This window comes from Rattus norvegicus, chromosome 7 (assembly GCF_036323735.1).
Source record: "Rattus norvegicus strain BN/NHsdMcwi chromosome 7, GRCr8, whole genome shotgun sequence".
NCBI classification, from domain to species: Eukaryota; Metazoa; Chordata; class Mammalia; order Rodentia; family Muridae; genus Rattus; species Rattus norvegicus.
The window spans coordinates 42922750-43066928 of NC_086025.1; the positions used below are offsets into that span (position 1 = coordinate 42922750).

General features: G+C 39.4%; 2 protein-coding genes across 8 annotated transcripts; one reads left to right on the forward strand and one right to left on the reverse strand.

Moving 5' to 3' along the window:
* Positions 1-26184: 26184 nt before the first annotated feature.
* On the reverse strand, positions 26185-106861 carry Mettl25 (methyltransferase like 25). Of its 7 annotated transcripts, XM_039079105.2 has the most exons (14): positions 106510-106565; positions 102691-102783; positions 99353-99517; positions 96585-96691; positions 95758-95826; positions 92524-93111; positions 89320-89467; positions 67322-67416; positions 64478-64507; positions 63417-63490; positions 43904-43997; positions 28623-28697; positions 27906-27977; positions 26242-26469 (listed from the first exon to the last, which is right to left on the reverse strand). In XM_039079105.2, exons 4-14 carry the CDS (start codon positions 96663-96665, stop codon positions 26368-26370), a joined length of 1428 nt encoding a protein of 475 aa, XP_038935033.1. In that variant the 5' UTR covers positions 96666-96691; positions 99353-99517; positions 102691-102783; positions 106510-106565; the 3' UTR covers positions 26242-26367. The 7 variants fall into 7 exon arrangements, 6 of the variants coding, with proteins under 6 accessions (NP_001101559.1, XP_038935033.1, XP_038935029.2 ...); XM_039079101.2 differs by lacking the exon at positions 102691-102783 and having other exon boundaries at positions 106510-106861; NM_001108089.1 differs by lacking the exons at positions 95758-95826; positions 102691-102783 and having other exon boundaries at positions 26185-26469; positions 106510-106819.
* Positions 106523-112906, forward strand: Ccdc59 (coiled-coil domain containing 59). The gene is given in 4 exon segments (NM_001108090.1): positions 106523-107100; positions 108024-108330; positions 110783-110882; positions 112353-112906. Coding segments are annotated over 4 exon segments (723 nt in total). The 5' UTR covers positions 106523-106946; the 3' UTR covers positions 112515-112906.
* Positions 112907-144179: the final 31273 nt, after the last annotated feature.

Below are 144179 nucleotides of genomic sequence, written 5' to 3' on the forward strand. Positions count from 1 at the left end.
CCACCTCTTTAACATTAAAGATCGTTGTTCTCTAGAACTCATTAACATCTCTGGTTTTATTTCTACACTAAATGTTTGGACTAGTAAGTTCTCAAACCCATGTCGCTGCCATGTGGTTTCACGTTTATACAATGGTTGTTTAAAGTATTTACTTATTTAATATTTAGAGATTTCTTTTTTTTTTCTTTTTTTCGGAGCTGGGAACCGAACCCAGGGCCTTGTGCTTGCTAGGCAAGCGCTCTACCACTGAGCTAAATCCCCAACCCCTATTTAGAGATTTCTATATGCAAGAATTGTAAATTATCTCTCCCTTTCATAGACCTACATTTCCCCTAGGTAGACGGGAAAAATTGATACAAACAAGTTAAGAAGTTAGTGTCATACATCTAATAAAAGACAAAGTTGGAATTCAAGCTACATAATTTCATTCTTGAAACTGACACTTTTAATCATTTGTGGAACCTTCATAAGGGTCCCTTCTGGAAGATTCCATCCTTTTTTTTTTTATTTCATATGTAACTGGGCATCTACTTAATCTGGCTTCTTCGGCATCTAAAAATGTGAGGAAATGTATCAGTGATGAGCTGCAAAGGGACTGTTTCGGTTGCTTTTGCTCTCAGATAGTTCGGACAGCTGGTCAGTCCCCAGGTCTTGGAGCAGTGTCTCTGTGGTTGATGTGATGACGTGCCACTGCTCTTTGTGCTTCCCTTCTGTGTGTGCTTTCTTGGCTTTCTTTGTTGTTTGGCTTTTTCCACCACTTCTTCTGTTGGAGTTCTTCAGCAGTCAGGACTGATTTCCCATTCTCCTGACTCATCCTTTCTATGGCGAGTGAATGTCATAGATCAATTCCTATCTCCATGTGAATAATTTTTTTTAAATTTGTAAACAATGATCATCTGTGTGCTGTAATCCTTGCCGAGTAGTATGTTTGAATACCTAAACAGTTTGCTAAATTCAGCATCTCCAAAGTACCATCTGGAGGTACCGTCCCCCTGCAAATTCTGGGTTTCAGTGAGCCTTAGTTCTATTTTACATCAAATAAAACACGGACACACACATAACTCATCAAACAAATCACACTAGAAGCACAGCAGTGGTTTATATTGGACTTGTTTATCTTCTGAAGGATGGGAAAAAATACTCCAGAGAAACTAGAAGCTGATCCTATAAAGGAAAATTCAAGGGAACTTCTCACAGGATTTGGGCATGTGCATGGTGGCCAGAAGAGTCAAAGTAATTGAGTCCTCTTTTGGAGAGGACGTATCAAGAAGCTGGGAGGACCCAAAGCCTAATCCTAATCTATAAATCTGATCACCAAGAAGGTTGACCGTCATGTGAAGGTACTTACAGATTAGCAGTAGCAGTCACTCCTCCTAAGAAAAGGAGGGAAAGAGAATGGGATTTCCAATTTGTCAGTCAGCTCGCTAAGTGGCCTTTCTGAACGTAGCATTAACTAGTTAAGAGTTTTAAACTCTTCAAGTTTTATCTAAGTGATGTTTGGAGAAATGATTTTTAACTCTCAATTTTCTAATGCAAAAATTCAAGCAAATGTCTACCGTATCAGAAATTCAAAATGTATTTACATTTGTGTTTCATTTGGGGTCCATTTTGCTTCAGTGAAACTCCATGGCCAAAAAAAGCACATTGGGGAGGAGAAGATTTATTCAGCTTATACTTCCATATTGCTGCTTATAATTGAAGAAGCCAGGACGGGCTCACCCAGGGCAGGATCCTGGAGGCGGAAGCTATGGACGGTGCTGCTCATTGGCTTGCTAAGCCTGCTTTCTTATGGAACCCAGGACACAAGCCCAGGGATGGCTCCTCCCACAATGAGCCCTCCCACCCTTGATCACTAATTGAGAAAATGGCTCACAGCAGAATCTCACGGAAGCATTCCTCTCTGATGACTGTAGCCTGTGCTACAAAACCAGCCAGTACAATGTGATTTTAGCTGTACGTATCTTTTCCTTTATTTTACTTCCTGATTTACTTCAAAAATAAAGTCAAATAATCTACTCACCCACAAAAACAGTTCTATTGGGCAATCCTAAGTTGTATTTATTTAGAGGTAGGACCCAAGAGCATCATTAATGTTTATGCTCTCAAGGGTTATGTGTTGAGTGAAACCTTGCATTTTCACTCGAAGGGTTATTGCAAAGGTCGGAAGAACTGCACAGAGACAGTGTGGAGAAGAGACTGAGGGAAAGGCCATCCAGAGATGGCCCCACCTGGGGATCCATCCCATATGCTGTCACCAAACCTAGACAATGTTGTAGATGCCAAGAAGGGCATGCTGACAGGAGCCTCATAGAGCTGTCTCCTAAGAGCCTCTGCCACAGCCTGAGAAATACAGAGTAAGATGTTCTCAACCAATCGCTGGAGTGAAAAACGGGCCCCCCCAATGGAGGAGTTAGAAAAAGGACTGAGGTAGCTGAGGGGTTTACGACCCCATAGGAAGAACAACAATATCAATAACCAGACCGTGCCAGAGCTCCCAGGGACTAAACCACCAACTAAAGAGTACACATGGAGGGACCCATGGCTCCAGCCACATATGTAACAGAGGATGGCCTTATTGAGTATCAATGAAAGGAGAGGTCTTTGGCCCTGTGAAGGCTCAATGCCCCAGTGTACAGTGTAGGGGAATGCCAGGGCGGGGAGATGGGAGGGAGTGGGTGGGTGGATGGGGGAACACTCTCATAGAGGCAGGGGGAGAGGGGAAGGGATAGGAGGATTCCAGAGGGGAAATTGGGAAAGGGAATAACATTTGAAATGTAAGTAAAGAAAATATCCAATTAAAAAAAAAAGAACAGCACAGAAAGCAGTCAAGTAACTAAGGAGTAAGACAGCATTTTAAATAGAATAAATGGTTAGATTTTTCAGGTTAGAAGGCTTGACATTTCATTATTGTTATTATTATTATTATTATTATTATTATTATTATTATTATTTAATTTTATTGCTTTCTTTACCTTTATTAATTTGGAGCAAGTTGCTGTCCTCTTCATAACTCAACTCCCTTTTCAGTAAAGCAATAGAAATAATACAGCCTTTTTCTTTTAGGGTTATTTGGAATGCTTAAAGTGGTACCTATCCCAGAGGAGGCACCCAGTCAATATCTGCTTGGCACTGTTCTTATACTTCACCATGTCACTTTAAACATTCAAAAGCTTTTAAATATTGAGTTGTTGCCAAGGAGACTGCGCACGAATGGTCTGCATGTATGTAACAAAGATCTACAATTCCAATCACCTCTAATTCTTTTTTTTCAAATAGCTTGGGTCATTGGAGAAAATTGCTTTGGAGAGAGTTGCTTGTGGAATTATGTTAATGTATAATATACTTTATTTTAACCTCAGTTAGAATAAGAGACTTTGAAAACTGACAAGAAACGACATGCTCCAGCTTGCCAGGAAGGGTTTCTAGAACACCTTAGGGCTGTGTATGAGGACAATAAAATGGAAATTCTGAGGGACTCTGTGAAATCCATAACTAAGGTGGACACATTTTTTTCTACTGCTGTCACAATGGCCATTTTGACACCTATTAGTTTATACAAATGAGTAAGGTAATTCTTTAGTATGTCATCCAATTCCATTAGGCTTCAGAATTTCAGTTGAACAGTATACCTTTTGCATATTCTAGCTTAGAGGTCACTTCTGGGGGATGGGAAGGCAGTTTATGATAATTAAGCAACGGACTTTCTTTTAGTTATATGGAGCACATAGAAAGCAGCCTAGACATACCTGGTGAGTGATCATTTGTGAAGGAAGGTATTTGAAATAACTTTCCTGGCACATTTATGTATATGCAATATATATATATATATATATATATATATATATATATATATATACAACATATATACATACACATATATACATATATACATATATACATATATACGTATGTATATATATATGGTAGAAGTGTAAATTAATGAATTATTTCCAACCCTGTGTAGCTTCCAAATGTATGAGACTCAGACTATGATTTATTAATTTTAGCTTAGCACAATTACTGGGGAATTACCCCTAATCTACATTTCTATTTGCTAGACTGTTACTTCCCCTGTGCTTCACAAATACTTACTGTTTGAGTCTTCCCAGTCTTCTCCTCCAGTAGTCTGTCCTGGTGGGTGTGGGGGGACATCCAATGAAGACCTCCTGGTTTCTCTGTTTCTTCCTCCTTCTCTCTCCCCTTCTTTTCCTCTCTCCTCTCCTCATACTCCCTACCTGCAACACTCCTAGCTGGTCACTGAGACTCTGCCTCCACCATTCTCCCCAGTAATTGGCTGCCACAATTTTAAATTAACCAATCGTTTCAATGTTTACATAACAAAGGCTAATATACCTGGAATTTGCTTGTCTTGGGAAAACCAGATCTTAAGGTATAGAGTTGAGCATTTGAATACGAAGCAGTACTACACCAATCCCCAACATGGAAGACTTTAGTTGTCTAAATTTGTTTCTCAAACCATTAAGAGATTGGATCTTTACATTTCCTGAGAGTTTATGCACAAATCACCAGTCAGGAGACTATTAAGAGTTTGCATCCTAAGAGGCTTTTGGGTCTTGTTTTCAACTTCCAATGTCTTCCCAAAGTAAGCAGAGTCAATAAATAAGTTTCAACTTCAAAACTGAATAAAAAAAAAAAGAAACAAACAAACAAACAAAAAAAGAGGTCCTAATTAATAATACAGAAAATGCAGCTGATGGGAATGTATCTGGTGGAAGCCCAAAAGGGCAGAAGAACAATAATGCTTTAGGCTAAAAGGTACTCAAAGCAGTCTTAGGTATTGACAGCAAGAAGTTGGAAGCAACCGAAAATGCTGAAACTAAAATACTGCAACCCCACTGGAAGAACAACAACATCAACCAGCCACACAACCCCAGAGCTCCCAGGGACAAAACTACCAACCAAAGAGTACACGTAGAGGGACCCATGGCTCCTGCTGAATATGTAGCAGAGGATGGCATTGTCTGGCATCAATGGGAGGGGAGGCCCTTGGCACTGTCGAGGCTTGGTGCCCCAGTGTAGGGTGATGAGCAGTGATGTAGGAGTGGGTGGGTGGGTGGGGAAGCACCCTCATAAATGCAGGGGGGATGGGAAATGGGGTGGGGGTTTGCGGAGGGGAACCTGGGAAGGGGGATAATATTTGAAATGTAAGTAAATAAAATAACCAATAAAAATATTCATTAGGATCGATGGACCTCAGGAAAGCATTGAAACTTTAATCATAGCAGCAGTACAAGGTTACATAAAATGGGCTGTTACATTGAGTGAAAGACTCAGAAGGTGGGGTAGTGGCATGGCTCAGTGGGTAAAGGTACTTGTTACCCAGCCAGAAGATGCCAGTCTGACAACTTGAATTTGATTCCTAGAACACACAATAAGGTGAAAGAGAACCACTTAAAAAAACGTTGTTTTCTTATCGAGAACATACACTTCATGTGATCAGTGGTACACTATCCCTCCAGATAATGACAAATAGAAAAATGTTAAAAACTAAAAATATAAATAAAATGACATGTTGAGTGCTAAGGCAAACAAACAATGTATGCCCAAGAAACAAAGTATTTGCTCCACAGTAAGAATAGTAAGTAATCTAATTTTTTTTTTTTGCGTTTTTAAAAGAAAGCAGCAGTTTTCAATACGTGGGTTGTGACTCCCTTGTGGGTTGACCAACCCTTTCACAGGGGTTGCGTATCAGATATCCTGCATATCAGATATTTACATTATGATTCATAGCAACATGAAAATGATAGGTATGACGTATCAATGAAAATAATTTTATGGTTAGGGTCACCGCAACATGAGGAGCCGTATTAAAGGGTGGCAGCATTAGACAAGTATGCAGTTTAAAGTGTCAGGATTATTTTATTCAAGAGCTAATTTCCTTGCTCATTTTTCAAAGACTCGTAAAAGTGACACCGCGTATGTTAAGGTAATTTGAGTTTTATCTCTCAATCTTCTTAAAAAATTCTGGGCAAGTTTCAGTGCCAACTGATTTGATACTATTATGACTATGAGAAAATAAACAGGAAGATCCCGGCATGATATGTAGAGTTCCCCAAAAGATATGGCTATCTACTAATAAACTATGTTTCCCAACCTGCACTGCTTACTTTTCTAGAAGATAGATAGCAACTACAGGCCGCTATGAAGTTCTATTTCTAAATTAGTTCTCTTACAGTCAAAAGATGTAGCCATGGTCAATTAGGAGCAATGGTTATAGTTCTGAATCCAAAATGCATTAACAAACTGTCTTGAACAATGCTTGCTAAGTGGATCAGCTGAAGGTAGATCTTGTCTAGTTAATTCTGGCATTGTTTTGTATCTGTTCTTTGGTAGTGCCTAACAAGAGGAAAGCCATGTCTTTTTAGACACAAATTTCTGGATCATGAGCCTAGATGTTTGCCCATTTAGGACAGTGTTGGGTGGAGTAGGTTTGCAAGGTCTCTAGATTTAGGACATATAGACTACAGATCCAGATAGGACCCTTTATGTTGAGCATACAGCATTCTCCAAGAGCTACTTTAAGTCTGTGCTTCTCAAATACTGAACACATGGGGATCTCCTTGAAACGATGATTCTGATTGAGTAGCTACTGAAGTAAGGCCTCTAGAGATACTGACATAGTTTGTCTATGAAATACAGATTAGTGCTGATAACCAAGTAATATAGCATGTAATGGTGAACTTGAGGTTGTAGCATGTAACCATGAACTTGAGGTTGTAACATGTAACCATGAACTTGAGGTTGTAACATGTAACCATGAACTTGAGGTTGTAGCAGGTAACAACTAAAGCTGAGGTTACTATGGCTGCTGTTTTGAAAAAAAAATGCCTTAGACTTTTCAAACTTCCTTTACAAATAGACATTTTCACAAAATCTTTCACATCTTCTTGATGCCTATATGAGTGTACATGTAAAGCATCAAAACATTTAGTGTTTAGTCATTATCATACTGTTACGTTTATTTTTAGTAATCCTTTTAAGAGTTCTTTTTAAATGAAGGTTATTATTTTGGGCAGAAAATTTCTTGGTTTCCATAATCTTCCAAAGTAAGTTATAATTAACACTGCTGTTAGTATTCAACTCCTTCAAAAGTAGCCTCAGGCTAAAACTTTTATCCTAGAACTGAAGAGTTCTAATAATAACTTACATACTTTTGAGAGATTAAAAGCTAAACATGTTACTGTAGTAAAATAAAAATTCCCATACTTGGAATCAATGAAAATTCATATCCCTGAATTATATTTTTAAGTCCATGAACACTAGACTGAAAGATTTTTGAAGTGTTATACTAACAAATTTCTATGCAAAACACACTCCTATGATTTTTGTCTCTCTGTTTTGGAAATACTACTAGTGTTTAGTTACTTGGCTTGGTGAGGCTCAGACATCAGGGGAATTAAAAAAAAACTGAAAGAACAAGAGAGAAATTTGCATGCACACAGATATTGCATTCAATCACTTTCAAGATAATGAAATCCTTTGAGTGAATGGGGATCGATGAAACATTCTAAAATATTATTGCATCCTTCCTGAATTGAAGCTACTGCTTTGGTGTAAAGAATCCACATACTGAGTACACATTAGAAAATCAATTGTTCTGGGGGGTTGAGAGACTAGAGAAGTATGAAAACACCACCTCAGTGCCCAGCTGACAGGTGTGAAAGCTCTGCTCCTTCTCGGTATTTTGTCACAGCCTGTTGTTGGGAAGGTTGTAGAGACATGACTTCCTGTCCCCTGTCTTCCCACGATGGCTATTCTGGTTTGGCTCCAACAGTCTTTTTTATTTTTCTTCCACAATAACATCTTGCAGGGAAGTTAGTGTATAAAAATTAGGGCACAAGCTAAACACGCACTTTGTAATTCCATGAGGTTTCCATGACTCCTGAACTTTGTGTCACTACTTTGCTTACTGAAGTGAGCAAAGCTTCATAAGAATGAGCTTTAATTTTGTAATAAAAGAAAGCTGAGGAGATTCTATCGATTTACCCTTCTTTTGTTTTCTTTAAAGTCCAAGCTAATCTAGTAATGTTGTGCCAGCAAGTGTTTGTGAACCCCAAAAGACCACCAAGGAGCTGATTCCCATGTTCCCATGTAATTCCATTAGGGTGTCTTTATTACAAACTCGATTTTGGGTTTACTTAAGCTAACCCACAGGATGGTTTGGTGAAGCAGCCTTGAACTCTCATCAGAACAATGTTTTCTAGAAAATGGAACCAACTAGGGTCAGGGGTCAGGGTTTCAGACTGGCAAGCATTTAACTGAATGACTATTGTAAGCTGACAGGTGGATGGATATTCTGAAGCAAGACTGTATACAACTGCAAGACGTCAAAAGTACATCTGAAGCAGTCAGGCTAATCTTTAACTGTTCTTCGAGAGTAGCTAGGGAGTGACTCTGGCCAAGGACAAGCCGTGGGGTCCTTCCTAGTACTTGAGTGTATCTTGGGTTCAGCTGCAGGCCAAGGGTTTTGGCCTCCCCTCGCCCCCTTTACTATAGAGGCCAATTCCAAGATGGAGTAGTTTGGCCTCTCAGTAAGGAGATCAAATTTTTTGCTGAACACTTACAACTAACATATTACAACCAAAACATGAGGCAAGTAATCTTGGTAATAAAGGTAGATTATGCTACACATCTAAATGAAGGGTTAAAAAATTTTCAGATCTGTTTATCTGCAAGATATACAGCATTTGCTATTTGTAAGAGAACAACATTATCTAATACTTTCTTATAGAAGTTTAGTTTCCTTAAAAATTCTGGCCCTGAAGAAAATTGAACTTTTTGATAGTTTGCATATGCTTGGCCCAGGGAGTGTCACTATTAAAAGGTGTGGCCTTGTTGGAGGAAGTGTGTCACTGTGGGAGTGGGCTTGGTGGAGACCCTCCTTCTAGCTGTCTGAGGATGCTCAGTCTGTTCCTGGCTTCCTTCAGATGAAGATGTAGAACTCTCAGCTCCTCCTATACCGTGCCTGCCTGGATGCAGCCATGCTCCCACCTTGATGATAATGGATTGAACCTCTGAACCTATAAACCAGCCCCAATTAAATGTTGTCCTTTATAAAATTTGCATTGGTCTTAGTGTCTGTTCACAGCAATAAACCTTAACTAAGACAGAAAGTGGGACCAGGAGTGAGATATTGCTGTGATAGATCTAACCATGCTTTTGTTTAGAAGAATGTATATTTTTGGGACTTTGTGTTGCACTAAAACTATAAATGATTTCTTTTATCCTGCACTAGATCCAGCACTGTGGTGTCCCATAACATTTGTTAGATATTTTTATCTCAGGCAGCAAAGCATTTCACCCACTTTGCTCCATCCATATCACACTGCCGATGGCTACTCTCTGAGCCTGGCAACAATCTGTTTACCCATCTAGTTCCCAAGGCAGGTTGCCACCATGCCAGACATACACATCCCAATTTTGTGACAGCCCAGTGAGTCCAGCCATCACACACTCTCTTGAACTCAATTAAATCATCACTTGAAAGAATACTCAACACAATAACCCCTGTTCCAATTGATAAGATATCATTGCCCACCTAGACATACAAAGGCCTGTACATATCCGTCCCTTAAGAATATTCATAACAACCTTCCTTCCTTATTTGATGACAGACCTTGTTCTATCTTGTACCTGCCTTCACCTGCATAATGGTATCATTCTACAACTTTGGATTTGGAAAGTAATAGGATGCTTTAAATGGGGCTTAATGGGCTATCTTAGTAGGAATGTGGAAGTCTTTGTTACTGAGAGTAATTTGAACTGTTTGGACCCGGTCCAAGATGGTTCAGTAAGAAGAATTTCAGTAAGTGGCCTAGAGACTGTTTTTGTGGTATTTTGGAGAAAAATGTGGCTGCTTTTTGCCATTGTCCAAAGAGTGTGCCTGAGGTTAAGGTGAAGAGATTTAGATTAATTGCTTTGAAAAAGGAAGTCTCAAAAGAGCCTGGTGTAAATTCTGTTGTGTGGTTACTAAAGTTCACTCTTATGAAGAGCATTTTAACAAAAAAAGGAAGTTGAGAAAGAAAAAATACAAAATATATGGTTCAAGTATTAAAGGGACACCAGGAAGTGAAATGAAGCTGAATCCTGTGTTTAAGAATATTAAATTGAGGGCTGGAGAGATGGCTCAGCGGTTAAGAACACTGTTTGCTCTTTCAGAGGTCATGAGTTCAATTCCCAGCAACCACATGGTGGCTCACAACCATCTGTAATGAGATCTGGTGCCCTCTTCTGGCCTGCAGTCACATATGCAGGCAGAATGCTGTACATAAAATAAATAAATAAATCTTAAAAAAAAAAAAAGAATATTAAATTGAATTAAGGGAGTAATGACCTTGGGGCAAGATCCCACCCAGCTAAGTTAGCTCCAGGCAACTTAGTATAAACCTTTAATCCCAGGAGGCAGTGGCAAGCAGATCTAAGTTCAAGGCCAGCCTAGAACAGAGCAAGTTCTAGGTGAAGAAAAGCTTATATCCAGGTATGGTGGTACACTCCTTTAATCCTAGGAGACAGACAAACAGATCTCTAAATTCAAGGTCAATCTACAGAGCAAGATCTAGGACAGCCAAGCTTAAGCAGTGAAGAGTTAGAAAAGAGGAAGCAAGTGATAATGTAATAGAACAAGGGGGCCATGTTCCAGCTCCTGCAAGCAGCAGCAGAACTCAGCAGATTCAGCCATGAGTCTCTGGCTTTATTTATTTTCAAGAGGATAAGGAGTCAACTGATGCTGGTTAGCTGGAGCTAAGAAATTAGTGGTGATTAAGAAAGAGACCAGCAGCACTGAGGTGAAATCTTCTGGGAAATGTTTTCTGAGAGCACAAAGAAGCTGTGTTCCAGAGATAGCCAACGTTGTACCTCATGCTGCAGCTGTAGTTGGTAATGTGTAAGAGTCACTTAGGTGGTACTGGTTTTGAAGGCATGAAATTGTCATGAAGAACAGCTGAGGCTTGGGACTGTGGGAGGCCATGGAAGGCCATTGGTGACAGTACAACCTCAGTTGTAGTTGACAATCCAGGACTGAAGGGGTCATGCAAAGGATTTGAGGCTTGGCACCATGAAGAGAGCCGAAAGATCCCCCAAAGAGAGACCCTTACTCAAGTCTCGGGAAATCGGGGACCCCAGACTCAGAGAGACCATTTTGGATGTAATACGCAAAGGCAAGGTTTATTACAGAGATCTATTACGGAGATCTCTGGGCCGACACGTATTCCACGCAGGAGACAGAGGTGTCGACCCTGAGTGGCTGGGAGAAGGGCTTTTTAAAGGAAGAAGTCACAAGCTCCAGGAGATGAGGGGATGTCAAAAGGAAATACCAAAAACGTCACAAGGGGAAACTCTCAAAGTCACAGGATTTTCCTCATGATAGTGTTTTATGGTCAGCTAGTTCCTGGAGCAGGGCTATTGAGGCCGGAGGAAGGTCAGGTCATCCTCATTGTTCCCAAATCAGGCCTCTTCTTTGTCCTTTTGGGGTAAATGTTTGTTAGAGTTGATGAAGCTCCTGCACCTGATAAACATCTGGATAGGCTTGGCTCCGGCTCCCTGGAACTCTATCTCCAGGATACAATGACTAGAGCAGTATACAATAAGGACTTGGACAAACATCACAGGGGTAGGGCTCGCGTTACTCGTTTACTCACATCCAGTGTCATTCGGAGGGCTGGTGAATGAGTAGGTAACAGATGCTCTGGAATTTTTAATTTTCTTATCTGTCTTAAGACGCCATCTCTCAGAGCCTATGAGAGGCTACTGGTGATGCCTAGTTGCAATGGAAGACCCCAGTGTATTGTAGATGCCAGTACCATGGGATGATCCCCAAGAACAGCAGTGGCAGTGCAGTGTGGATCAACCTGAAGTTAAACTGCTACAGAGGGCAGAGCTGGCCAGAGCTGGCTATCTGCTGAGGAGAGCTAACGGAGTGGAACCAGCCCAGGAGAAGGTAGTTTGTTGCAGTCAACAAAGATGAAAAAGGAGGTGGAGCTCTGAAGACCACTTTGCCATCAGACATGGAGATGCAGAGTTTGGAGCTTGCCCAGCTGGTAGCTTGTCTTAATTTGAGGATTACAGTTAAGTGATTGGATGGCTCTCAAAAGAGATTTTGAACTTTGGACTTTTAACGTTGTTGATACTGTTATGGACTATGGGAATTTTGGAAGTTGGACTAAATATGCTTTTTTATTATGCTATGTTTAGGTATGGCCCCCATAGACTCATGTGTTTGAACAAGCCTGTGGAGGCCGGGGAGTGGAATGTGATGGTTTGCATATGCTTAGTCCAGGGAGAGGCACTATTAGAATATGTGACTATGTTGGAGGAAGTGTGTCACTATGGGGGTGGGTTTGGAGATCCTCCTCCTAGCTGCCCAAGGAGCTGTCTAGCTGAGTCTGTCCCTGGCTTCCTTCAGATGAAGATATAAATCTCTGAGCTCCTTCTGTGCCATGCCTGCCTAGATGCAGCCATGCTGCCACCTGGATGATAATGGACTGAACCTCTGAACCCGTAAATCAGTCCCAATTAAATGTTGTCCTGTATAAAACTTGCATTGATCGTGGTGTCTGTTCACAGCAATAAAACCCTAACAAGACAAACTCCAAAACATTAAAATTTGTTCTTCAGGCCAGTTGTGGATGTGACCCTGTCATCCCAGCACTTGGGAGCTGAGGGAAGAGCACCAGGGGATCAAGGTCATCCTCAATAACACAGCAACTTTGAGGGTCTCAGAAATAAATGAATAAAATAAAACCCTCCAGTGTAGTATAATCTGCTTTCAGCAAATCACATCTTGGGCTTTCTAACAGGCGCAGCAGTTGGTCAGGTAAATGCAGGCCTGAATTCTCTAGAGGTCTGCTTTTGTTTAACAGAAAACACTCAACACTATTCTATGTAGTAAAAGAGGTCCTATGTTGCCTCTAACTTTGTGCTTTGTCTTCCTGAGGTAAAGGACACATCTATGATTCAAATCTCTTCTCCTGACTCATGCCAGGGAACCAGAAAGGCTGACTATAGACCACCTCTCCCTCTGTTTCCAGAATCCAATACCCCAGTGTCACCCCCTAGCTATGCAGCAGAACACCTGTGCAGCCTCCTGTACTTTATCTCTAGTAGGTCCCACAGATCTTTCACTCCTAACTACCCCTCCCCCAGCTCAGGGTTTTATCCCAGTCCCCAAGCCCAGCAGGCACCCCTGCTAACCCAAAGGCCACTCCTGCAAGGGCATCAGGTAAACTGATAGTCAGCTTCCCCTCAGCCTCTGTCCCTTCAGGGAATAGAAAATTGAGTCAAAAAAGGACAACAACGACAACAACAAACAACAACAAAAACAAAGAAAAGAGAAAAGATTCTAAGATTTCTGGCCATGCAGAGGCCAGCTGGCTGACAGGCAACAGTAAGATAACAAGGGGAGTCCCAGTGAGGATTCCGTATAGATGGGGTAACAAAAGCCTACATCGTTTGTTTTCTTTTGTTGGGGAGGCTGCCTGGGTGGAGGGTGGATATGGTGAAAGAACAACACAAACCTCATTTGTCTCCATTTAAGGACTAGGCCTGATGATGAAAAAATAAGACCGAAAGGCACCCGCTCCAGGGACAGAAACTAGGCCATAAGACATCAGCTCCAGGGACAGACCATAAAATCCAGAACAAGATCATAAAACTCACTCCCAAAAAACAGCCCGGGGATAACCACAAACATGGGGAAATATCTTATCTCAGAACGAGCAATCTGCGGTCAGTCCTATCTCATCCTGTGATTAAATGTTCATGGCATAGGAATGTAGACCACTGACCACCTGTGACCCCCTAGCACCCACCAGTGAAATTTTAGATTACCTAATCCCTCCAGAGAGTTTCCCCACTTCCCTATAGGAAGGCCTGAGCCCCTTTGTCTGGGGTTGCAATTTGAAAGAATGGTTGTCACCCGCCCCCCATGCTGATTGTTTCTTCAGAATAGACACTGTTTTTGCATACTGAGTCTGGGGTCTTCTTTCATGGATTTTTGGACCCTTACAATGGGAAGATGAGTGGGATTGGGGTACATAATGTGAAATTCACACTCACACAAAATCAATAAAAAGTTTAAAAAAATTATTAACAAGAAACTACATGGTAATAATTCCCCACCCTGAGGGTGGTTACAGTTTGGAAGACAACACTGGGAACAATGATGAGACAACTAGACAAGCAAAAAGATTTCAAGATCGCTAGCCTGAGCAATGAAAGAGTGTAACTGCATCTGAGGAGAGGCAGGCACAGAAGTTATTTAAAGCAAGTTGAGATGTGGGAAAAGGATCCGTGCAGCCAAGTCAAATGTCACATCTGCATATTTGACCTACTGTAGATTAAGCACATTTTGGAAGCAGGAAGAACGGGTCTGCAATGAACTTGTGCACACTTTGTGTTGTTCTATAAAACACAGTATGACAGCTATTTGCATAGCATTTGGGTATTATATATGGTCTAGAAGTGATTCAAACTGCATGGAAGACTGGACATGCGGTACATTGAGATACTTTCTAGATGCTGAGGTATTTCTAGATGAGGTAAACTGCAACAGAGCATGGACACTTCTATGACTCAAATCTCTTTTCCTGACTCATACCAGGGAACCAAGCAGGCTGACTGTAGACCATGTCTTCCTCTGTTCCTGGGATCCAATCCCCTAGTCTCACCTGGTTATGACATTGTTTTGGAGGGAGGAGTCCTAAAACAAACGCCTTATAAAATAGAAGACTGGCTCCTAGAGGAAGTGGGGACAAGAACAAGTTTGGTTTTAGAGGATGAAATCTTAACACATCTGGAAAAAATAGCCTTGCCTTGGGTAGGCACAAAGTTGGTTTTACAAGTTGTAACCGATTTAAAAGTCTTTGCTTTGGGCTTTTCAAAACATGGCAACGTGGATCTGAAACGTAAGTTGATATAAAGAGGAACCGTGATGCCAGAGAGCAGTGGGCAACGGTGCTTGCTGCCAGATATGGTGACCTAGTTTCAATGCCACATGGTGAAAGGAAAGAACCAACTGTTGTGAATTTGTCCTCTCCTACATATGCTCTTCAGTGTGAGTGTACACACACACACACACACACACACACACACACACACACACACACACAATGTAATACAAATTATTGTATTTTTAAAATGTCTTCTCGTGGAATTTTAAACGATTTTTAGGAGTTTTTATATTAAATAAAAATATGTGTACATTAAAAATACTAAACCTATCCTAAACATGAAAAGCTCTCAGGGAGAACTTTCCCTCGGGATGGAGACCCTCCAACTCTAAAGACCAGACCGAGACACCACAGGATGCAATCAGCAAGAGGATTTGGTTTATTGTCGGGATACACAGGCACAGGCACCTGCGGGCGCTTCAGTCACTCGGGGGACTGGCGCGCCCCACGGAACCAAGGATGGGCTTTTTATAGGATTTTGGGGAGCAGAAGCAAGCATACAGAAGCAGATGCATGGTTACAGGGATATAATTGGTGGATTCTAATATGGCAAGGGTTCAGCCCGGGGGCAAGTTTCCTAGCTACCTTCTTGGAACATAACGACTGACTCGGCCCCCCACCAGGGTGTGGGACCTCTCCCGGGGCTTTTTTTTCATTGTCAGGTGCTCAACCGAAGTTGTCCTGTTGCCAGGCCTTCAACCAAACACATCCTGCTTGGCAGCCGCTTTGTACTCAGTGTTTTAACCTTTCTCTGAACCAGTCATCTTAAGTACAGCCTTGTAAAATGGCATTACTGCTGCTAAGCTGGGGTCTTTCAAACACAATCTGTATGGATCCCTTATTAAGTCACCAGCAGCAATGGGAACAATTACAGAGATCAGGCGTTATGTGGAAAGACCTTGGAACATTCAGTTCTAAATGGGGTGTCTCCATCAAATCCCTCCCCTCAGAGCTTAAAGAACACCACACCATGGGAGATGAGGGGAAAGCTTGTAAGAGCCAGAGGGGATGGAGGACACCGGAGAACAGGCTCTCTGGACCAACCGAGCAAAGCTACGTGAGCTCAGAGACTGCCTGAGGCAGCCAGGGCAGGGCCCGCACAGGTCTGCACCAGGCCCTCTGCATTCATATCAGAGCTTTCAGTGGAGTATTTTGTGGTACTCTGAGTGTATGAAAGAGAGGGTCTGAGTCTTGGGCTTGCTCTTGGGACTCTCTTCTTTCTGTTGCTTGCCTGGCCAACTTTGAAGTGATGGTTTTTGTTTTGTCTTATTACATTTTATTTTGTTATGTTCAGTTGTTATCTCTTAGAAGCCTCTTCTTTTATAATCAGGGACAGGAAGGGAGTAGATCTGGATGGGAGAGGGTGTGGAAGAAGAGGGAGTAGAGGGAGAAAAAAGGGTAATTAGGATATATTGCATGAGAGGACAGTCTATTTTCAATAAATGGGGTAGGGGTGGAATGGAAATATATAATATACAATATATATATATATATTCTCCTATCTATCTATCTATCTATCTATCTATCTATCTATCTATCTATTTACCTATTTGTCGGCGCCAGCACCGACACGGTACCGAGAATTGGGCGAAAGCCTACAGGATGAAAGAAACACACATACACACAGGTTATTCGTGTCAAGCCAGGAGAGGAAGAGAGAGAGAGAGAGAGAGAGAGAGAGAGAGAGAGAGAGAGAGAGAGAGAGAGAGTGGAAGAGCGGAAGGAAGAGTGAGAGTGAGGAAAAAGAGTGAGAGTGAGAGGAATAGTGAGAGTGAGGAAGAAGAGTGAGAGTCTCCTGTAGCTTTATTCACCACTTATATACCCAAGTCTCCAGGTAGAAAATAACTGGGAAGCACAGTGGGAAACCCTGGCTCGTGACTACCTGGCTCGTAACAAAAGACCAACTAAGAGACCTGAATTAGTTAGGGAGAAATCCCAGAAGACCAGCCAAAATCTCATGGATAAAGGCTGAGGAAGCAAAAGGCAGAAGTAAATTGACCACCACCCAGGTGTGGTCCAGGTGTGTCAGTTCCACATGCATCAGCCTGGCTCAGCAGAGGTCATGCAGTGGAGATATCGGGTGTTTACTACTTGGTCTTTTCTTCCTGTGCCGTAAATACATGGGAGAGGCCTCTGTCCAACAATCCCATGACTTCTTAACTGTGGCCATGCAGTTACAAAGCAGCCAGGCCCAAATCCAATATGCACTACATCTATCTATCTATATCTCTATATCTCTATATCTCTATATCTCTATATCTACTTCTACTTTATCCCAGGTGGTTCCGCTAATATGAACTTACGTCACCGACCAAAATTTAAAATATGCTGAAGCCACCAGAGTACCAGACATACCTTATGATCAAATGATACCATAAACTGTTATATCTTTCCTTGAAATACATGACTTCGGTATACTTTGCTTGATTGCATACTAGCTTTCAACTGAATTCTTACTCAGTGTAACAGCAATATTAGAAGTCTAAAGTTTTCTGTGGAGGGTAGCAAACTCTGCATCCAGGGGCCCTTATAGTTCAGTAACATGAACTGGGGTACGCGGAATCCCATGCCAGTCAAATGGAAAGCAATGTAGTAAAATTTAGCCTGGAATGCATGTCTCTTTCTCCGCTCTTCTAAAATTCACCATGTTCAATCCCAACCGGCTCTGTACGTGTTAAAGGCCTTTGTTCCCATGAGATTTAATTGCTGTCAGTGCCAGCACCGACAAGGTACCGAGAATCAGGCGAAAGCCTGCGGGATGAAAGAAACACACACACACACACACACACACACACACACACACACACACAGGTTATCGTGTCAAGCCAGGAGAGGAAGAGAGAGAGAGAGAGAGAGAGAGAGAGAGAGAGAGAGCGGAAGAGTGGAAGAAGAGGAGAAGAGAGAGAGTCTCCTGTAGCTTTATTCACCACTTATATACCCAAGTCTCCAGGTAGAAAATATCTGGGAAGCACAGTGGGAAACCCTGGCTCCTGACTTCGGTAACAAAAGACCAACTAAGAGACCTGAATTAATTAGGGAGAAATCCCAGAAGACCAGCCTAAATCTCACAGATAAAGGCTGAGGAAGCAAAAGGCAGAAGTAAAATGACCACCACCCAGGTGTGGTCCAGGTGTGTGGGTTCCACATGCATCAGCCGGGCTCAGCAGGGGTCATGCATTGGAGACACTGGGTGTTTACTACTTGGTCTTTTCTTCCTGTGCCGTAAATACATGGGAGAGGCCTCTGTCCAACAATCCCATGACTTCTTAACTGTGGCCATGACTTCTTAACTGTGGCCATACAGTTACAAAGCGGCCAGACCCAAATCCAATATGGCTCACTACAAATTGCATGCTTGTTTGCTCTCTTGCTGCAATCTGCTAATACTCTTAGGCTGAATTGTAGATTGGAAACTTCTAGTAAAAACACTAAATGTTTGAAAAAGTGTTTTCATTGATAGAACATCTGCAAATTTAATGAGGGAACCCATCGACATAAATGCATTAATGAACAAATTCCTGGACAGTAGCTACACTGGCCAAGTGCAAACCATCTGTGGAGGCCTGAGGATTTAGCCATGGGCTAACAAAGAGTAGTATTTCACACAGTAGACTAGTGTGTTGTTTGTGACAAACTCTTGCGAGCTTATTAACGCACGTTCCCTATTTGACTCTCCAAGTTCATTAAGTAATGACTGGACCATTATCTTAACTCTCCTGTGTATTTATTATATGTGTTCCAATAATTAGATTACTACCTCTTGAAGATTAGGAAATTTCCCAGATTTTACATCTTTTTTTTTCTTTTTAAACAACAATTAATGTTAAGCATAGTCTTTTTTATTTAATCAATTTGGTTTTTAGATGATTTCATACATGTTTACGATGAAGTCTGGTCCTTCACAACCTCTTATTTCTTCTCACTCCTGACAGCCCCCTTTCTCTCTTTTTTTCTTTTCCTAATTTCTTTCATATACTCGTCACTTTTAATTTTGTTTCGTCTCCTGTAAAGGTTAGTCATCTGTGTCATCCTGGGCTTAGAACTAACCATCAGAGCTTAGAGAACTCACCACTGTAGCTACAAAACTGAATGCTATTTTTCTGCCTTTCACTGAGAAACTTCTACATGACAAGAGTTCAGCAGTTAGAGGCAGGACCTTCTCATCTACAGCTAAGTTTACGAGGGGCCAGCCTTCACGGTCCAGCATTAGTAGGAAAAGCTGGGATGACTTTGAGATTGCCATGAACACGTAGCACTTTTCAACTCTTTTCCCTAACTTCTGGCTCTTAAATTCTTTCCTCTCCTGATCCATCAGGAGTGATGGAAATGTCTTGTTTGGGACTGGGCACTTAATCATCTTTTATTCCTAGCATCTTGTGTGGGTATGAGTCCCTACCTTCACCTCCGTTTTCTGCAGGAAGCACTTCTGACTAAGACTGAGAGTAGGGTTTGTGTGGCTCAACATGGGACTTTAGAAGGTCATTGGATGCTAAGCAGTAGTATTAGATTCCTCCCTAGCCAGTAAAAAAAAAAAAAAACAAAAAAAACCAGTGGTTAAATTATGCACCATTTACATAGTACTTTTATTGATGGGTTGGAGATTCAACAAGGGATTGCAGCTTCAATTATATAGCTATATGCTAATTAATGTTTTTTTTCTTGAAGAAGTTTGTTCTTAAATTTTTTCCCCAAAACACGCCATTCTTGACTTTTATTATTGCCACAGTTTTGCCAAGAATTGCCCACTTGCAAAAGTAAAAGTCTACAGACAAAGTAAAACAACTATTGTGAAGAACAGACCCATATTGCTTCTATGTATTTCAATTCTGAAGCAGAGTCAAGTGCATGTTTGGTAAGAAATTGACTTCTACCAGTTCCTATCCATACACAGGGATAATGACAGAGCTACTTTATAAATGTTACAGAGGATCAGATCAGTGTGTGTGTGTGTGTGTGTGTGTGTGTGTGTGTGTGTGTATGGTCGTGCCTTAACAAAGCTCATGGCATTGTGACACCATCAACCACTATGTCCTATAACACATTTCGCACGAGACTGAAGCAGATGATATGTTCATTTCCCAGGCTCATTGTGAGCAGGTTGTGCTTGTTTCAGAGTAATGAGTTTTCCAAGTAACTTTTGGGTAACATAACCCAGTGTGACAGCATGGCCCACTGGTGGCAGAGTTTACTTTTAGATGTTATACATGGACATGTTCTAGGCATCTCACTGTGTTCATATCTATTTTAATCCTCTGTCATACTAAAGGCAGGATCAGCCGTAGTGAACTTACACTACACACTGTCCTGTGTAATAGCACATCTCTTGGCTATATACATTTGTGCAATGATTTATGGAGACAATATCCCTGTACAATTTTATAGCAATGAGCTAAGGTTGAGGAGAATTAAATTAAAAATGTTTCCTTATATTCAGAAAATTAACTCAAAAGAACAGAAAATAGCAAAAAATTGAGGGAAAAAAAACAAGAATAGTCAACTTAAACTCACAGCCACTTAAGGAAAATATGAAACTTCATGCTTCATGAAAGATGCTGGCTTAAGTACTCAAGCTTAAAAGGGGTATTATTACTCATGATCATTGTCACCACCACCATCACCATCATCATCTGTGCTAGAACTAGAACTACGAATCAAAGAACAATCTATTGGGGCATATAATATGGAATAATCTTTTTGTGGTAAGTCTCTGTTTATGCCTACAGAGAAATAACTAAGGCAGGAAAAACAGAGCATAAATGATAGAAATTAACATAAAATAAATATTAACCTTGGGATATAGCTCAGTGGTACAGCACCTATAAAATACACTTGAGGCCCCTAGTTTAACTCCCTAGCCCACCCAAATGATTATTAATTATAATGAAATATCTCAGCAAGAAAAATGCTTAAAACCTTGCATTTCATCTGATAATATTTCACCTCCAAATGTAGGTAAGCTCATTTGCGAGTTGTTTGACTAGAATTTAGAGCACACTTTTTCCTACTAATTCAATGCTATAAACGTGAGCAAGTTCCCGTATCTGTCCCTCTAGGATACTTAACTAATACCAGTATTAAATAGCATGCAGTCAGGGCCAGGAAGTGAATGTTTCACACTTCGAAATTCACCACCTGCATCAGTGTGACGGAGCTCTTGGGTCTAAGAACTGAAACCACCTGCATACCCGGATTTATTTGTTTGTTATAAGAAAACTTTGCCTCGGAAAGATAATGCTGTAAAACAATAAATAACCTCATTGTTTGTTTCAAGAAATTCTAACACATTAGCTTATCTCAGAAAAGTAATCGTACCTTGGTAAGGAGCTCACTTATCAAGCAAGTTTACTTATCAAGATGCTGGTACTGCCATATATATGTGTGTATACACACACACACAGACACACACACACACACACACACACACACACACATATATATATACATACACACACATACATATATATATATACATACATACACACACACACAGACACACACACACACACACACACACACACACACACACACACACACACGGACAGTGGCGTCCAGACATTTACAAAGCCCAGTCTTTTACACAATGGAGCCCAGATACTTACATACCACAAACATCTCCCTTCAACAATACTAACCAGACTGTCAAGCTGGCCAGCTCTGCTCCTGCAGTGAGCTCTAATAAACTTAATGTCACTTTTGATGGCTGCCCCAGAGTTCAGCAGCACTCATTACTACAATCCTCCTAACAGTTGCCTCACTCTATGTTGTTATGAACGTATCTGAGACTGAGGTATTATATACCATATAGTCCTGGAAGCTAGACAGTCCACCACGGTGTTGGATGCTGATGTGGGTTTTCTATTTGTCTTCCTTGGTGAAAACCAGAAGGACAAAGTTTGAACTTACCCTGTAAGCTCATTTACAACAGAGGGGCTTTCAGGACCTAAATACTTTCCAAAGGCTTCCTTTCCCTTTCCAAAGGCTTCCTTTCCCTTCGTTGGGGCTGAAGTTCTTATCATGTGGTTCTGAGGAAATGGATCACATAAAACATACCAACATTATGGGGGAAAAAATTAAAAGATGAGAAAACTGATGTACACTGAAGAATTGAGCTTTGTATCCAATTGCCATCACTTAAATGATTTAAATCACGGGATTCTAAACTATGGCGCTTCCAGTGAGGGCTCTTAATCCAAAAAGCCTAAAACTGAAATGATCTAAAATTCGAAGTATTTTCTGTCATACATAGAAAAGACTTGTCACACCTAGAAAATTCTGTGCCATGGAAGTGTTTTATGTACAAAATATGCATGTATCATAAATGAACTGTAGGTTCATATTAATCGTGAGCTATTGCATATGTATATGTAAATATTCCAAAGTCTAAGAAAACAGAATATGGAAGGTGTTGGGTCTCAATACAGGGCACTGGTAATATTATTGACTTCCTTTTCACAGTCTTGTTTATTCGCTGAAAAATAGCCCAGAGTCTATCAGAGACATATGGTAAGCATTCACCAAATGTCTGCAAAGTGTTTATTAATGAGGCTCCTCCATCTTGCAAATGAGCCTGGAGATGGAGGCTCTTGTTTTAGGTCTTCTGGAAAGTGACTGTCAGACTGGTGCTGTTATCAACACACGATGCTCCTCAGTGAACTGTAATCTGACTTTGAAAGCACAGCTTTTATGAGGCGCATGCCTGCAATTACTGTAATGTGGATTTATGTATGTAAAGCTATGATCTCACGAATGTTATCTCAATATGATCACATATCTTGTCTCACGGTACTGGACGTCTAACTGATAGAAACAATTTCTGCTAATATATTAAAACACGATGAGCTACTGTAAATCTGGTTAATAGTTGTAGTTCATGTTCTTGTGCAAATCTTGTTCTCACATATGAGGTCTTTGTATCTTTATGAGAAATGAATGTTAAGTGCATAGGTGGTTGCAAAAGAAGGATGTTAAATTTTTATAGAAGTAAAATTACAAAAGGAAAGAAGGCTAGCTAGACTTTCTGTTCTAAGATAGCTGTGTATTGCAAACAATATGAGGAAATAAAAGGACTGTATGTTGAAACAAAAGCCACTTTAGCATACCTAATGAAATAAGCTGTTAAAATGAAGCATTCTCAGCCAACCAGTGGGAATATGGCAGTTAAGTTCATTATATGCATATATACATTTTTGTTGGTTATTTTATCTTTGATGTTATAATTAAAGCATTTTTCTTTTCCCTTTCTTCTCTCCAAACCTTCTCACATACCCTCTCCATTCTTCAAATTCATGGTCTCCTTTTTTGTTATTGCATATATGCGTGCGCGCGCGTGCACACACACACACACACACACACACACACACACACACACACACAAAATTTAGTATGTTTTTAGGGATAACCGTATGGCACAACTACTCCACAAAGAGGAAGGACAAAGAAGTAAGTTTGTACTAGTTCATTAGGCTTACAACTTCGAGGAGCTGATCCATCCTATTAGTACCAAACATGGGACAGCCAGGGAAGGCATGAAGGTATGACGCACTAGAAACCACGTCACTTCCAATGATTAGCCATTCAGAGCCTGCCTCATATGGGTATACAGTATGTATATATATATCACACACACACACACACACACACACACACACACACACACACACACACACACACCAAAACTAGGTAAGATTGAAGAAGCTAAGAAGTGCATGCTGACAGGAGCCTGATATAGCTGTCTCCTGAGAGGCACAGCCAGAGCATGACAAATACAGAGGCGAATGCTAACAGCAAACCACTGAACTGAGAATGGGGTCCACATTGGAGGAAGTAGAGAAAGGACTGAAAGAGCTGAAGGGGCTTGCAACCCCATAAGAACAAGAATAACAACTAACCAGAGCTTCCAGGGACTAAACCACTACCCAAAGACTATACATGGACAGACCCATGGCTCCAACTGCATATGTGGCAGAGGATGGCCTTGTTGGGCACCAATGGGAGGAAAAGCCCTTGGTCCTGCCAAGGTTGGACCTCCAGTGCAGGGGAATGTTGGGGGGGGGCAGGAAGGGAGGGTGGTTGGGGAAGAGAACACTTTTATAGAAGAAGGGAAGGGGGATGGGATAGGGGGATTATGTCTGGTAAACTGGGAAAGGGAATAGCATTTGAAATGTGAATAAAAAATATCCAATAAAAAAGAAAAGAAAAGAAGGTACTATCCAGCAGCCATGCACACTGTAATCTCAGTAGTGATGGAGAATGTCGACATACTTTGACAGCCTTTCTTTCTCTTGGTGTTTGTATCAACTTTGTGGAACTTACAGTCAAGACATTTATATTTCCTGATGATACTAAAGGAAGTGACACATGGCTTCTGAAAAACAGCCACACCAAGGCTGGAGTGATGATGGTTCAGTGGCAGTTAAAAACACTTGCTGTTCTTGCAGAGGGCATGGGTTCAGTTCCCGGGGCTTACACCGTGACTCACAACCTTTTTAACTCCTATTCCAGGGGATCAGGTGCCTTCTTCTAGCTTTCTCAGGCATAAGACATGCACAGCCCATGGTGTACATATGCATATGCAAGTCAAATACCAACACATTAAAAAAGAACACACACACAAACACACACACACACATGCACGCATGTATGTTTTCTTGCCTGCGTGTGTGTGTGTGTGTGTGTGTGTGTGTGTGTGTGTGTATGTGTGTACAAGAAGAGGTGGGGATAAATGTATCTTATGGTTCAGTTCTCCATATAAGGAATGCACAAATAAACTGTGCAGAACCACAAAAAAAAAAGAAAAAAAAAAGAAAAAAAAAAGAAAGAAAGAAAACAAACAAAGGCCATCGGAATGATTCAAGGGTAAAGGCACTCACTTGGCTGAGTTTGACTTTTGGAATCCACATGGTGGATGGACAGAACTGACTCCTCCAAGTTGTCCTCTGACCTCCACACACTGCTACGCCCCCATCCCCTGCACAAACTAACTCCCATCCCTCGAAAACAAGTAAATAAAACAGATGTAATAAAAACAAAGATCTTGAAACCCTAAACAACAACCTCAATTTAATCAAATTTAAAGTGAACTGATATAAAGATATCGAAGACGTATAAATGAGAACACCTACAACGTTAGTATAGAAAAAGATTCCTAAGTTTTAGAAATAATAAACTGATCATGAAAAACTCTAAGCTGTCTGGGATTTCCTTACAATTCTTCAGCAGGGGAAGTTTTGCTAGAGGTGTGAGTATGTGTAAATTCATAAAGGTGAAGTAAGATTGATAAAATACTGATAATCACTGAAGTATGTGACAGAGGAACTCCTCACAGTAGGAGGCCTGCCTCTTCCACACAGTAGAATCTTGTCAGATAAAGTCGTTTGAAATAGAGAGGACTAGGGAAGTACTAGCTGTGAACAGTTCCTGGTCTCGTGTGTGTGTGTGTGTGTGTGTGTGTGTGTGTGTGCGCGCGCATGTGTGCGTATATATGCTTACATAACAGGAGATATACATACATACATACATACATACATACATACATACATACATATATATATATATCATACAGAGTAATCTGTATGTAATCCCAAAGTAGTAAAATCCTTCTCATCCTAGGGAGAAGCTCAAGCATTTACAAAAGCCATTCCTTTCTCTTCTCTAGGGACTCTAGAGGCTCTCCAGCGGAGCTCGAGGAAGCCTTATCCAGCTGCCCAGCTCCTGAGTGTACACCAGGAACTGTGTGTGCTGCTAAAGAAAGACCCTAACCCTGTTCTACACGGGGCAGAGGGGTTTCCCATTCAGTCTGGCTTCACTCGGTTCCCCTAAGCACCACCCCATCACTTCGTCCTAGTAGGATAAACAGCCCCAGGAGTCCTTGAGTATTTATTCCTCATTTCCTTAAGGAGAGAGAACACCACTGCATGCACCTTACCTGGAAACAGTCTAAAACATGCTCTACATTAGTCCTACTTCATAACTGGCCTGCTCATGAGTCTTTTCATGTGTCTATCCCCCTATAGCAATATGGAAGCTATTCCAAAATGTTCTGGAAAATGCACATAATAGTCAGCATTTGATAGCAATTACATTTGGGACTATCATTTCCTTTATTAAGTAAGTAAAGCTCAAAATGTCATGTGTGGTAAATGCTAAGGCTTCCAAATATTGAACAAAAATAAAAATCAGATTGCAACCTACTACTGACACACTCAGGAATGGTGATCATAATATTTACATAAATTCTTATGAACGTACGCTTTGAGAATGAAAAAACTGACTATGATTTTATGTTGTTAGTCATTATTTTATTATATAAAATATAGATTTAAAATGCTTACATAACAGGATATAAATGTTTAGAAAAGTGATCTTTGAGTAGGTCCCCAGCCAGGCTATCTAACAAGCTGCTTCAGCTGCGATCACACTGCTTCTTCAGAGCAATGACAGCGTAGCATCTGGGGGACTGCACAGGGTCAAACAGCTTCACGAGGGCAGACCATGCTATGTCTTCCTGAAAGTTGATAAAGAGTTTACATATACAATCATTTTTGAGTAAATAAAGTGATAAATCAGAATACATAGACGCATCAGACTATAAATTATAATAGAAAATAAGTAGAAACCAAAGGTTGCAATTTTTATGCTGAATAAAAATTAACACCTACAATCTTATTTTCAAGAGGTTATGTGGATAACATATATAGCTATAGAGACTGACTGCCACAGTCTTCTTTGTTTCAATATAGAAAAGCTGGAGAAGGCCAATAACAACTACTGTATTGTAAGGAAACATTTTTTTATGACAAAACATTATTCACCTTGTATAGAGAGGGGGGAAATGCTATATAAATTAGAAATGATACACTGAACTATTATAGTTGTAAAGTGTAAGTAATGGACACACACCTACATGCACAATCTGCACGTCTGACATCATTATAAAATGAGCCTAAAATTTAATAACTAAGTCTGAAAGGCAGGACAATTATCTCTCCTTTTACTTCTCTTTTTTATATTACATAGCTTAGATTTCTAAAACTAATATGAGAACTTTCATAAGACATTTAAATATTCAAGACAAATGATCATATGGTTGTATCATTTGATTTGGGCTGATTAATTTTGTTGTAAACTAGTTTGATTAACTGTTACCTAAGTCAATGGGAATTTTTTGAGAAGGAAGATGAGTTTATTCAAATAGGTACTGAATGTCTCACCCCTCGACTAGAGGATGAAGGCTTTGTAGTGATTTGGAAGTAATGGGAGGCTAAGGAAAGTATATTATTTAAATACTTAGAAACTGCCTTAGTTTGTAAAACCACCAATTAAAATGAAGACACTTATTTAAATCCATTTGTCTCAAGAAGCCCTTTGAAAAGAAAAATCACTAAATGACAAATTAAGGTTGTTAAAATTAGGGATTTATAGCGGGCAGTAAGCTGATTCTATGAAGGAGATCAAACAGTTCAAAGTAATTGACTGACCTCAGCTTGGCAGACCACATGACACAGATCAGACAATCTGGTCATGGGGGAGAAACACTCCTCCCTGATTACAAAGACATTTGTACATTATAGGACACGTATGTCCACAGCACACTAAAAGAGCGAATCTTACAGAGTGAAATGTGCACACAGGATCCTCAATATCTGGTCAGAATTAATTTTGGCTCTAAAACATATATGGTTTCTTGTATTCATTGCGTATGAATATTAACTATAGTACAATTAAAAGAACATCAAGTTTATTACAACAATTTTTTGAAAACATCTGCTGTACATATGTGTATCTATAAAGCAGGAAACAGAATGTATATTAAAAGGATTGCGGCAGGAGAGACATCATCTTACTAATTTGTGTAAAATAACTTTATCCCAGCTACATGATTTTACCTATTTCATTCCACATATTGAAATCTATGTTGCATATTAAAAAATAACAGTCTACCTGTTCCTTCAGGTAACAAAGTCGATCAAGAAGAATCAGTGTTTCTATGCAAGGAGCCAGGACAACTTTCAACTGCAAGAAAACAGAAAAGACCGTGGTGCTTTAAAAGTTTATTTTTTAATGTTTATGTTTGATAAAATGTATCTAAAAACTTTATGCTTTACGTATATCAGGTATCGGATACCCACTGTACATCTTCAGAAAAGGAATACTACAGATCAAAAGTGCTTCTTTACTAATCACATCAAAAGAATGTCCTCTAAGGGACATGAGGTGGAATCCAGGAAGCAATCATGCGATGGAAACCTTTTAAAGGACTCCTAAGAATGCAATTCATTAAAAGGAAAGCTTGTGAAATAATGACTCTGGAGATCAACATGTGTTCAAAGGACACTGAAGCATCGCTCTGTGCATTTATGATGCACTTTAAAAGAAATCTCCCATGTGCTTCTTTTATGACATTACCAACATCTAATATAGTTAGTTCTAAAATAGCAAATGATCCCAAACAGTTTTCTTACAGAAAGAAAACTAACTACCCCTTTCTCTTTCATACACACACACACACACACACACACACACACACACACACACACACACCAATAGTAACACAGGCCCATAATAAAATTTGATGAGCTATTATTAAATTTAGCAACATATTCAATATCATTTATATATATGTATGTGTATATATATGTATATGTGTGTGTGACTTACCATATTAAATGCCTCTAGCTCATTCATTCTAGGCTTATATTTCTCATAGTAGTCCATTATAATTTCTGCAGAGATCTTTGAAATAAAAACAGAAGCAGTACATTTTTCGATGGTTAAAGTTAAATAATTAAAAAATTCCTATAACAAAATCTGAAGTAAAATAAGTATAATATCAATTTAAGATAACTGTACTATCAGAAAAACTGTTTTTAGGCAAGCGAATATAACAAAATTCTTTCATTTAAATTTTCTGAACTGATGTTATTCACCATTTTATAAATAACACTGTCTTAACTGTTTAGAAATTCAGTACAAAGTGGAAAAATATTTCATTTATTGCTGTTTACAAAACAATAATTTCACCATTTGAAGCTACTTACAGAACATAGTTCTCTAACATTATGTCTTCCGAGCAGCAAAATCAACTAGTACTAGCTAAACAGCAACCACAACCACAAAAACAACAACAACAACAACAAGAGAACCCCACCCCCTACGGCGACTGGTTCTTCTCAACTGTCATCAAGAGAAAGCAACATGGAGAATCCTGAGTCACACAGGCAACGCATTCTTGTAGAAATCAACACGACAGAGACTAAAGATTCAAACCGTCCTTCTGCTGATTGCAGGACCCGGAGAAGAAACAGTCCACGGCTGTGACTCTGACAAACCAGATTGCGAGCTAAGGTCTTCTGCTGCCTCTGATGGCCACTATACACTTTTGTACTTTTAAGGTTTAGAAATTCAGAGCACTAGAAGAATTTGAAACAATACATTTAGACCCATATGAGGAAAATCTAATGTCCTTTCGAGTTTTTTCTCTTTGACTCATTATCCTTTTATTTGTCTTAACATGCTGTCCTAGTGACTTTTCTACTGTTTGATGAGATACCATAACCAAGGCAACTTAGAGAAGTAATACTTTATTGGAGGATTAGAGTTTTAGAAGGTGAGTCCATGTTACAATGGGCGATACAGCAACGGTGTGCAGTAGCCGTGCACCAACTACAGGAAGAGTCAGAAAGAACCGGGAATGCCATGTGGGTTTGCAGCCTCCAAGTCCACCCCTAGTGACACAACTCCTCCAACAGGGCCACACCTCCTAATCCTCCCCAGTTTCACCAGCTGGGGACAGAGCATTCATATATGAGCTGATGGGGGCTGTTCTCAAACTACCGCGCATATGACTTATTTATTTGGTTGGTTGATTTTTTATTTCATGAGATAAGATCTTGATGTGTAGCCCAGTCAGGTCTAAGATTTGTAGCCTCCTGCCCGGGCCCACCAAGTGGTGGGATTCCAGGGTATGCCACCATCCCTGGTTTTCTCCTGTATTTTGATAGCTGTTTCATCTGGTGACTCCCCTCTGGTTAGCACTTCACAAAGATACTCATCTTATAAAAACAGTTTTGTTTACATTCAGTTTATTGATTCTGAAACTCCATCAATTAATTATGTATTACTTATATGCTATTGTGATAATATAACTGACATTAAGAAGCTTAGGAATGCAAACAACTGACTCCCTAAACATAAAGTTCAACTGCTGAATGCAGACATACATGACCTATAAACTGGATCCCAAGTGTGATAATTCAGTACAATATGGGTATATTATTCAGAGGAACAAAGTGGGAAGTGGTTGTTTATGGATGAGAAATTACTTTAAGTGTGACTGTGTTGCTCTTGTATGCCTGTTTCCTTATAGCACTGAATATACATTAAGGGCAGACGGAAGCACTGAGATAATCCTACTCGTTCCTGGTGTCCAGTCTCACACCCTAGAAGACCCTTAGTTTGAGCTGAACTGCATGTGAGGACTATGGGGTACGGTCAAAGAAACGGTCAGTCCTAAGAGACCTGGCACGGAAACCGTGGACAAACAACTGTCTCAGGCCCCCTATTCTATCGCACAATCGCCTTGTAATTCGTTGAATTATGCTGGCTGTAACAGAGCTTATATATTGGGATAATGTATACATGTTTTGTACACCTGACCATGTGCATCCTGTGTGGAAAAATTGCAAGAATTAAAATTCGGATGGAAGCATCTTGCTGTTAACTGTTCTCTAACTTGAAACTTCTTCAATTTCCTCTGCCTTTATATGTAGCCTGCTTTAGAGATAATTTATTTGTTGGCAAGCATGGGCTTCCTTATTATTTCTCCTTTGCAGCTCCTTCCTTTGATAACTCATTGTTGGAAACATGTCTAACAAACATTCTTTGTGTTAATGTTATCTAAGTATGACAAGATATGGGCTATGAGTTAGTTGTCTTAAATTAGAATATTCTTTTCCCAGAGACCTAGGTTTTGCCTTTAGACGTCTACTTAAAGCCAGGTGGTAGTGATGTATGTCTTTAATCTCAGCACTCAGAAGGCAGAAATAGGCAGATCTCGGTGAGTTCTAGGCCAGCCTGGTCTACAGAGCTAGTTCTAGGATAACCAGGGATACTAAGGAAAACCCTGTCTTGAAACAAAGTCCACTTAACTTTAACTCTTTGATACTATAGCTTCTTAATATTCTATTTTGCTTTGTCATGTTTGGGTGCTATATCTTAGAAGCCTGCAAGTATTTTTGTCATTGTTGTTATTTATTTATTTATTTATTTATTTATTTATTTATTTATTTACTTACTTACTTACTTATTTATAGATAGGGTTTGCCTGTTCTTTTCTAATGAGTAACAAAAAGGGAGTAGATCTGGAGGGGAAGGGAAAGTTTAGAGAAACTTGGAGGAGTAGAGGGAGGGGAAGCTATAATAAGGATATATTTTATGAGAAAAGAATATATTTTCAATAAAAGAAAAATTATATGTATATAGCATATATTATAATATACACATATATAATATATATAACTCATTTTATATGTATATATGTATAATTCACTATATGTACATATATGTATATATACACATACAGTGGGTATGCAGCTACACACACACACACACACACACACACACACACACACACACACCTACCTCAGCATGAAGGGACATTTATATATATACACAATCATGTTTTAGTGGAGTTTTAATAACTGTATACATCATTTCCATATATGCATTTTATTTGTGAAATTTTTTCAAAACTTTCTTCTGATCATATTTTTACCCCTAGCCTAGCTCCTGGATTTTCCCTACCTCACATCTCTCCATCTTATACAGTAGTATATTTATTTTAAGAAGTAATATGGATTCAACTGAAGCCCATATTATATTCAGATTTCCTTGGCTTCTACATACATTTTACTACCTTTTCAGTTTCAGAATCAAACACATAACATTTAGCTGTATTAGCTTCGACACTGTCTCACTCTTGTTTTTGATGACCTTAACAGTTTTGAGAAATATTGGTCATATATTACAGAATATTCTTCTAGTATGATAGTATGATTTGTTTTGTTTCCTCAAAAATCAAAAAGAGTGACGGCACTGGAGTACAGTACTCTGTCCATGCCTTCATAGCAAGGGTCCACACTAGCCACCTAACTTGTCACTCTTGATGTTGACCATGACTGTCTGGCTGAGACAAGGGTTTTTTTTTTTTTTTTTTTTTAATTGGGGAGTTCCTTTTTCGTCCCATTTCCAGAGTCTACTCTTCAGAAGAATGTTATCATGTACTGCCCACATCTAGTTAGGGGACAGTCGTGATGCCTGTGTTATGTATAGAAGACTGTGGTAGCTTTAGTGAAAATGTCCTTCAGAGATTCAGATGTTTGAATACCTGGTGCTCACTTTGAGGATCTGTTTGGTAGGCTTAGGAACATAGCCTTGCTGGAGAAGTATGTCACTGGCATAGGCTTGGGGATTTTGAAGTGACACACCAGTCCCACTTTGCTCTCTGCATTTCTTCTTGAAGGTAAGAGAGAAGTGGGGGGGGGGGGGAAGAAAGGAGGGAGAACGAGTGAACTCTCAACTGTGCCTGCCCCCATGCCTGTCACCTGCCCTGACTTCGTGCCATGACAGAATCTGGAACCATAAGTTAAATAAGCATTTCCTTTGATAGTTTGTCTTGGTCATGGTGTTTCACCACAGGACTAGCAAAATAACTGATACAAGTATCTACATAAATTATTTTTCAAGAAAGGCTTATCTCTCTTTGTCTACTTATTTTGTTCTTTAAAAGCTCAGTAAAAAGGACTGTTTGGCAAAGGTGAGAATAATGCAACTTAGAGGGAACACTGGATGAGTTCAGGAGGGTTGCACAGTCATTCAAGGTTTTTTTTTTCCACTTCACACTTGGTCAGGTGAGTTAGTATCTAACTTATATCCCATCACTACATGGTGAGATGACAGCCACTGAAATACCAATGACCAGCACAGAATTGACTAAAGAACTTTGGTAAATAGAAAAACCCCTCACGTAATACAGCCATAACAGAATTCCCAATGCAGAGAATGATAGGCATGGATAACTACAGGAGCAATTGAGAACTCCAAATAGACATAGCCAAAAGAGAATCTCTGGGACATGTCATTTTTAACATTTCTAGAGACCAAGAAACCAAGTAGCAAGAGAAAAACTCATTACTCCCTATGTCAAGCACACCACAACAGCACTGCCCCCCTAACAGAAAGCTTAAAACCTAAGGGAAGCGGCTTAGTTGGTAAAGGTGCCAGCTGCTGCCCTGGCTTTAATCCCTGGAACCCACATAAATACGGAGGGAAAGGCCCAACTCTACACAGCTGTTCTCTCATTTCCACATGTGCAGTGCACCAAGGTATGTACCCTCCCATATGTACACACACAGTAATGACAAAACTTAAACAAGCTTAAAAACCAGAAACACATGGAATGATACATTTCAGGTCATGAAAGCAAGTAACTGTCAAGATAAATTATATTTCATCTAGCAAATATAGCTTAAAATTGATGGAAGACATTTCCAAGATAAGCACAAGTGAAAGCAATTCACCCCCACTAAGCAGGCATCACAGAAGATACTTAAACTCCACACACAAGAGGAAGTCACAGCACAAGAGCACATGGAAGAATACAGCTCATGAGGAATAGATTAAGAAATGAGAATATGGGGCAGAAGATGGTTTGGTGTTCAAGAGCACTTGCTGTTCTTCCAAAGGACTAGATTTCAGCTCACAGTACCCAAGGTGGGCAACTCAAGTGCCTATAACATAGATCCAGGGGACCCAACCTTTTCTTCTGGCTTCTACTGGCCCCATATATAAATGCATGTACAAACACACACACACACACACACACACACACACACACACACACACACACACACACACACACAGAGGGGGGAAGCACAGACTTGCACAGGAAAATAAAACTTTTTAATTAATGACAGCGTAAATAGAATCAAACATTTCCAATTCAGTAATGAATACATTTTTAAGATAAAGAAAGGAGAAAGAAAAATGAAACAAAACAGTATTAGAACTGACCAGAAATGTAATAGTAGGCAGCAAACATCTTAATAACGTAGATAGATGTTACTGGTCTCAATGCTCCAACTAAGATATTTAGAGTAGTTGACTGCATCAAAACAGAAGATCCAGGCATTTGTTTTAAAAGACACAACTCAATGACAAAGAATCACACAGAATACCAAGGAATACAGTAGTGTGTATCATCAAGTGAATGGTGGAAGGAAGTAGGCATGATCTCTGGCAAAGAAAAAAAAAAAGACAAATATAGTCTAGAGAGGTAAAAAGGTCACTAGGTCACTACATATTAGTAAAGGATATGGTCCATCAAGAAGAATCAACAGTAAACACATGTTAACCAACTATTGGAACACTTATGTTTACAACCATGGGGTGTAAAGAAGAGCCAGGCAGCCTACATACGACATGAATGGGTGACCTTCATACTTCAGTTTCAGCAACAGAAAATCATTCATATAGAAATTCAACAAAGAAAATTGAGATTTGACATGACATAGATCACATGGACACAGCAGACATCTAAAAGGTTTTATTCCCAACAGCTACAGAGTACAACATGTACTCTGAAACCATGGCAACTTTCTCTAAAAGAAACTACAATTAGGGCCTTAGGTCAAGTCATTAAAATACAAAAGAATTAAATTGATTTAGAGAAACTACAGAAACTCTGTAAACATATGGAAACCAAGAAACGTGGTCCTAAATGACAAGGGGGAGGTCACTGAAGAAATCAAAGTGAAAACAAAAAACAACAAAAAAAAAAATCTTAGAATTAAATGAAAATGGAAAGACACAGAGATGTAAAAACCTTCAATAAATACCTTCAAACAACTCAACAGCACTTTATAAAAATCATACACGACGGTCAAGTTCATTTCATTTGAGTGACGTCAGCATGATTCAACATATACGCATCACTAGGTACAGTGGTTACACAGATTAAAGAGGTTGGGGAAGGACTGTACCTCATATTTTAAAGGATATAGACGGCAAATCTATACTGAAAACCGTACAGTTGTAAACAGAGTCCTCATGATCCAGCTATACCACTCCTGGGAATACTTATTCTAACTGAAGAGAAAGGAGTCTACCATGATGACTGGAGCACAATTCACAATAACCAACTTTTAGAATAAGCTTAAGTGTTTGTCAATACACAAAGAGATAAAATGTGGCATACATAGATAATGGAGTTTTATTCAGCCATAAAGGAGCATGCACTCATGTCATTCTTAGAAAAATGAACTGAACTGGTAATCATAAATGAAATTAACCTAGACGCATAAAGACAAATATCACATACTTTTTCATCAGATCTGAAACCTACTTAACAGACACACATAGACACATAGACACATAGACACATGGACACCAGACACATATCGGAGATGAGACATGAAAATTAAGGGGGAGTTACTTGAGAAGGAGTCTAAACAGGCAGGGAGTGAAAACATGTTGAACAAAACATGCCATTATTAAAAACAGCTTGTACAACAAATATATTCTAGTAAAAGTAAATAAAAATCATCCTTTGTATACATTATCAAAAGAAAGAAAAAGAAACAAAACAAAAAGAAACATTAAAAGAGGTGTCTCTAGAGGGAAAATTAATTTGTAAAAAGGGTTTGATTCTTTTTTTTTTTTCTTTTCTTTTTTTCAGAGCTGGGGACCGAACCCAGGGCCTTGTGCTTGCTAGGCAAGCGCTCTACCACTGAGCTAAATCCCCAGCCCCAAGGGTTTGATTCTTTGTGAGTTTTACATCATGCATCCCAGGTACGTTCATCGCCTAGTCCCCTTCTGGCCACCATTTGCTTTTGTGGTATTTGCTCCTCCTCCCAAATAAAACATCTCATTGTGGAAGCTGTACTATGTCACAGTGTATCCCAGAGTCCACACATCTTCACTTGCAAATGCTCACTGTAATGAGTTATTGGTCTAGTTCAAGATCTCTGATTTTTGTGACACCATCAATATTAGATCCACATCAGATCTTCTCCCTGTTACCCTGTTGTTGCCCTGTGTCAAGGAGATCCACAGTTTTGGAAGAGAAGGGCAGGCCTTTTCGTGCATCCCAGATGCATATGTATTTGCAGATGATACAGAATTTGGGGTCAGCCAATTCAGAGGCCTGGATCTGGGCTTGGGCCAGCCACTCTCCCTTATCTGCACCACCAGGGTCACCTTCCCCAAGCTGCTCCAGCTAGGCCACCCAATGCTGCCATCAGCAGGAGGCAGGGGCAGCAATCCTGCTCTCCTGCCCCCAAGGCCAACTCACTGGCACACACACCTCCAGAGCTAGCTCCATGTTGTCCAGTCAAAGTTCGGTGGCCCATTCTCCCAAGTGGTGCAAAGCTATGAAGGGCTGGGCCAGTTCTGCTCTCACACTCTGACTCACAAGACTGGCTCACAGTGCCCTTGCCATTAGGGCCAGCTCCACTGAATTGCTTGGGTGAGTACAGGGTCTACTGTCTCATGATCCCTGGGTCAGCTGTCCTGGATACTGCAGGTGTTGAGAGTGTAGAAGGGGAGAGCATCACCCTGCATCCCTGTCACCTCAAACCACATGAGTGGCAAGGCCAGCTTGCCCAACCTTCTCAGGCAGGCTTACCTTAGCTTCCTACAGCAGGGCTGTTCAGGAGAGGTGCAGGACCTGCTCTGCCATTCACATGATCCTGGGGTCAACTCTCCGGACTGCCATGTTTGGTGAGGGACAAGGAGGGCAAGGCATCACACCCACACCCACACCCACACCCTCTCACAACAGAGGAGTAGCAGGGCCAGCTCTATCTCTTGAGGCTGGCTCACCTGCCACCCCCAACCCAAACCAGGGTCAGCTTTTTTGTGTGTTCAGATGACTTGTAGGCTCACTACTTGTCTGTCTTGCTCCTTTGATTTAATTTTTATGTGTCCTAGACATAGGACAGATTTGTCCACCAAACCTGGCATCAAGCTAGGGTGAACAAAGGACTGCCACCTGCTCTGTCCTGATCAACAGAAGAACACCACCAACACCAAAAGGTTAATTTCTTAAATCCTGTCAAGCAAGCATGGAGAAATAAAGCCAGTGGCAAAGGAGGCTCATGTGACCATGGAATAAGAAACTTACCATGCTGTTTCCCAAAAGATTACTGACATTGTATTCCTTTGCAGAAACAGAGTGGATGGGATTTATATAAAATATTACTTTTAGAAATCATAAATTTATGTAGACAGTTAATCTTTGGGAATTTGAATCTTAAGGGAAATAGGTAGATGTTTTGATTTTTTTTAAAATGAAAGGTAAACTATGGGGGACTGCTTCTCTTCCCTCCTCCTCCTCTTCTTTCATATTTGGATTTTAATTACTAAGATTTGAGACTCCATGTTCCTTCTGGGCGCATATCCAAAGGAAGTGAAATCATCACCTTGGAAAGATACCTATGCTCACACACTCCCTGAAGCATAGGAGTCAAGATGTAGTGACAACCTATTCTTCCACCGACAGATTAATCAGATTAAAACAACCTGGTATCTTTGTGCATGTGTCACAGACAGACAGACAGACAGACAGACAGACAGACAGAGAGACAGACACACACACACACACAGAGAGACAGAGAGAGAGAAACAGAGAGACAGAGAGAGAGACAGAGAGGGAGAGAGAGACAAAGAGACAAAGAAAGAGAGAGAGAGAGAGAGAGAGAGAGAGAGAGAGAGAGAGACTGACTTTTCAGCCTCCAAAAAGAAGAGAATCCTGTAACCTGCTATTTGCCACAAGGTACTTGACATTTTGCCACAGTTAACTGTTTTCAGAGGTACATATTCACACTTAGGCTTAACTTTCCCAGAGAATGGTAAACGTGCTTTTAAAACCGTCATACCTTATGAAGGTCAAGAAACATCACTCCGAGGTTATTACAACTATCCAAAATGAAAGAGCAAAGGAGTGGTTTGAATTAGTCTTCGAGGATAAAGTCAGTACCCTACAGTCTCTCAGTGTGCCAGCCCTTTCCTCTCCATACCTGGCGATGGTAAACGGCATTGTAAACATAGATACATAATGGGACTGTTAGGTCGCTGCAGACGGAATCATCAAAGACAAAAAAGCTCAAAATTAGTGGCTCTCAACAGGGGGCAGTTTTGGCAAATGCCAGGCTTTTATAACCGCTCTCCTGCTGACATCTAGTGGCCAGAGATGTTGATGAGTGAATGGCGCAGCTTCTCGGATCCACAGGCCAGTGGTGCAGTTTGAAAAGGCCCTCAGAGCTAAGCTCACTTTTGACTTCCACAAATGACTACAGACTCCTGGAGAAAACCTTCATGCTCTGGGAAAGGCACTGGAAATCCACCACATGCGGCCTTGGTGTCCTTTGAAAGCGATGTCTAAGAATCTTTGCTTTCCTTTCATGCTTAATATAATTTCTTGTGACTACAATTGAAATGAGTAGAGGAAAATTTCTAGATAATTCACTTGTACACTGATAAGTGCACATCAGTACATTTGCTGCCCAGTGACCTATACAGAAATGTCATTAATAAACAACTATGGATTTAGTTAAAGCTCTTTTAAGTCTTTTAGTATACTTAAAATTTAAATTAATTAATTAATTTAATTAAAATTAAAATTTTACAAAGCATTTAGGATTTCTTGAAATATATACAAATATCTATTGATTGTGGTGAAAAATTTAATACTTCTATTTCATGGCATGCACATAGAATGTATTATATATCAGACATATAATTTTGTTTTTATCACTTTCCATTTCTAAGCACTCTCAACTAAAAGGCACTAGTTTTTAGAAATCTCTTTTGCTTAAAATCAAGACATCAACCCATCCCCAAACACATTCTTATTAATTTGCTTCTTTTCTTAGTACACCATAATTTTATACCCTACAGTATTTGTTGGTCTTTCCCTCAAACCACTTATATTTAAAACACAAAACAAAATAAAATGTGTGAAGTGATTGTTTAAAAAAAGGCCATTATTAACATCTTTATTAGTTAATTAAAAGCAAGAAATCATTTACAACAGTCTTTTTATTAAATGATACCTGTCTTTTCCTGAGACTCCTTCTGTACTGGCTGGTTTTGTGTGTCAACTTGACACAAGCTGGAGTTATCACAGAGAAAGGAGTCTCCCTTGAGGAAATGCCTCCATTCGATACAGCTGTAAGGCACTTTCTCAATTAGTGATCAAGGGGGAAGGGCTGAGCCCATTGTGGGTGATGCTGTCCCTGGGCTGGTAGTCTTGGGTTCTATAAGAAAACAGGTTAAGCAAGCCAGGGGAAGCAAGCCAGTAAGTAACATCTCTCCATTGCCTCTGCATCAGCTCCTATTTCCTGCATTGTGTGAGTTCCAGTCCCAACTTCCTTTGGTGATGAACAGCAGTGTGGAAGTGTAAGCTGAATAAACCCTTTCCTCCCCAACTTGCTTCTTGGTCATGATGTTTGTGCAGGAATAGAAACCCTGACTAAGAAACACCTTCTAAATGAATTTTGAATAGCAGAAGCAGCCACCATGAGTAATGTCTATTACTCTCCAAATATCAACCTGCCTTTACAGGTTATCTTAAAGCCACACAGTAAGAATTTGTAGGCTTCTTTTCAGTTAATATTGTTAGCTCTCTTTGATTCTTTTCTAACAAAAGACTTAGAAAGTTTCTATATCTACAAAATAACTTTCTGAAATATTGCCTGAGATTGTACAGAAACACTGACCCAAACTAGGGAAACCGACATCTTGAGAACAGTGATCCTCCTAGTACCCATGAACACAGACTCTCTCCATTACTTAGGTCTAGTTTTGCACTTTAGAGGCACTTCGTTTGTGTTCTATTAGAGAGACAATATTTCACTCCAGGAGAGGGGCTCACGTAAGTGCTTATGTATCTTAATTTCAAATGCAACTTGTTCATGGCTGGTACAGAGGAAAATGATTTTCTCTATACTGTCTTTATAGTTTATCTTGTTTAATTTTATTATTTTAATAGCTCATTGTTTCTTTGGATTTTTTTCCATGAAAATTATCACGACATCGTGAACAAGAACAGTCTTCTTTTTTCCCAATCAAATACCATTCACTCCTTTTCTCCTCATACTGAGTGAGCCAGTAGTTGTAGTGTGATGTTGAAAAGTAGGAGGAAAAACATCTTTCTCATCTTATGGAGAAAAATGTTGTTTCTCACACTAAATGGAATGTAGCTGTGATTTTCTGTTGATTAAAGGTATCTATCTTAATGCTTTTTTTGTTTTTGTTTTGTTGTTGTTGTTGTTGTTGTTGTTGTTGTTGTTGCTGCTGTTGTTGTTGTTGTTGTTGTTTTTGTTTTGTGGTGTTGTTGTTGTTGTTGTTGTTGTTTTTGTTGTTGTTGTTGTTGTTGTTGTTTTTGTTGTTGTTGTTGTTGTTGTTGTTGCTGTTGTTGTTGTTGTTGTTGTTGCTGTTGTTGTTGTTGTTGTTGTTGTTGCTGTTGTTGTTGTTGTTGTTGTTGTTGTTTTTGTTTTTGTTGTTGTTGTTGTTGCTGCTGTTGTTGTTGTTGTTGTTGCTGTTGTTGTTGTTGTTGTTGCTGCTGCCGCTCGTCCTGCTTGGTGTTGGTGGTCTCTGAATTCTGGATCTGTGCTTTGGTAACTGGCCAATGGAGGACTGTTCCATCATTAGCAATTCAAGTATTTCTTCTGTTCCTTTTATTTTCTTCATTCTGATAAAACTTTAGCTTGTCCAGTACTTGGACTCCTTTGGCTTCTTCCTTCCTCTCTCTCTCTCTCTCTCTCTCTCTCTCTCTCTCTCTCTCTTTCTTTCTGCCTTTGTTTTCTGTTTTACAGTCTGAGTTCACTGCTCACACAGTTTCAACCTCAGAGGTTGTTTCCTCTGCTGTGCTCAGTATACTCGAAAGTCACAAAAATTTCCTGCTTGCTTACACTAAGTTTTATCCATCCATTCAGTCATTTATTCAGAAATATTTCCTTTTTACCCTAGGCAATATATTTTGATTTTTTTTCACTTGCTTTAACTCCTTCCTGATCCCCCCTCTCTTGTTTCCCATAACACTTCATGCTCTTGCTTTCTTTACTCTTCAAAACCAGAAACAGTGAATGGCAGAACAAACACTATAAGATTTAAAAAAAAATCACACACACACACACAGACACACACATACACACACACAAAGCTCCCCAAACCAAAAAGACGTGGAGTCTTGTTTTGTGTTAGGCAACTACTCCTAAGCAGGTTACCTGTCTCAGAATATGGTTAACACTCCCCTGAGAGATTTCCCTGTTCCCAGTAGGTATCAACTGCAAATGGCTTCTTGGTGAGAGGTGGGACTCTGTCCACTTCTCCGTGTTCAGAGTTTTCTGGATCTTGCTCTGGGTCTTGCCTATGCTATCACAGTCTGTAAGATTATATGTGAATCAGTCTTGCTTTGTTTCCTTAGAGGCATCCACCACTCTGGCTTTTATACTCTTTCTGTCTTGGTATAATATTTTTAATTATGTCTATTTTAATAACATTTAATTATTTCCAAAATCTCTGTTTACATTGTGCATCTGCTCTTGTCTGATGTCCAGTTTTTTAATCCAAACTTTTAATATATTACTTCATTTGCAATTGCAGATTATTATTTTGAGTGTCCTTGTCACGTTGCAATGTGGCTGTGATTACTTCTATCTCTTCACTGTCCATTGACAGTGTGCATTGTAAATTTTTTGGTATAAAAAATTATGTACTCTGTAAAAAGACTATCATGAATATGTCTTATGCTTGGATTCAAAGGCAAACATCTCAACAGCATGAGGACCACTTACAATTGTCAGGATACCTCAAGTTTTTCATTCTTAGAACTGTCCACCCTGAGCCTCTGAGAAACCGCCAGATTTTCTAACTGTGGTTCATTTCCTACCAAACTTATACTTTATAAAGTTTGCTCCTATGTGTACAGTCTCTTGTATCTCTCCACTTCGTGGGGGATTAGTGGTTTGCCCTATGATTTCAGTTGTCAATTGAAAATGTTTTTCTGAAGAAAAAATGAGGCAATGTGATATCCTTAACATAGCACCATTCACAAAGTGCTTAGTAAATGTTAATTATAATAGTCTAATAATTACACATTAATAGATGAAATAATTTTTACTGTGCTTATTATTATCAATAATAAACTTGAAAAGACAAAGACAGAAGAAAGAATAAATATTAGTCTTGAATTCTTGTGTGTGTGTGTGTGTGTGTGTGTGTGTGTGTGTGTGTGTGTGTGTGCGTGCGCATTGTTTTTGGAAAAGGATAGTATGTTTTCACTTTGAGTAAGCCATAGTGTCCGGTGCAATCATCCATTCGAAAGTAAAAGAGTCTTTGTTTTATTAAGTAAAACTACTTATGAGAATTATATCAATTAGGTCTTAATAATAATACACAAATGAGCTGAGTGAGCATATTAGATTCCCTGTTTTACTGCAGGAGACTCTATAGTTCCTCACTCCCTCTGTATGGAGGCTTTTATGAGCCAGGCTGCATAGGTTGACTTTTTGATACAGTTCATGTTGTCTTTATTTAACATTTTCTCTCTCAAGTGTACTGCTATCTTCAGAAATAAAGTTTCATTTTCATTAAAAAAAATAATACACAAATGAGATAAATAGTAAGTAGTGTCATGCAGTCAGCATTCGTTTATAAATACTGGAGTTTTACATGTATTGTGTCAATTATCTATTTCTAAATTTTCAACTATTTCTTAACCATTTGATAGGAAACACAATGACAAAACTACTACTAGTCCAGCTGCTTTAAGAAGTAAGGAAATATCTCACAATGACTACCAGGACAGTAGGCAACCATGTCCTTTAACTCTGATGCAATAATTATTTCTGTGTAAGTTTTCTCGTTCAAAAGAATAATTTCATATTGTGATGGTTAGTTTTAACTATCACCTGGGCATAATCTAGGAAGAGCCATGTGGGATGACTTTCACTGTAGGACTGTCTACATCCTGATAGTCCATGGGCAAGTCTATGGTGGGTTATACTGATTTTATTTAAAACCAAGGTAGAACTACCCACTCCCTGTGGTCAGCATTAGTAGCTAGAGGCCACTGAACTATGTAATAGAGACAGTAGCCGATGTTGCTCCCTGTCCTTGAGTGTGGTTATGAGATGACCAACTCCCTGCAACTCCTACCCTTCTGATTTGTCTGCTATGGAAGGATGTCACCTAGAGTTGTGAGCTAAATGAAACCTTTCTTTCCTAAAGCTTTTGTCAGGTCATTTTATCACACCAGCCAGAAAAGAGACTGAGAAATATATTATTACTTTCCAAATTGTAATCAATTTAATATGCCAGAGTAATGGTAGTGAATTTAACTTTTTAGTTAGTGTATAATTTCAATTACATTGAGTCCTCCCCACCCCCTGTAGAGTCAACTAGCTTACTAATAATTATCAACAATGTTATCACCACTGTTAGTTCAGAGCTACTGAAATGTTACAACTTAACAGAAAGACCACACTTGTGGGCTCTCTGAATTAAATAGTGAAACTTAGAGTAAGCCATAAAACTGCAAATAAATAATCTAAAAATTAATCATTTCTTCTTTGTTCAATTCTAATTTACATTTATAATGTTCTACTTTTCAACCCTACTTTATTTAGAGAAATCACTCATTCTTTTAACTAAATAACCTAAAGAAAAAGTCTCTTTGGTGATACACAATAGTAAACTTTCTATATATTTGACAGGGACAGTGAGTTACAAAAAAGGTAATAGAGGCTTCACTTCAACATAATTGAGACTTTTCACAAGAGGGAGATAAGCAGAAAGCAAACAATTTTATCCTGCTTCAACCCACTGCTCTACCAGGAATTCTTGCACTGTGTGAAAATAAAAGGTAATCAGTTACTAACCTTGGACTCATCTAATCCCAGCTTCTTTAGAGACACTCTGACATACTCCAGAAAAGAGGAACATTTGGAGTAAATTTTACCAACGTACTGCTCACTGCAAAACAAAAGCGAATATCTTTTTAGTTTTTCCACTTTAAAGTATAGATAGTTTTACATTTCAACATGGAGTACTTTAAAATATCTTCCATATACATGGCACAAAATCCAGATGTGATGAAAATGAAGTAATACTTTTGTGACATTTGTAAGTGACATTATATCTGAGAATTCTTGGAGCACGCAGGAGTGGAAGATAATATTCTGCACACAATACTATGTAGGAGATGTTTCAAACTTATACTATTAAAAGTCTCCATTTAACAAGGTCCTCAAAAGTTTCCACTGTGCTCAAAACACATTTTTCTTTTATTGGCTTGACATTACATTGCACATTTTATGGCAACACACTCTAACAGGGGCAATATTTCAACAGCTATTCAAAGAGAGCTACCAAGCACTAACAGCCAATTGGGGTCTGACTATCATTTATGCCTTACAGATTTTCACTGCAATTTAAACAGAGTATCATGAAATAGTTTTCAATTTAAATAATACTAAGATGGACTATCACATCTCTCAGTTTTGGCTACAACTTAAGCATAATGTAAAAATCAGAGGCATGAAAAAATCAGTACCTACATGTTATCAAAAGTGGTAAATAAAGCTTCATTTACATGTGAAAGATTAAACCCATGATTAGACATTATATTCTACCTGTGTACCTTAATAATGTATCTTAGGTTTCTTCAGCTAAACTTCAAGACAGCAACCTCAATTCTACTTATGTCAAATAATCATAACTCCAAGTGTCCCTTGGATGATTTTTTAAACTACTGTTTGAGAATTATATACACATGCATGCATATACTTTGGTCAAATGCACCCTATTTCTTCCTAGCTTCTCTCCTTATCCCCCATAAGCCCTCATCACCTTCCTTCTCTACTCAAAGTGCTGTTTTTAGTAAACCCATAAAGCCCACTAAGTGTTGTGTATATGTGCATGGGTATAGCATCATCTACTGGAACATGGGTAGCCTCTCAGGGTCTTATAAAAGCTGGCTCTCTGTCTCCCAGTCTCTATCAGTTGCTAATATCTCTTGACCTAGGGGTGAGATTCCATGATTCCATCCACAACTCATGTTTCTAATGGGTGGTCTGATGTATTATGCATCAAGTCACAACTTTATGTGTTCAAGGATGCTGCCATGTCTGGCAAACATGGCTTTACCACATACAGCCCCTCCCCCTGGCTTTCACAAATCTTTCACCATTTCTTCTGAAATGATTCCCGAGCCTTAGGGTGAAGAGGTATGACACAGATGCCTCACTTAAAGCTAAGCACCCCACAGTCTCCTATTCTCTGCAGGTTGATCAGTTGTGGATCTCCACATCAACACCATCTACTGCAAAAGCTAGGTTTTCGGATGAGGGCTGAAGTATGCATGGATATAAAGACTAACCTATGGGTATAAAGATAAGAACATGGGGGTGGGGCTACTGTTACATGGGGGTACTGTTATATCCACTTAGCAGAACAACAGTATTAGGTTGTCCCCAGGGTCCATGACCTAATCAGTTATGGTATTTTGGCCTAGTTAACACTATTAGGCATGAATTCCATCTTGTGGGGTGAGCTTTAAATTCAGCCAGAATGCTGCTGGTTAGTTCTATACCATCTGTGCTACGTCAGTGGCATATCTTACCATGCCAGTTTTATCATAGTTTTCAGTGTTCACAATTGATTAAGACTTTTGATGATTTTTCTGCCCCATCAGTATCCACAGAACGCTCCAGAAACATGAAAATATCCAGTGAGGATAGAGATTCCTGGTGAGTAGAAACTTGATTCCTCCTTACTCTACAACTCAAGTAGGTGAGGTCTTTAAAAAATGAGATTTTTTTTACCATGGTCTGGAAGGTAACCGAAATAAGTGGCAGTAGCTTGTAACATTTTGGAGGTGGGTTATGATACCTCATTGGCTGATTCTGAGAGAGGCAACTCGCACATGGCACTGGGGTTTTTATTTAATGACCTATGGGATCTGGGAGGGGGATGGCCCCCTTTCACAGGGTAACAGCATTTAAACTTATGTGCATGTATACGCATATGTACATACTTTTGGAAGCTTCCACAGCAGCTCTCTATAAGGTGTTTTCCAAGTTCTCACCTATCTGTTATCCCTCCCCATAGTCTGTCCTCTCTGCTTCCTGCGCCATTTGGCTCCCCCTGTCTGCACCATCCCACCAGTGTTCTACACCTGTCCTTGATATCTTTCTTCATTTCTGTTTACATGTTCTTAGAAGATTTTTTTTAAAAGAAGAAGTGTATTGTCACTTCTTGACCCCAAAAGTTTTGACCAACTATTCCATCAATGATACAACCAGGATTCACATTTATAGCAACATTTCTCCACCTTTTCACATACCATCCTTACACTGTAGACTTTGGCTTTCTCCTTTTAAATGCTTGCTTACTGGTTTGGACTATCTAACATCCTTTCACTTGTTCTATCTGTGCAGTAATCACTTCTGAGAAGGGAATCAGCTCCCCTACTCTCCTTAACTGAATTCACACGGAAAAGCTCGTGCACATAGTCTTTTTTGAGAAGTAGTTAATAGTTTACTTATTCTGAACTTCTATAGCCCTTATTATCTTTTCATTCAATTTGTTATTTTACCACTGTCTTGAGTGGAAAGGTGTTTGAATAGGTACAGGCTGAGGAAGCCAAAACAAATGTTTTACAGGGCTATGAGTCATTCTCAGTTTCAACAAAGAGTTGTACATCTTATGCTTTAATAGATATTGATAAAGGAGAGAGGTACAACTTACACATCACGGAATACTGAACCGAACTGATTAGCTAGTCACAAAAGATGCCATCAAATGTCACTTCCTGCTTTTCATCTCAAGAATGCTTGTAGAGTAGCCTCCCTGCACCCAAAGGGAAAAGCCATTAAGTCTTTCCCTTGATGACAGGACTCTATTGTACACTATTCACTGTTGCTTATGGAGTTCCTCAATAGAGAAAGTACCATAGACAAAAATGGTGTTTTCAGTTACACTAGTTCTGCCATCGACTAGCTTCCTAACAGCAATAATACTTCCTTGTTAGAAAATGTTAGGATTACCATGGCTAAGACATGAACAGCCCTTAGAACAAGACACGTTGTTAGCTGTCTCCATGCATATTATCTTTTTATTTTAAAATTACATTTATTTATGCGTGTGAGGATAGGTGTGCTGTGGTGCCTCATGTGGAGGACAGCAGATAGCTTGCAAGGGCCTGTATAGTCTTACTCTATGTGGGCCCAGGGACTGAACTGACGTCATCAGGTTTAGAAGAAAGCACCCTTACCCAGTGAGCCTTCTCTGTGCTCTATTAAAACAAAACCATTCCTGAATTCAATTCATACATTTGGCTTTCTCTCTCTCTCTCTCTCTCTCTCTCTCTCTCTCTCTCTCTCTCTCTCTCTCTCTGTGTGTGTGTGTGTGTGTCTGTGTCTGTTTTCCTCTCCACTTCACTTTTTCAGACAGGGTTTCTCAGTGACCTGGAACCCCACATTTTGGCTGACTGGCTGGCCTCACGCTCTCTTGCTTTGCCCCTGTGCTCTAGGCCTGTGATGGTTTTATTATAGGTGTGGCTTTATGTGGATACATGAGATTCCCAACTCAGGTCCTAAGGCTTAGGCAGGAAGCATTTTACCCAATGAGCCATCCCCCAAGCTCCTGGAAATTTTTTTTAGCCTTCTATAAAAATATTTCATTAACATTTTTACATTCAATATGTATTCATTTCTGTTAAGTAATGTTTGCAATTTTATTTAACTTTCCCTCTCTGAGAATTTCACACATTTTGAACCTATTTATCCCTCCCCCAATTTCTCCCAGATCCATCCCTCTTCCCCACCCACCCAACTCTTTGTCCTCTGTTTTACCCAGTAAGTTCAGTTTGTGCTTCCCATTTATTTGTTGATACATGGACTTCTACTGGCATGAGGTCAACTTACCAGAGTCCAACATTTTAAATAAAACTCTCTCTCTGTTAGCAGCTATCAACTGCCAACTGTTCCTAAGCTAGGAGTTGGTTAAGTAACATCACAGTTACCAGAATTAGATGGCATTGCAGGCTAACATCAGAATGTAAGTATCAGTGAACTGGTTTGATTCCTGGATTTATTAATTTAGACTGCTTAAAAATAAGAGAAATAATTTCAGTTTTTATTACTTTCATAGCTCCAAAATCTCGGTTATTGTTAAGACTACTTTTAGAACACTAAACAATGATTTGTTGCATAGGACATTTGAAATCTTTGTATTATTATTTATCTTCAGTAGCAACAGGAAGAAACTATAAGCCAACTAGAACTAGAATGGTGACTGGTTGGGTCAGTCTTGCTTTATAATTCTTCCAGAATGTCCCATGAATCTTGAATCCTAAGGAGTGAGATGTGAGCCCTGCCGGAGTGACGCAGCCTGCCCTGTGGTTCTCACTGAGCTTTCCAACACTGAGTTGTGACACTGTCTCCTCGGCAACACTGGCGCTTACACAGTGTTTTGAGTACACTTTCTTTTAACTATAAACACTGTTCTTGGAACATTCATTCTACTTTCAAGCTTTGTCCTTGGACTCCCAAACTCTCTTCAAAACCTACCTTAAACTGTGCTTCCTTAAGGAAGCCTTCTCTGGCACTCCAGATGAAATCGGAATCCTGACACAAAGATTTCTTTCACATATTCTTATTTTTCTGATTATCCTTTCCTTGATATTTGAACTTAGTAGGCCTTTCCAAAGGAGATGAACATTATAATTTTATTTTTCCCTTTTTTAACCTTCTTAATCCCAAATTTTGAGATCACTGTAAAAGACCTACACTAGCATATCACAAACAAGTATTCATTTAATGTTCAAGCTATGACACATAAGACTTTGAGTGTGAGCATGGGTGTGCTGTAGGGCCTATGTGGAGGACTGCAATCAACCTCTATACTCTTATTCTACTGTGTGGGCCCAGGGATTGAACTGAGGTCACCACTACTCTAAGTAGCTGAAGAAAACTTCTACTGCTTTGTTTACGACATTTTGCTAGTGCCTAGCATAGTCAGCATATGGGAGGATCTCAACAGTGGATGCAATCATTAATCAAATAACCAGAACAAACCTTATTACACAATAGCAGGAAAGTGCATCACTATATTTACTGTATGTACTGTAGGAACACAAACAACAGCAAGCCTAACAATACAAACAGGAAAAAGTTAGGACATGGTGAAAATGTTAAAGGAAAACACAATGTGAATTGGAAAGTAAAGAATACACTGTTCCTTAACTCAGTCAGCCCTCAAACAGCTCTGTATAACCAGCTCTTATTTACTCATGCCAGGAAGAAAAATAACATGGAGAGGTTTAATAAGCTGCCTGATATCTGCTTTCCACACTTCAGTCAGTCACCCCTAGCCAATGCTACATCCTGCAGAGCAGGGGTGGAACTAACACTTTATATTAATAAGCTGCAAATGAAGAATGGTCACCTCTGAGCTACAGGTGACTGATACAGGGATATTCCACAACACCCTTCTCTGCCTATGTCCTTACAGAATAGCCATGCAATTCTCTTGTCCCACTTAAGGAAAAGGATTTTTCTTGACCAGTACTTAGAAGCACCTATGGTTCGAAAGATAGATACTGAATTTTGTTAGTTACATGAGAAAATGGTGCAGGCCCAAGACCTTCAAGACTTAAATTACAGAAAATAAATGAGTGGAATAAAGATGAATATGGATGTATTATGTGTTTTAGTAATATTAGTCATTGTGTCAGAACTTGCCATAACTAGTCCCCACCCTCCAGTTTTATAATCATCATTTATAACAATGAAATCTGTCTAGATAACTTCAGAATATAACAGCCTTAAATATAAAGTGCTAATCTCATTTTTTCATTATGAAACAAGATGTATTTAGAGTCTGTTTGGATAATTTTATTACTTACATGGCATATTCACTGTCTTAATTTATGTTGAAATACTTCAATAAAATAGAAATCTTTTCATTCGATATTTAGGTAATCTGTCAGAAAATACCTAAGAGTAAGGATTTGAGTGTTATTAGTTTCCTTCTTTTCTATATCTTTGAAAACTTTTTGATTAGATTTATGTGTATATGTGTACACCTATGTGCAAGACAGGCTGCACCAGAACATGAAAGCTCCCCGAGAGCTAGAATGATGTTATACATCACACTCAGAGCCCAACATGGGTGCTGTGAGCTGACTGGTCTTTTGGATGAAGTGTGAGTGCTCACACCCACTGACTCAGCTCTCCAGTCCCTTCTGAAACTCTCTAGTCACAGGCTTTCTTTTCATCACAGAAAAATCGTCAAGGAGGACTGGGGAGGTGGCTCAAAAAGTAAAAACACTGCCACCAAGTCTCATGACCTCATCTATTCCCAGGACACATGTGGTGGAAGCGAAGAACTCCCTCTTATAAGCTGTCCTCCACACAGGCGCCATGCTACATGGACAGCATCTCCCAAACTCTGAATGAGACAAACAAAAACATAGATGTGATAATTTCTTTTAAAAATATGTTATGTAAAAACCAGAATGTTCAAGGACCTGTGTAGGTGCTCAGTTGGTTGGTACCTGGTGTTCAAGCATGAGGACCTAGGTTCAGATCCCTAGACCTGTGGTAAAAAAACTCTGCATAGCAGGTTGTGGCTTTAACCTCACTCAGCCCTGGAAAGCTGGAGAGATGGAGACAGCTAGGCCGACCAGGCTAGACAAATCATGAACTTCAGTTTTAGTGGCAGAACTTGTCTTACAGGAGAATGGTCAAGGAAGGACAAGTAATCACCTGTTGGCTTCCACGTGCACCTGTATGCACTTGTGCACATAGGCAGGCATACACATCAACACAGATAAAATGCAGACACAGGTTTAATCTTTCATTTGTGAAAGAAAACACAAGCCAGCCAGCAAGCAAGCAAATGACAAAATACAACCCTGTCCTCTAATCCAGTGTCCCCAAATTATTTACTAGACGGTATATGTTATGGTTTGTATATGCTGGACCCAGGGCACTATTAGAAGATATGGCCCTGTTAGATTACGTGTGTCACTGTGGGTGTGGGCTATAAGACCTCCTCTAGTTGCCTGGAAGTGCGTCTTCCACTAGCAGCCTTCAGATGAAGACACAGAACTCTCAGTTTCTCCTACACCATGCCTGCCTGGATGCTGTCCTATTCTTGTCTTGTTAAGAGAATGAATCTCTGAACCTATAAGCAGACTCAATTAAATATTCTTTTTAAGAGTTGCTTTGGTCATGGTGTCTGTTCACAGCAGTAAAACCCTAAGTAAGACAGTTTTTGTCACATGAACAAAAAATACATTAGAGTTGGTTCCTCTGAACATTTAGATGACATGAATTTAAGTAATACTTGCTTGGTATATCATTTAAAGTATTACAGAATATTTTATACATGCATTGTGATATATAGGTAAATAATATTCAGAGGAAAACAGTCAAAAGTACTTGCAGGCTTCTAGACAGATGGAATTCTGTCACAAATAAAACTATCGAGGACAGCAAAGATTAGTCAGCCAATGAAAGGATGCTGTACAAAACTTCCAAGATGTAAAACATGCCTGTATTTACTACAGCTAACAGAAAATACTAAACAGTTCTATTTAATAAGAATGTTAGTACCTTACAGTTGTTCACAAATGTCTATAACAATTATGTCGCTGCTGTCAGTGCCTTTAGATTTTGAACAGGCAGATACTGATTGAAATACCAACAGAGGTTCTCAGAGGAGTCAGAATAATTCTTTTCATAATGCTTTTTTAGAATTTGTTTCACAAAGCACTTTAAGAATATTAGGGTATATATACTCTGAGAGATGGTCTCAACAAAGACATTTATTAAAAAGGTAATGAACACTATGTTTCAAACTTGTTTTAGCAGTGACTTAACTTTCAAAGTACTGCCTTAAGGTATCATTATCAATCTCTATTTACAGAGAAGAAAATGGAGGGGAAGAGACTCAAACACTGAAGACGTCACTGTTGTTACACTGGGAGCAGGATTCGTGCCTGACATGTAGAGCTCTTGTGCTTATGATCTTTTTCTTCATCTCAGAGTCTCACAAAGTTGCCCAAACTAGTCATGAAATGGCAATAATCTTATCTCAGCCATCCCCAAATACCTGTCTTTTAATCCTGACTCTAATGTCACTCTTCCAATTACCTAGTCTTTACAATATGACTAGGGGGACATCAGATGAAGCATGAACTTATTAACATCTCTACCAAATTCTTTCGTACTATCATTCTGGAACAACAATTTGCAGGACATAAACCCACACTGATCAAAGTCCAATTCATCCTTTTCCAAGTGTTTAAAGATACTTTGAAGGCTGGTTATCGGATCCCAGCAGTTATACTAAGGAAAACCATGAAAAAACATCATAGGAATTCTGAGATGACCTAAGTGAAACAGGGAAGAGCAGTAAGAAACTGTGGAAAGAAAGCAAGGCAGAAAGGAGTGAGGAGGGGGGGAGGGTGGCTGGAAGACATTCTGCAGAAGATGACACTTAGTGAGGAATTGAAGGCAGCCAGCAGGGGAGAGCTACACAAGGGTCTGCAGCAGAGCATTCCAGCCAGGGAGTGGGGGATGTAAAGCCCATCTCTTCCTGCACTCCTTCCTTCAAGCCAAACAGTGTTTCATTAGAATAGGAGAGAAGTATGCTCCAACACTGACCAACAAGCTGTGGGGAACACAGACCCCAGGCAAAGAAGGAAAAGTGCTGAGTAATGCTTGTGGTGTCAGCAACAGGGAAATCAAGGCTCCAGACTAGGCTCATTCGCTCCAGTGGGGGAAGTAAACCACAGCAGAATATATTCAAGGGAAGTAGAAAAGTAGTACTAGTTCCTTGCACCCAAATCCCTTGGGGAAGAGGGCTGGAACCTCAGAAGTGTGTATACTCCTGAAAACTCAGAGAATACCCTCTGACCACAGTCCAGACTCAAGAGAGAATCGCATAGTGTCAACTGTGCCTGCTGGGTCCAAGGACCTAGACTAGCAATCAGGGGCAGGACCTTTTGATTCCTGCCCACGCCTAGAGCTGGAAGACAGTCTCCAGGAGCGCCAACACAGCTGAGAACAGAGCACTTTTTCTCAGGAAAGGCTGAAAGAAAACAGGAAAACAGTTCTATAGGAGTGCTGACACAGAGGCCTGCAGCAGGGCCAAGTCACTCTCAGAAACAGCAAGACAAGCAAACACCAGAGACAACCCAATGGCTAGAGGCAAGTGCAGGAACCTAAGCAACAGAAACCAAGACTAATTGGCATCATCAGAGACCAGTACTCCCACCAGAGAAAACACTGGATATCCAAACACACCAGAAGAACAAGATCTAGATTTGAAATCATATTTTTTGATAATGATGGAGGACTTTAAGAAAGACATAAAGAACTCCCTTAGAGAAATGCAGTAAAACACAAGTGAACAAGTAGAAGCCCTTAGAGGGGAAACACAAAAATCACTGAAAGAATTACAGGGAAACACAACCAAACAGGTGGGGGAATTGAAAATAGAAATAGAAACAATAAAGAAAGCACAAAGGGAGACAACACTTGATATAGAAAACCAAAGGAAGAGACAAAGAGCCATAGACACAAGCATCACCAACAGAATACAAGAGATAGAAGCGAGAATCTCAGGGGCAGAAGATACCATAGAAAACATCAACACAACTGTCAAAGATAATCTAATACGCAAAAAGCTCCTAGCCCAAAATGTACAGGAAATCCAGGACACAATGAGAAGATCAAACCTAAGGATAACAGGTATAGAAGAAAGTGAAGACTTCCAATTTAAGGGACCAGTAAATATATTCAACAAAATTATAGAAGAAAACTTCCCTAACCTAAAGAAAGAGATGCCCATAAACATACAAGAAGCCTACAGAACTCCAAATAGATTGGACCAGAAGAGAAACTTCTCCCATCACATAATAGTTAAAACACCAAACGCACAAAACAAAGAAAGAATATTAAAAGCAGTAAGGGAAAAAGGTCAAGTGACATACAAAGGCAGACCTATAAGAATAACACCAGACTTCTCACCAGAGACTATGAAAGCCAGAAGATTCTGGACAGACGACATACAAACCCTAAGGGAACACAAATGCTAGCTCAAGTTACTGCATCCAGCAAAACTTTAAATTAACATAGATGGAGAAACGAAGATTTTCCATGACAAAACCAAACTTACGCAATATCTTAATACAAATCCAGCCTTACAAAGGATAATAGATGGAAAACTCCAACACAAGGAGAGAAACTACATCTTACAGAAAGCAAGAATATAATTTCCTTGCAATGAAACCAAAAGAGAGACAAACATAATTCCACCTCTAACAATGAAAATAACAGGAAGTGACAATAACTATTCCTTAATATCTCACAACATCAACAGACTCAATTCCCCAATAAAAAGACAGACTAACAGACTGGATACATAAAGAGGACCCAGCATTTTGCTGCATGCAGGAAACACACCTCAGAGACAAAGACGGCAGAGATAAACCCTTAGTCAGACTAACCAGAGGTCACAGAAAGTGTATCCAAATTAAGAAAATCTGAAATGAAAAGAGAGACATAACAACAGAATCTGAAGAAATTAAAAAAAAATCATCAGATCCTACTACAAAAGCCTATATTCAACAAAACTGGAAAATCTGGAGGAAGTGGACAATTTTCTAGACAGACACCAGGTACCAAAGTAAAATCAAGAACAAATAAATCATCTAAACAACTTCATAACTCCTAAAGAAATAGAAGCAGTTATTAAAGGTCTCCCAACAAAAAAGAGCCCAGGTCCAGAAGGGTTCAGTGCAGAATTCTATCAGACCTTTATAAAAGACCTCATACCAATACTGTCTAAACTATTCCACAAAATTGAAACAGACAGAGCACTATCAAATTCCTTCTATGAAGCCACAAATACTCTTATACAAAACCATACCAAGACCCAACAAAGAAAGAGAACTTCAGACCAATTTCCCTAATGAACATTGACGCAAAACTACTCAATAAAATTCTTACAAATCAAATCCAAGAACACATCAAAATGATCATCCATCATGATCAAGTAGGCTTCATCCCAGGTATGCAGGGATGGTTTAATATACGAAAATCCATCAATGTAATCTACTATATAAACAAACTCAAAGATAAGTACCACATGGTCATTTCATTAGAAGCTGAGAAAGCATTTGACAAAATTCAACACCCCTTCATGATAAAAGTCCTGGAGAGATCAGCAATTCAAGGCCCATATCTAAGCATAGTAAAAGCAACATACAGCAAAACAGTAGCTAACATCAAACTAAATGGAGAGAAACTTGAAGCAATCCCACCAAAATCAGGGACTGGACAAGGCTGCCCACTCTCTCCCTACTTATTCAATATAGTACTCAAGGTCCTAGCCAGAGCAATCGGACAGCGAAAGGAGGTCAAAGGCATACAAATTGGAAGGGAAGAAATCAAAATATCACTATTTGCAGATGATATGAGAGTACATAAGCGACCCCAAAAGTTCCACCAGAGAACTACTTTACCTGATAAACAACTTCAGCAGTGTCAGGGTATAAAATTGACTCAAACAAATCAGTAGCCTTCCTCTACTCAAAGGATAAACAGGTTGAGAATGAAATTAAGGAAATGACACCCTTTACAATAGTCCCAAATAACCTAAAATATCTTGGTGTGACTTTAACCAAGCAAGTGAAAGATCTGTATGACAAGAACTTCAAATCTCTGAAGAAAGAAATTGAGGAAGATCTCAGAAGATGGAAAGATCTTCCATGCTCATGGATTGGCAGGATTATTATAGTAAAGATGGTCATTTTGCCAAAAGCGATCTACAGATTCAATGCAATCCCAATCAAAGTTCCTACTCAATTCTTTATAGAGATAGAAAGAACAATTTGCAAATTCATTTGGAATAACAAAAAACATAGGATAGCGAAAACTATACTCAACAATAAAAGAACTTCTGGGGGAATCACCATCCCTGACTTCAAGCAGTATTACAGAGCAATAGTTATAAAAAACTGTATGGTATTGGTACAGGGATAGGCAGATAGATCAGTGGAATAGAATTGAAGACCCAGAAATGAACCCACACACCTACCGTTACTTGATCTTTGACAAAGGAGCTAAAACCATCCAATGGAAAAAAGACAGCATTTTCAACAAATGGTGCTGGTTCAACTGGAGGTCAGAATATAGAAGAATGCAGATCGATCCATTCTTGTTTTTTTTTTGTTTTTTGTTTTTTTTTTTCTCGGAGTTGGGGACCGAACCCAGGGCCTTGTGCTTGCTAGGCAAGCGCTCTACCACTGAGCTAAATCCCCAACCCCCAGATCGATCCATTCTTATCACCATGTACAAAACTTAAGTCCAAGTGGATCAAGGACCTCCATTCCACATCAAACCAGATACACTCAAACTAATAGAAGAAAAAGTGGGGAAGAATCTTGATCACAAGGGCACTGGGGAAAATTTCCTGAACAAAACACCAATGTCTCATGCTCTAAGATCAAGAATTGACAAATGGGACCTCATAAAACGGCAAAGTTTTTGTAAAGCAAAAGACATTGTCATTAGGACAAAACGGCAGCGAACAGATTAAAAAAGATCTTTACCAATCCTACATCTGATAGAGGGCTACTATCCAAAGTATATAAAGAACTCAAGAAGTTTGACTCCAGAGAGCCAAAACACCCTATTAAAAATGGGGTACACAGCTAAACAAAACATTCTCAGCTGAGGATTATCGAACGGCCAAAAAAGCACCTAAAGAAATGTTCACCTTCTTTAGTCACCTCACCCCAGTCAGAATGGCTAAGATAAAAATCTCAGGTGACAGCAGATGCTGGCGAGGATATGGAGAAAGAGGAACACTCCTTTATTGTTGGTGGGATTGCAGACTGGTACAACCACTCTGGAAATCAGTCTGGAGGTTCCTCAGAAAATTGGACATTGAACTACCTGAGGACCCAGCTATACCTCCCTTAGGTATATACTCAAAAGATGCTCCAACATACAACAAAGACACATGCTCCACTATGTTCATAGTAGCTTTATTTATAATAGCCAGAAGCTGAATATAACTCAGCTTCCCTTCAACAGGGGAATGGATTAAAAAAATGTGGTACATCTACACAATGGAGTACTACTCAGCTATCAAAAACAATGAGTTCATGAAATTCATAGGCAAATGGAATGAACTAGAAAATATCCTGAGTGAGGTTACTCAATCACAGAAAAACACATTTGGCATGCATTCATTGATAAGTGGATATTAGCCAAAAAGCTCAAATTACCCAAGATGCAATCTACAGACCACAGGAAGCTCAAGAAGGATGACCAAAATGCAGATGCTCCCACTCCTTCTTAAAAGGGGGAAAATATCCATAGGAGGGGATATGGAATCAAAGTATAGAGCAGTGACTCAAGGAATGGCCATTCAGAGCCTGCCACACATGTGGCCCATATATATACAGCCACCAAAACTAGATAAAATTGATGAAGCTAAAAAATGGAGGCAGAAAGGGACTGGATATAGATCTCTCCTGAGAGACACATCCAGAGCATGTCTAATATAGAGGTCAATAGCAGCAAACCACTGAACTGAGAATAGGACCCTTTTGGAGGGAATTATAGGAAGGATTGAAAGAGTTGAAGGAGCTTGCAACTCAATAAAAAACAACAATGCCAACCAACCAGAGCTTCCAGGGACTAAACCACTACCGAAAGACTACACATGGACTGACCCAGGGCTCCAACTGCATATGTAGCAGAGAATAGCCTTGTGGGGCACCAGTGGAAGGGAAAGCTCTTTGTCTTATGAAGATTGGACCCCCAGTGCAGGAGAATATGGGGGAGGGCAATAAGGGGGATGTATATGGAGAAAACCCGTACTGGGGAGGGGGAGGGGAGGGAATGGGGGCTTATGGACAGAAAACTGGGAAGGGGAATAACCTTTGAAATATAAGTAAAGAAATAAATAATAAAAAATTTTAAAAAAAGAGAAAAATAAATGCAAAAAAAAAAAGAAAAATAAAAGAAAAAGAAAAGTAGTACCAGTCCGTTTACATATTTTTGTAAAGGAAAGGAAGCATGGACGACTACAAGTGAGTTGGGAGAAGATCAATAAAGGAAATGTGATCTGAGGAGGACTTCTCATTTCACAGGACTGTGGCCATTAGGAGTTCACCAGGTGGCTGTGGAGAAGGACAAATCATTTTAGTATGAAAATCATTAGAAGTCAGTTATTATAGTACAGTGGGCAGAAAGGTTTAAAAAAATGGTAAAAAATAAAGCATCGTGTGGAGTTAAAAGGACACTAAGGATTCCATCTGCTGCATGTTCTAGGGGAAAGAAGTGGCAGAAGTGGGTAAGAGAATATACCAGGTAGATCAAAGTGTTCCAAAAAGCACAGGAGACACAAAACAGTCAAACAAGAATGCGATAATCTAGTACAGCCAGGGTGCACGAGCAGCTGCTCAGAAAGCAAGGAATCTACTAAATGGAAAGATGTGTGTGTGTGTGTGTGTGTGTGTGTGTGTGTGTGTGTGTGTGTGAGAGAGAGAGGGGGGGGGGAGAGACAAAGAGAGAGAGAGAGAGAGAGAGAGAGAGAGAGAGAGAGAGATTAGAAGTGGCTTTGAATGTGACAATGAATATCTTTTAGATTGGCTATGTAAAGGTGAAGAATTATCAAATATTTTCAATAAGTTAGAAAAACATAGTGGTTGAAAAACAACAGAGGAAATTCAGGGCAGATTAAAGGGGCCTGTGTGAGAATAAAGCACAGTCAGCATGCTAAGGAGGATGTGTTCTTTCTTTTAATAGAAATGACTGCATTAGACCTAATTAAGATTCTACTCGAGGCAACACAACACCACTCATACGCTCCTCCCTGATTACAACCCTACGAGCACGGTGTTGGCACACACACTCTCCAACCAACCAAGGGGTGCACTTTGAGGAATGGTGAAGCAGCCGTACACAGAATAAATGAATGCAAGCACACAATAGAACGTACAAGCCTCAGCTTCTCCAGCACCACCAGAGAGCCACGGACTCACCTGGTACCTTTTACATGCTGATACACATTAAAGACTTCAAACATCATGAGATGGTTCTTTGTAAATCTTTAAATTACATTTCAGTTTAAAAGATACAGTCCTTTTAATTTTAACTTGACTATACAGTGCAGATTAAAGGTTCTGCTGTAATTTTGTGAGAAAGTTTTAAAGATCTGGGTTTTCACTTTACTATTTGGTAAGACTAAAAGAAAAAATAAGATTAAACTTGGTGAGTCATAATTTACAATAGAATAAAACGATCTGCTTCTTATGGCTCTCATTACAGAAGAGACTGATATGGATACAACAGTAGTGATGGACTCCAGCAGTAAAATGTTTGCCTAGCATGTGTGGGTTCATCCCAACACTGCAAAAATAAGGATGCGAGTGAATGAGCTGTGTGTCTGTAGTGTATGTAGTGTATATACTCTATCTTCCTGACTCGTGTAAGCGCTGTAAGAGATTTTTACCTTGTGAAATTCCTTTTCTGGTACGAAATTTCCAGATAATGAAATAAAGGAATTTCTACGAGTTATTGACTTTTAAGTGCACTGAGTGCTAAAAGTATAATAGAATAAAATGTAATGGGTAAGTTAATGAAAAACAGTGACTTCAATCTTAAGACTGTACAAGCAATTACACAGAGAAAGTTAGAGAATAATGCTGCAGGCATTCTATAATAACTTTTTACCTGAGGATAATTTAATGGAGTTAACAAAGAAAACTAAACAAAATGTAAAAAGATTAAGTCACAGTATTTTGGGGGTTTTGAACTCCAAAGCTTACACACAGAGTTCAATCAAGTTAAGCTCATGCTGTCTGGTGGCTCGGGCCCTGGAGCGTAGGTCCTGGAAGCCTGGTGTTCTCTTGGATGATGTGACAGGCAGTGGGGTTCTTAAGAGATGGACCATGGGGTAGGTTTTACCTTAGGGTGTTGTTTTTGCAAAAGATTAAGATGGGTGCTATGAGATCTTCAGTTTTCACAGGATGAGTTCTTTTTAAAACTCCTTTCCAAGAAGAGGTTTTAAGGCCTAGTCTTAGACAGCAGATAGTGAGGGCTGCTGGTGAGTGGGTATCATTTTCTTCAGTTGTATCATCACTGGAAAGTTAGTCATGGCCAGTAAGTAACCCCACATCCACAATCACACAGGAAGCACCAGCTAACTCAGGGGTCATAGTATACAAAGGGCGAGGAGGGGGACTTGCTGAGAAGGGTACGAGGGACAGGGAAAATGCGTAGGGATGGAGCAGCCAGTGAAGGATGGATATGCACGATTACTAAAACACAGCACTACAGTTATGTGTAAAACTTCCAAAGAACACGAGACTCCTTCAGACACTGCCGTGCCATCCTGCCACCTCATTCCTTCCCTTGTATAAAGCTTCTACCATGAGGACAACATGTCCCTCCCTCTCCTTCACCTCCCTCCCCTTCATGACTGTCTTAGCTTTATTAGGTATCCAGCCTTCTTGTGTACGTTTTGGTAAATTGTGTGTGTGCACTCACACATCCATGCTCTGGGTTAGCCCTTAAAGGCACTGGGTCACAGGGAGCTTCTAATCCGCTGGAGAGCTTGCTGTTTGGTTTTTCAGACATACATTTTTCTCTTGTTGTATTCCTCATGTGTGTCTTCAATTACCGGTTAGGCTTCTAATTAGACATACTATTTCTCTTTCTCTTTTCCGATCATTCGGGGAGAATTTCCCTATATAGTCTAGTCTGGCAATAAACTTTAATACTCTTGCCTTAGTCTCTTGATTAGCTGGGGTTATGGTGTGTTTGACCATGCCCAGGTCTAGATATGGCTGAATTTTTAGTTAAGATTTTAGTGCTATTTAAAAATAGCTTTTAAATATGCTTTTAAATGATGCCTGGGTAAAGAATCATCTTTCTGAAAATCTGACTACCGTCCTGAGATCTTCTGTTTAATACTTTGTAGGTTTTGTTCTGCTGCATACATCTATTGAAACAGACTTTCCAAACGTGCCTCTGTCTTTCAAAGTCATGCGCTACCCTCCTTTTTCTTAATTTTGGTCATTTACTGTTACCTTATTATTTACACCTAGGATTTTTACGTGGGCCACTGTTGTATTTCTGTCTCCCACTGTTTTTAGTGAATTTTATCATAAAATATGAGATCACACAAAGTTGTAAGAAGGAAGATGTCTAAGTAAACCCTTAATGTAGCTTGCCATGCCTCAAGATGGTAAAGCAGTGGATTCTGATTCTAACAGCCTAGACCGCATTTCCATTACATCAGGGTCGCTTCGTCTGCAGTCTTACAGCCACAGCCACTCCTTCCCACCCTACCTTCTCCCCTTTCCCTTCCCACCCTACCTTCTCCCCTTTCCCTTCCCACCCTACCTTCTCCCTTTTCCCTTCCCACCCTACCTTCATTCCCCCCCGCTCCAAACCAGCAGTATGTTGCAACTTCTACAACTTTGTCATTTCAAGAACATACTGAATGGGTAGACTTTTTGTCCCCAACACCTTGCCCTGTTGTGGGACTGGGACAAAGCCCATGGCCTGTGCATACTAGAAAACTGTTCCTCCACTGAGCTATGTTCCATCCCCAAGAATGAGTAGAAGCAGAATCATACTACATTTACTTTATAATTGGGTTTTTTCTCTAACACAGTTCTCTGGAGCTTCAGCCAGGTTGTTGTATATAACTATTTTGTTCTATTTTGTTGCCCAGTGAGCGGTCCCTGATAGGAGCTCGTTTCCTTCAGTTTGTACGTCTATGAGTGAAGTGCTATAAACATCCGCAGAGTCGGTCTCTATGGATACTCTACATGCTACTGCTATGTTCATCCTTGCTACTGCTATGACCCAAGTTAGATCACTGACACTGGAGTACCTGGTTACTGCTGAGAAACAGTGTAAATTCTCAATTTTTATTTTACCATGTTTGATAGGGGAAAGAAACAGGGGCAACTAATCAGTGCTGGGAAGCTTGATAGAGAGGAAATGGAGCTTTTCCTGTGGTCTCTGTAAGGCTAAGTTGTTAGTGAGAAGGTCATCTTTTCACCAGAGGTTAGAGTGCCAGTTTTCTCTTCAGCCTTAGCCTTAATCACAGGACCCTACCAATGAGGGGGACAGAAGAATTTAAGTTGGATGATTCTAAGAAGACAGTGTCTGTGGACGCAGCAGGACAGCTGCACATGTGAACTTAGAGCAGCTATGACAGCATACGCAAGACCATGCAGCTGAAGCCAGTCTAAATTCTAGTATGGAGAGGGCAAGTGGGCGCAAAGCTCCTCTCCTAACTGAGCATTATTAGCACTTGGTATCTGCTAGGAAAGGAAGGGTTAGTTAGTGTAGTCCTGTCTGGAAAGTCAACTACACTCTAGTGTAAGGACACACATCCAAGATTACTAGGGCAGCACAAATTAACCTTAATGTGAGGAAAGGGGGAAGGGGCAAAAAGTTGGGTATGGAATAAGATAGAGGGTTGAAAATGCTCACAAGACATTGTACAAACTTCCCTGACACTGAAAGAGTATACCCTTCTACCTTCAGGCCCCAGTTTTCCTCACTGAATCTTTCTGCTCTGCGGTCCCATGAGTTCAGCAACATCAAAAGATGCCCTGTTCAATGTAAAAGCAACTCAATGGAAGCTGAGTATTTGCCTGGTAAACCTGGGTATTTGCCTTCATAAGGGCTTCTATTGGTGACCCAATACCTTGGTTTGAGCCCAGTTGAATCATGATGTCTTGCGTTTCTGATGGCCTCTCATATACTATCTGAGTGCCGGTGTGTGCCACAGAGAAGGGAAAGGGAAATGTCTGCCTTAGTCACAAAGCTTCACTGGGAGGATTATCCAAGCCCCTTAAGACCAACAGAACAACTAATGGAGGGACCAGTATCTCCTATCTCCAACTGACTGGCTGCCACTGCACTCTCTGCTGTACTTTCACGGTCACACTCTTTCTCGCCTGCGGAAAATCCCTGAGGCTGGCACTATCATTCCACTGTTGCAGATGATGAAATGTGACGAAGGTTAGGGAGACTCTGGCTCCTTTTTGCTTGGGCCAACTCTGGGTCACACTGATTATCCTTTAGTAACCATTAATAAACTCAATGTTCTTCCTTCAAAATGTTTTATTTTTTTCAAAGAATAACTAAAACTAATTATAATTTACCCTTCAAAAATTAACCCAAATATTAAAAAAAACCTACTCATCTAACAATTTAACACAGGTATTTTATTTATTTACTAGTTGTTTGATTGCTTGCTATTGAACCAAAGGTATTTCATGTAATAGGTAAACTATCTCTGGGCCCCAGCAAAAATGACAAAATAAAATTCTCATACCATTTGCTGATGCCATAACAATCCTTAATAATATTCTGAAGAACAGCACGATAGAAGAGTGATTCAGTAGGTAGCTGAAAAAAAATGCAGATATATGTATTAGAATAAATGAAACCCAGAAACAAGATTAATTCTACAGACTTAGGGTATAGTAAACATTATAAGCCTGACCTGGTTGTTAAATAGAGGAAGACATTATAGTGTCCTCCTGCAATGCCAAGTATTTTGGTAAATTTACTCGTTTGAAATATTGTTACTTACAAATTGCTTACAAATTTCTGCATAGCTACAGAGTAGATGATAATTTTTCCTTTATATTAAGATAATATATATACATATATATACACTCATATATATTATAAAAAGGTACTTTGTAAATAAATGTATATTTTATAAAAAATAAGAGTTGAATAAGAAAGTAATGACAAACTATGATACACATTTGCATTTTAAATAAGATAATATACATAAATAAAATTCACAGAGAAAACCAAACGGGACAAAATCAATGATTATTCTCAAGTTACCGTGAGCAAATAAAGCTTTACAGTTGTTTCCCAAGAGAAATGGAGGGAGTGCCTTCCAATGCTCATTCTTTGAATAACTAGTCTGAGCCATCTTGGTGAGTACAGACGGGAGGGAGGGGAAAGAAAATCAACACTTTTCAAGCAGTTTGTGCTTGGCTTTTCTAGGCATAAACTGGATGTGTCTTAGAATTGACTTTTCCTTTTTTCACAAGTAATAAATCCACCTAACACTTACGGTGTATTTTAAATGAGGAAAAAACAAGAGCGTGTATCCTCTGACACATGTATTTTTTATGTGATACATAGGACTAGGGCAAAGGGTAAACTTTCCTCAAACCTTAATGTATCATGCTGAAAGTTCACTTTAATTTAAACACACAGAGCATGTATATACTTGAATGTGCAGCGATGACAGGCAGAGGTGATATTTATTAAAATCCACCAGGTTTCAAGTTCAACAACAGGTCAAGTCTTGAGAGGGCTTGAGAGAAAAACTATATTCGTTCATTAGCTACATTAAACACTCTCACTTACCCCTTGGCCAACTACAACCCGTTCCAATGCCTTAAAGAAGAAAGAAACAAGACAAAGTCAGCTGACATATTTAGTCTTATGAGATTTATAAATATACTCTACAAGGATTTGCAATAGTGACAAGCAAAAAGATTAAGTGAAAAAGATTAATTAAGAGATAACATGTAAGTTTACACAGTTAAAAGCATTAATATTATTAAAGAATGTCACCTTATATGCCTGTATAAATTAGGACTAATTTATAATGGAAACGTGTCATACATACAAACATTCATATTCTGATTATACACTCTGAATTGTAGAAGGAATTAGCAGGAAATATGGCAGAGTCTGACTGGTATTTAGTAGGCCCAGACAAACAAATCCAGAGCTGCTCGTACATATGATAATCACAGATGTATTGACAAACTTCGCTCTGATATCTTTTTTTTTTTTTTTTAGGGTTAGAGGTTAGGGTTAGGTTAGAGTTAGGGTAAGGGTTAGGGTTAGGGGTTAGGGGTAGGGGTTAGGGTTAGGGTTAGGGTTGGGTTAGGGTTAGGGGTTAGGGGTTAGGGTTAGGGTTAGGGTTAGGGTTGGGTTAGGGTTAGGGGTTAGGGGTTAGGGGTTAGGGTTAGGGTTTCGTTGTGATATCTTATAGTTTATGGGACATGAAATTTTAGCTTTCCTCCAGTGTTGGAAATTAAACCCAGGTTCTTGTTAACTACGTACGTATTCTACCAGTTAGCTATCCCCATGATCTCTTAATTTCATCTTTCCCAAACAAACACAGACAAACTGCAGGTGGAAGAACATTTTAGGGGAAAAACAGAATCTGTGTGTCACATGAACTTTCATACGGTCTAATGTCAGAGGAAGTGGAACGTGCTAAGTGTGCAGTGTTTCATTGTGTTTTGAATGCTTACTTGGTGCTGTTATTATTTTGGGAAGCTCTATCAGAGACAGTCAGCTGATGGAAACCTTCAAAAGGTTATACACAGTCTCTGGTTAGTCATGGTGCCTCTGCTTCCCGATGTGCCGTGGTGTGAACACTGTGCCCTTACTAACATGAACTAGGCTGCCTTCCCCTGCCTTCCTCTGCCTTCCCTGCCACAATGAATTGAGACCCCCCTGAAACTGTGAGCCAAAATAAAGCTTTCTTGCACTATTATTTGCACTATTACTGTTAGGTATTATAGTCACAGTAACACAGATATAATCAATAGAACAGTATACCTCACTTATATGAATCTTTGTTAATTTTCTACATTTATACTTAAGAATTCAGATATTTTAGGACAAACACTTTTAATAATCATATTGAATATATATGACATTTACCATATAATTTATATATAAAACTTTTAACTTCTTAGATATGCATTTACACATTTATTGGGTATTAAGTATTTAATTAAAATTTTGTTTTTAAAGTTTAATTAGAAACACTCCAAACAAAGACAGATAAAGTATAACTGATGTGTGTTTTGCCTCAGGTTTCTAGGTTTCCATAAATAGGTTTGAGCTATAGCTGAAATGAACTCCTTTTGAGTTAAAATGAACAGTACCGTCTATCTTGTGTCAGTGCAGCTTTTACACACACACAGGATCACTGGCGTCATCATGAGCAATAGCTTACCTGAAACTGAGGCCAGTCAGCAAGTGACGGAAGCCAACCTTGTTATTTAACCTGTTACTCAGTTCTCTGTTCCTCATGCCACACAGATTGGGTGGAGGATGCTCACTGTATGAAAACGTGCTTCCATGTATGTTACACAACAAATGTATATCAAGTTAACTCCCCTCAAAAAGTCCATTTCAATGTTTTGCCTTTAGGTCTATGCCTGGTGAGCAGCACGCCTCGATCATGACCTTCTAAGAATGATTGTTATTCTAACATTTTCAGTGTGTTTCATTTACGCATAAAATGAAGAAAGAAGAGAAATTTCCAAACAAGTATGTTAACTGTGCTACGTAAGAAAATCATTTGAGAAGAACTAGATCTCTAAGCTGTTCACAGGATACAACAACCTCTTAGATTCATGTAACAGCAGACGAGTAATGTAGAAACAACAGGCTTCGAGAGAATTCATTTATATAATGGTTGGGAATTAACCAAACTGTTCAACCAAGTATATCTTATTTTTAAAAACTTACTCTACATCTATGTAAAGCAACACATTGTGATGCCCACATATATACAGTGCAATGATTAGTTCAGGTAAGCCATTTCACATCTCAGTTATTGTAATTTTTTTTGCATAAATGGTAAGAGCACTATGCCCAGAATATTTAAGAATATAATTCTATAATTAACTATGGTCTTGGTTCTCCAATTTAGTCTTCTAGATTCATTCTCCCAAACTAACTGCATCATCTAAGCTTTCTGGTGATAACATTCACCTTTAGCTTGCCCTTTTGTAAGCTCGCATGGTAATATGGGACAAATCATGGTAAGGGTTAAAATGTTCTATACTTAGGGACACCATTCAAATCAAACGAAATAAAGCTTTTGACTAGTTAAATTAAACAGTTAAATTAAATTAAATATTTTCCTATTCTATAAAAAGTTAGAATATGCAAAGACTTTTACAAATATACAGACACCATCATGCTATATATAATAAAGTGCTGAACTAATTCCTCGGTTAAGACCCACAGTTGATGCCCTTCATTTCATAAATAAGACAGCCACATATAAACTTTTCTGTGATACCACATGTAAAGTGGATGGGTGGATACCTTTATCATGTTTCTCACAAATTGCAATGTTCAGGAACATTAATGGTTGTTAAACAATCGTTGCCAAAAATAATGAACTATATAACATCTGGATAAAGTTCTCACGTGTCTAGGATACAGACGTACCAAACATGCTGACATTCTCGCATTACGGCCACAGCACCATCTCTCCTCTTTCAGATAGTGGCACATTGGAAATCCCCAGTTTTCTTTAGCATATCCTGCAGATGGGAAAAATAAGGATTATTTAAATAAAACTCTTTCCTCTTCCAAAGGCCATAAATAATCTTCTGAGAGCCAAGCAGTCATTGAGGCAGTCACGGTGATGAAGATGAAGTGGTGACAAGATGTTTAACAGTTCATTCCACGTTTGTCAACTGACAGCTTGTTAATGTCATCAAATGTATTTGCTCAGCAACAGCTACCTCGTGTGTAAGCTTCAGATCTGATATTAACCAATTTGCCAAAAACTATTTATATAAGATTTAGCAAAAACAACTTAAAATTCAACAGTCTTCCTGCTTAGTGTAACCAGAGGGGACAACCACTGACATACTAGACATTTACTGCGGACCCATCTTTCTAAGAGGAAGAAGAAACAGCAGCTGGCAATTTATTGAAGAACAGTATGACTTCATTCCTAACAACACTGAAGCATCATCTTCCCTGTCACTGTGGTGTCTTTTCTGGAATGGAACAGCTGTATGGGCTCTTATTTTTTCATTGTTTTAAGAGGCCGTAATATTTTTTGTGCATTGCCATTTAGTTCAATTGCACTTATGCAGTTTAAACAAGGACGACAAAACCCAACATTTCTACTGCCAACCAACTGAGATGGACACAACCTGCTGAGGCTCAAACACCTTACACGGATAAAGCCACTACACTGTGAGAACAAAGAAACGATCTGTATTTTAAATTGAGACCTCAGAAACAGATATTAATGTTATTAAAATTGTGAGAAATAATTAAAAATTGAGATAAACATACATTGCAACTTGGAAAAAATTCTTTAAAGAAAAATGCAATAGAGGTCTATTCTACTAAGAAATGTTTGTACTATAAAGGATTGGGTGAATTTTGATTAAAAGAGATAAAGTTTAAATTTTATGTGGATAGTAAATCATCGAGGTATTAAATTAAAATTCATTAACACACCTTACCAAAAGCCAGACTCAAAGTCTGGTTCTTCCCCTGCCTTCACAGCTGGAGCACATGTATCATTCTAGTACTGATGTGGTATTCAATACTATGAACTACTACAGTGAGTGCTTTAAATGTAAATGTGTGATGTCTCTGTAGCAATCCTATGGACTAGGTATACTACTCTCCCTACATTTCAGATGGGGAAACCGCACTTAGCCGAGTGAAGACATCATGTTGATTTATACGCTGTCACATGGGCAGTGCGACTGGAGAGTCCATGCTGTCAGACAGTAAGCTGTATCAACGCACACTCCCGATCCATCTCCCTGCTGTTACCAAAGAGTCATGAAGCCCTTGAAGCCTCCCAGACTGCAGGGCTCCCTGGACTATTTCTATGTTTTAGATTACCTGGAAAAATGGTTTGAGTCTTGCTCAAGATTTTATGACTTAACTGTGACATCGATTGTTGCTTAATGGAAGGATTATCATAGCCAGATATTACAGCAAAGAATGAGCAGGTATGCTGCTTTATTTACTGTGATTAGAACAAACTCTTACTAATAAAAACTGATTCCATCCTCTCCTTGTTTCTTGCACAGGGAGGGTTTAGTAGTTGAGATCCAACTAAAAGTCACAGTTTCTCATAGTTACTACTCCTATAGGATGAGGCTTTGGCCAGTTGAATGTGTGTAGCAATGGACGCAAACTCATGCTAAATGTGGTGGACACACTCCTCCTCTCTCCGTTATTTCGCTAGCTGAATGTGATTACTGTGGTAGACCAACGGATACAGAAACTAGAGGCACAGTGCATGGAGTTTCTGAAGCTGTTTATAATGGACAGCTCCCACACCATCTCTAGCTGTTGTCTTTGGACTGAAACAGAAACATCCCTCTGCACTGTTTAGGCCACTTTCACTCTGATTCTGAACCTATTAGGTTTCCTCAAGTTTTTCTTAGCAATCTTAGGGTGAGGTAAATCTTGCACATCAATATGATCTTATTCAGAAGCAAACCTCATGGGATGAGGGAATACCCATAAAGCATTAAAAGAACAGGAAGCAGATAGTTCTGTACTAATACTATAGAAATCTATTTTCAGTGGATGTAGTAATTGAACAGAAATGTAAATCAAATGATAAAGTAAGCTATGGGATTATGGTTGGCCTCTGTTTCCTATCTTCCATGTCTGTAGGTACATCAACTAACGTGTAACATGTTTTTAAAATTTCAGTCTGTACTAAATGAACATGGGCAAATACACTTTTCCATGTCATTATTCCCTAAACAAGATGGCATAACATCTCTTTATATAACATCTACATTTATGAGATTTAGGTGTCTCCTTAATCTCTGAATGATGTTTAAAGGTAGAGAGGATTTTCTATATAGGTTGTGCAATGCCATTATACTACTTTAAATGAAGAACTAGACAACTTCATTTTAGGAGGAGACTGTAACCAACAGCCTGCAGAAACTGAGGAACAACCGTATCGTGGATGATTCCGTGAAATACCATAAACAAGTAAACAAAAGTCCCCATCCTTCTAATGAGATATTCTCCACAAATAGCTGAATACCTTAACTCAAAAATCCTGACAGAATAGCAATTTCTCAATTCTTTCTAAAACCCCAACCAAATACCTATAAGCGAACAACCTTATCCCACTGAAAAACTGTATGAAAGCCAGTTTATTTACTAAAGAATATAGCACCGATTCTTACACGAAACAAAACAACAGCCTCACCTCCAAAATACTAAAGCTCCAACCCCCAAGGAAAGCAGGGAAGCTAACTGTAGGTCTTCAGTGCTTGCTCGCGCTCTGTCTCTGTCTGTCTGTCTCTCTGTCTCTCCGTCTGTCTCTATCTGTCTGTCTGTCTGTCTCACTCCTTACTCTCATCCCCAGCTCTGTGGCAGACACTAGAGGCAGCATACGCCCTCCATCTTAGTAGATCACAGAGCTTCTCCACACTTCTCTGCCTCCACTCCTCACAGAATTCCAGCCTTCAACTTCGGCAGGCATTCCCTGGTAACCTGCCAGCCATGCCTCCCACGGAAAGACATGGCTCTGTGAGTCAGGTGAGTGAGCTTCAGACATTCACTCTCCTTCAGCTCTGTAGCCTCTGCTCCTCTCTGCCTCCATTCCCAGGGAAGCTACCGAAGGAGAAATGTAAACACCAACCTAGCCACACCCTGTGATCTACACTGATGTCCTGCTTAGGAGACATGCTAGGGCAATGGCGGCACAAAGCTAGGAGGAGTGACCAACCCAAATCTGACCTGACGTTAGGCCCACTCCATCATGCACCACACTGCTTGGGTGACCAAGACCTGAGACTAGAAAGCCCAGGGACCTAAGGTAAAGCCAAACACCACTGTTATTAAAATAGAAGCAGTTAAACAACTCCTTATGCCATGTCGGTATACTCAAAGATCAGTGCCTTGTTCTGCCATCATCAGAAAAGCTTCCTCCTGCAGCAGATGGGGACAGATGTGGAGGCCCACAGACACACATCATGCAGAAAGTGAGACCACGGAACACTCGGCCCTTAATGGATGTCTCTATCAAGTCCCTCCTCTCAAGGGTCAGGGAACTCCAAATGGGGGAATCAGAGGCAGAGAGTATAGGAGCCAGAAGAAACGGAGAATACCAAGAAAACAAGGCCATCGGAATCAATACAATCTATGCATATACGAACTCATGGAAACCGAGGCAGCATAGTGCTTTTATAAGATTCCTGAGGGTGCATAGGATAGTTTGTCTTTTATCTTATGATCTTTATTATTATCCCTTCAAAGCATGTCTTTTTTTTTTCTAATTAAAGACAGAAAGGAGATGGTGGACCCAGATAGGAGGGGAAGTGGGGAGGAAGTGGGAGGGAAAGGAACCTGTAATCAGAATATATCATGTGAAATAAAAGGAAAAAGTACAAATATATTTAAAAAAATCGGGGTTGGGGATTTAGCTCAGTGGTAGAGCGCTTGCCTAGGAAGCGCAAGGCCCTGGGTTCGGTCCCCAGCTCCGAAAAAAAGAACCAAAAAAAAAAAAAAAATCCTCTCACCCCCAAACAATGGTTTTATAATGAAAGGTACAACTGCTTTGCAATACATACAAGATAAAAGTATGCTTGCATGTCTAGGAATAGGTAAACAGACTCTCCTAGAATGATAAATAAAATCTAGATGGTAAAAATTTACTTAGTACTAGATTGAAAAGAACATAGAATTTCTACAAAAAACAAAACAAAACAAAACAACAACAAAACAAACCTAAGGATACATGCTTCACTATGTTCACAGCAGCCTTATTTATAATAGCCAGAAGCTGGAAAGAACCCAGATGTCCTTCAACAGAGGAATGGATACAGAAAATGTGGTACATCTACACAATGGAGTACTACTTAGCTATTAAAAACCATGATTCCACGATATTCACAGGCAAATGGATGGAACTAGAAAATATCATCCTGAGTGAGGTAACCCAATCACAAAAAACACACATGGTATGCACTCACTTACAAGTGTATATTAGCCCCAAAGCTTGGATTACCCAATGATACAATCCACAGACCACATGAAGCTCAAGAAGGATGACCAAAGTGCAGATGATTCAGTTGTTCTTAAAACGGGGAACAAAAATATTCATAGGAGGGGATACAGAGACAAAGTTTGGAGCAGAGACTGAAAGAATGGCCATTCAGAGCCTGCTCCACCTAGGGATCCAGCCCATGTACATACAGACAACAAACCTAGACAATATTGCTGAAGCCATGAAATACATGCTGACAGGAGCCTGATACAGCTGTGTCCTGAGAGGCTCAATCAGAACATGTCAAATACAGAGGCGAATGCTAACAGCAAACCACTGAACTGCGAACGGGGTCCCCATTGGAGGAATTAGAGGAAGGACTGAAGGAGCTGAAGGGGCTTGCAACTCCATAAGAACAATGCCAACCAACCAGAGCTCCCAGGGACTAAACTAATACCTAAAGAGTACACATGGACAAACCCATGGTTCCAGCTGCATATGTAGCGGACGATGGCCTTGTTGGGCACCAATGGCAGAAGAAGCCCTTGGTCCTGCCAAGGCTGGACCTCCCCAATGTAGAAGAATGTTAGGACAGGGAGGCCAGAAGGGGTGGGTGGTTGGGGGGAACACCCTCATAGAAGAAGGGGGAGGATGGGATGGGGGGGTTTACAGATGGGAAACTGGGAAAGGGGATGACATTTGATACGTAAATAAAAAATACCAATTAAAAAAAACCCTTGGAGAATATCATTATCAGGAACAAAAGTTAATAGTAAGAAACTTAGGGCCATGTTATTCCCTAATCTCTTAATTATAGGAACTGTGAGAAATAGTAAATTATTGTGGCTGTAAACATCAAGTCTCAGGGTTGATTTCTGACACAGCTTTAGGGCACAGCTATAACCTTGGAGTTAGCAATGAATTGTAAGGAGGTAATTATTCTAAGTAGTACATCTCCCAGGGAAAAGGCTCTAAGTAAAAGTGTTACAATTCTAAAGGGAAAGAGCCTGACAGCTGGGAGCCATGAATCCCACAAAGTTACACTGTTCGACAAACCTCACACAGAGATTTATCAGGAGAGCAGGATCCAGGAGGGTGGCTGCCTCTGCTAGGCAAGAAGCAGCAGAGAACTGGGCGGGAGGCAGGGTTTATCCAGTGTTTCTTGGGGAGTGGAGAGTTTCAGGGTGAGCATTGGTGGGTTTTTAAGTCTAGAGCTTGGGTTTTTAACTCTGTAGGCTGGGCCTAGGCCCAGTAGGTAGGAATGTTAGAACGTTCTATGGGTGGAACCTTTTGTTTGGAGGGCCTCAGGGAGGGGCCTGGCCACTGAGTGCCTTGAGTGGCTTACAATTATCCCAAACAAGAGGTGTGACTAGAGAGTGGATACTGCTAGGGAAGTGTATTTATTTCTTCAGGGGAAAGCACAGGTTTTCATTATATAAAAAATAAAGTGTTAAGAGCAGATGCTCCATATAGTGAGAGTTCTGGTTCTTCTAAATTTGAGAGACTGTAAGACTGTAGAAGTAGGAGTTTGCAACTGAGAAGTGAGAGAACACAGGGTTAAATCAAAGTATTTATAATTATTCACCAGAGTCCTAAAAGAAACTCAACTGGTGCTTTTGGGTCTGTTCATTCACTTGTTCTTTCTTTTTTGTTTTTGGAGAGAGAGAGAGAGAGAGAGAGAGAGAGAGAGAGAGAGAGAGAGAGAGAGAGAGAGTGTGTGTGTGTGTGTGTGTGTGTGTTTGAGACAAGGGTTTTTTTTTTTTTCATATCAGATTGATTTTATTTTCATCAGTGTCAAAGCACTGTGTGATAAATGGTGGATCCCCACAGTTTGACACTGCTCAGGTGTCAGACCTGTGAATGGATTTCTAGGTCTTTGGTGGCTTACTGAGGCTACTGGCTTTCCTGATCACGCCTCCAAACACTGGAGCTCTCTGCTCTGCTCTGGTCCTGTTTCAGAACTTGTCATCTCATCCATTAGATGACGGTAGTGACTGATACTTTTGGCCTGTTTTAATCTTTTTTTTGAAGGTGGTGCGGTTTTCTCTGAAGCCTTTTTTGGGGGGGATGCTTGGCAGGGTTTTCTTGGCCTTCTTGGTAGTCTTTTACACCTTCCCACTACATTCGGAACTGGACTGACTGTTCTTGCCTGCAGTTCTGGTTTTGGGTTGATGGCAAGTCATAGCTTTCTTGGATTTCACACTTGAAGTTGACGGCTCAACATCTGGTGTAGTACCCTGTGATTTTTTTGTTTGTTTTGCCATGTTGAACGTTAGGGTGGTTTGGTGAGACAAGGTCTTACAAGACAAGGCTCTGGCTGGTCTGTAATTCACTATACAGTTCAGGATTGCATTAAACTTTCAGAGATTCACCTGCCTCAGTCTCCTAAATGCTGGGATTAAAGGTGTGAGCCACTACACCCGCTAAAGAGGAGTTGTTAAGCTCTGGGATGGGGTGTAAGGTAAAATGATGGAATTATTTCCCAGTTTGACATAAGCAAAGCAGAGTCTTGTGATATGAGAAAGGACTCTTCTTGAGGTAACAGAGAATCCTCTGATTTCCCAAGCAACTTCTGGTAATAAAGGAAAGGCTTCAGAGGTGTACCCATAATCCTGCATATTCTAGATGATTCAGCATGACAACCAGTTAAAGAGCAGTCATGCTGCCAGCATAGCAAACTATCACTGAAAAAGCAGAAGCTATTAAAGGACTTCACGTTTCCTAAGTTGTAGTCATGGTTGCAATGCGGACAGAAGAAGGGTATATCCTTTAGAACACAAAAAGTTAGTACTGTCACAAAGAAGCCAAGCACAGATAACTCGACCTGCTTGTAAGGCAGCCTCACTTTAAACCGCTTGGACTACTTTCATTTCTGTTGCTGTAACAAACACCATGATCTAAAGCAATTTACAGGAGAGGGTTTAAATGGCTTACATTTCCAAGTTACCGACTATTGTTGATGGAAGCCAATGGAGCAACCCAAACAGCTATTTACACTACACTCATGGCCAAGAGCAAAGACAATCAAATGTACCCATGTTGCCTGTGAGGTTAGTACTCAACTACCCCTCTACTCTACTCTTGTACAGTCCACGGCCTTGAACCAGGGAACAATAACACCCACTTTGGGCTAGGTCTATTAAAAACTAAGAACCCCCTCCCCCAAGACATGCCCATAGGTCAATTTAATATATGCAAACCCTAAATTGAAACATTATGTTCATATTATTTGTGAAAAGTTGAAATTAACCAACACAGGGAGGGGGAATAAAGGAAGAGGGAGGGGGAGAGGAAGAAATGGGAGAGAGGAGTGAGCACTGGAAAGGAAGTAAGTATAGTCTTAATCCCTACTTAAAACACCTACGAACTTTAACTTCCTAAGGCAACTTACAGGACTGTTGTCATCGAGTGGGGTTCTGTGAAACCACGTCCCTCGAATAGAGAGGACATCACTGTGAGGTTCTCTGGAGTTGCCTCAGTTTCCTTAGTTGTTGGGATCAGAGTGGCAACACAGCTCAGCTCTTTGAAGGCAGTATGTGGAAATAACTGACAATCTGTGAAGGTCTTCCGTGTAAATGTTAAACATTGTCTTTGGAAGTCATTTATCAGATTCACTCAGACTCCTGTGAAGAATGAGGCCTTTTATATCTTGAATGAAAGCCAGAGTTCACTGCTTCTATTAACCATGTTCTTACATCATTTTACTTTAGTCAAGCGGGGCATCTGTAGCCCTTGTTAGCTTTGTCTCTTCCACACTGTCTTCAAATAATAATTCTGAGCAGACAAAGTCCTTTGCTTTTCTCTCACAATATAATTAGTCCTTACTACTATCATGTGTAAGCTTTTGACATTTAGGAATCTCTTCAGGGATTCTTCTTGTCTTTTCTTCCTGTGCTAACAGGATCCCTGCCCACTAATTAAACACACTTGAAATTTAGAATCATTTCCTATTACTTCCTTCTGTAATTTCCGAATTCACTGGCATGTATTTTTACTTTCCCACTCATCTTCATTAGCTCTTGACTGACATGTAGCACTTGCTTACTTTCTTACAGTGAAACCACTGTTTACTTCCTTTTAGTCTGGTTTATCCTCTGCTAGGGAATGCTATTTTCTCAAGGGGACAGACACCTAGCTAGGCCACTTCAACACCTTCTGTTCTCATCAATGGCATATATGAGATAGGCTCAATGGAAACTGAATCTTTTTTCTCAAGAATTATTTACATTTTTATTTGTGGGTGTGTGTATGTGTGCTTGTGTGTATGCTAATGCATATGGACGCAAAGTTTAGAGCAGAGATTGAAGGGACTGTAATGCATACAGATGTCCACAGGTGTCCAAGGAAGCCAAAAGAGCTACGGCTATGAGTTGCCTGAGATGATAAGGCAAACCTAGCCTGGTTCATCTATAAGAGAAGCAAGTATTTTTAACCACTATAGAGCCTTAGTCCCCAAACTGGGTCTTTGTAAATTAGTCAGCTAACAGCTTATTATACTGTGGATGTATCCTAAACTCAATGACTGATTTCTTACTATGAATGTTTTTGATACTCTCCTTAAAGCAGTCTTGCTTGTAGGTTTAATTCTCTTCATATCACATTGCTGGCTAATTATTTTCTATCGTGCACCAAATGTTCCTACAGCCTAGTCCTAATTCATTCATTCGTTCATTCATTCATTCTTTTTTCTTTCTTTCTTTTACTGGACATTTCTTTATTTACATTTCGAATGTTATTCCTTTTCCCAATTTCCTGTCCATTAAGCCCCCATCCCCTTCTTCTATAAGGGTGTTCCCCTCCCCACCCACCTCCCCTTATGCACCCCCCACACCGATATTCCCTACACTGGGGGTCCAACCTTGGCAGGACCAAAGGCTTCTCCTTCCATTGGTGCCCAACAAGGCCATCCTCTGCTACATATGCAGTTGGAGCCATGGGTCGGTTCATGTATAGTCTTTCGGTACTGGTTTAGTCCCTAGGAGCTCTGGTTGGTTGGCACTGTTGTTCTTATGGGGTTGCAAGCCCCTTCAGCTCTTTCAATTCTTTCTCTAATTCCTCCAACAGAGGTCCCATTCTGAGTTCAGTGGTTTGCTACTGGCATTCACGTCTGTATTTGACATGTTCTGGCTGTGTCTCTAAGGAGAGATCTATAGCCAGTTCCTGTCAGCATGCACTTCTTAGCTTCATCAATCTTATCTAGTTTTGGTGGCCACATGAGGGGTAGGCTCTGAATGGCCGTCCCTTCAGTCTCTGCTCTAAACTTTGCCTCCATACCCCCTCCTATAAATATTTTTGTTCTCCCTTTTAAGAAGGAGTGAAGTATTCACATTTTGGTCATCCTTCTTGAGCTTCATGTCGTCTATGAATTGCATCTTGGGTAATCCGAGCTTGTGGACTAATATCCACTTATAAGTGAATATATACATACACACATATATGTATACACACACAGATTGAAAAAGTATTCATTTTTCTGAATGAAAATGTTTGTGATAGGTTGTAGTCCAGATAAGACTGTTCTATTTTTACTCATGACTACAGACTGGTACAGCTCACAGTGCTGTTCTAGTAAACTATAACAACAGCCCCCTAATGATATATATCATCACTGTGTAGGACAGAGGTTCCCTTTGCTGTAAGAAGCTGTGTTTTATTGAAACCCATACTATATTAAGATATATGTGGAACTTTCAAAATAACTCATATGAATACTATAGATCAGGCTGTGCTTTTATTTCTGTTGTTTTTAATGAATGAGAGAATTTAGACAATTAGTGTATGATCTCAGGAAAGAAAACTCCAAATGCAATGCATTTTTAGCCCATATATACTTAAGAGCATTTTCTCTAAGGTATCCAAATCCAGATGTGCATGTAAGTGCAATATACTATAAACTAGTTTTTGTTAAGGTCTATCAGCCAACTCTATTAACTTTAATGTTTGTTTATGTTCACAGTTGAAATTATTTCTCTTTACTATTGCTTTTGTGTGCTTTGTATGTAAGTGCACACACATGTCCAGTTACAAACACATGGAGGCCAAAGATCAAGTCTGTTGTCCCTCAGGAGCCTGTTACTTTGTGTTCTTTTTCAGATAGATACCCCTCTGCACTCCCCCGCCCCCCTCTGTGGGGCTCACTGACTGGGTTCTGGCCCATGAGCCAGAGGAATCCTGTTGTCTCTGCCTCCCACACTAGATTACAAATGTGTGCTGCCACCCAATTTCATGCACACTGGAATCAAACACTTGTCCAGATGTGGCAAGCACTATCTGAACCAAGCCATTTTCCTAGGGTTTTGTTTGTTTGTTTGTTTGTTCATTTTCTTTCTTAATTATGAGCAGGTCTATTATATTTTGTATTAGGTTTATTTATTCATACTCTTGGCTTCTTTTATTTACTATGAATGAACGTGGAATTTTTTGTGCTAACCGCACCTTACATAAGCTTCCAAAACATGTTGTATTAGTTGGAAAAAATAATGAGGTGCAAACTAAAGTAAGAAAGTAGGAAAGTATATTAAAAATCCATTTCTAGAAAGTGCTAGACAGCTAAAAGATGCCCTAGGGCAAAAAGTAAATCATTGCCAACATTGTAGAAAACATAGAGCTGACTGAAGATCAGATACAGCTGTGAGTGTGAAGAACTTGCATAGTGAATGCCAAATGCATTAAAAATATCTGCATTCACCCCATGCAAACTGCCAAAAAGTTTTCTGTGACATAGGTCCAGCTTTAAAAACAAAGCAATGTGCTATGTAAGAAAATCTATATAAATAGGAAACTCTCAAGTTTGGAAGGACAACTTATTTACCTGCTTTATAATTGTCAAAGGACAATGCCAAGAACAGCCAGGCCTGATCCTTTTTTCAGGTGACAGTGAGACAGGTCCTGATACTTTCTAATTGTCAACTAACTATTAAACTTAATATTGCTAACCAAGAAAGTAAAAGCTCATATATATTTATATATACACATATGTGTATATATATGTATGTGTGTGTATATACATATATATACATATATATGCTAATTGCTAGATTGACTTCTTTGAAACCAAACATGAAAACTTTGAGAAACAGAGAATTTATGTGCACTGTAACACTGGTGTAGATGTTTAAATTTCACACTCAACCAAATGAAGAACCAGAGCAGGAAACCGGAATATTTGGTTATGTAAAGTCAACGTAATTAAGAAAATGAGACGAAACTAAGTCAGAATGCTAGGTAAAAATAAGCTAAGTTTAACTCACAACCCTGCTTTGGACAGCTGTATTCAATCACTTCAACTGTGAGACAAAGATCGTCCAGGTTAACTTCTCTTCTTTTACTAATTTACAGAAGAGCTCCAAAGGCAAGCTGATTTACTCAAGGACACAACACTACAAATGTACAGGAGAAGTCTAGTTAGACACCCAACTCTGCGCTATATTATTTACAATACACATAAATATATGTAAATTTAAATATAATATAAATGTTTATATATATAAATTTATGTATCTTCAGGATATAATATATAAAATAACATAAAACATAATAAAATATGTATTTTGTACATATATATAAAGCAGCTTTTAGTAAGGGTAACCATTTACCAACATACATCTAGACACAATCCATTGATGAGTTATAAAATCAATTTGGTGAATTGTCATCAGCATTTACAAAATTTATGAGAGCATAGTAGAAGAAAAAGGTTAACCCGTGTCATGGTGTTACATTAAGGACCTACTAAAATATAAATATTACCTAGAAGGGGGAAAAAAGTACCTTTTTGTAAAATTGAAGCTTTTTTATGTTTTTTATAACTTTTAAATATATAGTAGATCATAATAGTGTGTGTGTGTGTGTGTGTGTGTGTGTGTGTGTGTGTGTGTGTGTTAGAGCGTGGAATCCAGGGCTCTACTCACACTGATGGGTTACATGTATCACAACCCTAAAATATATTTCTTTTGGTGATCACAGCAAACTGTGACAATACCACTCTTATTAACCAGAGATATATAATTTCACCCATATACACCCATACACACCCACACACACACACACACACACACACACACACACATGTTTTCTACTGTATGCTCTGTTGGTCAAGGACCGCAGACTAGGAAAGGAATAGGAGCTTTGGGGTTTATAAACCTTTTGGACCTTTCCTTCCTTCTCAAGGAATATCAGAAAAAAGAAACTACAGTTTATGAGCAGAAGAGAATCGAAACCAGTGATTCTAGTTAAGGATGAGCTTAATGTGGCCAATGTGGTTATTTCTGCTCAGGATCTCTCCTACCAAATGTCTTTACTTTCATATTGAATCAGTTATTAGACATTTTAAATTTTATTTCCTATGTTGGTTTCTCTTATTACTGTTTTACTGTTGTGAAAAAAAACAGTGACCAAGGCAACTCTTAGAAAACAAAGTATTAAACTGGAGGCTTGGCTACAGCTTCAGAGGACTGATCTAGTCTCATCATGGCTGGAAGCCTGTTGCTATACTCAGTGCTTGCTATACAGCACATATGATAGTTAGTGTTAAATATTAAAAGATAGGGTTTTTGCCTTTGCAGATGTGGCCCTTCAGGAACCAAATGCTTGTCTATAGTCTTGGGCTATCTTGGGATTTCAGTTATCTTAGAACTCATGTGACCCACACAAATGGTAACAGAACAGAAAAACAAAATCAATTCCAACTACACACACACACACACACACACACACACACACCAGCTGGAACATGGTAGCACATGCCTTTAATCTTAGCACCTGGGAGACAGAGGCAGATAGACTGCTGTGTTTGGAGCTAACCAGTGAGTTCCATACCAAGCAGGGCTATACAGTGAAACCCTGTCTCCAAACAAGCAAAAATAACAACAACGATGACAAAAAAATACTAACAGATTCCCTGAATATATCAATTAAAATCAGGCTAACCTGATAAAATTTAATCTCAGTACACTAGACATCCCATACACATAAACATAAATAAACACATACAGACACACACACACACACACACACACACACACACACACACACACACACAGAGATTTGGAAGACAATACATTTTAACATCTTTAAATTTTCCAGCTAGAGAGTTCTGTGCCATCAAATATGTTCACTTAGTAAAGTACACAGTGACATACAAGAGACACTGTCAGGGCTACATTGATAGGACAGTAATGACAAACACTGATGCACTGATGGCATTAATTCACTATGATTATATTTACTAAGAGAATAGTCATAGTTCTATAGAGTACTGTCATCTTTACAGCCTTTCATGCCACACATTAAATATCAGGAAAAACAGAGACATAATAAAAGCCAGTTTCTCACCAAGTATGTTAGATTTTAAAATGTTATATTTTCAAACTCAGCATGCTGTTATTCAGGCTCTAGACATGTTTAGATGACACAGCTCTAATAAAGCAATGAAACCAATTCTTAAAACCCAAACAGTGGATCAGACAAAGTAAGTAGCTTTCATTCACCTTTGACAATTTTTTTTGATAAGAAATATAAGTATCAGAATAAAAGATGCTTCCAAATGGTGTGTGTGACAATTTGCTGCCTATTAAACAACAGACTAAGAAGCCAAGTGAAGAATAAGGTTGTGAGGAAACCTGCAAAGACTGAGCACAAGCTCCAGGCAGGCTTCTGCCTGACCGTGGCTGCGCAGACTTCCTGGTGGTGCTGAGGCAGGTGGGAAAGGATGTATGATCACTTCCCTGGCCAGAGCTGATCTAGAAGAGCCAGGGAAGAAGGCCAATGAAACTATCGGACTCTAGCTACCTCCCCTCTTCCTGTCCCCCCAGTACCTCCCAATTAGTGAAATAGTTGCTTAAACTTGGAGCATTTTCCTTTCATTCCTCAGACTCACCAGAGAAGCTCACTCAGAGCACTGATCATTTCTAAGGATGCACTTTAATGCCAGATGCAGAGACCTTTCTGTTAGGCTGAACAGACAAATATACAAAGCCAATCCAAAACGTGGCAGATATCCCTGTGCTGTGGACAGCTTGAAGAACAAGCAGGCCAGTGACAGGGCTGAGCGGGGATGCACGATTGCTGCTAAAGTTGGGCAACCTGAGTTCAATCCTCGGAACCCATGGGAATGTGGGAAATCAGGACAGAATCCACAAGGGCACTCTCTGATGTTCGCACACAAGCCCTGACACCTTCTCCACACCCTCTACACTAAGTAAAAAAAAGAAAAAAGAAAAAAAAGAAAAAAAAATTAAGAGCAACAAAGACAGACTGGAGCCGCAAACCAGACAGAAATGCTGCCTAGGCGCTGTGCTCGCTCGCTGCACTGCTAACAATCCTGTCTCATACCCACTCCTAACTCAACCGAATCACCATAATTTACAATACACGAGACTCCCTTAGTGCTAAGGTTACAGAAGGCTTAATTTCCCTGATAACGGATGCCTGGACAAGACTGAGGATCCTTTATCAGGAGGAGTGCGTGGGTCTGGGTCATCTCAGGCATGTTTCATTGTACTCCATTTCCATTCATATAGGAAATAGCTGCATCGAGATGTGAAGAATAAGAAAGGGCCCAAAAGGAATGGGTGGGGGCAGTAAGTGGGATGTAAAGTGAATAAGTTAAATATATATTTTAATTAATTATATATTAAGTTAAATATATATATATATATAATTACAAAGGACAAAACTATTTACTCCTTCTAGGAGTAGAAATATGACTATTTCTACTTAGTTATGGTAATAGACAATATCAAGTCAAAATATTAAAACATTTGTTAAGCTCTGGAAAATAAAATTCTATAATACACTGCTATAAAACCGTTTCTGTTACTTAATGTTCACTTGGGAGCTACTGGCTTATAATGTAAAGTATCTAAAAGCACTTTGTAAAACATATGGTATAAATTTAGTATTATAATGATTTACAGAACATTGGGGGATTTTTTTTTTGAAAACTCACATTCATGACAGACCACCTCTATGGTCTACCACAGTGTTATGGGGTAAATATATTCATATAAGATACATATTGTTTACATAGTCAATACAAGCATAAAAAAGCTTCAGTGTACATTCCAGAATCTTTTATTAAATTGTGTAAGACCATTAACAACTCAAATTTACACTCCAGCTCAAACTTCAAAACAGCTGTTCAAATAAGCGAGGATAAAGGGTCAGGTGCCTAAGATATGAAGTGAGGGACACATAACATGTTTGTCCATTCTGAGACAGAACTCCATGGAGCCGAGAGCTTGATATATGACAGCAATTATGCTAGTCTTGTGCACATAAACCACTTGCCCTGTGAACTCAGCTGATTTAATATAATGACTAAACGATATAGTGACATATTCCTATTTCTGTAAAGAACACTAATGCCGGAGCTGAAACCTTGCTCAGTGGTTTAAACATTATTTCTCTTGCAGAGAACCTAGGTTTGGTTCCTAGCACCCACATGGTATCTCAGAAGCATTTGTAAATCCAGTCTCAAAGGATTTGGGGCCCTCTTTTGACCTCTGCAGGCACAGGGTGTACAAACATACATGGAGGTAAAATGCTCTCATGTTAAAAATAAAACAAACAAAACCAAAATAATTTAAAAGAATACTAGGATCATACTGTGTATATTACACATACAAAGGCAGGCTGGCTGCATTTGTATTCCATTGGCTGCTAAATACTCTCTCTCTCTCTCTCTCTCTCTCTCTCTCTCTCTCTCTCTCACACACACACACACACACACACACACACACACACACACACACACACACACACAATGTGCTAACCAATGAGGAACTGTATGCTGTAAAAATTCTCCTAGATACTCTCTTAGTTGCTTGCCTACTTTTGGCGTATAGTTCAGGGGTCCAGTCCATCAGGGCATGGGAATCTTGGCAACCAGGTCTTGAGGCACCTGTCACACTGTATCCGCAGCCATCGAGCAGAAAGCAAAGATCGCCTGGGTCGTGTTGCTTTCTCCTTTTTATCCAGTTAAGAGTCCCAGCTCATGAACTGCTACCATCCATACTTAGAGTGAGTCTTCCCACTTTAACTAACCTACTCTAAACTAGCCAGTGTCTTACAGCTGCCTACAAGAGATTTGTCTCCATGGTGAGTCGAAATCTCATCAATTTGACAATCAGGATTAACTGATCAACCTTTGGTTCTGAGCTGCAAATTAACATCTGAATATGTGTCCTACCCAAGTCTTTGCACAGAAAAAGTTAATAATAAAAATAAGTATTGTGTGTATTTTCTTAAACACAGTCTACAAACCATCTTCTCAAACTCTATGTCTTAAAAGAACTATAAGAAATTCACTGTTTTCACAGTGGTGCTCATCAAAATTCTGTATGGCTTCTGACAACACTCATATTCCTGTTCTACCTGCCATTCGGATGGTCACGGGCAGTTCTCTAGTATCCAATAACAGTAACTTTGAATTAGCTGTTCAATCAGAGTTAAGAAGCACCGTAGTAAAAAACTGCTGGAGTGGCTCACCCCATCTCTATTTTTTTCCCCATCTTTATAACTTGAGTATTTCTTATTTACATTTCGATTGTTATTCCCTTTCCCGGTTTCTGGGCCAACATCTCCCTAACCCCTCCTCCTCCCATTCTATATAGGTGTTCCCCTCTCCATCCTCCCCCCATTGCCGCCCTCCCCCCAACAATCACCTTCACTGGGGATTCAGTCTTGGCAGGACCAAGGGCTTCCCCTTCCACTGGTGCTCTTACTAGGCTATTCATTGCTATCTATGAGGTTGGAGCCCAGGGTCAGTCCATGTATAGTCTTTAGGTAGTGGCTTAGTCCCTGGAAGCTCTGGTTGGTTGGCATTGTTGTTCATATGGGGTCTCGAGCCCTTCAAGCTCTTTCAGTCCTTTCTCCGATTCCTTCAACGGGGGTCCCGTTCTCAGTTCAGTGGTTTGCTGCTGGCATTTGCCTCTGTATTTGCTGTATTCTGGCTGTGTACCCCATCTCTATTTTACTACAGCTGAGGATAGGAGAAAACAGAAGTGCAATGTGGTAAAGGCCAAGCGATCAACCTGGCTCCCAAATTTACCTCACTTTGTATGAAAGACAAAGTTCTGTGTGGGAAAAACTGAAACATAAACCAAGTTTCTTTTCTCACTACTTGCTTTTGTACGTTTTCTCCTTTTGCTTGGCTGTGCACCTCTTTGAGGTCCAGGTTTTGTAGTTTCTCACGTTGCATACATCTTCATCGACTCCAAATGTCTGTTAGACTCCTGTCCTCCTGTTTATTCTCTGCTTTACTGAGAAGCAGAACTCCCAGCTTTCTGCCCTTTTCAGTTATACATCAGAAAAACAGGTTACACTGGGCTACAACTATTTATTTTTACTCGATCAAAGTTTATCACTACCTATTTGATACTATCAAGGATTCTCTGTAGATAAGAGACTCTTATCAGGAAGGTCTTCCAATTTATTAATTTAGACTTTAATTAATGGCAAGAGCTTTTTAAGAAAAAACAGCGAGCTGGACGCTTCAGAGACAGTTCTGTACAATGAAAGGGAGCTGGAAATTGAACGTCTATAAGAAGACCCTCCGACTCCATCAGACATTCAACATGAGTAGTACTTCAGTGCTTAGAATATAGAGGATCTGAGTTTTGAGAAAGGTGGAGGAAATCTAGAGAGGTTAACCTGACAAGTTGAGAATATGAGTTACTGAGAGGTTGGAGGACTGAGTGCATATGAAAGGATGCACTGGCTCAGTGTGGGATTTCTGTAGGCCATATACTGCTCTTATAGATCACCATTCCAACTGCTGCCACCAGAGAAGAATCGGGAAAGACAGAGAAGAATCGGGAAAGATAGAGTTCTCCAATCCTCTCACTACATACATGAACAACACAAGTTTGTATGTTAAAATTCTTACTGCTTTGCATGAGGGTCAAAAGACAAAATATAAGAAAAAATATAAGGACATCGACATCTATTTTACAATAAATATAAGGCTATTATTACTATTGGTATTTTGGTATTTCCTCATTAAATAGTATACAAGGAGAGAAAATGAGAATGTAGCTGTTGGTCTCTAATAACTAACTTTCACAATTCTTTTTTCTGTCTATTTTGGGACCCCAAATGTCCAGTGATCTCATTGAACAATGGTAATGTTCTATCAGTGATAATGTAGCCACGAGAAAGCTGCCTTCATCTAAGCAGGGTCTAAGACTGCTGCTCAGGAATCTGCTAACACAGGTTTCCATTTCTAGGGTATAAACAACCAGTGACTTTTTTTTAAAGCTAACCTACTCAAAATTAACCTATGAATAACAACATGCTAAGTAAATAAAGTGAACCAAGAATTTCTATAGAAAATAGGCTCTAAAGCAAACTGAAATACAAAGGACCATTTGCTATAAAAATGGTATTGCAATGAACATTAGAGACATTAAAGCACTGTTGCCAAGTAAGGAATGGGTAAGAAGACAACAGGACAGAAGGCAGCTATGAAGAGAAGCAGTGAGCATGAGAGTGAAGCCACAGATTAGCATTGGATGCTCACCACCTTGGACACTGAGCTATTGCAGCACCCCGCTACTTTTCAAGATAGACTGTGAATGACTGTACTGGAACACGCCTTCAAGCCCTGTACTGAGAAAAGGTATACTACTTTGCAGCAGATATATCAGTTTTATAAATACAGTAGTATGCCATATACTATACTTGGAACAGCAAAGAACCTTTACCGCACTCCACTGAAGCTAAAGTCAGAAGAAACTAGAGTTAAACACAGGTGCCCAACTCTGTGTTTTCCTCACTGTTATATGAACGACTAAACTATTTTTTTTTTTTTGTTCATTAGAACTGCCATGATTTTATACAAACATTTACTGTTTAGGGTCATATATATAAGCATGGTATATAAATATTTTGGAATGATAAAAAAAACTTGAGAATATGCTTTGTACCAATAAAGAAAGACCATCAAAGTATATTAAAAAATAGAAGGTAATAGAATGGTTTATGTTTGTGCTAAAATAACAAAAGGTGTATATAGGAATAATGTATTATATATATTTTTATTCCAGAAAAGACTATGAGGAAATAATGCGCATTCAAATATTCTATTCTTCCATTTCCTAGTCTAAATTATTTTTACAACTTACTAAGGTTCCTACAATTAAGCTGTTCTTTAAAAACAAAAAACAAAAAAGCAACGAAGTTCCTTGAAGGTAAAGATGGCACCAGCACCTCACACACTTTCTATCATCACCACTCATAAGAGTGGGAACCGCTGACATTCAATGAGTGTCTGCTAAGCCGAACTGTTGGTCATCTATACGATTGTCCAAGCTCTTGAAATATTGACTTGTACCAGCCACTCATCAAGCTCCTCCCTTATAATTCTTAAAGTGTCAAGTCCAGTGCCTTAAAAACAGATGAAGGTTTGAATAATGGCCCCCATAGGCTAAAGTATTTGAATGCTTAGGTCACCAGGGAGTGGCACTATTTTAAAGGATTTGGGGTGTGGTCTTTGAGTAAATTGGTCTGTTAGAGGAAGTTTGTTATGGAGGGTGGGCTATGAGATTGAAAAAGCCCGAGTCAGGCCAGTGGCTCTCTCTTTCTGCTTCCTTGGGATCCAGAGGTAGAACTCTCAATTGCCATGTCTGCTTGTGTGCCACAGGCTCCCTGCCACACTTACAATGGACTAAATCCCCGAAACTGTAAGCAAGTCCTGATTCAATGCTGTCTTCGTAAGAGTTGCCGTGGTCATGGACTCTCTTCACAGAACACTGGCTATGACACCGTCCTCCTTATTTATATAAAATCCAGCTGCCATAACAGGAAATAGTACTTTGTCCCAATACTTGATGATTTCTTTGGAACAATCTACTAATACACACATTACTCATCCGTATAAACAAGTTTAACTTGATGTGCTTAATTCTGCAAACAAGAAGTCCAGTGGCTCATTGCAGAAGTTTTCTTTGGGAAATATGGTAGTTTGAATGAAAATGGTCCCAACATGCTCAAATATTTGAATGGCTGGTCCCGCCAGTAGAAATCTTTGGGAAGTTGTGATATTATTGGAGGAGGTGATATTATTGGGGGTGGCCTTTCTTGTTTCAAAAGCCCATGCTATTCCCAGTTAGCTCTCTACCTTATGGGTGTTATTTCAAGATGTGAGCTCTCAAATACTGCTGCAGTGCCTGTCTACCTACTCCCATGTTTCCACCATGGTGGTCATGGATTCACCCTCTCTAACTAGAAGTAATAAAAAGTTAACTAAGAAGATACCAGAAGCGGGCTACTGCTGTGACAGGCCTCACCATGCTTTTTCGGAAGACTATGGGACTTAAAATTTCAAAAGTGGTTGAAACTGTATCCTGGACTTACTGGGCCATCCTGACAGGAGCTAAGAAGAAAGTCGTGCTGAGAGCAATCTGGACTAAGCATCAGCTATATGGTTCTGGCTTCAGTGTCCTGGAGGATACGAGAGAAAGGGGTTGCAGAATCTTCTGTGGTTAGAATGACATTAAGAGTGTGGCCGAAGAGTTCCTGCATGGAGGCCTGAAGAAACCATTACAAGAAGCTGTAAACATAAGCCTGGATTTCAGTGAGGACTTAAAAATGGTGGCAATGCCAGAGCCATGGGATATCTACTAGGGAAAGTGGCACACAGGGAATGGAATCAGCCAGAGAGAGAAGTATGTTACAGTCAGCAAACCAGGAAGGGTAGAGTCAGGTTATCAATTCTTCAGAAATGAAGAAAACTGGAAATGAGGATAAACTTTTGTATTTATGAAAATAACTTTACTATCACAATCAAAACAAAGCTTAGAAGTATTTATAAATATATATCTTATAAAACAGATATTATATATTATAAAATTTTGGAAATATATACAGTTTTCAGTCTCCATTAATTCCTTTTTATGGCCAAAGAAATGATCATAAAATAGAAAGGTGATATTGTATCTAATTTCATTAATACTATTAACGTTAAATTTACAGCAAATGTAGATGCTATCTCAAATGCTAATTCAAGTGCCAATAATGACTGGGTGTGGTAGCATAAACCTCAAGTCTAGCAGTTCTCAACCTGCGGGGAGAGACTTTCACAGGATTAAAATATCTGATATCAGGTGTTTACATCATTAGCAAAATTACAATCATGAAGGAGCAATGAAAATCATCCTACGGCTGGCTGGGGGGTCAGCACAGCATGAGGCACTGTTTGAAAGGGCTGCAGTGTCAGGAAGGATGAGAACTGCTGCTCTAATCCCAGCACTCAGGAGGGAGAAGCAGATGGATCCTCGAGTTCCTAGCCTGCTGCTTTATAGTGAGCTGCAGGACATCAAGAATATACAGTGAGATCCATTCTCAAGAACAAAGAAAACAATCATGTCGTAGTCTGCCCAAAAAGAAACAGGAAACAGTCCTGATAACTGAAATCAATGAGAACCATGAAACACAGAGTGCTTACTACCTTTATGCTGGTTTTCAAATTCCTCAGATAAGAGATGGTAGCAACAACCCACACTGCAAACTCCCTTGACTTCAGCCTTGGATGCAAAAATCCGCAGAGTATTGGGTGCAAGGTCACCACAAGTATGCAACCCCACCATCAAACAGTCCTTTAAAGACAAGAAGAAAAATGGCAATTAACAGGAGAGTTAAAAACTACGCAGGTAAAGATTTTAAGTGTCTTTTCAAATATGTGAACCTTTTAAGTGACTAATTCTACCTAAAAAGTACCACGTATCGTTTTCTCTCAAAATGAATAATTCTTCTTCTTAGGTAAAATGTCTATACTTTCCTACTGTTTCTATGGTTTTTGTTGTTGTTGTTGTTTTTGCTTTTTTTTTTATATATACATATGTCTTCATTTGTATTTTTCTCTCATTTCTTTGACCAACTAATATTTGGTCAACAGCTAGATACTATAAATTAAAGGTTAAAATTGGGTCAAAAGTGCAACTATTTTGATAACGTGATATTTGAAATGTTTATATGATACTAGCCAAATTTTTTCATTGATAGAACTTCTTTAGACTGCCCGTCTTGTAAAACATGGCTATAAGAAACAGAAACATCACAAGGTTATCATTTCTAATCAAATGCCAACATGTTTACTTAATTTATTCATCGATCAAATTTAACAAAATAAAAATCAAGATATGTATTTTTGCTTTCAATTTTCTAGCATGACTTTTATGTAAAACCTGTCTTATGAAACTTTTTTCCAATTACTCAAATCCTAATTTAAGTGTACTCACACGGAATTGGGTACAGATGCATAGAATTTTGTCAATCTAGCAATATCTCAAAGTAATTTATTCTTGTATTGTTTGGCATGAATCATAAAAGTAAATTAATAAAGCCAAGTAGGACCTCTCTATAGAAAATCCATGTCCATGTACTTATGCTATTTGGATTTGAAGACTTTCAGGGAAGTTACATGATCTTTTGAGTTTTAAGGAGATACCCTAAGCACAGGTAGTCCACAGATCACATTAGTATTAGATTTATGATTTCAGTATAGTCATAGCAACTTCTCAGGGTTTCTCTGCCCCCCATACCCCCTTCCTCTTCTCCTTAGACTTAAGATTGAAATATTTGCAACTCCAAATTTATCTTCCTTGTTTACCACATTGTTAATCTGATCCTTCCACAGTTATTTGTGCTGTGTTCTTTTTGTTCCTAGTAATAAATGCTTTTTATGCTAAAAAAAAAAAAAAGAAAAACAAAAACAAAAGAAAACACCAGCAGCCATCATATCTTCCAAATGCTCTGTAAAGAATTATCCATCTAACAGCTCAATTTTTAAATACCAGTTAAATTTTAAAGTCTGGATAGGGTCAGGCATGGCGGTAAGAAGTCCCAGCAGGGGGCTGGAGAGATGGCTCAGTGGTTAAGAGCACCCGACTGCTCTTCTAGAGGTCCTGAGTTCAATTCCCAGCAACCACATGGTGCCTCACAGCCATTGGTAAAGAGATCTGATGCTCTCTTCTGGTGCATTTGAAGACAGCTACAGTGTACTTATATATAATAAATGAATAAATAAATCTTAAAAAAAAAAAAGAAGTCCCAGTAGTCAGGAGGCTGAGGCAAGAGGCCTGTGTGAGTTTGAGGATGCTCTCGGCTACATAATGAACTATAGGCTAGTTAGACTTATATAGCAAGACTGTATCACAAAACAAATGACAACAACAAAAATAAATATAGATGACAGTGTTTAAGAGACATCAAAGAACTGCTTAAGCATCAATGAGCCTAACTATACAAATGAAGTAAATCAGTATCACTAAGAACATAAACTACAGAAACAGCTGAATTTACAGTATCCTTTATTAAAAAGTACGATTTTGCAACTTTATTTAACCTTTCAGTTTGTCATGGATTCTCTTTGATGATGTCTCCCAGGCTATCCCTGAATTCAGTGTCCCCTTGCTTCAGTTGTTATGCTATCTCTAGCATATGCCACCACAATCAGTTGCATAGTTCTAGTAATATAATTCCAAAAATATTTTGGAAAATTTACATGACAAAATATACTAATAAAATTTTGTATTTTAATCCTAAAAAGTTGTTAAAGATAACCTAATTACTGTATTGAAATGCATGCAGACTAAGGTTTCATTTAATTGATACCTCTTATAAGCACATGACTGGGGTTGTGTGCACTAGACCAATGGTTACGAGCATGTGCTCTTCTTGTGGAAGCCAAGTTTGGTTCTCAGCATGAAGGATGGGTGCTCTAACTGTCTATATATAGATCCAGGACACCTACCCTCTCTTCTGGCCTATGAAGGTGTTGCACTCACATGCATAAACTGTATAGAGTCACATGCATATATACATAATTTAAAAATAAGAATAACATCTTTAAAAGAAAATCAGTGACAGGGGAACCCTCTAAAAATCATATAAAACAAGGATTTAAATATCAAAAGAATTCTGATATCTTTGTTTAGCCATTTCCTTAAATTAACAAAGAATAAGTTAACTTCAAAAGATACTTTGTCTTCTAAAGGAGTTAGGCTAAATAATCTGTAGAAGCTTCTATATATTCTTGGTTTAGCTTCTAACATTGCATTTAAGATACATTGTCTTCCAATTATATAACTTGACAACTTAGAAAACATTAAAACCTGAAAGAATAGTCACAGGCTATTCTTGCCCTAGGAAACTGCATGTTGGTTAATAAATTCTATGCTCATTCCCCCTCTATCTGGTCTCACTATCCTGATCTGATGATCATTTTGTGTGTGTGTGTGTGTGTGTGTGTGTGTGTGTGTGTGTGTGTGTGCGTGCATGAAAACATCGTAATAATAATAAACCTCCATGAACATCTATAATTACTATAAGCATCAACTCAAAACAATAAAAACAATGAAAACAGATGCTTCTTGAATTAGAATTTAAACATCCTCTGATAATTGGCCTTCTGACTGGCATCTGTGCAACTCTTCTATCTACAAGTGAAATGAGTAGAGGGTTTTGTACTCTATAGTATACCCTTATTAATGTTGACAGTTGTGGGTGCAGTGAAAGCCAGTTTAGGATTCTACACGTGCTCTTTAGGATTACTGTGCCAGATAATATCATAATAGTGCAATAATAAGCTATTCAAATTGTATTCTCTGTCAACAGCACTTAAGCAAACTAAGGAATTCACAAGTCGAATCACCTCCAGATCTTCGATAATGTCGTGCAGTTGTGTGTCCGCCGTGATGAACGAGGTGAGCGGTGAATATATGCTGGAGCCCCTTGTTTTGGAGGTTGCATTTCCTCTCTCTTTACGGAGTCCAGGTGCTTCTGTGTGGCACACCTGTGAGGTAGGTTCGATGGCATCGACAGGCAAAAAGTCTACGAGAGAAAAGGCATCTTCACAACACAACTTTTCCTCTTCAACTGGGTGAGCATGTAGATTTCTTTGCTGTTTTCTGATGACTGAAACTGGAGACCCTGAGAAGTCTGCCAGAACACCGGCAGACGCGTCTTCATCCCCACGCCTGCTCTTCTGCACACGCTCGGACTCCCCCTCGCACTTGCTTCTGCTTTGCACTTTCGACTCTTTTGGCATTTTTAATACCAATCCGTTACTGTCTGCTCTTGACTGAGAATGACAGAGGTTCCAATGTTTCTTCAACTTCCTGTTTCTCTCCTTAGCCCCATGAGTGTTAGTGCTTGAGGAGTCGATGCCATAAACATTCAGACCGTATTTTAAGGACAAAAAGGAGCTTAGATAGCCTTTACCAGAACCCACATCAATTATCTGAAGAAAACAAAAGAATCAATTCAGTATTTTAGTCAGTTCGTAAAAGAAACAGTCCACATATTTTATTAGGATGAGTAACAAATATAATATATCATTTATATGATATATTTATTTTAATGTTTTGATTTCTATTAAAAAATCAATCATTGATCATTTTTTAATCCAAGATTTTCCAGTTCCAGATAGTATAGTAAATCAACGGAACAACTAAGGAACAGAAATAATATGGAAAAGAGGAAGAGAATATGTTTTTACCATATATGGCACTACTGTCTCTACAGAAAATTCCTAACAATATCTTTAGACATCAACAAAAATAACTGCTGTATTAAACAATGTGCCAAGGTGTTGGGACAACCATACATACTGTATCAACTGGCTATGAAGTTGTGTCCAGGCGTTCTTGGCTGTTAACTACTGTGCCAGCAGTGCCAGGCTAACAGGACATGTAAATGTGGAGAGATGAAGTGGAGGACAAATCTGCTTGAGTTAGATGGGCTGGCTGAGGGACTGTGCCAGCAAACAAGTGGGACCTCTGAAAGTCCCACAGTACAAGGTACACAGTAAACAGAGATTAACAATGATCCGACAGAACATATATAACACAACAGTAATGAATTTTGAATGTGAATGTTTTAAAACAAGACAATATAAACAATACCTAGCAGTAAGTTTAACAAAGGACAGAAGGCTCATGCACTGAAAACTATAATGTCACATAAAACCCTGAAAGGTTAAATAGATAGCTCATGTCATGAACCAACAATCCCCGTACTAAGAAGGCAGTTCTTCTCTTTCAACACACAGAGATCAAGGCGATCCTAACTGAGTCTAAAGACACTGAAAAATCATACACTACAAGTGCATGGGAATGCACCTATGAATAACAAAACTTTTCCAAAAGAATAAAGTTAAAAGATATTAATAGGGCTGGAGAGATGGCTCAGAGGTTAAGAGCACTGTCTGCTCTTCCAGAGGTCCTGAGTTCAAATCCCAGCAACCACAGGGTGGCTTACAACCATCTGTAATGGGATCCAATATCCTCTTCTGGTGTCTGAAGACAGCAACAGTGTTTGCACATACAGAAAATAAAGAAGTAAATCTTAAAAAAAAAAAGATATTATTAGTTCAACAATTAACAGGTTCAGAAGAAGGCTTGGTAGATAAAAAGATTGTCTTGCAAGCATGATGACAGAAATTTAAATTCCCAGAACACACAAAAAGTAGGGCAGGTATGAGACCACCTGTAAGCAAAGCACCAAGAAGCAGGGGAGGGGCCCGCCAGTGACCTGACTTGCCAATCTAAATTGGCAAGGTCTGAGTTCAACAAAACTGATGCTTCAACAAATAAAGTTGAGGCGTGACCAAGAAAGGTCCACCAAATATCAGTTTTGGGTTGTCACAAGCACATACATACATATATCATGCATACATGTGGAAGACACATACAAACATGGAGGCACACTACACATAAATACACATGCAAAAAATTAACATAAAACAACAAGGACCCAAACAGGTTAGTAGTACTTTAAGAACAGATATAATTTATCAGGGAAAGATTCTGGAAATAGACCTGTACTTGGAATATTAGGCAGACTGCCCAAGGATAAAATAATCTTTTCAATAAATAATACTGTGGTAAAGAAGTAGCTGAATGGGGGGAGAATAAACTCTGCATCTCACATAGGAAACAAATATTAAAAGTAGATCATGGGTCAAACTATAAGACTAGAAATGTACTTTGCAAGAGAACTGAAAAAAAACCTTTGTGATCTAGGTTTAGGCAAAGATTTCCTATACAGGACACAAAAACATGAATGACAGGACAGTTCGGATAGATTTCATTAAAAATAAAAGCTTTTGCTATTCAAAATACACAGTCGTCGTGTCCGTCCCCCCCCCCCCCCCCCCCAGGGCCTTGCGCTTCCTAGGCAAGCGCTCTACCACTGAGCTAAATCCCCAACCCCTCACAGTTTAAATTTAGAAAAAAGATACATTTTTACACGATTGCGTGTGTGTTTCCTTCTACCTCCTTCCGCCCAGGGGCTGAACTCAGGGTGTCAGACATGGAGGTCTGTGGCTTTCTCTGCTGCATCATCTCGCCAGCCTCTATCCATTTAAAATAGATAGTGAAATGGAGTAGGGAGGGGCTAACTATCGAGCCCCTGGTTGAGGGGCTATTGACAGTTGATGGTCGATAGGGAAGAAAGAGTCAGTTTGTTTAAGGTCTTTTTAAGGGTGTGACTCAAGCAGGTAAACCATGCTCCAGTGAGTAACTCCACATCCCTCAGTAATACAGGTAGCACAGGCTGAACTTGGGCTATAAAGAAATGTTGGGGGGAACAGAGAGGGGTAAATTACATACTTCTAACACACAGTGGCATAGAGCAAACATCATCACTGAAAGGGGAGGCTGAAGTACTAAAGCAATACGAAACCACAAACTCTGTAGCTCCATGTCCAGTATCTGGGCTTCGGTTTCAAAGGGCTTAGGTAGCTCCGCCCCTCCAACTTTGCTGCCTGAAATACCCATCTCTCTCTCAGACCGATTCCACTTCCTGTATGCATTCCGTCCTTGGCAGTCTTCCCACAGTTCTGACATTCCAAATCTCAGGCTGTACACAGTAACTCAGGCTTTACCTTCACAATGGTTTCTCTGGATTTCCTCACTGGGATTCTGACTCTGCCACAGTTGCCAGGTCTCAGTGACTGAAAAATCATGGAGGAAGAAAGCACCTTTCATGCCTCCAAAACCAGTACCACGTGACAACACTGTCAAATACAAGTGCCAGCTCAGGATGAAGCCTGCCCTGTCTGACCACAGTTTCAATAGGTTCTGTATGCTAAGATTGACGGCTTTCCTAGTACTGGCCTTCCAGGAATATTTTCTTTTCACAAGTTTGACCCTGAAGTATATGGAGTCTTGCTCTCTAGGCACCTGTGATGGCTATTCTTGGCTGTTGACTTGTTATTTTCTGGGCTTAAAATCCATAAATGGAGGGCACACTTGTGAGGGCCTTTTTGTTAAATAGAAGTGAGCAGATCACTTCTAATACAGACCTTTGAGATGTGAAGACACATTTTTTATTTGGATCTTTTTGAAGGGGAAGACCCACCTCTAATCTGATCCATGCCTTCTGCTTGAACCTTGGGGCTGGAAGAAGGAAGCTTTTTCTCTTTGCCTGCCTGCTCTCTCGCCTCACTGGCATCAGCCTATCTTTCAAGGATTCCAGTGCATACTGAAGACCAGCCTTTGCCTTATTCTAGCTTAGTGTGGCTCCAAGACAGATCTTCCATGAAGATTTAAGTACCGTGTGTAATCTCTTTGGTAACTGAAATAAACACAGATAGGAAAGCTGAAAAGAGGGGAATGGGGTGGGTGAACAACAGTCCAATAAAAGGTACAAGTAGGAAAGGAAACCTGACTGAGACTAAAAGTGGGTAAGACTTGTAAGGAAATTTCTTACCTGCTTTAAGCCACAGTAATCAGCAATACTGCAGATTAGCTCTGACATTGCCTGGACCTCATGAGATTTTTTTGTATTCATAAACTCAATTGCCTTCACATTTTCATCTGAACAAACATAAAGAAAATTAGAATAATGCTACGAAAGGGAATTTTAGTTGTCACCCGAAATTCACAGCTTTTAAATTAAACATAAAATAGCAAAAATTCTATTGTGTTATCTATGTAAATGTATTATTTTAACAGTTATGATTCAAATAGAATAAAACCCCACAGAATACACACTTATAAAATAAAGCCAACCCCTACACACCAATAAGAAAAATACCGCCCTACAAGAGCAGGTAAAGGCGTTGCCATTTCACTCTCTGTACTGCCTAACAGAGTGGCTACCAACACGTGATTATTCACACTCATATATAAAACTACCAAAGCCAAAATGCAAATTAAACTTCTAAGCTATACTAGCCATATTTAAAGTGCTTAATAGCCACGTGTGGCTATTTTCTACTGTATAGTGTATGGCAATTATATACACTAATTTATACAAATATATTATACACAAATAGTATTGCAGAACATATGCTCTGGCATATAAAGCACATATAACAAGGTAGTCATTAGCATCATTAGATGTGTGGGAACTGGGTGGTGGCAAGCTGAAACTTAGGGGTTGTGCTAGAAATAAATCTATCATGGTGTGGTAATGCTCACATGCAACATGCCTGCTTATAGGCTGAACCTCTTATTTCTTCAATGGGAAATGTAAACCTTACTAATAAGATGTTTCCAGGAGTAAATGGTTTTAATACAATGGCATTCTGCCCACAGATACCAGCCTAGAACACAGACAGACGTATATTCCCTCCATATACAGCTAGCTTTTGTCTCTACACTCTGATGTCAGCTTTCTTTCACTGGTATAAGACAACATCCATGTAAATCCTGGCGATCACATATGCTATTCTCGCTTAATACATAGTTCTTAAATTTTAGAAGGCAGAGGGAAGGCTAGGCAGACCATCCTTAATGAGCTTACTCAGTTATGGTCAGTTAGAAACTTCTGGGAAAAAGTACTTATGCTCTGGATACAATGCCAATAGTTGCTGAGGAACTCAATTACAGCCAGAACACCCTTACCCCGAGTCAGGATTTCCCAAAGTCTTTGTAATTTGTTCCAGTGAAACATGAACATGTGAAAATAATTTTGATTAAAATTCTTAGAAATAAAGGAACAACAACAACAATAATAATGAAAATATTGTATGAGAAAAGGAAGATAAGCTCTTCACAATGAAGAGTGTCTGTGGATCCGCTTTTTGCCTGGTAAGAGGACAAAATTACAGATGCCTTTCAGTGAGGTGCATGAGAAAGCAAGTAATTAGCATTTCTGTTAAACCTGCAAAGCTGAGATTAATCACAGGAATAATCAAGCAAACCCTCCTGGATGTGTCAGGTTACCAGGGCAAGATAAGCAAGAAGAAAGAGACTGAGGTAAAATTCTCAATGACAGGGATCTAAACATTGTATCTAAATGTCATGTATGAGCCCAGACTGATCCCTACACTGAAAAAAAACAGCAGGCTGGAGAGATGACTCAGAGGGTAAGAGGAGTTGCTAGTTTTGCAGAGGACACTGGACTGATTCCCTGACATGGCAGCTCACAACTGCTCAAAACTAGTTCAGACGCCCTTTTCTGATCTCTGTGTGTACCAGGCAAACACTTGTACACAGACATGCATGTAAGCAAAACACTCACATACATAAAATAAAAAAAAATCTAAAAGAAAAATATTTTTTTAAAAAAGAAGCTGTAAGTAATTTCTGCAATACTAAGACAAATTTAAATACAATCTGCTTATTAGATAGTATGACCAAGGCACAGTTAAAAGCCCTGAATAAACTGACGTGCTTCAGGATTTATGGACGTGTGCTAAAACACTTGAAGGCTAATACAGCATCTGTAACCGATGGTCAAAGGACGCAGATTTTAAAGAAGTATGTGTGTGGGTGTCCTAACGGCAAACAGGGAGGTTTTAACATGGCAAATCTAGGTCTAAAGTATCAGGATTCATGGCAGGATTCAAGCAATGTTTCTCTAAGTTTACAGCTTTCTAAAGAAAGTTGGTAAACTAATGAGAGTCAAAAGAGATAGCAGACAATAACGACCTTAGGAAACAGTAGAGGTCACATATTTTATCATTCATGTCATTAGAATTTAACCCATTTGTCTCTACTACTAAAGCTGGTTTCTCAGAATGAACCACAGCCAGATGCCACTACCTTTTACCTGGGGTAGCTACGACATTTTGCATATCTATGGACATGAGTTTAATCTATCTGGCCACTTGAGTTTTAAACTGGACAATCCCCACTTTCTGATACACTTCCCCCATTTCCCCAGCAACCACTCTCCACATTCTTCATAGTCTTCCCTAAGAACCAGCCATAGAGAAGCCATTATTCCACTGAAATAAAACTGAACACAGGTATTTTAACATCTGTAGTAACCCCATATAATATGTGTTTGTGTGACACTAACTGTGGTAAGGACACTCAGGGGCTAATACAGGAAAGAATATAGAGATCTACAAGTGTTCTTCATATGGGATTAGAGAATTTGCTCTTTTCAGTATGAATGAACTTACCCGGGCCGATAATATACAACAGTAAATAAACTAAGACAATACTGGACATACATACATAAATGAGCCACATAGTGCACCTAAGTACCTAAAAAGCCTAAGTTTACATCACAATCACACGTACCAGTTCTCTGTTCTGTATTTACTCGGAGGGCTGTAAGCAGCTGCTCAGAAGGAGTGCACAGTCCCAAGTTCTGCACAGAGTAGTGTTTCGCAGTGAGCACAAAGGCTTCCACACTCAACAGCTTCTGAGAGGTTTCACAAAATATTTTGGGGAGATCGATGAAACCTAAAAAAAGGACATAAAAGATTAGCAACAGTTATGTTTAAGATTTTTTTTTAAATAGCAAATAAACAACTGGTATTTCACAGCAACTTACAATATTTTAACTCGCAATCTGCATTATTTCCAATACTTCCTTTGCATTTGTTATTTAAACCATCAGCCTCCACAGAACCTGGTTTTAGCATTTTCTCCAATCATGTCTTTAAAGAGCAAATTAAAATTTGGTCTTTTGCTCTTTCCAGGAGCAACAGCAGCAGAAGTCTCAAGTCTGAAGCGTAATACATTTAATTTATGGACTGTCTTTGGGACCGACAACCGTGCATGTTAAGGCGCCAGTCTTTACAACACCACTGTTCCTTATTCCCGTTGAAAACTATTGCGCAGTCATATTCTTTTATGTGGTCGTCAAGAAACATCAATTTGTCACTGAAGTTTCTTTTTCTTTTCTTTCTAATTTATACACAGCAGTTTATAAATCCTTAGTGACTAAAGCAGTCCAATTCATTTTTAAAAACTTACTCAAAGTGTAACAAAATAAAAGCTGACAAAACTGAAAAATCCAGTGTTAAACAGGTGTGCAAAGCATTCGCTCTGGGGAGCACACACTCTAGGGAAGAACCTGGGATGCTACCAGGACCAAACAAACACCCTAATGTGGACGCCACCATCCACCACGTCTCGTCTATTAAAAAGAAACACAAAGAAAACTGTTGCTCTTTGACAAAATTTGATAACAATATACATGTTATTATCTTCTGCACATACATACTTTGTAAAACTAGTATCTCTTAATTTGGTGTTATAATGTGAGCTATATTTATTATTCAAAAGAAAATAGCAGAGATGTGTAATTTCAACTTTGAACCCATTAAACAGGAAGTAAAACCACAAAGTTACTATGGTGAATTATTTAATATAGATTTTGTGACATTTTACAAGCTGAATTTATTGATGCAGCCAAAAGTAATAAATTCTACATCAAAATATTTAGATATGATGGGGGGGGGCTCAGTCACTATTAAGTGAGGCTTTCAGGTTTAAGAGCAGTCTCAACATCTGCGGGTTCCAAGGGAGCAGTTCCTTACAGTGCAATGGAATGAGAGTATTAAGTCGCAGTGAGCAGAGGGGCCATTATAATCGTCAGTTATGGGACAATGTTGCCAACAGAAAGAAATGTGATGTTTCTGTTGGAAAAGTAAATATTTAAATCAACTTAGCTATCCTACTGAAAATTCTTGAAAAGATTCCAGTTTGACTTGAACTAAATGCTATTAATTTGCTTTTAATTACAGGCACCCCAAATTTGGGATATTGGATGCCTAAGTTAAAGTGTTTTCAACAATAGTTAATTTTTAAAGGATCATTTATCCTGGTTCAATCTTGGTTTATATCTTTAGAGTTAAAAATGTATTATTAAACATTCAGTATATCCTAGCAACGGGACCAGTTGACTCGGTCCAGGGTTCCACAATTTAAAGTTTTTTCGATCACAGAAGTACAGCTGAGGTAACTTTCTTTCCTTCTTTGGAGAGACTCAGTTTGCTGCTTTTAGAGATTCATAGAGAAGGAGAAAGGAGAATGACCTTTCCTTTCTTCTGTGATCTGACAAGAGAAGGCCACAGGCCAATGCTGATGTTCAGGTCCTCACAGCGCCTTGTGTCCGTATAATCAGTTGGTAACTGCAGCCAGGAGTAGAGAAGCTGCAGTGCAGTGGAGCCTTAGTTACTTCTTAGCTGAGCGCAAACATTTCCACCCCACAAAGAAGGACACACTTTAAAAATCTGCCAGCTTGCTACACCTGCAGTCTGCAGCTTGACTGGTTTGCTTACAGCGCCCTCTACTGGAGGTTCCTGATCTTACTCCAGTGTTGCTTCCATTGCTTTCTCTGTGCAGTATCACTATCCCAGGGCTGGGTCTTGTAAGGGAGCCTACAAGGTCACATGTAAAACAGATTAGCTGAGAGCTGGAGAGCCGGCTCAGTGGGTAATGGCAAGGTGCCTGTAAGAAGGACAACTGGAGGCTTTCCTCAGGCCCCTTGTGGTGGAAGGACCAGAACTGACTCCTGCACCTTGTTCTCTGACTTCCACAGACTCATGAAGGTAAGGTAAGCTATGTAGACATCCACACCCACACACACACACACACACACACACACTCTCTCTCTCTCTCTCTCTCTCTCTCTCTCTCTCTCAATGTAAGGTATAAAAACAATAACGACTTAGGAAATGAGATGGAAAAGAGGCAGGAGAGGTTAGTTTTGAAACATGATACCAAGACACCTCTAACCTGCTTTTAAAATTTCTACCAGATACCAATGTATACAGGAAACAAGAGTCAAACACACAGACCACAAAAACCTTTAAGGAAAAATGCACAAAGCTTTAAAACTAGAAATAAAACCAATGAATGTATATTCTTAATTAAGATTTCAAAACTATCTGTTACCATACTTGAGTCTCCTATAAGACTAAACGAGACGAGTCCCATCAGGCCCCATTGCTGAGATGTGCTGGATGTTTAGTACTACATGCCCGGCAGGGTTAGACATTTTACCTGTCACCTGAGCAAGCTCATGTCGCTCTTATGTCATTTGCAACAGAAAAATCTAAGACTGATTCAAATGTGCACGCACTGTCAGGGCAAATGAACCAGGACAGTCGGACTTTACACTCTGCTCTTAGTCCCCATGTTCCGTTAGCATGCCGCACCAAGTAAGCCAATAGTGGCCATTGTAATGGCCCTGACTATCTGATCAGGGCTGGCCACTTCTCTGGTAAGATATTCCACACTTGCTTATTTTTGTAGCCACTTTATTTATTCCTCTTAATATTTCCCCCTCCACGAGACATGATCTTGGTTCCAGGGATTAAAATGTAATTTGGACATAGGAGATATTAATGTCTCTGAATAGACAGTAAAATACTTGTGTGAGATTTTCTGTGGTAGCTACTAGAAACAAAGAATTACTACTGTCGCATGTTCAGTTGTAAAGCAAAAGTACTTTGGGGTTGGGGATTTAGCTCAGTGGTAGAGCGCTTGCCTAGGAAGCTCAAGGCCCTGGGTTCAGTCCCCAGCTCCGAAGGGGGGGAAAAAAAGTACTTTGCACACAGCATGAATGAATGGATGATGGATGGATGGGTGCATGCATGAACCACAGCATATTTCAACGCACTTACTATTGTAGCATCATCAACTACGGAATTCTCCTAAGCCTCCGTAGTGGCTTGATCACTGAGGCCACTATGAGGACTTCAATAGCACCACTCAGCCTGTTAGGGAAGCATAAAACCTCGTTTCAGCCTGAATGCTGACAATGTTAGTGCGAGACAAGAGTGATTTAGATCATACCGAACACAATATAAGATACAAATATGTACTAGTTACAGACATAACTGCGATATAGAGGTTGGGGAAATCATTAATCACACAGGCGATGGACCAGAATTTCAGGAAGATGTTGACAAGAGTATCTTCTTGATAATTAACTTCACAATGATATAAAAATATTTTTTGTATTTATTTCTATAAATATTCTTTTTTAAAGATTTATTTATTTATTTACTTATTTATTATAAGTAAGTACACTGTAGCTGTCTTCAGACACACCAGAAGACTATAAATATTCTTATTCCTGCTGTATCTTTCTCTTTTCTAACTTCCTGTGTTGATCAATAAATCAATAAGTAGTAAATTTCATTTACTATTAAAAGGTAAAAAACAAATCTTTTTATCTTTTGCATTCTGTGTGCCTTTAATTCATGTCCAGCTAATCATCTAGTCTGATGTAAAATTGTCTTTCATTTGAAAATTCCTCCCCATCCCTGCTATGGATCAAACCCCATTAGTTCCAGCACTGCTCAGCCTCACAGTAGTCTCTCTTTGGATAAAAAGCACAGTGTTTCCCAAGTGGTGGATGAGTTGAGAGTGTTTTTTCTAAAAAGGAAATTTTTATCCCATGAAAATATAATAAAAAGATTTTAAGGCTTTGGCTTCTTCAATAGTTGATTGCACGGTTTAACTGTTAATTGTTTAGTAGCCAAAAGTTAAGTCTGCCTTACTAAACTTTGAAAATGAGTTGTGTTACATCCTACAAACTTTGCAAATACCCATCATATTGCAATGTACCAAGAGAACAAATATAATACACATTCTTGCTTTTAAATTGAATCAATCACAGAATCCAATTGTATGCTAGGATTTATTCTTTTTTTTTTCTTTTTTTTCTAAACAACTCTAGCTTAATTTATAGTTCCATATAAAATGAAAAATATATTATTTAAACATGCAAGCCATGCTTTTGGATGAAATAATTCGTATTAAGAAGGACTGACATGCAGATCCTTACCACATCAGCATTGACACCATAATGAACACAATAAATACAGTCAATCATTCTAAAAGCATCTTCCCATTGAACTACATTACGTTTGAAAATGAAATTAAAATTAAAACTAGAATTAACCATAATAGTTGAATTTAAACATTCTTTAAATAGCTTAATTTGTTCACAAATTATACAATGCAACACATTTAGAAATGCATTTGCTAAATAAAAAAAATAGACAAAATGTAAAGTAATTCATGGAAGGCTGCTTCAGTCCCCACTCAGATGGCATGAAGACCCTCAAAACCTGCGCATACTATAAAGAACAGGGAGGGGTGGAAAGGTCAAGGATCCTCTACCCTCGGGTGAAAGGCAGCTGAATACAGTAGCCTCCTTGTCTTAGGGGACTCCTGCAGTGGGAAAGGACCACACCCAACTGAGGAAGAGATGTTTACTCAGCTTACAATACCCATCAATTACATGGGAACTGTAGCAGTCAGGTCCCTGGAGGCGGGAGCTGAGGCAGAGGCCACGGAAGTTAAATAAGGCTTCTTAGGCTCTCTCTAGGGCTCCATCAGCCTGTTCCATCCCCAGCCCAGGGGAGCACTGCACACCCCAGGCTGGCCCCGCCCACAACAATTTTTTTTTTTTTTGGTTCTTTTTTTTCGGAGCTGGGGACCGAACCCAGGGCCTTGCAATTTTTGAATAAGAAAACTTCCCGCAGACTGGCCTGCAGGCCAATCTGATGGGAGTACCTTCTCAGTTAAGGCTTTCTCTTCCCAAATAATTCCAGTTTGTATCCAGCTGACAAAACTAACCAGCCCGCTCCCTACACTTCTAGCTTGTGGGAGAGAGAGAGAGAGAGAGAGAGAGAGAGAGAGAGAGAGAGAGAGAGAGAGAGGGGGAGAGAGAGAGAGAGAGTGTGTGTGTGTGAGAGAGTGAGAGAACCCTTGGGAAAGCTGGCCAGCCAGACTAGCCAAATGGCAATCTCCAGGTTCAGCATGAGATCCTGTCTACCATGCCATGTGGGGACCCATCAAGGATTACACTGGACATCAATCAGGTCTTAACACACATGTACCCCTCACAAAAACATACATATACACATGTGTGCACACATACCACAAACCTACATGTGGAAAAGGGTGTTTTTTTTTTTTTTTTAAGTGAGGAACAGCTTGACTGTTGGCCAAACAGTAAAAATTTCATTGCATAGAATTTGAAAGATTAACTGGAGAGCAATGCCAACAACTGAGATACATGCGTGTTTTTATGTTGTAAGAGTAAAAATACTCTGTGGCTAGTGGCAGTTGCTGGTTGCTAGCAGATGAGGCCACATTTTCCTCAGGGGTACAGCCATTGGCAAGTTGCTCATGCTCCAGTAAATAATGCTACACTCATATTCATACAAGCAACGCTAATTAAACCCAGTGGGACACACACACATATGAATACACACACACACACACAAAGACATTGACGTAGAATGAAGGCTAATTGAGAAGAAGAAAGTAAGGAGTTAAGCAGGAGAGGGAGGGAACAAAGCAAGGTATTGACCGGTGAATATGATTAAAACATATATGTACAAAATGTTCAAGATAATTAAAAACACCCTTTATATGCTAAAATAGCTTAAAGATGTTGAAGACTTATGTGAAACACACAACTAGATTTGAGAAAACAAAAGCTGCATCTTGTGCACATCACACACACGTGGAAATACATCACATACATGTGCATATGTGCATACCAAAATTATCCTCTGGGCAATGCTCAACACATAGAACTTTCTTGTCCTCATCTGGAAAAACTATAATAATTTAACTCTTAAACTGCTGTTAATGAGAGAAATGAGAATAAAATTCCAGTTTGGCTGGACTTCATCTGTTGTTAAGGTAGATATGGTTCCTGCTTTTTACAAGTTTATGTACCAAATTGTCAACGCAGAATGCTGTGGGAGAATAGGGGTGTCCAACTTTCCAACAACCAAGAACAATTTCAAAGAACCAATATTTCTTAAGTTCTATCTTTAAAACACGCCCCACACCTGCACCCTCGTGGCACTCTGCATTTACTGGATGCTTCGGGGATGAAGTAAGTTCACTAAAGTTGACAACACGTGGAAAACCTGGAAGCCAAGCTCAAGCACTTCCAGGAGCTGGTGTCGTTCCATTGTCTATTTCCAAAAACAGAAATTTGGTAAAATCTACGTTTTTGGAGGGTATGAACCTCCAAAGCCTAGAAAACATCAGGGCGCATAACTGATACTGAAAATACATAGTTTCAAGTGAACTAGCGAGCATTCAAAACTTTCGCTATCACCATCCCTCATCCACAAGACAATCTTCCTTGTTCTGATTATAAACAGACTCTTATCCAGTCTTCCAAGCTCACACTTCAACCTTGTATTGATCGTCCCATAGTCTTGATGTTTTCAAAACTAAACTGTTGAATCACTAAGTGAAGGGACGTCTCTTCCCTGGGTTGACTTCCTCAAATTGTGGAACTCTACCCGCACCAAGACTAGAACCCAGAGGGGACCCCGCCCACCCTCACTATTCAGATCCCTCCAATTCCCCTCCTAGGGAGAGCATCATTCAAGTCCCGGCCACTTCCGCCTAGTTCCACCAGGGGGCGCACTGACAGCCGCCCCGCCCGCCCGGCCATTCACCTGATCCCGCCTCTGCCTCCCCCAGGGGAAGCGTCTCGTGCAGCTCGGCCTCCGCCGCCGACTTCCTCAGCGTTGCCAGCACGCTCTCAGGGGGCAAGTCGACCAGCTCTTGCCAGATCGACTTGGTGTAGAAGTCCACTGTATGCGCACTGGAAATGGCCAGGGCGCCCCTTAGGAAGCTCAGCAAGTCCTGTAACGTGGCGTGCAGCGTGGGCAGGTCCGGGGCCCTGGGGAGAGGGCTGGCCGCCGCCATGACGCTCGCCCTCCAGGGCTGCAGGTGGCGCCAACATGGCCGCGCGACCCCCTCTCTCCCCGGAAGCAGCACAGGCCGAAGCAGTCGAGCTCCGAGCATGCGCTAGTTTGGGAGATTGATTGCTTCTGCCTGGTGACGTATTTTGTCGGCGTCCACTGTAGTTCTACTAACCCGGTGGTGTAAAATGGCGCCCGGGCGGCCGTCTTCGAGGTTGCGGACCGGAGGATTTGCGGCGCGTGGGGAAGGGACTCCTCAGGTCAGATTCGGAAATCAGAATGGGAAACGCAGGACCTGGCGGCCGAACCACCAGCAAGCCTTCCTAGGGAGCGTGCGCGAGGGTACGTAAGAAGACAGCCGTAGTGGAATCCTCGGGCCCTCGGAATCCTAGGTGCACGATGGGTCCGGGCTTGGAAAAAGGCTTTAGGACGTAGACCCGGTCCGGCTTAAGATCGGGGTAGCCATTCCTACGCCTGCCAAACCCGAGAGCTTCTCAGTCCTTTGCATGGGAGAACCGGACGGTGCTGTCAACTTGAGGTTTTTAACGCAGCTCTTTAGTTTAAGCGGAAGCACGGAGCGTCTAGGGGGTCCACTTGTCTATGAGCATATAGGCATACTTGCATCTGTATTACAGCAAAGGAAAGAGAGAAAGATCAGGTTAAAAGTACACTGTACCAAAGCCCTGATAAATAAGAAAAAAAAAAAAACTACACAGTAGCCCTCTAGTCTCATAGTGCTGTCTTTCCTAGATTTGTTGTCTTATCTTTTGTAAGGCTTCTCAATGCACGTCAAATGGTAAAGTATTTTTGTTCGATCAAATAATAACTGACAGGTGTTCAGAAAGTTATACAGTATTCCCCTTTTTGTTGTGTTTTATTTTGGAAAATAAGTCATTAGTAAATTTATCCAAGGGAAAAATAACCGATTACCCTACCTTATTTTTAAGTATTTACTTAAGACTCTGGTGATGTTTTATATGAAATAAAGAAAATGTAAGCTGTGAATACGATTGTAAGTTCAAGCTGAGCAGTAAAGTTTAGTTTACTGTACTTAGTTTTTATGTGGTGTCTGACAACTGTTAGCCTTATATTCAGGTAAAGGGCCAGCTTGCTCTTCAGTGAGTCATTAAATGTGTTGCCTAACCTAAATTTTAAAGCAAAGCCAAGCAATTCTACCATTTGGATATAATGTAAAAGAAAAAAAAATCTTCGTTTATTTTTCACTTCCTGTTAAAGTAATTGTGACTGAGATCTTTCAATGTTAGGACAGGGTTTTGCATTTCGGAGAAAACTGAAGATCCAGCAAAATTACAAGAAATTGCTGTGGAAGGTAAAGAAGGCACCAGCATCACAGGGATCCCAGTTCGAAGATCATTACCCAGAGCATCTGAAACACCTGTATCTAGCTGAGGAAGAAAGACTCAGAAAACAGCAAAGGAAGGTGGACCTTGCTCTGTCAGAAGGACAACTTGACCAGCCTTTGCCTGAAGAGGAAGGCAACACTGAGCAGGCTGTGTCTGAAGAACAGTCGAGTGTTTTCCAGCCTCAGCCAGAGGAGCCGAGTACAGTAAAGTATGCACTTTCTTCTTTGGAAAGTCTTCACTTTAAAGAATGTTTTATTAACTTGTGTAAGAATTAGAATTTTTCTTAACACACTTTTCAAGTCATGTAATAATATTTCACGGAGTCTCCCCTTTTAATGTTAAATGACTGAAGTAGTGTAGTTGAGCATAGATGGTGAAAATATGAAATGAGAATTAATAGATCTGAGTTTCGATCTACCTCTCAAGAACAAGTAATACAATTGGACCATAATTAAGCCCAGTTATTAATGTATAATTTGGGGTTGGGGCTGGGTTTTATGTTACAGATCTGTAAGCCCAATATTTAGAAGGATGAGGCCAGACTATTACCAGTTCCAGGACAGCATGGGCAACATAACCAACCAGACTACAAAAATAATGCAAGCGTGTAGCCGTTGGCACTTTGGATTATAAAGCTAGACTTTCCATGATAGTATACCAGTGTCCTCTCTATGACTATATACTATGACTTTATACTGTGAAGGATAGTATAAAACTATTTGAGAGCCACCATGTCCACCATCTTGCACAGCCCCAACCCGGATCATCTTGTCAGATCAATGATGTTCCTAAAGCATTTCATGACGTTTTGTCATGTTCATTTATATCAAGTATTCTAAAACATGCTTGATGTTTGGTAACTTTATGACTGCTAACTGCTGTTCTCTGTATTTTAATTTGCATTTTCTGCAAAGGGTACAGGAAATAGGTTACAGTTAATGAAAACCAAGCAAGGCATGATTTTATAGGCCTGTAATCGTCTCAGAAGGTGGAAACGGAAGATTGTTGTTAATTCAAAGATAGCTTGTCCGTAGTAAGAGTCCATTCTATGAAACAATAAAACTGTTAGCATGTGGATGTTTTCCTGGATGAGTGCTGGCTCATTTCTGTTGACCCCTGTACTGAGGAGGGTGAGCACAGGAGGATCCAATAGTTAGAGGCTAAGCTGGAGCAGGCGGCGGGTTTCAGGCCAGCTGACACTACTTTATCTTAAAACAAAACCCTTTGGCCACTTTGATTTGAGCTAGTTTATAAAACTTTTGCTACATACAAGACAGAACTGTTGTCTTTCAAAGCTGAGGCAATGATTGCACGTACAGGACATATGCAGGACCAAGCCAGGCAAAATCCCATCATGGGCTGCAGAGGGACTCACAAAGTATCATATCTAGCTTTGGAGATTTTGACGATTGATGGTTGTTGGGGAGGGAGAGTCCGTCTTCCTCAGACATGCCTGAGAGACTACCCGTGCTCCAGTAGATGGCTCCACACTCATGCACATGCACTAGATGCACATGAGAAGAGGAAATGGTGCGTAGGTTTGAGCAATAATACTTTGTATGAATGTATATAATTCTCAAACTGAGAATTGTTTGTGTTGCAAATAAGAACTAAGTATATAGTAGGGGTAAAGGAAGAAATGAGGGTTGGTTGTGCTTTGTTTTCTGTAGACTCTTCTGTCATGCAGTAGTAGATGGGATAGGTAGATCCTTGGAGCTCATTGGCTAGCCCCCTGGTTTGTGAAGAGCCTCAAATACAGTGGTGAGCAGTCCCTTAGTCTCTGTACATGTCTCTACACTATGCCCAAACCCTTAGGAACACTCTTGTGCATGAGAAGTAGAAGCGAAGAATGACACTCTCACACTGAAGTTTTCAAATGTAGGTAATAGAAGGAAGCAAAAAGCCTATTGGATATTTTGGGCTAGGAGATCAGGACTGTCTTGGTAAGGACATTTTGGAATGGTGGAGCAGAAATAGGATGTCAGAGAGTCAAGGAGTGAGTGAGAAGTCATGACCAGTTTATTCTTCATGCAGAAATTTACTATGAAAAGTTAAACATTATTAGCTGGCCAGAAGATAGACTTTGGTAATGGAAGACATATGCACTTATTTTTAACCAGGGAGCTGTTAAAGTAGATTGTAGTTATGACAGGAGAAGGTGAGACACAGAGAGAAGGAAGGTTGCTACTAAGTGACGTAACAAGTAACACTAGTGACTTCCCTTTCTAAGAGCTCAAGGTGCTTCAGTGTAGAGCACTGCAAATGCAGACTGTCTAGGAGGGATGGCTTGTGGTAAGAGGAGGAGACAGACACAAGGACGACAAAAGCAGTCAGATTGAGGTTTATTTATACCTCAACTTTTGTTGCATCTGGTACTTCATTTTCCACCTGTTATTAACAGTTTACTATCCATCCATCTGTGTGCTAAGTATTTCTCCCAGAAATACCCATTTACCATCCTTTGATCTGTAATCTTGCCTGTACTATAGTTTTAATGTCTTATTTGGACATGTCCCTTTTGCTGTTGTAGTTGGTATTGGTATTTTTCTTCAGGCTTCCTTCAGTTTGTATTAGTGAGGTTTTTATATATAAATACTGGATTTGACACGGTATCATTTTTTTGAATGGTTTAACTTACCTGTCTTAATCTATCTTGCAAGTTCTGTGACTTTTCCAAAGAAAAAGAGAAAGAAAACTTCAAACCAAAAGGCACAGGAAGAGTATGAACGAGTACAAGCGAAGCGTGCTGCTAAGAAATTCGTAAGTCCTACTTTGTGGTTATTTAGCCATGTTTCTCATTGGCACATAATATTTATTGTCTGCTTTAATACTTATTTTATGCTTTACCTAATAGACTTGTAGAATTGTACAATTTTCAAAGTCCTTATTTGGTTCAGACGATCTTAGTAGGTCAGTGATAAGATTTAAAAAACAAGCAAAGAAAATGTTGCTGGTAAGTAAATAATATGAGCATCTGTGACAATGTGTCTCAAACTGGGTTCTTTTGCAAGTTCCTTAGAATAATCTTATATGCTGTAAATTTGCATTCTTGAGACCTAAGTAATCAAAATATTGATAATTTTCTTAATTTAAGAAAATTAATAAATAATTTTCCGATATTTCTTGAGGCAGGGTCTCACTATGTAGATCTCGCTGGCCTGGAACTCAGAGATCCACCTGCCTCTGCCTTGTCCGTGCTGGGTTAAACACGTGCTCTGTCACATCGAGCTTCTTACCCTCATGTAAGTGTGGAACAAATACATGGTTGCTGATTTGAAGTAATGGGGTGTGGCATGACGAGCACTGGAGAATGTGCTGATAAAACCAAGCTCTGCCACCGAGGGGTCCCCAGCTAGGCTCTTCTTTATCACTGAGCTTAGTCTTTGGATGTCAGACTAGCAAAACAAACTGAGTTTTTTAGAAGAATGACATGTGCTATAGTTTCACAAATTGCATATAAAATTCCTTGCTAATTATAATTGGTTGTAATTACAAGTAAGTGTACATCTAATGTTTGGTATATCATGTTGAGGCTCCCTGGACCAGAGATAAAGAATGCACTTAGTCCAGTACAGCATCTTTTCAGCTGTTACAGTGAAGTAGTAAGAGTGTTACAGTGCTCGTTAATAGTGGATCTGCAGAGCCCTTACCGTTTTGAATCATAGTCCTCTATGCTTGGACTTGAATTTTTATTATAACAAGTGAAATGAGCATCCTCGTCCTCGAATGGTGAAACTCGTGTCTAGCAGAATGTTTTGCACTTATATAGTAGGTAGGTAGTCAGCATTTTCTAGGTTAAATCTGTGAATTAGTTAACAACAACAAAATAGAAGTACAGTTCTGGAAATGAACTTTTTAGTGTTACTAGGATATTAACAGTTAACCTCTGGAAAGGACCCATTTTTCTTTTCTTGGTAAAGAACTAGAGGGCTAATCGTTAGTGGATTTAAACAATGAAATTATTAATTATTTGGCTTCTCAGTGAAATTGTTAAAGGCTCAACTTCCCTTTTACATTATACAATGCATAAAGTTCTGCCCTGGTTGTTATTCTGTGCTATCCCTTATACCATTATGATATTAAAGCAAAGAGGAAAACTGTCCGTTCCCCTCTTACACAATATAAAAGACAGATTGTCAAGGCTTGCAGAGTGACAGCCATTTCAGAACAATTTCTGGCCTGTATTTCCTGTTTATGATTAATGAACACCAACTGTGTTTATGATTGCAGGAATTCGAAATGAGAAAGCAAGAAAGAGAAGAGGCTCAAAGGCTCTACAAAAAGAAAAAAATGGAAGCTTTCAAAATACTGAGCAAAAAGACTAAAAAGGGCCAGCCTAACCTGAATTTACAGATGGAGTATCTTCTTCAGAAAATACAAGAGAACAGTTGAAGTGGAGACTTTGTCTTTAAGGATTGAGTCCTGACTGACTGTTGCCCCCTTTTGTATGTGTATCGGGAGCCTCCTAACGGTGAACTCTTGTTGACATCAAATGGATTGCTGAATTATTTTTTGGTTTTGTGAAAGATAAATTTATATATATATATATATGTATATATGTGTGTGTGTGTGTGTGTGTGTGTGTGTGTGTGTGTATACATATATATATGTATATATACTGCATAAAAAAATGACTTTATCCTGAAGATCTTTAAAAACTCCAGTGGAATTTGTATGAAATAAACTGCTTTGAAATAGGAGATTTGAGCTCACAGTGAGATGTTTCAGTGATGTGAACATGTTTCCATTGCTTACTGGAAACTAACTTTAGATCCTTGCCTGGCCTTGCAACTGGACTAACAGTAACCTATGTGGTAGCTGTGGGAGTTTGGGAGTTTGAGGTAGGGTTTCTGTGCAGCTTTATATCTCTGCCCTCAAAACCCCCTTGCCTCAGGCAGGAGGACTGGGATTTCAGACCTGTATGACCAGCCCCGATAGATTATTTAGTGTTTAGTTCATTTTAATTACAAGGGAATTCCAGAGTGACTCACCTTTGGAGTTCTTATTAATTTTTAGTACATGGTACAGGAAAGTGGATTTTCTAGGCTACCTGAAAGTACACAAAGAGTTTGTATTTCCATAATAAAGTAGACCTAATATCGAAATTTGATTTGTGAATTGAGTTTCATAGAAGCATTCTGTTTATTGGAAACATTTTTTAATCCCTTGTAAATGATGGTAGAAGCACAGGATTTTCCCAGTAACCAAGCTCTGCAGGTCCTTCAGAGGGGCGCTACACTTCAAAGAGTGTTGTCACTGTGTAATGCTGAGAGATGTCACTGAGTACCTGTCGGCCTTCAGCTACAACAGAACAGGAAAGCTTTGGCATTGTAAGCAGAAAGACTGCACAGCAATGGTTGTAAAACTTCGTGCTTTATAAATGCCAGCAAATATTTTTTAAAACAGTCTTAAAGATTTCAGAGAACCGTCGCACGTTACGGCCTTCTTCCTGTGTTTAAAATTTCAGTAACATTGAGGAAATACAGAACTTGCTCTCTCCCTAGAAAAACAATGCTTAGAAGTACGTGGTATGCTACTGTGCCTGAACAGCCCAGAAAGCCAAAATCTGATTGAGGAAGCATACACAGTAAACGATTTCATTGAACTCCCCTATTCACATCTGTGTTCTAGATTCTTCAGGTTAAACAGATCTGTCCCCTTTAAGAGTTAAGGGAAACAGCATTAAGTACCTTTAACCATGTTGTTGAGGAGAGATTGGTGTTGAGGACTTTTTAGTCTTGTTTGCTTGTTTATGTTTCGTTTTGTTTACATCCAAAGATGCTTAGGTTCAAAACAAAAATTTTGGTCTTTAGTGTGGTAGAAAAACTACACAGCTCATCTGAAACCTCTCCCCTCAGGTTTGAATAGCAGAAATTGGCTCAGTAGTGACTGGTGACTCTTAGGCCACACTTACCAAAGCCTCAGCCAAAGCCTCACGGAGGAGATTTAATGTGAAGAAAGTAGGGAATCTGGGTGTGGAGGCTGAGAAAATCCAGTGCCAGAGGGATTAGTCATATCAGCCTAGGACATGTACGGAGAGAGAGATAATTGTATGGGTAAATGCTTAAGAAAAGTCTTCAAGGTTGCAAAAGCTAGAGACAAATAGAGCAGAAGGAAAATGAAAGAAAAGCGTTTGAGATGTAGTGAGGTAGATAAAATTAGTTAACTAGGAGTGGGGATAATATTTCCTCTCGATTTTTAATTGTCCCTCCCACACAGAAAATATTGTCTCCTTATTGGCTGACTTGTTCTGCCTTGGGGCATTATTGTAACTTAAAATTGACAACATACAGGCTGGTTTAGGGTACATATAATCTCTATCCCAACCCACCCTACATACACACACACACACATATATATATATATGTGTGTGTGTGTGTGTGTGTGTGTGTGTGTGTGTGTGTGTGTGTGTACATATATTTATGTTAACTGTACATATACTACATTATATGTACATGTATACGTTGGTCTGCACTAATAGTTGAGGTCTTCAATCACAGAACCTGATTGTTTGAGATACAGTTTCAGTTTCTCACTTCCTGTCCCTGCCTCTCCAGCATCAGAGTTGCAAGGACAGCATTTTGGCCTTTAAGCAGGTACTGGGGAGTCCCAGCTCAGAACTACCTGCTTGGACAACACAGGAGTCATTTTACTGACTTAGGCATCTTCTTTTGAGATGGATTCTCATGCTCTTTTACCTAAGCTGGCCTCAACTCCTAGATTTGATCTTCCACATCCCTAGGAGCTAGTAGCACTATAAGCACATGTCAACATGCTAGTCCAGACTGTACATACTCTTGATCACCATTCTCATAAATGATGACAGCACATTCTGTTGAGAAAGGATAAAAGTAGGAGTAGACACAGCAGGAAAAGGCCTGTGTTCTGAGCAGTGTAGTGTCTGAGAACTTGTTCTGTAGACTGAGGTTACAGCTTCATAGAAGATAAGCTTGTCTAGCTTGTCAAGGTCCTGGCCTAAAGCCCCAGGGCTACAAAACAAAACAATTAAAAAGTTAAGCCACATTTATCCAATTTACCAAAAGAAAAAAAATAAAATGACAGTTGTGAATGTGAAGAAGCTTTAGATGACCAGAGACTGATTCCAGGCTTTGAATTTACGATACATGGAGGAAGTTTTGCCATAGTGACAGGTTGTTAAAGTGCAGTAGGCTTTTAATTGCTTCCTTTTGTGCCTCCTCCTCTTCTTCATCCTCCTCCTTCCCCTTCCTTTTTTCCTCCTTCCCCTCCTGTTCCTACTACTCCCATCATCATCCTCATCCTCCCTTTTGAAAGAGTTTCTACATACTTTTGGCTGGCTCTGTGGACCAGGGTGACCTTAAACACAGAGATCTGCCTACTTCTTCTGCCTTCCCAGAGTTAGCATTAAAGGCACGTGCCATCGAATCCAGCATTCTACATTCATCCTTAAAAAATATGATTAAATTTTGACCTGACTTCAGAACACCCTTGTCTACAGAAAAATATTCTGCAGAGATGGAGTGTGTAATACTTGTCCTTGAAAAGAAGATTGGGGGCCTCAGAGAAGAGAGATGTGACTAAAGGTGCTGGACACGGCCTTCAACTAAGGCACAGAATCTCCTCCCTTGTTCTTGCCAAACTTAAAAGTAAATAATCCTTCCTTCATGGCGTTATGCTTGAGACTGTGGCTCATGAAAGCTGGTGTCCTGGATGGCCACAACAGATGGCAGCCAAGGTGAGTCTTGGCAAGCTCTTCTGAGTGTGCTATTATCAAGCAAGATAAGAGCAGAAGGAGTCAGCCTCAGATACAGACTGCTGTGGCTTGACCTTGACCTATATTTAAAATTCATGTACGAGCAGCAGGGGCTCATCAGTGGCTTCCAAAACTAGATAACAATCTGATTTACAGCACAGGTTTAATGACGGAAAATGATGATAATTGGGTATCCTAGACATCATCGATTAATCAGTGTTTGCTGCTTTATAGCCTCAAGACTGATGCCTGTGTGCAGTTCAGAGCTGCAGAAAAGTTCAAGGTCTAGCCCGTCCATACTAGTCATTGAACTGCATTGTTCATAGCAGGAGTTTGACCTTTGTGAGCAGGAAGGAGTAAACGCAGTGAAAGGAATCCAGTCGTTGGAAAGGCACCATTGCAAATGCTTTGCTTTTTAAGGTTGTACCAGTATCTCAAACACATGCTGGCTGAGAGGAGAGAATCGGTCTGCCGTGCTCAATGCATGAGGATGATAAATTTAACTCCTCATTTACAGGTGCCTTTCAGTTTAGTTTAAGTGTGCAGCTGATGTGAATACCGTGCTGGTAAGAGCCTAAAGCCAGCATCAGCTCTCTTGCCCATTTCTCTAGATCCATGACTTTTCTACTTCACAGGTTCTGATACGGATTACATTTGGCCATAACAGCTACTGGGTTATAGGAGTTAAATCTTGTACAGAGTAGCCGCCTTTTAAATGTGGGTATGAGACAAGTGCAATGATCTTGGGTGTTTTATTAATTTGTCTGGGATTCTGAAATCAAGAGACACTCTAGACTTAGTGTTGAATCAATTTAGCTTTTGTGAAGCCCTCAATGACTCATGCTCATTCTTTAAATAGACAATGAGGCTACACCTGCTGACAGCTCCGCCCAAGGATAGGTACACTTAGAGCTCTGTCGTGTGAATGAAACATGAAACTGGGGAGAACGTCAGTTGTTGATTTTTTTTTCAAACTTTTAACAGCATGAAGCGCGAAAGTGTGAACCTAGGGGTAAAAACTTTATTTGAATATCAATCTACATGCCGATTTCATATGAAGATTTCATTTTATTCCAGGAGCCTGATGAAGAAAACCATAGTGAGAGGGAAAGCATATTTTCCTTCTTTGTCCCCTGGGATTGTTGCTTTATTTGAATAACTTTTAAGAACGCCACCATTAAATCATTCATAGGGCTGCCAGCTTCACTGAGGCATGCTATTAAATATGTAAATGGAAAACTTGGTGAGTCTGACATATATCTGCACACGAAGCCTCTCTACATCTCCTAGCAATTAGCATCAGCTTCAAAATGTTCTTCCTGGGTCTATTCCTGCACAAACAGCATGACCAAGAAGCAAGTTGGGGAGGAAAGGGTTTATTCAGCTTACACTTTCCACATTGCTGTTCACCACCAAAGGAAGCCAGGACTGGAACTCAAGCAGGTCAGGAAGCAGAAGCTGATGCAGAGACCACGGAGGGATGTTTCTTACTGGCTTGCTTCCCCTGGCTTGCTCAGCTTGCTCTCTTATAGAACCCAAGACCACCAGCCCAGGACGGCACCACCCACAATGGGTTGGCTCCTCCCCACTTGATCACTAATTGAGAAAATGCCTTACAGCTGGGTCTCATGGAGGCATTTCCTCAACTGAGACTCCTTTCTCTGTGATAACTTTAGCTTGTGTCAAGTTGACACACCAAACCAGCCAGTACAGCCTCTCAGGGGCTCCCACACTGATCGAAAGCAGCACCTGATCATATTTTGTTACAATTCAGTTTGCATTTTAAAAATAATAGTGATAATAATAATAATAATAATAATAACAACAACAACAATAACAGCAGCAGCAGCAACAGCAAAGGTTCTATACTGTGCTCTATTTTTGCAGATTTTTCTAGGCAGCACAAATACTTGTCAATTCATATGTGTTACTGCAGTGTTTATAAATTGTTTCTACTGAAATAGGAATATTTTTATTAGATAGATAAGCTACTCTCAGTGTTTGACCATAACAACTAAAGCTATTTTTTTTAAAGCATATGTGTCTAAGTCTTGTATGGCCTCGGTGCCTTAATTTTCTTTTGGTAAGTTTGAAGGTACCAAATAGTTGAGTAATATGGTATTAGGATTTTTTTTAATGTTTTAGGAACTTCAACATATGTGACATGATTAGATAATTTAAGAATATCTTCTTGCTGAGATGGCAAAGGAACCTATAAATTCAAGTTAGCAAAACAATGATACCTTTTCAAGAAGTTCAGTGACACTGCCATTATATCCTGGGTATTATGTCTACGTTCTGAGTGGGCCTTCTCATTCTTAATGGATATAGTTGATCTTAACTATCTCTACTTTGGTTCTTACATGCCAAGATAACAATTGTGGTGTATTTCTTAAACAAATATTGATAACTTATAAACCTGACCAGTCCTGCAAATTTATCAGTTTCAATTATATGTCAACTTCAACTAATATGCTAAGACATACTTTATAAAAGCATTATCAAATTGAGTGCTCGTCAGATGTTAGTACTTTCGTTACAACAGCCTCAGTGCTTCTCTTGCCTGGGTTGGTCTCTCTTGAGGACACTGTGACATCAGACTCTATTATGGAGCTTTGAAATTCTATGATATGACTACGATATTTGTATTTGATTAAATGGGTCCCTTAAAACCACACTGACACCACCCTATTATCCACTTAAACCTGAATAAAACCCAATAGTAAATCTTTATTAGACTAATGATAGACATTATCTCAGACCTTGCAATACTCAGGTAAGTAGCCAATCAAAGAAGTCAATTCATATTCAACAACATTCAGATTCAAATTCAAGTAGAAGCAATGAAACAGATTCCTAGACTGTATTAGCTCCCAGTGACAAGGGGTTCTGTCAATTTCCTGACAAGCTAGATAATGCATCTTTTGTAAATATCAATATAATGATAGCTGACACTTGTTTGCTATTTTAGGTGTAAATTAGTAGCCTGCTTGGAGGTTATATCAGGCATGAGTTTTATGGAATATTCTTGTGTTTCTTTCAACTATAAGCAATTTAAACAAAAGGATTTTGTAGATTGTAATTTAAGCATAAGATCCTTATCTGTTCCTGTTCTAGCTCCTGAAAAACTGACACAAAGACCTAGTAAGACCTATTAAGTTTGTTAACAAGCTGTAAGCCTAGGATGGGCAGGTTTTGAGCTATGGTAACTCTCTAAGGCAGTTAGCACAAGACAAATGCCCATTACTTGCCTATCTAGTCTTGCCTTGAGTCACTCTGGTGTGTCCCCATGTCTGCTCTCTCCTTAAGACTTTGTGACGAATCTTCCACACATTCCTTTTCTTAACTCTCTCCCTGGGACCCTTGCTGGGATTGGAAGTCCGGCCTTCCTTTTCCTCTACTCAGGTAATTGGCTGATCAGCTCTTTATTGACCAATCAGAAGGTGATGTTTCATAAAAGTAACATACTAAAATCTAGCCTGAACCCAGCTCTCTGCCTTTATAGAAATCAGCATTTGAATAGGGATAATCTTTATATAGTGTACAAAAGCATCGCTCCAACAGATTCCAAGCGTATTTTGACTATTATTTCATCTGAGCATTATGTGAGGGGCTGGCTCATATCATGTGGATGTACATTGCTATCCTTACTTGACCTCAGTAAAATATAAGAAACTACTTATCTTTCTTCAAAGTTAGCTGAATAGGCATCGAACAAATCTAGAAAAAGTCACAATGCGTCTAAAGCTGGAGAAAGTATTTGAATCACTGTACACATGTGGATATTTTCTGCCCTGCAAAGACTAGACCACATCACTAAAAGAGGATGAAAATATTATAAAGACTGGTAATTGAAAGAAAAATAAATAAAATATAGTAATCTCAGGAACTTTCTGAGACACCACTTCCTAAGTCTCTGCTTGGATACACAGGTAAAAGAAGCTTTTCCTTGTTTTTTGATTCAAAATCTTCCAACTTGAGTATCTCCTTTGTTTAAGAAGGGGACAATGGTACATTGTGAATAATAATCCAGCAGAAGTTTTCAATTGCCTCTTATAGCATATTCCTTCAGAAAAAAAAAGTCTACATATCACGGTTACAAAACAGCTCATGCAGATGGTTACAGCCAAACTGTTTGAAGCTTCTATTAATATGGTGTTTGCAACAGGGCTTGGTGACTTGGGCTAGCTACTCAAGTAGCTGAGGAAGCAAGATTTCAAACTGAAGGCCTGTCCATGCTCTAGGAGTTGTATCATCTGTCGAATGTCATTGTTTAGCACTGTTCAAATCTCACTCCTGAAACCGGACTTACTCTTTCAAATGAAAATGCATTGAGCAACAATGAAAGCTTAGTAAATGCATTGAGCAACAATGAAAGCTTAGTGCGCCCAAGTCAGATCTTAAAGTTATGCATTTGATGAATTTCACTCTTAAAGCTAACAGTACCATCTTCTTTCATTGTATTCACTGAAAGTGAGGTCATCCAGACAGCTCCATTCTCCTGTGTTCAGTCCTCCCAGGAGGCTGAATTAATAGCCCTGCCTCAAACCTGTATTGGTGCAAAAGATAAAAGATGAAAGAGAAGGTAATATTCTGTAAGAACTGCTCATGATTTTGATAGGTTATGAAAACTGAAAGGGTTTAAGACTTCTTCATACTTTTGATTCCCGGTAGAAAAGATCAATAGTTAGAAGCTATTAAACACTGAGTTTCTGAAGACAGAAGTAATCTTTGAGGTAAAGGAGTAAATGGAAAAGTGGGAACAGGGAGATGGAGGGATGATTTGGGGGAGCAGTATTGAGGACGACGACTAGGAAGTATGCCTGGAAATGTCGCATGGAAACCTTTTACTTGAAAGGTAATTCAAAAATAAAAAACTTAAAAAGCACATGTGTAGATCAAAATTCAAGGTCTATGCCTTGTGATATATGTAGGTTGAATAGCACTACCATCTACAAAATTAATGAGTTGTTTCCAAATTAATATGTCAAAATACCAAGTCTTCAGAAAGGTAATGGGCCCAGTTTAAGCAGGTTGTTTGACTAATGTCAGTAAGTTCAACTTCTCTAGATAAAATTGGCCACTACAAGGATAGGTTTTGGGTGATGTTATTTTGTGTCAGATGTTATCTTTGATGTTATTTTGTTATTTTGATTCTTCAGTGTATGGAACTGAGGAATTGTTTTGCGTTAGTGGTGGTGAAAATTTAATGTAAGTCAGGGAAATGTGTAAGCCTGAGACTCTTCTTCTGCAAGGTCTCAAATAGGCTTTGCATAAATAAGGCACAAGGAACATCTTAGCAACCTGAGGCTCTACCCTCTTCTACTAATACGTGTGGAAGCCTGAGACTCTTCCTATGCACGTACACTCCTTGCCAAACAATAAATGGAGCAACCTTTTGGAAACCTGAGACTCTATCAGCTTTACACTGCCTGTGTACCTGTTTTAAACGATGGAAATAAGTGACTACCTCTCAGAAATTCCTTGATAATGACCTTTTCCTAATCAATCGTGTCTAAGTCACTGATCTATTCTCATGACCAAGGTAACTGTTACAAAAGAAAGCATTTAATTGGAGGCTTGCAGTATCTGAGGGCTGTCCATTATCATCACGGCAAGGGATACGGCTGCCTGCAGACCAACATGATGCTGGAGAAATAGCTAAGAGTTTGATATGCTGATCCAAAGGAAGCAAGCAGAAAGACCGACAGGCACTAGGTCTGGCCTGAGCTTTTGAAACCTCAAAGCCCATTCCTCCACTTCCTCTAAAAAGGCTATCTCTATTTCAACAAGGCCATACCTTTTATAAGGTACAATTTATAAAGTGGGGACTAAGCATGAAAATATACGAGCCTATCAGGGGCATTCTTTCAAACCACCACCAAAGATGTTGGGAAACTTATTAAAAACCAAGGCATGTGCCCAATGTGATGGTTTGTATATGCTTGGCCCAGGGAGGGGTAGTATTAGGAGGTATGGCCTTGTTAGAGTAGGTTTGTCACTGTGGGTATGGGGTTAGGATCTTCATCCTAGAGGCCTGAAAGTCAGTTCTCCACTAGTAGCCTTCAGATGAAGATGCAGACCCCTTAGCTTTACCTGTACCATGCCTGCCTAGATGCTGCCATACTCTACCCTGATGATAATGGACTGAACTTCTGAACCTGTAAGCCAGCTCTAATTAAATGTTGTCCTTTATAAGACTTGCCTTGGTTATGGGGTCTGTTCACAGCAGTAAAACCCTAACTAAGACACCCAGTACAGCTTGAACTGGTGTTGGGTACACAAGTCATAAGGTGGACTGTGACCTCTATGTGAACTTTTAGGAATAATCCCTATTACCAATTGTGCCTAAGCACAATTGAACATGTGAATGATTCAACTCAGTTGTATGTGGTACATAATTTTAATTCATCAAAATTGAGAGTCACTACTTGCAATGAAATTCTTCCTTCTCCTGAGCTCTGCATTGTCCAGTTTTATGTCAAATTGATGCAAGCTGGAGTCAGCAAAGGAGAGAGCTTCAATGAGAAACAATCTCTATTTAAGATCAGGTTGTAGGCTGGCCTGTAGGGCATATTCTTAATTAGTGATTGATTGGAGAGGGCCAAGTTCATTGTGGAGGATGCCAATCCCTTGGCTGCTGGTCCTGGGTTCTATAAGAAAGTAGGCTAAGCAAGTAAGGAGCAAGCCAGTAAGCAGCACTCCTCCATGGCCTCTGCACCACTTCCTGCCTCCGAATTCCTGCCCTAATTTCCTTTGATGAAGAACTGTGATGTGGAAACCTAAACTGATTAAACCCTTTCCTCCCCAAGTTGCTTTTGCCATGATGTTTCATCACAGCAATAGTAACCCTAAGACAAGCTCTGTAAGGCTCTCTGTTAAAGAAGCCCAACAGTAATTGGGATACTAAGGTATTCTCATTCAGATGAACTGCTGTTGTTAATAGTGCATTCTGACTCTTACTTTGTTTTGGATGAAGTTTCTTTGAACTTTGTAAACCTGTGTAAAGATTACATTACCTGCGTAAAGGATTTCAGATCCTTTTGAAAGTTGACAGAAAGCTGGACACCTTCTGTTTCTAGCTCATGACCAGTGACATCACACACACACACACACACACACACACACACACACACACACACGTATGTATGTGTGTATGTATGTATGTATGTGGATGTCTATACATGTGGATGTCTATGCATGTGTATGTATATTTATATATTAGTTACTATTGGTAAGATATGCAACCGAACATTTAAATACTGATTCTGTGATAGAGTTGACTCAATTCCTAAGGGTTGAACTTATTCTTTTAGGGTAAAAGAAAAGTTGCAAGGAAAAACTAGTAACATTTTGACCTCTTGAATACATCATCTTCAAAGCAGTTAGCCTGAAGTCTTGATTAAAACTCCAGAACTCACAAAGTCAAGGAGTATAGGTGTTCTGACCTTAAAATGGTCACCACATAAACATTCACCTGGCTCTATGTTATATAGCCCATAAACCTAGATAGAGATAGCTAGTGGACAGCGGGGACAGGCCTTTCTCTCCTAATGTTTCATCATTTAATGGTTATACAAGACCCACTGCATTTCTTCTCCTTATAAGACTTTTTATATGCACATCTAAAACTGAACTCTCTATTATTTGAATGTAGAGTGTTTATTACTGCAACGTCAAGTGTAGAGACATTAATGGAGGACCATGCTTGAGTTAAAAATCTTGAGTTTATAGGATATTTATACCTAAATAGGCTTTGTAGCAGTGAAAGAAAGTCAAGTGCATGTCTTTGAGGCCACCCATTCCCTGTCACCATTCTTAGATAAAGGTCTCAGAAGTTATGTGTAAGTTAATTACCGTTAGGGCTTGAGGGTTAATTTTCATGTTCTCAACTATAGACTGAACTATGATTTCATTTTATAAACATTAGCATTGTGGTTGCCTTACATTTTATACTTTTTTGTTGAGAAATGTGCTTTGAATTTCTTTAGTGCAGAACAATTTATAATTTAGTGTCCATATTAATGCAGCATATTAAGTTAGAAACATTTGCAAAAAGTTGTTTGAAGCAAAAAGTGATAAACTACTGTTAATCTATTGCATTTTACCCTCAAACTATGTGTGGTAGTTTGAATAGGTTTGACTTCTATAGATTCATACGTTTGAATGCTTGATCTACAAGGAATGGCATTATTAGGAGATGTGGCCTTGTTGGAGTATGTGAGGCCTTGGAGTATATGTGGTCTTGTTGGAGAAAGTGTGTCATTGTACGGGTGGGTTTTGAGGACTCCTATGCTTAAGTTTCTCCAAGTGTGGAATTATAGTCTCCTCCTGGCTGCATGCAGGAGACAGTCTTCTTATAACTTAGGATCACAACATAGAACTCCTAGCTCCTTCTCTAGGACTAAGTCTGCCTGTAGGCTGCCATGCTTGCTGCCATGATGATAACGGACTGAACCTCTGAAACTGCAAGCCATCCCCAATTAAATGCTTAATTTTATAAAAGTTGCCTTGGTCAAGGTGTCTCTTCCCAGCAATACAATCCTAACTAAGATGCTATTTACAGGAAAAATTATATTTTTGTATGCTTTATCAACAGCATAATATAAAAACAAATTTAAAAATCAGTATCTTTAATCAGAGAGTAGAGACTGACACTTTATGGCAATACTTGGCTAGGCATTTAAAAATATTGTATGACACAAATATTATGGTTGATAATGTATTCTTCATGGGTGTATATTATTCCAACAAAGACTTCTCTAAAGTCTTTGCTTTCATAAGAATGGTTATATATTAGTGGCTTTGTAAGTGGAACATCCATGTAAATCGTGTAAAAATTCTTCTACTCAAACAGAACTTTTAGCAGCATAGAAGATAGACTGTTCTAGAAATCAATCTAGTATAAAAGTGAGCATTGATCTTGGTTCTTGATTGGAGTTACTTATCTGTTTGCAGTATTTTGCTGTCCCAACAATGACTAAAAGTTCGGAAGCATCATTGAGAATTTATATCGATTGCAGTAGGGATCTAAGCATTTGAATGGTTATTACCATGCACATTTACAATTTGACTACTTCTGGCATCTGACTTTGGAGTTGTGATTATGAAATTACTCACCACTTTAACACTATTAAGGGCTCTGAGAACGAGTTTAAGTCTTTTATCTTGAGGGCATACTGCAGATGACAAATCTTCACTTCTGAGAAACTAGGACACACCACTTTCAGTACTAGACAGGAAATAATAAATGCTACTCACAGGCCTTCCTAGAAATATCTCAATTCACTGCATGCATGGCCATCTATCCCACTTACGATTCATGAAAACAGAATTTTAAATATGATTTACATTTTAAGAGTAGAAATAAGTGATGGAAAAAAAGCCTGCTTAGTTTCTGTTCAAGGTCATACAACATTTTAGTTTCTGAGTTAGAAACAGAAACAGTTTCCTAACATCCCTCTCAAGCTGCTGGAAGATACATCGCTAGAAATTGCATCTGTGAAATTTCAATCAAGACAGATATATTTAAGCCCTTGAAAAGCTTTGCTTGCTCTGTAATTCCATATCTCAAACTGGTTATTATATAGTAATTCACAGCAGGGTTTTGGATTGTCCATGCTGGCACAGCATTTGACATCCTATTAGAACAAACAAAACACACACTCAAATAAGTTAATATTTTTGCATTGAGTCATCTGGGTAACCAGTATGACCTTCTCCCTAAAAGACAAAATTATTTCTTACCTAACAACATTAGGAACCATAATTTTAAATGTTTTATTAAATTTTTATTTAGTTTTAGGAATTTAATGACCATCAATTTGTGTATCACAACGTGTCCTCAAGATGTCAGAGTCATAGAAAAAGAGAGGATGGGAGAAACTTTTAAATTCACGTTGAGTATTTACATGGAAACAATTCACATTTTTAACTGCTTACTAGCTATATGATTTTGCCTAATTACCTACTCTTTCTCTGCCCCATTTATTTGTCTACGGCACAAAGAAGAAGGTGGCTCATAACTTACAGATAAATATTTTGAATGGATGTAGTGTGTTCAGAATCCAGAATATTTGGAATTTTAGTAAATGACCGCAAACTCTTCTTGTTTTATAGTAAAATATTATAGTAGTTGGAAAGAGGAGGAGGGCATGAGTCAGTTCAGGTTAGATTTCTGTCATGTGGGGAAAAAATGAAACCTAGTGGGACTCTCAAAGCTATTGGAAGAAGACTGTAGATCGGGGATCATATGGACATCACAGAGTAAATGAAATGAGGAATGGATTAGACAAGGTTCCTAGACAAGTAACTGGGTCTTTTTTTTTTTTTTTTTTTTCGGAGCTGGGGACCGAACCCAGGGCCTTGCATTTGCTAGGCAAGCGCTCTACCACTGAGCTAAATCCCCAACCCCAAGTAACTGGGTCTTATATGTTTTCCATATTATTATAACATCGTACATCTCATACTTTTAAAGATATTACTCTTTGTTTTAACCATTTTATTTACGAGGACACAACATTAATTGGCTCTTATATACCAAATACGTCTTGCTTGAACTTGCATGGTTTACTGACAAAATCTGTGTCCTAGTGAAAAGACCAAGTGTCAAAAATAACAAAGGGACCAAAAGAAAGAAAGCACAGGTATAGCAAACCGAATTATGTGTCTGGATTACTTTCTTAATAGTATTGAAAGAGCGTACCCCTAAACGGGGGACGTGTCTCTCGCTCCAATCATGGGATGGGGTGCCCCCAGGAATCATGAGTAGCCGGTCTTGATGTAACAGCAGGAGGTAGCTTTATTAACGAGATCCCGGGTCTTAGCGGGATCCCGGGTCGACACGTATCTCACACAGGAGACAGAGGAATCGACCCCGAGCCTCTTCAGGCAGGGGTTTATATAGGAGAAGTCAGGGGGTTTTGCGTGGTTATCAGCAAGGGAAATGGGTACAAGGTCTCATCTGCAAGCAGTATGTGCGGGCTAGGGTGTTCTCAATATAGGAGAACGTCTTATCTTTATCTGTAGAGCAGGGAGTCATCCGTCTGGATGGCCCCCTTCCTGGAACAATCCCTCGACCTTGCTTTTAGGCTTGGCCGGGCACATCTCAGGCCTGCTCTGTCCTGTCCCCTTATCTGTTGTTCTTTTGCAGTTTTTATGAAGTTTTTATTTTAACTCTTCAGTATGACCTACAGATTTGTTCCTTTCTGTGAAGTACAGAAATGATTTGGGGATATTGAACATTTAATTTAATACATCACTACAATTTTGGTTTTGTTTTTGGTTTTTTGAGACAGGGGTTCTTTGTGTAACAACCCTAAGCTGTCCTAGAAGGTGCTTTGCAGACCAGTCAGGCCTCAAGCTCACAGAGATCTGCCTGCCTCTGCCTTCCAAGTGGATAACATTTTTTTAAAAATCAAAGATTACCAGCATTTAACCCTGGGTTCTGTTCCCAGCACAGAAAAAAGAAAGAACAAAGGAAAGGAGAAGGAAAGAGACCCTGTTGGAAGGAACCCAACAGGTATAGTATGTTTTCTTTTCCTTTGTTTCCTCCCACCATTTACATGCACACACACACACACACACACACACACACCACACGAATTTTGGTGGCCTCAAATTCCTAGTTCTGCCTCACAAGATAAAACCTATACCTGTCATGATTATCAGCCCAAGAATCTATAGCTGGACAGGTTATAGTCCCTAGGGAGAACAGACTACTATTCTTCTGTTAAATGGACACAATACTGAACTGACTGCTAGTGACTTATCTTTATAAAAATATATCCATGCATCTTTCAGCTCTCATCAAAGAAATCGTTCTGCTTTCAGTAGACAGTGATTAATGCAGGGACATACAATTGGTCAAGGTGTGGAGAATAAGAGATTATGTAACGCTAAGCCCTAAATGAAATATGCATAATACATTCATCTCCCTAAGGTTTGGGGTTCGTTGTCAATCATTGTGGTGGGGATAAAAAGAGTGTAAGAGCCAGAGATGATGGATAACTACAAGGAAATACTGTCCTCTGGACATAGCCACACAGCTACACAGGGTGACAGCATGCACGAGAACTATGAAATTGAAGCTACACCACACCTCACGATGGGGATGGCAAATGCACATGAAATCCCAATGCTGGCCCTGGAGCTAGCTAGCTCTTGGCTGGTTTTAGCTGCTGGAAGGAAAGGCAGGGGAAGACCATCTACTAAAGAACATTTGGACAGTACAGATTTGTTTTGAAGGGTTATAACAAAAACAAACACAAGGACACAAATCTGGGTGGCAAGAGAAGGGCAGTGGATATGGAAGAGTTGGGAGCCAGATAACTATGATTAAAACGTGTACAGAAACCTTAAACAATTGATAAATTTTTAAAAGACATATATGTATACAGTATATTTAAAAAGAATCTAACAATATATACATTCCCTAGATTGTACTTAAGGGTATAATTTCCAGGTCATAATATACATTGATATTTTAACATACACTTAGGGTTTCTAAAAATGAGATGAGGGTATAAGATTGCATCTCTCAAGGCACAGCATGGGGCTGCTTAAATTGCACTTGGATGCAGCTCCCTCTTCCTAATTCTCTTTGTGGTAGTTTAGCTGGATTGCCAAATATTAAAATTCACGACTTGTGACTTGTATTGTATTAATGCATCTTCTCAAGCTGAGCATTCATTGCAAAAACAAGACTACCAGAGAGACAAATGGCTATGATACCCCTGTTTTATCTTTTGCTGTAAAGGGAGAGTAACCTCTTATTATGCTACAGGAGCCCCTTTGAAACTTTGTTCCTCCTATTACTCTGAACTCATCCCTTATTGGCCTTGTGTTAGTAATCTGTGTGTTGTACTAGAATTTATTTGACATGGACCTCGGGTGCTATATATGGGATAGGAACTTCCCATTCCTTCGCTCTCTCCTTGCTGTGTTTCCAATCATGTTCAAAGCTAAAAGAATCCTCTTGTTTAGGACCCCAAGTGCAGATGCATGGTGACATGCTCTAGTACCCAGTGCTCAAGTCTAGAAAAGCAAAGACATATTTCCTTTTATAATTATTCTTGGAATTCTCTTAAAATTTCAGCTATTTGCTCTCCCATCAAAAGCATCATAAGAATCTAAAATTGCTGACCTTCTAAGAAATAGCATTTCTTCATTTCAAATATCTTAATTATTTAATGTGTAACTGTTGTATTAAGGGGATGTTTGCATGCCGCAGCATGCATGACAAGGCCAGAGGATAACTTTTAGGAATATATTCCTTCCTACTACTATGTAGGTCCTGGGGAATACAATTCAGGTTGTAAGGCTTGGTTCCAAGAGCTTTGACCTCTGAGCCATCTTAGCCCCCAGAAGCGACGTTGCCTGTCAGTTATAGAAATAGCATCTTGGAAATAATATAATAGTTACGAGTTCAGTTTGATGTACAGATGTCATATGTAATGGTTCCATATGTAGAAGAAATCATTATTCCTTAATGATGAGCTCTGGGAATTTAAAACAAAAGAAACAAAAACAATAACTTTCCATTATGCCACTGGTATTTGTCAGCTATCTCCTATAAAAGCATTATCACGAACAGTAAGAAGACTGAGTAAAATGTCTCTGTTTCTTACTTCTGAGAGGAGGAGAAGATCATTTGAAGAAGGATCTACTTGTAAAAATGTAGTCTATTAAACCATGTTAGCAATAGATTAGTAAGAAGAGGGAAGGGATCCTTAAAACTCCACAGTGTTAAATGACACAAACTGAAGCGCTCTCTCTCTCTCTCTCTCTCTCTCTCTCTCTCACACACACACACACACACACACACACACACACACACACACACACCACACCACACACACACACCACACACACACACACACACACACACACACACACACACACACACACACACACACCAAGAAAGTGGAGTGGACACTATCTATAAGGAGAAAGGGTGCTTCTTATTAAAGAGGATATGGGGAAATGCAGAGTGACTATGAGCAAAGGATAGATAGGATGTCCATGTTTGAAATGTTATAAAAAAAAAACCATTAAAACTTAATCTCAAGGAAGGCAGTGCTTTAAAAACTCAACCGAAACAGCAATCATTTAAAATAAGAGCGATATATCTCCCCCATAACTACCATTAAATATGCCCCACTCATATGCTGCTGGTGATTCTGTTAAACTCATCATCCTTCTCATTCTGCTTTGTTTTAAAATCTGCTTCTGAGCCAAAATGGTCCTTGGACATCATAATTAATTCCTCTGATACAAGGTGAAAGTTGCTTGAGAAATGTCTGTTTAAACTCCAAAGCCTGCAACTATGAAACTTGCAGAAGGACTATCTGCAACAATCCTTCCAATGAATCTGAGATGGACTCAGTTTTATTTATTTTTTGCACATTTATTTAGCACTGCTTTTGAGAAAACATGCAAAAGAAATTATTAGCTTCCTTAAAGACCGAGAGTCAATATTCTGTTCCTCAGAGCAATCAAATATTAGATCTTTTGAATCCAGGCAAAATTTTATGTAACACATCCAGCTGGCTTGGAACTTCCTGTGTGACTACAGAATTTAAATTCCTGATGCCCTTTGGATAGATACCCTAAACCAGTAGTTCTCAACCTGTGAGTCGCTTCCCCTTTGTGGAGGGTCAAATGACCCTTTCATAGGGATAACCCAAGAAAACATAGTTTCATGATGACTCATAGCAGTAGCAAAATTACAGTTATGAATTAGCAACAAGAGTAATTTTATGGTGGGGAGGGCACCACAACAAGAAGGGTATTAAAGGGTTACAGCATTAGGAAAGTTGAGAACCACCGCCCGAAGTTAAATGCTATAATGTTCGCTCCAGCATTAGACGACTTACAGGGGTAAGCTATGGAAGCTGAGTTTTGAGAGCTGAAACACTAGTAGCTCAAACACTGGAACACAGTGTGGAGCTGCTGTTGCTCCTGCTGCCTAAAGCCAAGGTTTTAAAAGCTGCCAAGGAGATGGCTGTGAAGATTAAAGCACAGAGTGGTAAGCCTCCAACATGGGTGCTCCAACTCTCTGCTTTTTAAAAGTCTGAACAATAGACTCTGGCTCTCGGGGTCTAGGGCGATAAAACTCTAATCTACTTACCTATCTTCTAGCCAGCACTTGGAGAGTTTCCCTTTGCTTACCCAGGAATCCTATTTGGGTAGATTCAAAAGCCCACAGATTGGTAGAAGTTTCCCATTATTACTGATGATTAGAAAAAAAATGAAAATTAAAGCTCACACTTCCTAGAATAATGAAAATCCAAAAAGTAATCTATCAACAGCTGTTAAAGATGCGAAGAAATGAGAGTCCTCTGTTAAGTCTGTATCTTCCTTGTTGGTGGTGATTTCACGTTTTAATCTTATGGGTATTGAAAAAAGGCACAAAGCCCTTAACTCTGACACAAAAGGGTATTCCTTCAAATACTGGTGCTCAGAGTATTAACATTATTTGCACCAATTCCATGAATTCTGATTCTTTTTTCTTTTTTTGTTGGATATTTTATTTATTTGAATTTCAAATGTTATCCCCTTTTCCAGTTTCCCTTCCAGAAACCCCCTATCTCATCCTGCCTCACCTTGCTGGGCACTTGATCTTTGACAAAGGAGCTAAAACCATTTGATAGAAAAAAGTATTTTCAACAAATGGTGCTGGTTCAACTGGAGGTCAGCATGTAGAAGAATGCAAATCAATCCATTCTTATCTCCTGCACAAAACTCAAGTCCAAGTGGATCAAGGACCTCCATTATTGGTGAGACTGCAAGCTGGTACAACCACTCTGGCAATCAGTCTGGAGGTTCCTCAGAAAATTGGACACTCCTGAGCATATACCCAAAAGGTGCTCCAATGTATAATAAGGACACATGCTCCACTATGTTCATAGCAGCCTTATTTATAATAGCCAGAAGCTGGAAAGAACGCAGATATCCTTCAACAGAGCAATGGATACAGAAAATGTGGTACACTTATATAATGGAGTACTATTCAGTTATTAAAAACAATGACTTCATGAAATTCTTAGGCAAATGGATGGAACTAGAAAATATCCTGAGTGAGGTAACCCAGTCATAAACGAACACATGATATGTACTTGCTAATAAGTGAATATTAGCCCAAAAGCTTGGAGAATAGGGTCCCCAATGGAGGAGTCAGAGAAAGGACTAAGGTAGCTGAAGGAGTTTGCAACCTCATAGGAAGAACAACAATATCAATCAACCAGACACCTCACGTCTCCCAGGGACTGAACCACCAACCAAAGAGTACACATGGAGCAACTACGGCTCCAGTTGGAGGATGGCCTTGTTGGACATCAATGGGAGGAGAGACCCTTGGTCCTGAATTCTGATTCTTAGGGGTGATAGTAAAACCATGGGCCCAGTGGGTGCTGTGTACAGAGCAGATTTCTGCCAGTCTATAGAGTCTAAGGGTTTCGTGTTCTGGTGCAGGGGGATTGAACCCAGGTCTTTCCACCTGGCATCAGGCATTATCTCTACCATTGAGCTATACTTCTACCCTAAATCTGAATTTTTTTCTAATGGACTCTAAGTAAATATGCCTGCCATTACCTCATCTCAGAGAGAGATGTTATTATACTACACAGTAAACAAAATTGCTCTTTGTGAGCAGAAAGCTGTGCGACTTTGGGGAGTTAGTCCAGTGAAGTTGAGATGTGTTCAAACCCCAAAAATCTCCTCCTGAGACCAGCAGCAGACCATTTTCCTCCTAGCTCTAGGCCTGCATGGTCCCACTCACATAGTCCTTACAACTCTCACTTCTGAAACCTTTGAGATAGTAACTTAGCCTGGTGGCCAAATTACAGGTTAAACTTCCTCTCTCCCTTTAAGGACATGTCTCCCAAGCACCTGGAGGTTCTCTTCATGCAAATGAAGCATTCCCAACACCTCAGTACTGGCCAATGAGGTATACTCCCTCAAACCCCTACCCACTCCCCAAGGTTTGCATAGCTCCTGTTACCTCCAATAAAGAGAGCTGCTTCACTGAAAACTGTCTTGGAGAAGGCTGTTTCTCTCTGGCACTTACTGTTGACCAAGGTCCTGTGGAATCCACCAATTCAGATAAGCTTTGTTCTTTCAGCCTGACCCAGTATACAATGGTGCCTGGGCACCCTGGCAGGCAGAAGCAAACCAGGGCCACCAGCTCTCGGCTTTTTCAAAACTGTTTATTGCACATAAACAACATCAATAGTCTGAAACACTTGATTCTGCTTGAAAACTGTGTGGAAACATTAAAGATACATCAGAATCTTTTCCTAGCCCCCATACAACCTACTGGTGGGAAGTGAAAAGTTATAGCTACTTTGGGAAAATTTGACAGTAACTTACTTATACATTTGATACAATGAAAAAAAATCTACACAAGTTTGATACAATCACACAAATTCATGAAGTAATTAAATAGATGTCTACACATAGATTTGCCTAGCTGGAAAAAATCCGAATGCTTTTTGACTGGAGACTAAACAGCTGCGGAATACTTCTTAGCATCAAGGAGTAAGAAACCACAGTTATACATTACAGTATTGGTAGTTCTGATATATATTCTGCTAAGTAAAAGAAGCATGAAGAAACAGACTGTCCCCGGTCTAGGAAAGCAAAAAACTATAAATAGTGAGAAAATCAGTAGGTGCTTCAGACTGGCTTTGGGGAATGGTGTTATGGGAGGTAGGGCTTTGTTGGCAGAAATGTGTCCCTGGGAATGGGCTTTGAGGTTTCAGATGCTTGAGCCAGTCTCAGTGTCTCTCTCTTCTTGCTGTCTGCTGACTCAAATGATTCAGATGTAGAACTCTCAGCTCCTCCTCTAGCACCATGTCTGTCTGTCTGCTGCCATGCTTCCCGCCATGATGACAATGGACTGAAGCATTGAACTGTTCAGTCCCGATTATGTTTTCTTTTGAAGAGTTGTTAATTGTCATTGTGTCTCTTCAAAGCAATAAAAACCCAAACTAAGGCTCTGAAGAATCAGCATTAATAGTATGTATGTATGTATGTATGTATGTATGTATGTATGTATACCTATATTTGTATAAATATACACACACACATAAGTATATAAATGGATTTGTTTGTTTGTTTGTTTGGCTTACAGAATGTGGTCTGGGTAACCCAACAATGGCCATCTCACACCAGAGAGGGCAAAAATCCAGTGCTCATTCAGTCCACAAGGCTGGATGATGTCTCAGCATTCCTAATCTTGTACTGAAGTCCTGGAGGTATCCTTGAGAGCTACTGGTTTTAAAATCTGTTTTGGAATCTAGAAGACATCAGTTCTAATACGTCACAGCAACAGTACAGACAGACTTACCAGGAAGAGTGACGGAAAGCAGGCAAAAGATGGTTTGTTTCTCCACCCTATTTAAGCCGTGGCACCTCTAGAAAGAGCTGCCGAGGTTCAAGCAGGGCCCTCTGGCTTTACATAATCTCACACACACACACACACACACACACACACACACACACACACACACACACACACACACAAATCTCCAAAAAGGCTGCATATCAAGATGTGCTTTAGTTAATACCCTATACATTCAAGTTGAAACCAAGATTAGCCCTCACACTCGGTCACAGTCGTGGTTGCGCAACAACATAAAATTACTGAAACTCACCAAATGAAATATTGTAATGGGAAGATACATATACATTCAACTCAATGAGATCATTTGAAGATAGTATGAGCCAGGGGAAAAATACAGCAATGAGCGTACAGCACCGCCGTGAAAAACCCACTTTTCCTCTTGTGTATTATTATGTTCTTCCTCCCCAGGTTGCCTAGCGGAGGCACCAAGCAGCTTCCGGGCTCTTCTTCAGCACAGGGTTAAGGCACACTAATGATTCTGAATCCCCACTTTGCTTCAGAATCACCTGGAGAGCTGTCTAAAAATAGTAGCAGAGAGGAACCTCACTCAGCTCCAAGACAGGGAAGGGGCAGTCAAAGCAGGGTGTTTTATTTGATCCCTAGTTGATCCTTGTGTGGAGCCAAGGGTGAAAAAGACAAACAGTGCACCGTTTGTTTGTTTTTGCTTTGTTTTGTTTGTTTGCATTTTTTTCTGGAATAATTTTGGAAGCTGTTTTGGGAACCCATCAGTATCCCCAGCACCTGGGACCACAGCCAAGCTTAAGGAATCACATCAAGTGCCACTTGGAGAGATGCTTACTATGTGTAATCTGTAAGCCTACAGCTCCAGGCAGGAGCTGGGTTAGAAGACTGAATCCAAAAGCCACTAGGGAGGGAGTTCTCCCATGTAAGGATGGGCTAAGGGGCTCTGTTGTCATGCCTTCCTACCTGGAGTTTATGGATACATATTGCTGGGTGATTAATTTTATATCCCTCGGAGGTAAGAGGAGGAATTAAGAAACAGTCTAAGCCATTGTACCACACATCCTTAAAGATGTGATCTATGAACACTTCCTATTGACTCTGCAAACTAGTGATTGTGCCATTAACATATTAATACTCTCTTAACTGAAATAACTTAAAACGTTGCCAAGTATTAAAGATTTATAAGTAAAAATAAAGCTGAAAATTATTTCCATCCTACACATTCCTACCTCCTTGTTGGTTAATATAAAGGATCTAGTAATTTCCTGTCTCCCCTCCACTTCTCTCTCTCCGTCTCTTTCTCCAGAAATTAGATATAAATGGTCTATCATCTATACTTTCCTTACTGATTAACTATGATCCATCCAACTGATTCTTCTTTGTGACCAGTGCATATGTATCTAAAAGATTCTTCTAATAATTGTATACTAGAATGGCTGTATGAAAATTTAATCATATTTTGCCCTTTTAAAAATTTTCATTGGATGTTTTATGTATTTACATTTCAAATGTTGTTCCCTTTCCTCCCTCTCCTGCTTCTATGAAGATGCTTCCACTCTCACCCACCCACTCCCACCTCAACACCCTGACATTCTTCTTCATCGAGGCATCAAACTTTCAAGGGTTTCTCTTCTTATTATTGCCAGACAATGCCATCCTTTGCTGCATATGCACATGGGTCCCTCCATGTGTACTCTTTGGTTGGTGGTTTAGTCCCCTAGAGCTCTAGGGGGTCTTGTTGGTTGATATATTGTTCTTTTATGGGGTTGCAAACCCCTTTAGATCCTTCAGTCCTTCTTCTAACTCCTCCATTGGGGTCCCCATGCTCAGTCTGATGGTTTGCTCATCCTCACCTGTATCAGTAAGGCTCGGGTAGAGCCTCTCAGCAGACATCCATATCAGGCTCCTGTCAGCAAGCACTTCTTGGCATCAGCAATAGTGACTGGGTTTGGTGGCTGCATATGGGATGGATCCCCAGGTGGGGCAGTCTGTGGATGGCCTTTCCTTCAGTCCCTGCTCCACAGCTTGTCTCTGTATTTCTTCCCATGAGTATTTTGTTCCCTCTTCTAAGAAGAACTGAAGCATCCACACTTTGGCCTTCTTTCTTCATGAGCTTCACATGGTCTGTGAATTGTTTCTTGGGTATTCCGAGCTTTTAGGCTAATATCTAACTTATCAATGAGTGCATACCATGTGTGTTTTTCTGTGACTGGGTTACCTCACTCAGGATGATATTTTCTAGTTCCATCCATTTGCCTGTGAATTTCATGAAGTCATTGTTTTTGATAGCTGAGTAATATTCCATTGTGTAGATACCACATTTTTCTGTATCCATTCCTCTGTTGAAGGGCATCTGGGTTCTTATCCAGCTTCTGGCTATTATAAATAAGGCTGCAATGAATATAGTGGAACATGTGTCCTTGTTATATGTTGGAGTATCCAGGAGTGGTATAGTTGGGTGAGTCCTCAGGTAGTACTATGTCCGATTTTCTGAGGAACCTCCAAACTGATGTCCAGAGTAGTTGTACCAGTTTGGAATCCTACCAACAATGGAGGAGTGTTCCTCTTTCTTCACATCCTCACCAGCATCTGCTTTCACCTGAGATTTTTATTTTAGCCATTCTGACTGGTGTCAGGTGGAATCTCAGGGTGGTTTTGATTTGCATTTCCCTGATGACTAAGGATGTTGAACATTTCTTTAGGTGCTTCTCAGTCATTCGGTATTTCTCAGTTGAGAATTCTTTGTTTAGCTCTACCCCATTTTTAATAGGGTTATTTGATTCTTTGGAGTCTAACTTCTTGAGTTCTTTGTATATATTGCATATTAGCCCTCTATCGGATGTAGGATTGGTAAAATCTTTTCCCAATCTGTTGGTTGCCATTTTGTCCTAATGACAGTGTCTTTTGCTTTACAGTTTTATGAGGTCCCATTTGTCGATTCTTGATCTTAGACCATAAGTCATTCGTGTTCTGTTCAGGAAATATTCTCCTGTACCTATGTGTTCAAGGATCTTCCCTACTTTCTCTTCTATTAGTTTCAGTGTATCTGGTTTTATGTGGAGGTCTTTGATCCACTTGGACTGGAGCTTTGTACAGGAGATAAGAATAGGTCAATTTGCATTCTTCTACATGCTGTACTCCAGTTGAGCCAGCACCATTTGTTGAAAATGCTGTCTTTTTTCCTTTTTTGATTTCATATTTGAATTTTTTTACTTTTTGCTATATCGAATAGACCACATCATGTGTTGACATCTTCATATTCTTTGGTAGTGATCTATTGAAATTTTTGTTGAATAAATTCTAAGTAGAATTACTTCACCAAAAGTTGTGTGTGTGTGTGTGTGTGTGTGTGTGCATGCATTTATGCGTGTTTATAATTTATAATTAGTGCCAAAATATAACTCCTGTAGATTAGCTGTGATTTTATTGTTTCCAATTTCGGTCAGCACATGCTTGACCTAACTGGCCCATCAGTGATTTATTACCTTCATTATATAACACACATTTTATTTTTCTTGTTTAGTAATGTAGATGTGAAAACTTTTACACATTACCAATGGTTTAGAAATTTAATTTTATGGCTTCTCTCCTCCTGCCTCATTTCCACTTCTGGAGAAAAGCAGGCTTGGCCAGCTCAAGCTAGCTTTGCACCTGTGATTCTACCACAGCATCCTAAGTGCTGGGGTTACAGATGAACATCACCAGGATAAGCTTAGATTTCTTTTAGGCATTTCTTTTTAAATAGATCTTTAATTTTCCATTGAGCTATTTTTATTTTCTCACTAATCCATTGTCTAACTTTGCATATCAGGGAATTTGTGCCAGTGAACAGTATGCCTTTTGCAGTCTTTGCCTCTGCCTTTACCAATGTTCCTCTTACAAAAATCATTTACCATTAACTCTGACTGTCATTTTTTCTGTGACTTTCTAAGTTTCTTACTTTTGACAGTCCCTATTTAAAGATAAGCCATTCTCCAAGCTGCTACTAGTCTTTCTATGGATTTAAAGTTTTAGACTTCCACCTGGAATTTTGTTTTATAATGAGGTGCGTAGGTGAGGTCTCTGGTTTCTTCTACACATACGAATGGTTATCTCATCGTAAATTATTAAAAAAATGCTTGACGCTTTGTTCAACTCAAATTATCTGTAATTATTGAGGGCTTTTCTGTTCTTTGGCATCTTTTAGTCTGCCTGGTTAAAAACTTTCATCCTGATAACTACCCAGGTTTTAGGACTCTAAGCTGTGCTGTAATACTGAACAAAGTATGCAGACAGTTCATTTTTACTTAGATTTAAAGCATACCTTAAATAATTGTGTGATGTTTGAAGTGTTCACAAGTGTTTCTCATTTTTCTATGCTAAACTGCTAAACAAACTCTGTGATGTTGAACTATCCTCTTAAAGCCAGCAGAGGGCAGACAAGGAACTGTTTTGCTAGCGAGGAATTGAAAATAAATTTTAAATGTATCATCATACTGCTTTATGGAATAAATTCAAAGAATTCGAAATATTTGATCACTTAGGTATTTTTATTGATCAAAGTTACTCCTACACAACCAAAACTTATCTAAATATTTTTATGCCTTCCATGTATTGCTGAATTTAGGGATGAACCTAGATTGAAAGGGAAGAATTTGGGGCATAAGTTTAATTTATGCATATAACAATGAACGTAACAATATAAGTAACATGAAATTGAAATGACATGACATATATTTGATATGACTCCTACTTATTTTTTTAAAGATCAAAGCCATGGAAAATTGCATTTGACCGTACAATAATAAGTACATATTATTTTTACCTTTCATTTCTCAAGGTGAACAGTGCCCTAATGGGAGAATAGACATACAAACAACAGTCTTTTGTGAACAGCCACAATAGATACATTGTAAAGTACCTGCTCATTTGCATACCCTGCAGGAAACTGTGTACCCCCCCCCCCCCAAAAAAAATGAAGATGGGGTCAATTGAATGAGAATTTATAAATGGGCTGTTGTTGGCTGTTTTGAAAAACCTTGGTTATTCCGATGCTGGTTTTGTTCGTGGCCTGCTGATTTTTGCTATTTATAAATATTAGAATGGTGGAGACTGGGTGAAGTGGGAAACGCTCCACTGAACCTCTCAGGGACAGTAATTCAATCAGGCAAAGGTTATAAAAGCCCTGTGGGCCATTTGTCTGTTCTATGGCAGCACAGAGAGAGCTGATCTTGTTGTGCCAGTGTTTTTTAAGTCAGGAAGCCAAGTGTTAAGTTAACGCTTTATCAGGCCAACTTCATTACTCTGAGTTTACTGTATCCATTTTATTTTTGTCCCAGACTTAGTTCTGTTTGTTGTCAAGATATAGTATCTACTGTATAAGTGTGTCTACATATTTTAATATTAGAGACATGATGTGTTAATATAGTTAAAAATAACAATATAAATAAAATTACGTAGGGAAAACAGAGTGTTTACAGTGGCTTAAAACTTTACTCTGAATCTAAAATGTCTTAAATACATTTTGTAGTATAGAGAAACTTTAAAATTTAAGATAAATGCCCAGACAATATACTTTAAAAATCACAACTGTTGAGATTTCCCAGTTTCCACTTAAAATTATTTTACATAATATGAACATTTTAGTTTTGTACTTTGCTAATGGAAATAAACTTAAGTGCAGTACTTTCTTTCGAATTTCGATTTATCGTTGAGAATACAGCTCATTCACTTATCATGTGCAACTCCAGATTCAATTCTCAGCGCGCATACATACACACACACACACACACACACACACACACACACACACACAACACAGACAGACAAATGGAATTAAGAATCATGCAAAGTTAAGAATTCTTATGAAATATGCTCATTTGAAAATAAGCTTCTGAAATATAAAGGAATATATACATATATATATATATATATATTCAGAGACTGCTGTCATGCAAGCACAGTGTCTTAAGGTTTCTATTGTTAGTAAGAGACATCAGACCACAGCAACTCATATAAAGGAAAACATTTCCCTGGGGCTGACTTACAGGTTCAGAGGTTTAGTCCATTATTACCATGGCAGGAAGGCTGTCAGTGTACAGGCAGACATGGTGCTGGACAAGGAGCTGAGAGTTCTCTATTTTGATTCACAGGCAGCAGAAGGGCTACACTGGGCAGAGCTTGAGTATCTGAGACTTCAAAGCCCACAGCAATAGTGACACACTTCCTCCAACAAAAACACACTCACTCCAACAAGGCCACACCTTCTAAAAGTGCCATTCCCTATGGGCCAATCATTCAGACACATGAGTCCGTGTGGGCCAATCTTATTCAAGCCACCATACATGAGGACCATTACTTATCCTCAGCAATCAGGTAAATGCAAGTTGGGCATAGCAGCTTACTAGTAATGTCAGAGCTCTGGAGGCAGAGATGGGGTTCGTGCAGCAAACTGGTTGGCTGGACTGACTGAAATGATGAGCTGTGGGCTGAAGTGAGAGACCCTGTTTTAACATATAATGTAAAGAATAATAGAAAAAAAATCTGACATCAATGGCTTCCATACACAAGTGAACACACATGCACACAAACCCTCACACCTGTAACAAACATATGCATAAATATATTTGTAACATTTGCATATGTATTTGATTATCCATATATTTTTAGCACTGAGGATAATAAAATAGTACCTCAAAGTGAGTCGAAGAAAAATGGGTTTATTTTAGTACAAGAACTTACAAATATTTTGCACATTAAATAAAACAGACATAACAGATAGGATCAAAACTGATATTTTTTATAATGTATGATAAACCATAAATCTCAGAGTAAACTTTCTAATTCGTAGGATGAACTCTCCCAATTTGGAATTTAAAAGTAAAACATATACATTTCACAATACAGGTGCCAAACCAAAGTATTATGTGACAAAAAATGTCTCCAAAAGCATGATTGGGTTCATTTTATGATGTCTGTCTACTGCTGGGCATTGGAGCTGCCCTTTACTGTGGTTTATATACACAATCAAATCCTACTGGAGAAAATTGAGTTTTTCTTTGTGAGCAGTTGTCAGTTGAAGAGAGCTTCCGAATTAGGAGGGAGGGCTTCTGTCCAGTTCCTCTCTTAGCACTAGGACCCCATCTGGCTTGGACCTGAGTAAGTCCAGTGCCTGTCACCATAGTGCGTTCTTTGTGAGTTCATATGCATATCAGTTCTTTTGTTTCTGAAAGGCCTTGTTTCCTTGGTGTTTTCTATTCCCAGTTACTATTACAAACTTTCCACCTCTTCTTCAACAAAAATTTCCTGAACCTTGAAGTGAGGGCCTTGATGAAGACGTCCCACTTAGGATTGAGTGTTCCAAGGTCTCTTATGTTTTGCACTTTGTGTAGTTGAGGGTCTCTGTATTAGTCACCATCTCCTTCAAGATGAAGCTTCTTAGATACTGGCTAAGTGAGACACTGATTTATCTATGAATAGTGCAGAATGTCATTGGGAGACACTTTATTGCTATGTTCCTTTAGCAGAGCAGTAATATTTGTTTTTTCCTCTAGTTCCATAGCCTATTGCGTTTCAGATTCTTGGGCACTTGAATAGTGTTAGGGATGGGTTCCGTATCACAGAGTGGGCCTTACATCCAACCAGATACTGATTGGTTACTTCCACTGGTGTTTTTTCTTTTTTTTCCACCATTGTATCAACCTATCATGAAGACAAATCACCATTGTAAACCAAAGAGTATATTCCTGGGTTGGTGGATACATTTTGTTGTTGTTGTTTTGTTTTGCTTTTGGTATCATTGCAGAGTACCTTCCTGTAGCATGGACACCAGTCCACAGGAACGAAGACTTTAGTTAGGCACCAGCTCAACTCCTCTAAGTGCAATGAGAGACGTAAGTGATGGCTTCAGCAGTATAGCCTGCTGTCAGTTTGTGGATCATAGGCAATATTGGCAATAGCCTTGATTGTTTGGGAGTTTCCATGGTCAATAACTCAAATAGACATAAGCCATTTCTAATATTGAATATTTCACTTGGAAGCAAAAGAAGTCTATTTGGGTCCTTATTTTCTTCATTCTTTGATGATTCTGTTTAAATCTTTCTCATATATGTGTATATTTTAAGAGAATTATATTGTACTAGATTTCCATATTTCCTCTCAAACGGTCCTTAGTGTTAGCTGTCCCTCTCTATATTGACTCTCATATTCTCCTCTTCCCTTATCCTCTCTGTTTAATCTTCCAATTCTAGTCTCCCCCTGTTGAGGAACCTTGCTATTAAGGTAGAAGTTCTCCATGATTAGATAGCTTTCTAAGCTCATAGCAAAATGGAGGACTCCCTTTCTCAATGGGGCATCCATGTCTCTGCCTGTCTTTGTCTGGAGAGTTTACCTGAACGCAGCTGGTTGGCCTTGTCTGACCTTGTTTTAAAAAGTCTCTGCAAAGCTGCATAACTCAGCACACACATGCTGCTCTGGATTCCTGCCTGCATGATAATTAGGTGATGTACTATAACCAATCAGCCCTTCCTGCTCACTTGATGCCATGGCCAATTAGCCCTTTCTACCCATGCCCCATAAAAATCCCTTATATACACTATCCTTATCCAAGTAGCCTGGGTAGTGAGGGAATGCTTTCCATTCTGTCCCTACCTCTCTCTTTCATTTTCTTTTCTTCTCTTTTCTTTTCCTTTCTTTTCTTTAAACCATGTGGTTGTCTAATTAGATGCTGGGAAAGCATTTGACAAAATCAACACCTCTTCATGATAAAAGTCTTGGATAGATCAGGAATTCAAGGCCCATACCTAAACATAGTAAAAGCAATATATAGCAAACCAGTAACCAATATCAAGGTAAATGGAAAGAAACTTGAAGCAATCCCACTAAAATCAGGGACTAGACAAGGCTGTCTGCTCTTTCCCTACCTATTCAATATAGTACTTGAATTCCTAGCCAGAGCATTGAGACAACAAAAAAAGAGGCCAAAGAGATACAGATTGGGAAACAAGCAGTAAAAAATATCACTATTTGTAGATGATTCGATAGTATACTTAAGTGACCTCAAAAGTTCTACCAGAGAATTCTTAACATCTGATAAATAACTTCAGCAAAGTGGCTGGATAGAAAATTAACTCAAACAAATCAGTAGCCTTTTTCTTTTCCTTCCTTCCTTCCTTCCTTCCTTCCTTCCTTCCTTCCTTCCTTCTTTCCTTCCTTTCATGTGAGCTACCATGTGGTTGCTGGGAATTGAACTCAGGACCTCTGGAAGAGCAGTCATTTCTCTTAACCACTGAGCCATTTCTCCAGCCCATCACTATCCTCAAAACAATAAAGTAGAATTGTCTCGATGCAGCACTCTCTGGCAGTGATTCTATTCGTACTCACGGATGTCCAGATCCTGCTTTCCACCTCTGCTTCCTTTCTCCCCACAGGCTGGTAGTCAACAACTTCCATGGAGAAAAGGGGGAGAGAATCCCCCCATGTCTCTCTACAACTCTATATTATATTACTATTTCGTCTATCTTAAAGGCTTCTCTTTCTCCCCTAGTCCTTTACTTTATACCTAACTTGTGTTGATTATGTGGATTGCAGGATGCTTACTGGCAACTTAAAAGCTAACATCAATACTAAGAGAACACGTACCATATTTGTCTTTTGGGCTCTGGGTTACCTCACTCAAGATAATTTTGTTTCTTAATAGAGCTTTGAATTAATAATATCAAAGTCCATAGGAATAAACCAAAATATGAAAAGTCTGATAATGAATCTGTATCAGTAGATATATAAATAGTTGGTTTTTCTTTAAATTATTTCCATTGTCTTTCAAAATTTCTACAACAACAACAGATTTTAATTTTATGTACTGTCCTATAGTTTTCTCACTACAAGAAAAATAGAAATATCCCTTATATGTGACATATTAGAAAAAATGTTTGAGAATGACACAATGATTAATCACCTCTAACATTGGCAGGTTTAT

Coding starts and splice junctions, on each gene's coding strand:
- Mettl25 (XM_039079101.2), bottom strand. CDS start 106,861: ATGCTCGGAGCTCGACTGCTTCGGCCTGTGCTGCTTCCGGGGAGAGAG. Junction 64,508..67,321: donor CGAGAATGTCAGCATGTTTG/GTACGTCTGTAT, acceptor TTCTTCTTTAAG/GCATTGGAACGGGTTGTAGT. Junction 28,698..43,903: donor TGGGATTAGATGAGTCCAAG/GTTAGTAACTGA, acceptor TTTATTTCAAAG/ATCTCTGCAGAAATTATAAT.